The 118878-nt window shown below is 42.7% G+C and overlaps 7 protein-coding genes and 1 non-coding gene across 17 annotated transcripts; 2 read left to right on the forward strand and 6 right to left on the reverse strand.

Annotated features, from left to right (window-relative positions):
- Window positions 1–7048: 7048 nt before the first annotated feature.
- Window positions 7049–35569, reverse strand: fgfr1a (fibroblast growth factor receptor 1a). 8 transcript variants are annotated; one of them, XM_028995139.1, is made up of 19 exons: window positions 35291–35569; window positions 28337–28508; window positions 20729–20904; window positions 19461–19605; window positions 19296–19379; window positions 17729–17901; window positions 15082–15205; window positions 14182–14372; window positions 13430–13580; window positions 11604–11800; window positions 11151–11296; window positions 10914–11035; window positions 10399–10509; window positions 9461–9651; window positions 9003–9125; window positions 8854–8924; window positions 8602–8739; window positions 8387–8492; window positions 7049–8262 (listed from the first exon to the last, which is right to left on the reverse strand). In XM_028995139.1, the coding sequence occupies exons 2-19, from the start codon at window positions 28461–28463 to the stop codon at window positions 8086–8088; spliced, it is 2553 nt and encodes an 850-aa protein (XP_028850972.1). In that variant the 5' UTR covers window positions 28464–28508; window positions 35291–35569; the 3' UTR covers window positions 7049–8085. The 8 variants fall into 8 exon arrangements, with proteins under 8 accessions (XP_028850972.1, XP_028850977.1, XP_028850975.1 ...); XM_028995144.1 differs by lacking the exon at window positions 13430–13580 and adding an exon at window positions 12645–12789 and having other exon boundaries at window positions 8086–8262; window positions 11610–11797; XM_028995142.1 differs by lacking the exon at window positions 13430–13580 and adding an exon at window positions 12645–12789 and having other exon boundaries at window positions 8086–8262; window positions 11604–11797.
- A 3562-nt stretch (window positions 35570–39131) lies between these two features.
- Window positions 39132–39295, forward strand: LOC114800195 (U1 spliceosomal RNA). Its single transcript, XR_003751350.1, has one exon. It is a non-coding gene; the product is annotated as a U1 spliceosomal RNA (small nuclear RNA).
- An 8724-nt stretch (window positions 39296–48019) lies between these two features.
- On the reverse strand, window positions 48020–51680 carry ankrd39 (ankyrin repeat domain 39). Of its 3 annotated transcripts, XM_028996727.1 has the most exons (6): window positions 51626–51656; window positions 51444–51543; window positions 50712–50807; window positions 49701–49804; window positions 49386–49598; window positions 48020–49296 (listed from the first exon to the last, which is right to left on the reverse strand). In XM_028996727.1, exons 3-6 carry the CDS (start codon window positions 50803–50805, stop codon window positions 49147–49149), a joined length of 561 nt encoding a protein of 186 aa, XP_028852560.1. In that variant the 5' UTR covers window positions 50806–50807; window positions 51444–51543; window positions 51626–51656; the 3' UTR covers window positions 48020–49146. The 3 variants fall into 3 exon arrangements, with proteins under 3 accessions (XP_028852560.1, XP_028852561.1, XP_028852559.1); XM_028996728.1 differs by lacking the exon at window positions 51444–51543 and having other exon boundaries at window positions 49395–49598; window positions 51626–51680; XM_028996726.1 differs by lacking the exon at window positions 51444–51543 and having other exon boundaries at window positions 51626–51680.
- Window positions 51681–61590: 9910 nt separating this feature from the next.
- On the reverse strand, window positions 61591–63187 carry msmbl (microseminoprotein, beta-like). Its single transcript, XM_028997001.1, has 4 exons — window positions 62839–63187; window positions 62656–62731; window positions 62247–62367; window positions 61591–61798 (listed from the first exon to the last, which is right to left on the reverse strand). The coding sequence occupies exons 1-4, from the start codon at window positions 62839–62841 to the stop codon at window positions 61636–61638; spliced, it is 363 nt and encodes a 120-aa protein (XP_028852834.1). The 5' UTR covers window positions 62842–63187; the 3' UTR covers window positions 61591–61635.
- A 1573-nt stretch (window positions 63188–64760) lies between these two features.
- Window positions 64761–70897, reverse strand: kctd9a (potassium channel tetramerization domain containing 9a). The gene is made up of 12 exons (XM_028996183.1): window positions 70727–70897; window positions 70325–70446; window positions 70174–70217; window positions 69943–70039; window positions 69550–69608; window positions 69027–69155; window positions 68851–68918; window positions 68683–68778; window positions 66669–66818; window positions 66480–66585; window positions 66256–66389; window positions 64761–65752 (listed from the first exon to the last, which is right to left on the reverse strand). Exons 1-12 carry the CDS (start codon window positions 70772–70774, stop codon window positions 65636–65638), a joined length of 1170 nt encoding a protein of 389 aa, XP_028852016.1. The 5' UTR covers window positions 70775–70897; the 3' UTR covers window positions 64761–65635.
- A 9511-nt stretch (window positions 70898–80408) lies between these two features.
- npy8br (neuropeptide Y receptor Y8b) lies at window positions 80409–84665 on the reverse strand. The gene is made up of 2 exons (XM_028996648.1): window positions 84650–84665; window positions 80409–82481 (listed from the first exon to the last, which is right to left on the reverse strand). The coding sequence occupies exon 2, from the start codon at window positions 82358–82360 to the stop codon at window positions 81263–81265; it is 1098 nt and encodes a 365-aa protein (XP_028852481.1). The 5' UTR covers window positions 82361–82481; window positions 84650–84665; the 3' UTR covers window positions 80409–81262.
- An 18188-nt stretch (window positions 84666–102853) lies between these two features.
- klhl22 (kelch-like family member 22) lies at window positions 102854–110237 on the forward strand. Its single transcript, XM_028995881.1, has 8 exons — window positions 102854–103000; window positions 103938–104238; window positions 104575–104740; window positions 105062–105373; window positions 106527–106936; window positions 107628–107820; window positions 107924–108157; window positions 108444–110237. Exons 2-8 carry the CDS (start codon window positions 104015–104017, stop codon window positions 108786–108788), a joined length of 1884 nt encoding a protein of 627 aa, XP_028851714.1. The 5' UTR covers window positions 102854–103000; window positions 103938–104014; the 3' UTR covers window positions 108789–110237.
- A 4646-nt stretch (window positions 110238–114883) lies between these two features.
- On the reverse strand, window positions 114884–117649 carry tbx16 (T-box transcription factor 16). Its single transcript, XM_028995882.1, has 9 exons — window positions 117634–117649; window positions 117346–117502; window positions 117086–117188; window positions 116511–116675; window positions 116271–116417; window positions 116106–116176; window positions 115936–116018; window positions 115608–115821; window positions 114884–115337 (listed from the first exon to the last, which is right to left on the reverse strand). Exons 1-9 carry the CDS (start codon window positions 117647–117649, stop codon window positions 114884–114886), a joined length of 1410 nt encoding a protein of 469 aa, XP_028851715.1.
- Window positions 117650–118878: the final 1229 nt, after the last annotated feature.

Consider the following 118878-nt stretch of genomic DNA (forward strand, 5'->3'; position numbering starts at 1 on the left):
ATTTTGATCTGTGCATCAACCATCCTATATGTAATCATATTAAATGCAATTTGCTACATTCAAAACATTATTTTACACTCTTGTGTATATGTTAATTATTCTGCTTATGCAAATTTTTTTTTTTTTTTCTCTGGAGGGTCAAAAAAATTAAATAGTATGGCACAGTGTGCAATTTTAAAAACCACCAAGAGAGAGCGCCACAGCCGCAGCAATGAATGAACCCTCTGTGTTAAGAAGGCCGCAGCTGGGGACGGGAATGACACCAGCTGTACCAGGCACCCTGCTGTCACCAGAAGACATTGGCATGCCTCTCACCCAATGACACACTGTCTGTCAACACACATCGCTGCTTTATATCTGCCTGGCTCCACAAGACAGGAGGGTTTTAGTGTCAGCAGCCAATATTTAATGTGAAATGGTTTTAGATTAAAAAAAAAAAAACATTTATTAAAATTAAATATGACTTTTGACATTTGGGGAAGTGGTGGCCTAGGGGGTAAGATTGCTGGTTCGAATCTCTGCTTCATAGGCAGCTTTTATGGCTGCCCACTGCTCACCAATAGTGATGGTTAAAAGCAGAGGACAAATTTTGTTCCACCGTGTGCTGTGCTGCAGTGTTTCACAATGACTATCACTTCAATTGTACTATATAATTAGAAGCTCCACTCTGCTCCCACTGTCCCAGGAATGGCTTCAGATCTGGATTCAGTGATTGTGGGTCATGAGTGAGTAATTAATGTAATTTAATGTGACCTCATTACATTAAAATCAGCAGTGATAAATGCTGGTTTAAAACATGAGAAATAAGAAGTAAGAAATAATTCCTGAGTAAATTGCCCAGCACTGGGTTGCCGTGCTGTGTCTGACACACAGCCTCTAACAGAACACCAACCTCCTGATACTGGGACGTCACCGCCACATCTGCACCGTACCCGATCAACAGGAATGACTGAGATCAGGGTCACTGAGACTGTGTCGATCAACTGTAACTGTGAAGTAATGAAGTTAATTATATTTAATATGATAATATTGAAATGTATGCGTGTGTGTGGAAGGGTTCCTCTCTGTATGCTACAAGTGGTTCACACATGCAACCAGCAAACTGTAGCATATCTGAAACAGACGATTAACTTAAGGGCCAAAAATATTTGGACCCTGCTGTTTTCTAAGCTGTTCAGCACTTGTTCACTAAAAATGAGCAATAAATCCATCGTCCATGTCTGGTACAGGCTTTCTGCCTTAATCCTGGGAGCAGAAGAGGGCCGGACTTTTCCAACAAGCGCTGGCTTTCCTCTCTGCCTATTCAGCACTTCTCCCACAGGCATAGCATAAGCAGCTGTGCTGCTTCATTTCGACATTTCAGCCTGTTCCGCAGAGGACCAACAGGGGAAAACTTTCCATGTTGGGTTGAGAACGGCAACACAAGGCTGGCTCGGCAAAGCTCTAATATACAGGCCGCTCTGTATCCTTGTTTTTCTCCTCCCCATCCCATCCCAGCCCTGAACTCGGCACATGTGTATTCTAAATCAGCGCCATGCACCGTGGCACATGATTCCACTTCCCGCCGCATTCCAGTACCTGTGGGGATTCCAGTACCTTCAGCAGGTCGGACTCTGGCTACTGTGCGTCACTGGGACGTTTTTTTTTCTCTTTCTTTTCATATTTGGTTTTAAAAGCCACATCCTGGCCAGGCGGGTGAAAGAGGCTCTGTGCTCTACCGACTCGCACATCTGTTTGAGTTTTTATGCTGTGTGCTTTCCCGCCAGTGCCTTGGCGCGATGTCGGAGAAACAGGATGTGAGATGTTTCGTTTGCTCCCTTCAGGTGCCATGTTGTCAGGAAAATCCCTGCGGTTGCAGGTGATACGCTATTCAAACTGCCAAGAGGCTTGTGCTTGCGGAAATGAAAATTACAGCCATGTCAAGATCATCAATCATAAAAAGAGCAAACCTTATGGGTTCAAAGAAGGAAACTAAAGGCTTGTGGCATTTTAATAATCCCTGTAATTATGACACAATGTTATTCTCTATATTTTCTATATCCTCTACATAATTGTTTTTTTTTTTTTTTTACCATCCAGACTTATCTGGATGTCTATTGCTGAATATAACCACAGAGTTGAAATGTCCTAGTTCAAAAAAGCCCCATTGAAATATCTATACTACTATAATTCCGAACATTATATGTTATAGTGTTATACAAAATGTTTTATTTCATGAATAATAATTTGTTGGATGTTTGTGTTTTTAAGAATGTTCCCATTACAACATTTATTGAAAAGCAATAAATCATACTGTGTGTGTGTGTGTGTGTGTGTGTGTGTGTGTGTGTATATATATATATACACACACACACACACCTCTTGTTTGTTCTCCTGAGTGTACTTTTCCAGACACTTTAGATGAACGTTTAGATGAAATACATAGTGTCCGGGGTTGAGGACCAGCAGTGGAAGGTATATCAGGCAATCTCATCACAAGAAGCCCAGTTCAATTAGACTGAGTACACAGACATATGGCCCCAGGCGAGTTATGTGATTAGGTGATCTCCACACAATGAGCCTCTTTTTGATTTATACTTTCCTCTCTGTCACTCACTAGGTCATGACGGACGTCACATAGCTGCAGCTTCCCTCTTATATTTGTATGAAGGCCAGTTCAGTGCTTTACCTAGATTTCTTACAATAATCACATGTATTTTGACCACCAGTTAGAAGAGTTTAATTGTGTTGTTTAAGTGTTCCCTTTATTTTTTTGAGCAGCATACTTTTTTTATCAGGAGAAAGTGAAGTTTTCTGTTCTATGAATCAGTTTTTTCAGAGTCACCTCTTTTTTGCACATATCTGACTAGCTTGACGGTGGGGACGGTGTTCCTCCTCTTCCAAACATGGCGAGTTGAGTTGATGCCAAAGAGCTCTGACCACAACACTTTCACCCAGTCCTCATCTGAATCATTTAGATGTTCAGCAGTGAACCTGTACATGTGAGCAGGGGGACCTTGCAGGCGGCAAGACTTCAGTCCTTATCAGCAGTAGTTGGAACACTGCTTTCTTGGTCCCAGCTGCCTTGAGATCATTGACAAGTTCCTTTCAAGTAGTTCACTGGTTCGCTGTTCTCATTATTATTGAAATCCCATGAGGTGAGAGTCTCCACGCGTGGAGCTTCAAAATGAGAATGATTTTATTTTTGAAAATAATTGTGCCAACTGTTGTCAGCTTCTCACCCAGCTGATGGTCTTGTAACTCCAGCCTAGTGTAGGTCAATAATCTTGTCCCTGACATCCTTGGAAATCTCTTTGGTCTTGGCCATGATGCACAGTTTGGAAGGTAACGTCCTTACCTGCATAAACTAAAACTGGGAGTTAGAAATGTTGCTGATTGATAAGGGCTCATATACTTATTTAATTCATGAAAATGCAAATTAATTTATAATTTATTTTTCTCTCACTGTTCAAATGAACCTACCACTGAATATATTCATAGTGGATATGGATTTCAGATATTTGTAGCTGGATGATTCATGTGGTGTAAACTGATGCTATATATAGTACTTTGTACTATACATATTATATAATTTAGTAATATTATCATTCTTATCTTTTTTTCTGTGTACCTCGACCTTATAGCTGTTGCTGTGCATTGAAAGACACTAGCAGGGCCGGATTAGATAACTCAGCCTGAAGGACAGCGTCTCATCTCTGTCTGGACCCACCTGGTGAGGAAAGATGATCCACTGGGTGAGGCGTGAAAGTGCTGCCTCCAGGTGACAGGTGCATTGTGGGGCCACTGTGCAGGTATGTCAAAAGGTGCAGATGTCCCACGCTCACTTTACATTCACAGACTGACTGCCTTCTCTGCCTTCCCCACCCCCTATTGATTGTCCAGTCGCTATTTCCACTGAAATCAATGTACTGGTCTTTTAATTAAGATACAGGTAAAGTCTTTTACACCTTTTTTACTAAATATATATTATATAAGACTGGTACACAGGCTGATAAAAGCTGTCTAGAAAGCTCCATTCAATTCACATCTGACACCTCACAGGTTATTTTGCTCATCAGACTTGCACAAGCATGCTCTCTATCTCACTCTCAAGCTCACACACACACACACACACACACACACACACACACACACACAGAGCTGCAGAGTTATCACTGCAACATAAACTAAGTCAATTATGCATTGACTCACAAATTTAAAAATGTGGTATCTTGTGATGAAAAACAGAAGCAGGATTAAATCAACTTGATCACGATTGGAGTTCAATGCATAATTAATTTTCATTATTTCATGCTAACATAAGCAGTGGACAATTATGTGATAGCAATCCATAAACACTGTGTAAAACCATTAAAACTAAATACTGTACAAGATTATTGGTTGTTGTTTTTAAAGATTTTCCAATAAAAGTCAGAATGATTTTTATCTTGAGATAAAGTGTAATATAAATACACTCAATACGTTCAGTTATGCAGCAGTACATTTTGCAAACATCTCGCAGGGGCAGGATGGGCTGGCTGGCTCATATGTCAGTTTGCAAAAAGGTAGGCTAATAACTTTTTTTTATTACATGATTAAACAAATGGTTTAAAAATATATTCTTTCACATAATCAAAAAAAGGATAGTTGTCCAATTGGTAACTAAAATGGTCAAAGCCTAAGTTTAATCTGGATAGGTTCATGGGAAAAAAAAGCACACCACATATTAGTTCCACAGGGAACAATTTTTGGACCATTCATGAATCCATATTTAACACTTCCCTGGCAATTTCAATTGTTTATCAAGTACTTTTGTCCGTTGAAAAATATCCCCAAAATGATGGCAATGAGCAGAGACCCAAAAAAGATGACCCTCTTTCTGGTTCTTTTTTTTCCATGATAAAGAGAAATACAAAACAAAACGAGGTCAAGGAGTGATTGACAAGCTGTGCCCTTCCCTTGCCCTTCCTGTCTGTTCTGCACCAGTGGGTGCAGTACCCACTGGGAATCTGTCAGCTTCATAGTTCTTGTACAGACAGAGGACGGGCCTCTCCGGCGAGACGGTGACACTCACGAGTCAAAGGGCATAGGTGCAGCCTCACCCACATCCATCAGAGCTAGCACTGATTTCAGACAGTGCACTGCATTTCTTCAAGCCTTCAACATCACCACAGCATTCTGTTAAGTCATTTTGTACTAAGAAAAGCAAAAAACTAGAACGATGAAGTGATTTGTCATTATGATGCACAACACCCACAATGAAATGTATCTGCTTTTAACCCATCACCTTAGTGAGCAGTGTGTGGGGATGGTACCTGGAAGTTCGGGATTTAAACTGGAAAACTTCTGATTACGGGTCAGTTTCCTTACCTGTTATAGGCCACCACTGGTGTCAAGTTAGTATAGATTTTCCTGAGTGGCTGGCAAGTAAATAACTAAGTTTGGAGGGTTTGTCCATCAACTTCCAGGCATTTTTGGCAGACCACAGCAGAAACAGATGGGAGCTGGCCAGGTTGGTATTCATGAAGCCGCTCATTCTTTTCACTCATTCATTGTTCTGCTGCCTTTGTTCAGCCGGACTCCCCATGTGCGCCTGTGGTGCTGCTGCGCTGCTGCTCTCACATTCAGCCAATCCCCCTTTCACTCCCCTTCTTTGCCCAAGTCCCCTTTCTTTCCCATAAATCAGCCATTCAATCACTCAATGAAGTGATAGACAGCAGAGAGCGACAACAGGTTGATGACGTCATTGTCTCCATGCCACAGAGCTTTAATAAGGGTGTCGCCCACGCTTGCAGAATAGATGCGGCTTCACACGCTGACTGCCAATACATTCCCCCGTATGGAGGGGGGAGGACCATCAAGGTGACTGGAAGGTCATCTGTCAGCCCCAACAAACACCCAACTAAATGAGAAAGAATAATGGAGGCTCCATCACTTGATGCGAAGCAACAGGGTCAATGTGAGCTCTGAATAAATCAAACGAATAAATCAACATGGGCAGTCACTAATCATGTGACAGTGGGCAAACACTTTCCAATAATTCATTTATTCCCTATTAAGCAGACACGATTAATCAGAAATACGAGCCTTTTCATACCAGGGTGTGAGTGAGAACTTGATTCTAAGTGGCTGGTCAGGTGTTCATTAAACTAGTGAAATGCACAAGTGGCAAAGTGTAGTGCACATTCACTGACTGAAAGCCCAGTAGGAACATGTTCAGAAATAATCCATTTTATTCTCTCAAATGTAGCATTTTAAAGATGTGGGGCAGAAGGCAATGCGAATGAAAAATTCAGTTCATAAAAAAAAAAAAAAAAGAAGACATATATGACAAGAAACAGGGGTGTTCACTTTTTGTTAGTTCAGGCAATTCATAAATGTATTCCCAAAAATATACACACAGATAAAGAAAAATCTAGTAATTTATGAGACCCAAAATTCAAATATTGAATAGATTTTATGCTACCAAAGACACCACACTTTATTAACCTAAACAATGTTGGGGTGCTTATTAGATACCAAAGTGGGTCAGAAAAACCTCATGCATTACACAACATCAGATCTTTTCACCCATACCTCATCTAGTGTGCTTATGTCAAGCACACGCACTGAGATGCATTTTCATCAATGCCGGTGCGCAGTTCTGCTATTTGCCTCAATTCCTCCCAACAACCTTCATCCCTCTTCCCCAAAGTCGCATAACACGGGCGCAGAGCCGTAAACACCTCCTCTCAGCAGGGGATGTGTCATTTGGCCGGTTTCAGCAGGAGGCGCATCAGTGCGTGGCTGGGAGCCAGTCCCCTGCGCCGGGCTCTTTCCAGATATCTGATGGATGGAGCTGGAGTGTTTGCTAGCAAAGCAATCCACACAGTCATAAATAACACACTTGCAACGGGCATCCTTCGCGTTGTCAGCGAGGCATTATCATATTTAAATCGTCCCCAGTAACCCAGGCTTAATGGCCAGGGTATCGAAATGGCCACCGCTGCACTCTAGTAAACCTGATTTACACAAGGAGCATTAGGAAGGAGGGGGGGGGGGGGGTGGGTTCCATCAAACTTCCAGAAGATTTAATAGTTTGTCTTTTTATTCCAATAGCATTTTATATGGTGACATTATCACTTTGAGGGTCTGAATGGCAGCTTCTGTTCACAAAACAGAAACCATATGCAGTTGTTTTTTTACATGGCAGATTACAGTACAAAAGGTTTTCTGACAGACTTTTTTCAATCACGTATATTAAGACATTTCTGAAACACTTGCTAAAAATAATTACAATCATGGAAGTGCACAGACTTGAGAATGCGACACTGAACATCTTGGACCTTAAAACACACTGAGAAAATGGACAGACGTGAAACTGCTAGCAAAACAGGCAGCATGTAGCATCTGAAGTCTGAGCCAAAAGCAATAGCTAAAATTGCAAAATCTGGCCAGGTCAAAGTTCATTATACAATCAAAAGTTCATGTAAAACATTGGATTCATCGGTCCCCCTCCAGTTCTACACTACTCTTCCAAAGACGACCACCATGAGCTTCTTTGTAACAAAAAAGGCCATACAAATTAGAGTGTATATTTATATATATATATATGTATACATATATTCATATTTATAAATTTCTAACTGTATTTACACAAGAAATGTCAATCTATCCATTCAACAGGAAACCACAGTCGGTCTTCTGGTTAATATTTCTCTTTATATTTGGTGTAAAAAGCAAAATGTTTTTATTTCAGCACAAGGGACAATCCCATCATCAAAATTCTGTACTAGCCTTGGTCCATCTGTGGAATGGTCCTAAAAAATGATAAGAGGGATGAATTAAGACAAGAATGGATGTGGTTTCTTTATCCTCCAGCAATGGCCTTCATAGACCTCAAACCTTGGTCCCATTTCACTACAAGTGCCCCAAATCAGGTTCTTGCGCTTTATTAAAAAAATGAACACTAACCACCCTGGTGTGTCTACACTTATTGGGACTCCTTTGTTTATATTCCTGCCGGGGTGACGTCCTCTGTACTGAGCATTGTCCCCTGAGTTCACGCGGGAGGTCACTTCAGCGTTAGAGGCCTGATCATAAGCAGGGCGTCTACATGGGGAGGCCTCAGCGCTTCTTGAAGATCACTCTGCTGGGATGAGGAGGGAATTTTGGCAAGCAGGGCTCGTCCACCCCAGCGTCATGGGAGAAGACAGAGTCCTCACCAGATGAGCAGGTGGAGCTCCGGGTATCAGGGTAGCTGGGGGAATACTGGTCTAGAGACATGGACAGGTCCAGGTACTCCTGAGAGAGCAGGTAGACCACAGAAGATGAAAGTAGAGAAGGGCACAGAGGATACAGAGAAAGTTCTTGATTACTGAAATATTTTAGAAGCAGCATTAGAATGTAAACCGTTTCAGAAATGTACCTGGTTGGAAGTCATAGACAGGGTGCGGTCCAAATCCTCAACCAGCTGTTTAAATGTAGGTCTCTGAGAGGGAACTGCATGCCAGCAATCCCTCATCATCATATATCTAGAGAAGAAAATAAAATACGAAAATAAACACAGCACAACTGCGGCCTTCAATTTTATGAAATATGATCCAGATGCATCAGCTGGGTATATTCCAGACTAGTCCTTACAGTTCGTGGGTGCAGGTGGAGGGCTTGTCCATGCGGTGACCCTCCTTCAGCAGCTTGAAGAGCTCTTCAACCGGCACGCCAGGGTAAGGAGAGCCACCGAGGGTGAAGATCTCCCAGAGGAGGACACCAAAAGACCACCTGAAGGACGCAGCCAATTCATCTCCATTAGACTGATTCACTTCATGTGAGTCAGTTGTGTACAAATACAAACAACCACTAAAAAATGGATCAAACATGATCTTAGTCACTTACACGTCACTCTGGTGCGTGTATATCCGGTCAAACAGAGCCTCGGGGGCCATCCACTTCACCGGCAACCGTCCCTGCCGAGAGCACTCAGATTAACGCCAGATAACGGAAGCACTAAAGAGAGTGGTGGAAACATCTGGAACCAAACTCACATTGGTGGTCTTCTTGTAATAATCAATGTGGTGGATGTCTCTGGCCAAACCAAAGTCAGCAATCTTCATAACATTGTCCTCTGTTACAAGAACATTGCGTGCAGCCAGATCTCTATGGATACACTGAAGGGAGAAAAAAAAATTATAAAATAAAACACCAAATTAATAACCAAATATTTCGCTCTTGGTTTCTAACAAATGGGTGGTTTTTTTTTCCCGGTATGGCATTAAATGAAACCTGAATTTTGTTTTGGCAATACGTCCGGATATGCATATTTGCAGATTTGTAGTTTTTGATCCAGGAATGTCATTCACAGACTAGCACTGAAATTCTAATGTCAGTCAACAGTGTGCAACGTTCTAATTAATAATAAAATAATAATAAAAAAAAAAAAAAAGGAAACTGACTTCAGGTTTGCCGCAGAAGCACATCAATTATATTAACAAAGAAACTGTACCTTTTTCGACGCCAGGTACTCCAGGCCCCGCGCCACCTGATAAGCACATGAGACCAGGTCTTTGATGGACATGTTCTCTACAGGCACCTGGTCCGGATTGTAGCAGTACTCCATGCCAGGCGGGCGACGGGCCCTCAAGTACTCCCGCAGGTTGCCCTTAGAGGCAAACTCCACGATTACATAGAGTGGACCTGTGAGGCAGATGACAAAAAGTCAAATGATCTGCAATATGAGCAATATTAATGAAGCATAAATGACAATGGGCTTTCATAACTTAAAACAGATTATAGTCATAAAACCCTAAATGCTTCATAAAGAGAAAATTAGAAAAGTAGAAGAGCCTTCAGAAGATCTTCATGTTGAATATTTGTCCTAATCCTCCAGAGACTAAGAAAGTACAACTCCCAACTATATAGGACATTTCCGAAGATATGAGAGAGTGCTGCCAAGGAACTCTGGCATGCCAAGGTTGCGAAACGTATCAGAGGGACCGTATGCTGCATCAGGTCGTGTTTTCTGTGTTGGTGTGGGACAAAATGCATGGATGGGCTCGGATACCACGTCTGGGTAATGGTTTTTCCCTCCGCTGAGCTGCCTGCACTGGTGCCAAGGTCTTTCAGGGTAGATTTGAGTCAGATCTGGCAGAAGGGGCAACATCCAGCAGAGTGCTCAGGAAGTTGGTGTCGGAAGCTCTTACTGCTGCCATTGTACACATTTGGCCGTGGTCATCTGAACCTGCTGAGCTTTCTGTATTTGTCCTCGGCTTTTGGACGACACAAAATCGTCTTCATGAACCCCCGAAGGCTGACTGCTGTCCCAATTTATTCAGTCTTTCTGGTTATACCTTTAGTCTTGTCTGATTCCATCCTTTTTTTTTACATCATCACATTTCTAAACAACATCTTTATATTATCGCTGTTTCACATCAGAAGGCTCACCATCTTGTGTACAGGCCCCCAACAGGTTGATGATATTCTTGTGTTTGCCAATGATCTTCATCATCTCCATCTCTGAAATCAAGTCGGACAGGTCCTTCTCGGTGGCATCAGCTGCGGGAGGAAGTAACAGTAAATAGATTTTACATTACAAGTCTACCTTTCCTTCTAAGACTGCAGTATGTAAATAACAATTATTAGGCAGGAAACTGCGGTGTCCAGTGATGGGTTGTGGAAGTCACGACCCTGAGTAGGACAAAGTGCTTATGGAAAGTGACAACTGTCTGCATAAATTATTACTCCATCCACTCTTTCCACAGCATGGACACGTGCCACTGGAAGACTGTCCAGACTCTCTATGCAATCATAAAAAGCAACATATATAAATATGTATATTAATAGTCTATTTGGATCAAAAAAGGTTAGTGCTAATTTACCAGCTATAAAGAACTACCCGAAACTGAAACTTCATGTCCAGAACCAAGAACCGAGCCCTTAAGTAAAAATATGAGACTTACACTTTAGCATCTTTACAGCCACTTTTGTGACACGATTGGGCTTGTCTTTGTCCAAACCAATGGCCTCTCCCATCACCACCTGACCAAAACAGCCTTCGCCCAATGGCTTCCCAAGAACCAGCCTGTGATGAAGGAGAATGTTTTAAAAGAAAATTGAAGAATACTAAAAAAATCTATTTATGTTTACCAATTATTAGAGGAAAACCCAAGGGCAAACAAAGGGTTAAAAAAATGCACCTTTCTCGAGGAAGCTCCCATCGCGGGTCTTGCGGAAGCTCATACTCAGACACCCCAGAGAGCATGGGCGACCCACTGGAAGACAGACGTGGTGGGCGCACCAGCATCACCCCAGAATGGAGAGAAGAGCTGGAATCCACAGAAACCTGCAGGGAGAGGGCTGTGGGTTACTCTCCACCCCATACAACTGGACATGAGTCTCCAACCCAGTCAACAGACGGTCACAACCAGGCACAACGTTTGTTAAAATTCTGCTAATTATGTTTATGTGTTAAGTGTACTACCATACATTGCAATGTACATTTCACATCAATTTGTCTACTCACAATAAAATCACTGGCCAGTGTGCCTTCAAGAATTTTGCAAGATGTTGGTTGTAATACATGGTTGTAATGCTTTGTCCAAAAAAAATAATAAAAAAAAGTAAGAGATCGCAAACCCCTATCTACTTTCTGTTACCTGTCTGCGCAGGGGAATCCTCTTGGCCAGTTTATGTACGGCCAACTGGCTGTTGAAGTCACTCTTTTTGGACGAGCTGTGCATCTTGGCAATGACTGTGATGACCACCATGACACAGATGAGAAAGAAACCCACGCAGTAGATCAGCACCTCGAGGTAGGTCTGGCTGGGCACTGGAGATGGAGGCACTGCTTCATTTGCAGAGGTGCAAAGATGTTAGTCGGCATTTTGAGGTATTTTTAAACACATTTTTTTAACATTTAACATTTTTAAACACATTTCTGGGTCAAGTCCATCTCTGTTACTCCGATCACTTATGTGAATATAATTTGACTACTTTTGGTCAACATAAAGTATATGTAATAGCTTGTGTGTATAATGTGCTTTTCAGTTGACTACTGAACTATTTTCCTTGCATATACTAATAAGGTGGTGTTGCACAGTTTTTAGTCATTACTTGATGTCTGTAAAGCAAAAAATCTATTTTTTTTTCCATCTTCCAATTGGTTTAACCAGACTATAATAACTATAATCACATATTATAATCAAAATTCTAAATTAAAGCACCAATAAACACACAAATTACATCTGCTGTGTTTGGTTTAAGAAGTAGAAGATTACATTGTGATAATCAGACAATCCAGATTAAACCCAGAAAGAACCATCCTCATAGTAGGTACGATTATCACTGTGTAGCCCAAAGAGTAAACCACTCTCATTTCACAGAGGAAACGGCACAGGCATAAAACTGCACTCTTTGGTAAAATGAATAACCAAACACAGTCAGATGTGGTCACCAACTTGCCAATTGCAAAAATAGAATGGGCGGGGGGAAAAAAAGCATACACACGGGAAGACACAATAATGAAATGTAATGAAAGCAAACCAGCAATGTCTAATTGCTGTCAATGGCTTGGAATTAGAATGGAAGTTGACAAAAAAACATTTGCAATCCTGACCGTTGCAAATCTGTCAGTGGGGAAAAGTATGTAGAGACCAGAGAAGAAAACCAGGGGGGAAAAGAACCTTGGATACCTTTATAGACAGTCAACCATGCAGAATGATGAGAGTGCCCAATAGAATTCCCCGCCAAGCAGGTATACTCCCCAGCATCCTCAAATGTCACATTCTTTATTTGGAGAACCTCCATTTCCTTGTCCGTGGTGTTAAGGCCGGCGCTCTAGAAGAGAACCATAGGAGCAGACCCCGAGAGAAGACCCAAGGAGAGAGAAAGCGTCATGAGTAAAACAAAAAGTACCAGTGAAGAACAGACTCATGTAAAGAGACGAGAGGACAAAGGAATATCTGTGCTTGTTCTTTGTCCAGCAAGAGCATCCTGAAAAAAGTTCAAAGAAGGTTAAGGGCATAATCCCCAAAGGAGGAACCTCTGGCACTTACGCTGCAGAAAACCACACAGTTAAGCGCCCTAGAGTTAGTTTCAAGATGACCAGAGGCCACTGTAGGACCCTGCTATGACCCATCACCACCTGAGGAGAACGTGCTCCCCCATTCAGTCCATCTCTACATGCATGAGATGAGCAACATGGAAGAATAAATCCAGCAGAGTAATATAATGCACCTGCGCGATCAACAAGAACAGAAGAGAATAAAGATGACAGCACAGCATGAATAAAAAATAAAAAAAAATAAGTTACTACTCTGCTGGGATTCTTCCATGGCTTCATGTAGAGTCAAGTACAAGGAGGGAAAGGCAAAGCGATGCTGTTCAGCCCATCGAAACAATATAAATTGGATTTAGGAAGACCTGCCTAATCGGCGCCCTGCCTTGTGTTCCCTCCAGGCCCTGTAGTGTGCTTTACCTTGAGCCATGTGGCTGATGACAGTGAGCCAGGCCGACTGATTGGCCTCCCCTATATAATTGGACACTTTACATATATACTCCCCGCTATCCTCTTCAGTCACATTGTAGAGTGTCAGCACCTGTGTGTCTGAGCTGTTCACTCCAGAGTGCTGCAAACAGGAGAAACACATCAAGGCCCAGGCACACCGCACCACGTAACTGGGATCGGGAACGTTATTCACTTTGAGTTACCACAGCAGCCAAAAGAGACTGAACAATTCAAGCATTTGTTTCTTCAAAACAGTTTGTCAAGTCTTGAGTCATGTGATTTGTTTTATTACAAAGGACAAAATTTCATAGGATAATGAAGTAAAAAAAAAAAAAGACAAAGTAGTTAAATATTTTGGCCTCTATTTTCAAAATGGCACAAAACAAAGAAATATGTGCCAAGCATGGGGCTTGTCTGCTAGTGTAAGGTCAAGGAATACATTCTAAATAAATATTTTCATACAGAATGAGGAAGTGGTGGGGTGTTAGTTGCCTAGTGGGTAACACACTCACCTATGAACCAGAAAACCCAGGCTAAAACCCCACTTACTACCACTGTGTCCCTGAGCAAGATACTTAACCCTGAGTGTCTCCAGAGGGACTGTCCCTGTAACTACTGATTGTAAGTCGCTCTGGATAAGGGCGTCTTATAAAATGCCATAAATGTAAAAGTAGTGTGAATGAAAACGTCAATGAAAAGTGCTTACAGTACACGATTCGTACCTTCAGGACACGGACGTATGGCAGGCCATCGGGACCCTTGCGGGTCCCATTCACTTCTATGTGCTTCAGCCACTGGATGTGAGGCTGTGGGTCACTGAAGACCTTACACTCAAACTCCACATCACTGCCCACCACTGCTGTGCGGTTCGCTGGCAGGCCTGCTTGTAGGATGGGTCTATGTGGGGAACGCTCTGCATTAACAAAGACACAGAGGCACATCACAATGACAATCACTTCTCTTTCACAAACAGACACACACGGGTATATAAAAGACTAATTTGGTTGCGTTCATAGAATCATTTCTTTTAAATGGGGACTAATTGGATCACAGTCCAATTTCACAGTCCAGTTCACAGCCGTTTCCAAACTGCTCTAAATACAGATAGACATAATTGCAGCTATTTTGTTTTAAATGGCAGGGCAGCTGCCCATGTTTTGCCAGAGTGATCAAATGAACAATTCCTTTGGCTGTGTTCAGAAAACACGACGACAGTTTAAATGGTAATGATGATGTGCAATCTAGCACAGCTTCACAGAGCTGTCTGTAAAGATAAGTGTGGTGCCTGGAGAACTAAAGACTAAATCCAATGCCTGAACAGTGTAATTGGTGGTGTCATTCCTTAAAAAAAGGGTAAAAATAAAAAAGGCCTTGTTTGGTTCTGATTGTTCTGCTCTCCAAACCACTGAAATTAACTCCATACCATTGACCTCAAACCATCCCGTGTCAGAAAGCCCTTTGACCACATACTTAAACTGCCCTGATCATTTTAGTATAAATGTGCTTTTAAATTCCTCACTCAATCATAGAAAAGAGTAATCAAGGGACATCTTTCAAACACAGTTCTCTCACTGGTCTATCACTAGAGCACACCAAGCAGAAAAGGTTAAACATGTACTTACCAACCACATCCAGCTGGTAAGTATGGTTAATACTTCCATACTGGTTCTCCACCACGCAGGTGTAGTTCCCCTTGTCTGAGGGTACTACAGAGTCCATGATTATAGTATACATGTATTCACGAACCTACAAAAAACACAATGTATATAGCCTTAAAATTTGAGTGAGCAAGAAAATATTTTAAATTATGTAGCGGTAGTACAGGAAATTGCATTGCACAAAAACCATAAATAATGACAGAACAGAATCTGAACTGCCGTTTCCTGCTATATTTAACATATATGACATATGAAACAACATAAACAGGAAGCGTTCAAAGGGTTTGGAACAGACATCCATATTTAAGAGAATAAATGACACTGGAGTAGAGCTTACCAGCAATACCAGAACAATACTCATTGTACAGTATATGTGACCACATGAAAATTTAACTATTGCTTGCAATTATGGTCAGCAGTAAAGTAATATAATTTCTTTTTTTTTCAGTCCTCTATGATGTAATGTCATCATATGATGTCCTTTGCAAATCACTTGTGAAATTTGTTGGTATTGGAAATTAAAAAAAAAAAAAAAAAAAAAAAGCAGGCCATTTTTACGTCAGTACCACAAAAGTGTTGGTTTGGTTTGGTACCCAGCCCTCAAAAAAAGTCCCAATAGCCACAATCTGTAATTGCTTTCTGGTTTTCATACAATATGCAATGGGCAACAACCAGTAAATTCAAGCAGACTGGAAACCGCAGACATCACTCACGGCCACAATAAATGAGTCTTTGCGGCTGCAAAACGTTTACTCATTACAGTCACCTTATTAAGTAAAAACAAATGGAGTGTGTATGTGAGTGTAGAGCAGGATGCAATGCTCCAGATGTGCTGCACTTTAGTGAATGCATACAGTCTGCCACGCTTCCTTGACAACCCCTCCTCTCTACACACCAGCCCCAGCCTACCGTCGGCATCTGAACAATAGATCTGAGTTAAGAAAAGAAAGTGTGGAGACGCCGGGAGTTTGGGGGGGTGGGGCCCACTAAAGCAGGACCCGTGCCCCTCGACAGCACAAAACCGAGTCCAGATGCTAGAAGGCTGGCGAGGGGAGCTGTGGTCCAGGATAAGGCCGGAGAACACCTTGATGGGAAGTGCAGATGCTGGGAGCGGGGGTGAGGGGATGGGGAGGGCTGGCCGGACCGCTCTAAAACTCGGTTATGAGCGGTGCCTTGAAAGGCTTCCACAGTTCTCTTTTTCAGTCATGTGTACTGCGGGATCCTGGCCTGGGCTTTTAATTGCTAATAGCGGAAACGAGTGCAACCATGCCTACGGTAATCATCTAAAGCTCGGGCGGCTTCTTGCACATATGAGTTTAAAAAAAAAAAAAAAAAAAATACAACTTTCTATAGAATTTTTATAGAAACCTATAGAGAAAAAAAAGACTGGGAGGTTGAAAGCAGTGTTCACGCTTGAGGTCATTCAAGGGAAATAAAACTGCATCCATTACTGGCACTAATTAACCAGTGGAAAATGTGACTGCATGTCTCACTGAGTTTTGTTTAATGACTGCTTCATAATTTTGTGACCGTCTGGTGCTCCTGTAATCTTAATGATCTAAAAATAAACACCCCATTTTTGGCCTCCTTGACCTCCAGCACAATTTGCTTCGGCTGCTTACATTTCTGGCAAAATTTCAGGAAATTACCATAGAATTAAGCATAATGGCTAACCTGTTAAAAAAAAAAAAAAAGGAAAAGAAAATTGTGAAATTGGGAGAAGTGCCAGCTAATTGTGACAAATGTTTAGCTACAATGTGGGAAAACTGGTTTGGGTTAAATAAATAAATAAATGAATGAATAAATAAATAAATAGCTCAGCGTGTTTAACACATTTTAGAGACATCCAGTATTACATAGCTGCAACCGTATAAGAAAACATTGTACGTGTAGCTCTCATTGAGAACTACACTCATGTCACCCTCAGCAACTACATTAATTATCTGTATCTTAAACCCTTTTTGATTGTGTGCTATTATTTTTGTCACCCAGTATATGATGTTTTTTAAAACTACATTTAAAATAGAATGACAACAATGATTGACAGGTTCTCATCCTGGATGATTTAAACCCACCGGCCAATAAGCCATAAGCACAAACATAATAAAAGATTGTGTTTCTCTATGGTATTATCTTTTTATAAATCCTGTTGACATACCAGCAAGCAAGCCCCATGTGTACACCAGTTTAAAAAAAAAAAAAAAAAAAAAAAGTCAGCACAGTTCAACAATGGTCCATTAAAAGTGAACAAAACCATGGTCTTCTCATTGTTTATTTGTATAATTTGGAAAATGTGCTGGAGGACAGAGGATGAAATGCAGAAAGAAAGTCAGCATTTCCATGCTGCTGGACTAACTGCTCCTTCACACGAAACAGACCCTGGATTAAACCAGGCCTTTCTGGACTGGCCAGAGCACGTCCAGCTGTTTTAAATGTGCTGGATCCAGTCTCTGCCGGATGCTAAGAGCCCTGTAGCTGCTCAAACACAGACGGCCTTTTGTCACATGGGACCCTTTACATGCCTTTTAGACAGGTATGAAACTCATAGCCTGTTGCACGCACGCAGCTGATAGAAAACAACATTAAATGTTCCTTAGCTTAGGGAAGTCACCTTGAACCCTCCAATCCGCTGATCCCTCTTGAATTCTTTTCCATTCTTAAACCATTTCAGTGTGGGGGTGGGGTTGCCACTGGCCTGGCAGCGGAACTTCACCGTTTTGCTTGCTGGGACTGCGTGCAGCTTCTTCTCCATCTTATCTGGATGTGCCCACTTAGGGGCCATTGCTGAAGGAGAACAACAAAAAAAGGTTTACCTCATTACAAATGCACCAGTCAAGCAGGAGAAACAGATTCGAAGTGGATTCGAGCATCTCCAAAACACAATATATACCTCAATAACTTCAAATTTCCTCTAAATAATGGAATAAATGCTGAGTTCGGCACTCTATTGAATAAAATGACACCAGTACAATGAATTTAAACAAAGTCACAATCCTGAGGTTTCCAGTTTGGAGTCTCATGTACTCATGTGTGTCTGTGTTCCCTGTTTGTTGTATTAAGACGTCACGCCACGTCTTCCTGACAAAAAGTTGAAAGTTTTTCTTCTGAACCAGGCAATCTGCTTCCATCTCCAATTAAGGTCTCTGAAATCGCGTTGGATTTTACTTATCACCTCGGCTTAGCTTTATTCTGCTGTTATTGCAGTATAAAATGCGCATGCAGCAGGGTGGGGGAGCGGAGTTGTCTGCTCTGACTGCAAAAAGAACTATTTAGAACTGAGTCGGAACACGCATCCTTTGTGCAGGGCCTGTTCAAATGCACACAGGAAGCCAGAAGGTAGACTGCTTTGAACCGTGTTTTCTTTTAGGTTGTATTGTGTGTGCAAGGAAGTTGGAGTGCTAGTGCAAGCAGCGAAGTTTCTGATAGGTCCTGCGTGTTACTTACACTCATACCACATAATGATTTGAGCCACACTATTTAAACTGTGTGGGGAATGGGAGTGGCTATGGGAACAAAAGATGCTGAGTAGATCTCCGAACTCCCCAGATTTCAGTTGGACTGATCAGTAGGGCAGATCTGTATACATGAATGCCTACCTCACATCAGGATTTAAAGGATCGGCTGCTAACCTCTACCAGGCAGATTCTACAGGACGCGTGGAAGTATTTGCACAATAAATTATTTCAATACTTCGAATGATCTGAGCGCAATCAATAAAATAAAAGCAAAAGAAAAAAAGAAAAGGACGTAACAAACTATTCGAATTGGGGCATTAGCACCATATATTCCTCCCTCAGGGCTCAGGGCAGTGAAGTGCCTTCTGGTTTCATAGTACCTTCCAGTCAAACACTAACCAACAATTTTACACAACAGACGCTTGATATCAAGTATTAGTCACAGGGAGAAGACGGTGCTCATTGATCTTTAGTTTATAAAATCTAGCAACCACAACAGGACATTTATTGTTCCTTTTGTGTGTGTGTTTTTTTTTTTTTATTTAACTCCCTCCAAATCCCCCTTAGGACTCAGGCAGTAATTTAATTTCTCTGAAGAGATTTATGTCCAACTGAAACAACAATATTTTGCTTTTACTGACTTGGGGATCCACAAAACTTTCAAAGTGCTTTGAGACTGAAACTGGATGAAAATGACAGATTGGGCTGTGGAGGAGAACTCACGCAGTAGCTTTTGGCTGCTGGACACTTTTGCCTCTTCTGAAGAAGATTCGTCATCTTCGTCATCCTCTGACGATAATGCGCTTTCTGTTGAGTATTAAAATAATTATTCAGACACCTGGGCAGCCATCCCACTGAGAGCCAAGCTAAACCTCACGACTTAAATACCTTTATAAACGGTCAGCCAGGCTGAACTACGCCACGATCCAAAGGCGTTTTCCACGGAGCACATATACTCTCCAGCGTCCTCAAGAGATATATTCCGTACAAAAAAACCCTCTAGGTCTTCAATGGTTGTGTTAGGTCCAGATTTCTGAATAGAAAATGAACGGGAAAAAAAACTGCCATTATGAAGTGTGATCAACATCAACGACATTATAAGATAAAGAGCAAAGGACGGAGCCCCATAGAAGCCCCGTCCTCTGAAAACTGGAAATGAATGAATGACACCTCTCCATTGTGATCTAAAGTTAACACGATTGTGTGTAAATAACATACACAACCACAGTAGTAATGGGGTATGCAAGCTGTTACTCTCTGTAACATGTCAGATGAGGTAATCGGACAGCAACATTAAATACAGTACAAAGTGTACAAAACCATACCGAGCCAGGCTGTGCTGCGGAAACGATTTCGTTTGTGAGAAAAGATAGTCACAGTGCCAACAGTGTGAGGAGAAATGATTTGGACTCAGAAGATGGTTTTGCTCATTTAACAACCTGAACAAGTGGATCCAAACAAAGAAGAAACAGACAGGAGACATGAGAACAAAGAACAAACACCATTCCAGTGGATGGCAGGAGGAAAGGTCCTTATTAGGACGAAACGAAGAGACACAGACATGGAGGAGGGATGGAGGGAATGAGAGGGAGAACGAAGTAGAGACCGTTTCCAACATAAACCAAATGCCCAAACTTTGAACTGCTGGGGTTTGAACTGCAGGGATTTTTCCATGCCGTCATTCGCAGTACACGGCACAAAAAAAAGGGTGACCCAGGAGGAGGAAAGAAGACTGTATAATGCAAAAAAAAACAAAAAACCCAGAAAATTCCCCAATTTCTCCTGGTTCAGCACAACACTGAGCTGTACGCCACAGAGCAACGCACGCAGGAAGCTATCAAGGACGGGTGTATCCGCACCACCATGGCAACTGGTGAACCAGAGCACACCCATAAAACTGGCCCAGGGTGACATTAATGTTATTCCTTTCAGATCTGATTCTTAGAACAGGTTGTTAAAGGGTCATGCTGACCTACGGCTTGATCTGTGAAAAAAACACTTTTCTTCCTTTCAGCGTATCATATCATAGCTCCCAATAATGTAAGAAGGCATTCGTGTTTTTGGTCTTTATTACTAATAAGCAGGTAATTACTGTAAGAATGTTTTACTTTCTTAGGACAAGCAGATTAACTTAGGAAGTCGATAATGTCACATACCTTCAGAATATGGTAATCGGGGCCATCGCGGCTCCCATTGACTTCAGTGCGTTTCAGCCACTGCATGCTGAATGGAGCGCTACAAATGACTTTACAGTCAAACTCCACATCGCTACCCACCACAGCAGAGTGATTAGCTGGACCCGTCTGTATCATGGGACTCCGAGGGGAATGTTCTGCAACACACACACACAAACAAGGAAAACAAGGACACAAATTAGTCTATAGACACATGTTCACTACTCAAAAGGTCATTTTAATTTCATTTGTGTGATTTCTTTATACATATTACAGGGTTCTTGTTCTTGTCCTTCATTAAGAGACCCATTCACTTCTGGACAGATTTGCCAGAGCTATACACAGTGCAGATCTGGGTATGGATTTGGCACATGTCTTTCTAACAGGTTTGTGAAGTTGCCGTAAAGTCCGAAAACAATGAATGCAATGAAAATAGGAAATGTTCAGAATGAACAATTTTCCCAGTTCAGATGAAGGTGAAAGGTTAAGTACCATTCCAACTAACCTCTATCATCAAATTTAGATCATACTATGGTCTTGTTTAGAAGGTCACTCATGTTCTTATACATTTGTACCCCAGTCTTCAGTCTGTTCTGCTCTATTCCTCAAAGATCAAACATTTTCACTCCTTGAAACCAAGAGCTTGAGCCAAATAAAATAGAACAAAACAAAAAAAAATATTTCTGACTCAGAGCAATTACTAAGCCCCTTCCTCACAAAATTGAATCTGTCCCTCAATGAGTCAAGGACCAATCCTGGCAATCTGAGCAACAGGAGAAAAGGGGAAGCAAATCTAATTCCAGAGATGGGCTGAGGGTGAATCAAGGCAGCCACCTGAGACCCCCATTTTCCAAGTGGGGAATGAGAGGGGTGGTAACCCAATTAAACTGACAGCATGTCCATCACCATGTTGTTGTCTGGCTGGAAGAAAAAAAAAAAAAACAGGTGTCTGGGTTTAAGGTAGGTTTCTCATCACTCACATGAACATTTTAATACAAGCATCGTACAATGAACGTCTAGGTGCTTCAAGCCAAAGCCATGGAAAGGAAGTGAAAAGCTACAATTCGAGGCTCCCTTCCATTTCCTTCTTTACATATCAGTGGAGGAGAAAGGGGGCACGCCCACACAACCTGACAAAACCATTGGCCGCTCTGACCCCTCCCCCCGCACGCTGGCCTAGTATAACTAAGTCGACAAAGGCCTGCGAGACAATGAAGCGCAGAAAGAGTGCGGGAGCGGCCGAGGCAGCGGGAGAAGGGGGCCTGCTGTGACCGGTTCCAGGGCCAGTTGCCATGGTGACCTCAGCTGGGCTGAGTAAAGGTATTTCCTGAATCGCGTATGTCTGAAGGGCCCCTAATCCCGGCAGGAAAAGGGGCCAGGGGGTAGGATCAACTTTCTCCTCAAAATACAGACCCAAAAATGGGAAGGGGAGGTAGTGGATCATCATCATCTTTCTCCAGCCCTCCACCGGTTTGGCGATAAGCTTCAGTCAACATTGCTACAATTAAATCGGGGTCACAGGCATGCCATTAACAGATCCCATAAAAGCTGTGAAAAATGTGTCTGCCACTTTGATGTAGCACACAGAAGGGCCCGGGGTTTGAGTCTCTGTCACAAATCTCATTCGCAGACCACAGCCTGATTAAATTAGGTGAGATTAGTTCAAGCCGAAGCCTTAAGGTTTTAGCTGCGCGTTTCTGACATGGCCTCTTCATCAGCAGACAGGCTTGTTCGCCCACCACTGGAGCGATGAATGCAAATTCATTGAAACAATTCTACACCCCCATTTCGCAATTTTGTCCAATTCTCTGGGGAGATTCACAAATCATAGCAGATAGCAGCAGACAGATCAGGCAGGTCCCCTATCATTTAAATTTCAACATTAGCACTTAAGAGTTCCCCCAGCCTGTCTATGGTCCTACAGGGGCTTGAAATGGCAATATGTATAAAGCTAGCTTTGGCCATACTGCTTCGCTGTTCAGACAGTCAGATCAGGATTTGTCCCCTTACGTAGTCATGGGGGGACGACATAATCATGGCTTCAAATGTGAAGCATTGAAGTTGCTCTGTGATTGGATGTAAAAATGAGCACAAATGTTTTTTTTTTTGGTCACAAGAGACACTAAAGAACCAGTGGGTTCATTTTATATTTTCTGGAAAAACGGGGACAAGACTTGCAGTCTGCGCCAAACATTGTCGCTGGTGAATGGTGTTGATGTAATTTCCGTGTAATTTCATTGTGGGACTGGACCAAAAAAACAGATGATTTCAGATACAGTATTAAGGGACACGAAGACCGGTATAAAAGCAAAAACCTGTGAAATAATCTGAGTGAAGTCTGAGCAGAGACAACATTTCAGCCAAAGATGCAATATGAAACAAAACCTTTTTGTTTGTAAAATCACTCTGAAGTTGAAGTCAAACATTAAAGACTCGGATTCCACAAGGAAGCCGGGTTCTCAGATGATCCTTCAGATTCTATGATAGGATTAAGGATGGATTAAGGACCATATTTTCCAAAAGCAAGCCAGCTGGAATAGTTAGGTACTTTAGCCCTCTTCAAGCCATTTGGGGAAGAAAAAAATAAAACTGATTGACATCCTCAAAAATCTAGTTAATTATAGAAATCATGAGGGGGATTTTGCAGAATCTCTTCATGTGAGGAGGCATGTGATGGAATGGATTAAACTGGAGAAAGAGTTCAGGAAGTGCCAGTGAGCAAAGTGCACTGAGCAGGAATAACTTGTTGGCACTAGTCTATAGGAACTGGACCGGGGTCAAGATAGGAAGAAATAAGCGAGAGAATGACTGCAGGGATTTCCTGTCCTAAACTGAGCGAGAGAGCGACAGAGAGAGAGCAACAGAAAGAGGATTCAGTTTAGGGAGATAATGAATGTAATGTATATAATATTATAACACACAAACACACACACACACACACACACATTATATATACAGGGATTGCAGAATTATTAGGCAAGTTGTATTTTTGAGGAATAATTTTATTATTGAACAACAACCATGTTCTCAATGAACCCAAAAAAAACTCATTAATATCAAAGCTGAATGTTTTTGGAAGTAGTTTTTAGTTTGTTTTTATTTTTAGCTATTTTAGGGGGATATCTGTGTGTGCAGGTGACTATTACTGTGCATAATTAGGCAACTTAACAAAAAACAAATATATACCCATTTCAATGATTTATTTTTACCAGTGAAACCAATATAACATCTCCACATTCACAAATATACATTTCTGACATTCAAAAACAAAACAAATCAGCGACCAAAACAGCCACCTTTCTTTGCAAGGACACTCAAAAGCCTGCCATCCATGGATTCTGTCAGTGTTTTGATCTGTTCACCATCAACATTGCGTGCAGCAGCAACCACAGCCTCCCAGACACTGTTCAGAGAGGTGTACTGTTTTCCCTCCTTGTAAATCTCACATTTGATGATGGACCACAGGTTCTCAATGGGGTTCAGATCAGGTGAACAAGGAGGCCATGTCATTAGTTTTTCTTCTTTTATACCCTTTCTTGCCAGCCACGCTGTGGAGTACTTGGACGCGTGTGATGGAGCATTGTCCTGCATGAAAATCATGTTTTTCTTGAAGGATGCAGACTTCTTCCTGTACCACTGCTTGAAGAAGGTGTCTTCCAGAAACTGGCAGTAGGACTGGGAGTTGAGCTTGACTCCATCCTCAACGCGAAAAGGCCCCACAAGCTCATCTTTGATGATACCAGCCCAAACCAGTACTCCACCTCCACCTTGCTGGCGTCTGAGTCGGACTGGAGCTCTCTGCCGTTTACCAATCCAGCCACGGGCCCATCCATCTGGCCCATCAAGACTCACTCTCATTTCATCAGTCCATAAAACCTTAGAAAAATCAGTCTTGAGATATTTCTTGGCCCAGTCTTGACGTTTCAACTTGTGTGTCTTGTTCAGTGGTGGTCGTCTTTCAGCCTTTCTTACCTTGGCCATGTCTCTGAGTATTGCACACCTTGTGCTTTTGGGCACTCCAGTGATGTTGCAGCTCTGAAATATGGCCAAACTGGTGGCAAGTGGCATCTTGGCAGCTGCACGCTTGACTTTTCTCAGTTCATGGGCAGTTATTTTGCGCCTTGGTTTTTCCACACGCTTCTTGCGACCCTGTTGACTATTTTGAATGAAACGCTTGATTGTTCGATGATCACGCTTCAGAAACTTTGCAATTTTAAGAGTGCTGCATCCCTCTGCAAGATCTCTCACTATTTTTGACTTTTCTGAGCCTGTCAAGTCCTTCTTTTGACCCATTTTGCCAAAGGAAAGGAAGTTGCCTAATAGTTATGCACTCCTGATATAGGGTGTTGATGTCATTAGACCACACCCCTTCTCATTACAGAGATGCACATCCCCTAATAAGCTTAATTGGTAGTAGGCTTTCAAGCCTATACAGCTTGGAGTAAGACAACATGCATGAAGAGGATGATGTGGACAAAATACTCATTTGCTTATAATTCTGCACTCCCTGTATACACACACACACACACACACACACACACACACACAAACGTGATATACATACACATATTTTTTAATTGTATGGTATATTTAATATCTCTTGCCATAGTTTACCATCCATAACCACTGAATGCAGATCGGGTTCTGACCTGAGCCCAACCAGGACATGACAGGGCAGGGACATAGTCACCATTCACTCACACCTATGGCCAAATTGGATTCACAAATCCACCCCGCTAGCATACCTTTGGCCCGCGCGAGGAAACTGGAGAACCTGGAGGAATCCAGCTCTTGAAATCCAGGACAATTTACTGATCCGCCAAACTGTTAAGACCACTGTTTAACTAGCAACTGTATAGGCCATTTATGACATTGATGTATGAAGACAAATCAGCAAGTCCCCTCTCTGTAGATGCAGATGCAACCATAAAGCTAAACATGAACCCTAAACTGGCCAACACAAAAGTCCCAAACTCCACTTAGAGTGTCACACATTTCATCTGGACTTCTGTCGTTCTGTTAGTCTGCGGATACTACCCTCCCTTTGTCCATAATATTTTTCTATTCTGCCCAAATATGTAATAAAGAAGACCTGCGTAGGATGGTGCTTCTAAGATGCAGCACATACACAAACGAACAACAACACGCGGCAGACACGTCACGCCCACGTGTTACATGACGGGACGGGAGGGGAGAACGGATGCAGAAAACAGGGAGAATGTTGCAAGAGACCATGTTCAATCTACACAATCTACTGGCCTCTGTGATATTGACGGCTTGTGACCTGACGGCTCTGGTGCAACGCGGGCAAAATTTCCACATATTGCCCATGCACATGTCATCTTCTCTTGACAGGTGTCACCTCAGGCTGTAGACAGGAGGTCAAATTCTGAAAAACAGGGGTCCTGAGGCCGCACTCCTGGACGACGCCCTTCTGCCTGATCCCCAACGGAGACGCTCGGCTCACCAACTCAACAATAGCAAAAACCACAACATGCCCTTACATCCAAAGCTGCATAAACATGAGAAGCGATTTCATTTGATTTATTGGGACCAAAAAAAAAAAAAAAAAAACAGCCCTCAACAAAAACACGTAGCGGACACTGAAACCCTCATGCCACAATCCAATGAAAGTTTAAAAAAAAAAAAAAAAACACACGCCCTCCAACTGGGTTATTTGTTGACAGCTGAGGCGTCTGCATATCGATGGGCGGAGAAGAGAAATCTGGTTTTACACTACCAGCCAAAAGTTTAAACACACCGAACTCTGCGACGGTTATGGAGACGAAGATGGAGCCATTTTGAATGATCCAATGAAAACAACATATTTCATATTTTTGCTTGATGTAGGGGATTGTACAACCTCGATCAATGATTGTGATAAAATCCTGGTCTCTGTGATCGGCTTTGCACATTTTTCTTGATAGTAAATGGAAGAAACTTGCTTTTGTGTGTATTTATATGGAGATTTAAATGGAGAGAGACGGCTGCCAGATGACATCCAGCATCTCCCGCATATTCATAGTGTATGAATAAAGCTAACAGAGTGAAATGGCAGCGATAGTCAAGGTTTTATACATGTTAATAGACTGCTTATTATCTCTGGTGTCTTCGGTTTCAGTCTGGCATAATCAGAAAAAAATTGTGCTGAAAATTGATTGGAAAAGTTTAGTTGTTCGATATGGGAAAGAGTACCATGATCAATATTTTTGCCATATCACTCAGCTCTAGTTTGATGAATCTGTTTTTTCAGAGTCACCTCATTTTACCATCATGGCTGCTTTGTTCACTATTGTTCATCATCAAAATGATTAACTTTCTTATGCAACTTATATATATTCACCTCTCTGTGACTTATTATTTATTGCTGCTGCTTTGTCTTCTATGTATCATGTTCTATGTTCTGTCTACGTGGGAGAGGTTTTCAAGTAAGAATTTCATTGTGCTCTGTACGCTGTACTTTTTACATATGACAATAAACTTCAACCTCAACCTCAAAAGTCGCTTAAGTCATGTTTAACTGCTCATTTACATAAGTGAATGACGTTCAGCATAAACCTTCAGGACTGTTGGAAACAGTCCACATTGTCAAACTTAAGGTGGCGGAGAAGATGCCAAGAGTGTGAAACGCTGACATCACAGCAAAAGAACCCTCGATTTGGAGATCGGTTTTGTTATATAATATTAAAAAAAATGCATGACCCATAAATGAGTAGTTATGTCCAAACATCTGACTCGTGTATATACAATGACAGAAAACCGCATTAGCTGACCAGTCTGTGAACACTTCCTTGACTCCAAACACCTTTTCATTACCGAAGGAGAGCGGGGCAAGGGATCCCTGCGCTGGCCAATGCTGCCAGAACCCACAAGCATTACTAGATCTCTCTTGAAAGAGACCCTCCGCTTAAGGGCAATTATAATTATAATGCCCCACTTCATTATCTTGGGTGGTTCAGTGCTTGCATGTTCAAAAAGTGGAAACACCCAGATCTACAAACATGCACGCCCAGGCAGGGCTGAGATGGCGGCCATTATGCCACTGGCACTTATCCAAGAGATCATTTTCTGTATTTAGTTTCACTGCTGCTTTTTAAGGAAATGCTTTTCATGGGCTCATTGCAGCTGTAATGGTTTCAAAAATGTTTCATTTAGCAATCTCAACAAATGAATGTCTCATGAGTGGGGAAATTGGGGCTGCTCAGTGCTGTTATTAAACATGATGTGCATATTGTAATGTGAACTCTATGTATTATAAATCATATCTTTTTGCTGGAGTTCTGGAGAACAAACACTGTGATCGAGAGTCACAAACATGTGATTTCTCAGTTTTTGTTTTAAGATTGTTTAATTTTTTCATGTTGTCATTATGGGCTGTTGTGTGGAGGAAAAAATGTATCGAGTTTTTCCATCCATTATGAAATAGGGCTGTAACAAATAGGCCGTTGTATTATATAATGGCCACCCTACAAAATAAAGCATTAAACTTGACAGCTAAATAATGCAAAAAAACCCCCCCAAAAAACAGGCTGAGTCAGGAAGGCCGTGAAAAGCCCGTGTTTGAAGGGAGCTATGGAAACCCAGCCTTACCTGCGTCTGTGAGACTTGTCCTGGCCTGAAGCAGGGCGGTCTGGGCGACGAGGGCCCACAGCAGCACTACGCTCCTCAGCACCGACATCCCGCTGCTGCCTCTAGAGCCGACGAGACCACTGTTCATGGAACCTCCATCTGGGCATCAACACTGGACCATTCACTCCGCAGTCTGGGCAGAAAAACAAAAACATTGCAGCGGCGGGGTGAGCCATCGAAAAAAGATCAACGTGTTGAACCACAGAGGTTCGCAGTATATAATCACCATTACATGACATTAAGAAATCCTTCCTTAACTTAATGAAATGAATAAAAAAATACAATCATAACCTGCTCCAGCATGAATATGTGGCAAGACTAAAAGCAGCGCAAACTGTTGCCTTGAGGAGACTATTTGACCTTTCATTGTCGACCTGCTCAGCTGGGGGACTTTTGGGTCATTTTTGACTCAAAACCGGATATCATTTAAAAAAAAAAAAAAAAAAAAAAAAAAAAAAAAAAAAAAAAAAGTGTTTACAAAATATGTGCTGATAAAAAAACGCCTTTGTACTATATCTAAAAGTATTGTTTTCCCACTACAGGAAAAATGCACTGACATCATGAAGACGGGCCACAAATTAAAGGATCCAAACGTGAGTGGGGAGAAGAAATCCTAAGGATGTGAAAAGCGATCCGATGAGGTTAAATTCCTCCCACATTAAAAAAAAATATATATGATTTGTTGCTTCAGTGGATATAATGCCAGTCCCTGGGTTTCCTTGCAATGAAACCCTGCATAATACACACAGGCAGACACACACACACACACACACACACACACACACAGAAAAGGCCTTAATGTGACCCCGATCTGTTGGACATAATATGAATACCGACTAGACAGGGTGACCAGAATAATACAGAGAACCTGTAATTTGTACCCCTGACTAGACACCCACTATCGTTTGGGGCTGGTTCACATGCATAATAAGGTTGATACTGTGGTTTTGTGGGATGTTTTGGCAGGATGAGATGCCAAAAATATGTCTATATTTTTATGCTGTAAGGTATTTTGATGAGTGTGTCTTCTTGTTGTCTACTGAAGAAAAAAAATCAATATATATTAGCAGGTTGTGCAACCAAATCAGATATTTGTTCTGTGGCCATTTTGGTAATGCTGGCATTGGTTGGTATTCATTTCCCCAGTTTCATGTAACTGGTTATCAGAAACAACCGAATTTAGTTTTTTTTTTTGCTAACTGTTGCATAACTAATAAACAATCTGTCAAAATCTTGAGCATTTGGATGTTGTCGTGCACGTCCCTTGAGATGCACATCTGCTGGTCCCATCATCCCATAACACCTGACCAGCAAGATTAACACTATGGGCGGCAAAAAAAAAAAAAAAAAAGACTCAGAGAAGTTCACTGTTACGGGCAGTTACTCGATACCCCTGGAGGGACGTCACAGCCCCGCTGTACTCCATTCACACACATCTCGCTCTCTACATTCATCACCTCACAGTTGCTGAGACCCAAAACCACTGCTTGACCTCTGGCCGAGCTGCTGCAATTTTTCTTGTGTCTGTCAGGACATTTGGTGGTAGGTAGTGAACGGTCTCATTTGGACTGTATAATCGATTATTTACATAATTTACCAGACGCCCTTATCGAGAGCGATTTACAGGGACAGTCCCCCTGGAGACACTCAGGGTTAAGTGCCTTGCTCAGGGACACAATGGTAGCAAGCCTGGTTTGAACCTGTGACTTTGTGGCTGTCTGGCACATAGGTGAGTGTCTAAACCACTAGTCATCTAGAAGCCTTAATAATACCATAAAATATTATTCCATACTGTGTTACAATAAAATACGTAAGTTTACATTACACTTAAACTGATTGCAGGCTAACTCTATAGGCGCTATTTTCTAATGGGTTCAGATCGCAGCACTACACACATAACAAAGTGGGGATTGTCAGCTAATGTATGTTCTGATTAGTCTAAATATACTGTATTTGGTGACAGAACTAATTACACCAACAAAAAGGGAAACATGATCATTTAAAATGTGGTTCTTTCTTGTTACGCTGTAGATGGGGCCACGTTTGCGTTGGTGTGTGGGAATGGCCTAGTTTTGAGTTCATGATTTTGGGTCTGTTAACAGTATTAATCGCGCTGGAATGAGAATTATGAATCAGACTGGTCCACCACAGGTTAATAAGGCTACATCCAAAACCTTTTTAGTGACTTTCTGACAAGGAAGCATGAATTCTACGAAGTGTGGGTCATACCACTGCTAAAAAGAAAGAAACCATGACTCACTGTCCACCATAGCAAAGCACCATCCCATTAAACCATCACTGTTTGTGAGTCAGGGGCTGGCCTGGATATGAATGAGCTTCTCAAGTAAGCACTCGGAGGGGGGGTGGGGGGGGTGGGGGGGGGGGACTCAATTTCACTATCCTTGGACCGAGCCACGCTGCAGCAGCTGAGTCACAAAAACGTTCCTCTGGGGTCCAGCTGACTGTTTCACACACGCAAGTCATGAGTCAGGAACTAGGAAAGCCTGGAGCTGGGTCGTCTGCCAGACAGCTGGACAAATGCAGCCAAAGGGCCTCACTAGTGCACCACGGTGGGGCCAGCAACTCTGCCTTCCGATGGACACGGTAGCCACAGGCCTGAACACACAACCTCTCTTTTGTATCCTTGTCGGGTTATATTTCAGAAAAAAATGAATTCCGAAATTAAAGGCAGATGAGGCAGATACAAATACCAATTATGATAATTATACACAAGGCCTGACTTTTCCTTTGATTCAGGCAGATGTAAATATTTAGATGAGTTGTATATGCTTGTGGATTGCCGTTCAGGCCCCGGGAAGAGGTTCTAATTAACAAAAGATCTGCTCAAGGCCTCAGACCTCTACAAATCAAGTGACAATGAAAGAATAAGGAAAAAAACAGGGAATATTGTAAAAATGAAACAGAACAGAGACCCTGGAAGAACCTTAATGCCACCTCACAGCACAAAGAAACAGCTGAAGTAAAAAAAAAGTACAGCACGTTATAAACGGTATGCGTTATAAACTTGGCCAATGGGAGAGATTTTGATAAAAATCTTTTATTAGCGCAAAATTGCGCAAAACCACGCCTACTAAACCACACGTGAGAGGACTGAGCGCAAGGTTTCCGCCTAAAATACAGCCCCGTATTCAAGTTTCCAAAAAAGGTTTTAAAAATACTGTAGACCAATAAATAAAGTCATCCAGGCTACTCACGGCTCTGTCTGACTGCAGCACGCACACCACGCCCGATCACAGGCAGGCCCGCCCGTCATCAGTGAATTACAGACGTGTGGATACTCTACCCCCCCAAAACGGCTCAGTTATTGTTTTTAAAGTGCTGAATATTTAAAACAGGAAGCGATATGATATGGAGAACGGGTGGCATCCAGAATGGACACCAAGTTTACTGCACGAGAAAAAAAAAAATAAATAAATAAAAAAATATGATTGTGGTTTTTCTTTTAATGCAGCATGATATTTCAAACCAGTCCTAATCAACTCAATCGCTGGCAAAATTCCTTAGTAACTCAAACCGTGCATGAAATTCGCAAACGGCCTTAGGAATACTGGTCAAGAACCTTTCGAGATTTCTCAGCGGACATCAAATCTATTTCACCAGATCCTTGAGGGAATATGAGAATCTCTCATAGAAGTTCAGTCCCACCTGTTTTTACTGGCAAGACATGGCGGTAAAAGGACCAGGAGTGCTGCAGCTTGACCACCCAATCTTTCGTCTCAAAAGGTCTGAATAACCGGACCTTGTAAAGCTGCGCAAGTTCCACAGCAAGTTTCGAAGGGAATTCAAAGCGGAGAAGGTTGAATAAAATGCAGAGGCAACACAGCAACCCACAAAGCGAGCCAAAATTTACCAAAACATTGTTAAACTTAATCTTTGAAAACCCTGAAAAGCTTAACTTAAACGACAGTGTTTCTTCCTCCCTTTCTGGGTTCGGGCGCAGATCCTCAGCTGTAATTTACATGGCTGCGGTGGGGCTGGAGCATGGAGGCAACGTGACGAGGTTCGCTACGTAAAACGAGCAAAGATACTATAGACTTGCACTAGTTTTAAACGTTGTAGAAAAAACATGTGCCCAACTCCAATCAGATTTCAAGGACTATTTAATGACTAATGTTTATTGCATATTCCAAAACTTTTCAAGGCCTGGAAAATTCTCTGGCCGCAGGAACTCATGCTTTTACTCAGTGCTTAAAAAAAGAAAAAGATTCCTTCATAATGGTGACGAGTATCTATTTTTTCCATTCCGGGAAGCCTCTTTGCTGTAATGATTACGGATCCCCCGGCCTTTTGTTCCGAGGAGAAGGCACCAGACTGGTAATTACGGGCCACGTCCATCCATGCATACGGCTCCTGAGCGCTCTGCGCTTGTAACAGAGACGCGGCCATTCCAGCCCTCCTGGGAGCCCGTCAGAGACTCCGGCTCCGCGGGGGTGCAATTAGGAGCAGCGGGACACGGTCTCCCCACACACTTTCACCTGACCGCACGGCCTCACAGTCCGGTCAGCGCATGACCTCCCTGCTCTCGGCATTCAAAAAAAAAAAAGTAAACGCTGAGATCATACGCACATGTTGCTCGACCAATCAAACGAAGGCAAAAAAAAAACAAAAAACATATAGTACATTCAATACACAGGACTGGACATTTACATTTTACAGCATTTACCAGACGCCCTTATCCAGAGCGACTTACAATCAGTAGTTACAGGGACAGTCCCCCCCCTGGAGCAAGTGTCTTGCTCAGGGACACAATGGTAGTAAGTGGGATTCGAACCCGGGTCTTCTGGTTCATAGGCGAGTGTGTTACCCACTAAGCTACTACCACATCTGAGGACACCTCTACTGAGGTACACAGCTATGCCAAGCCGTGCCAAGAGTGGCAGCCGATGAAATTCCACCAGGGAGAAACTCAGTCCTCAGTCCTGGAAAAGCGGCGTCGATCGCTACAGTCCAAGCGCCTCTCAACATCCAGGTCTTAAAAGGAACCGTGGAAGTGGCGCGAGTTCGGTCACACGGTGCACACAGCGCCAAGTACAATAGCAGCGCCGGCGTAGATGGATAGACGGAAAACTTGTTGCCCCCAGGCAGAAAATCGGAAAGCATGCCAAGGCGGAAAGAATGAACGTTAAGGATCTCTCCGTAATTACTTATCCATTAGATAACAATCCAGCGCTCAGGAAAAATGGCCGAGTGTTTGTGGCCGCCTTGGTATGAAACACTCCCCGTCCATTTCCGTAGCCAATAAACAACGCGAAATAACGCCGGGGCTCTGGCTAAAGTTAAAGGAAAAAAGTCGCTCGGAGTGTTCTAACCTCTGACCGATGTTGCCTTGAACCCGAGTCGATTCCAAGCGCCATCAGTCTAATGGATTTCCCCCTTCAATTTCGCTAATTGTTGTAATTGTCGGCATAAACTGCCACGATCTTTTTCCCTCCTCCTCCTCCTCCCTTCCTTTCCTTGTAGGTCGACCCTAATTCAACGTAAAATTTCGTTTTAGGAAACGCACAAGTCAAAAGTTCAAAGGTCTGAGGGAACCAGGGAAAGAGGAAAAAAAGGTCCGATTCGTAGATCCCCCGTCTATTTCCTCACGACGGCGAGAATGTTGGAACGATTGTGCAGTTTTACAGAACTGTGACGTTTTATACTCAACAGAGTTAACGTGGCCGGAGTCACAAATCTGCTTAGGAACAAGAACCCTCGAGAACCATCACAAGTCCGCACAAGAACCTGTGGCACTCTTCAAGATGCAAGATGAGGGATTTCGAGGCGGCGCCAAACGTCTGGGCCGCCGCGCTTGTATGGGTAAAAGCAGCCGATGGTTCCCACGGCGACGTAATGTCATTCGCGGCCTCGGTTCGCCGGCGTGGCACACGTGTAATGGAAGTCGTGTTTGCGTTGCATACAGTAAACTCTGCTGGGGGGGGGGGGGGTTCACGTGCAAACAGGGCCACCGCTCAGAATAAAGGCCGGGGGGGGGGGCCCGTCTCCGACCGGCAACACGGCGTGGGGAAAGAGAGGCTGGAGGTGTGAAACGCGTTGCATAATAAGCAATCGAACCCCCCGTCCCCGTCCCAGTCCCTCTGCACATGCAAATGCGGCGTCAGCTGCGATGAAAAGACGGGACGCGGGGAGAGACTGCAGGGGTGGGTAGGATAAAAAAAAAAAAAAGACAAGACAACGTACCATCAGTACTTACAGGGACGGTCCCCCTGGAGACTTGTACCTGGGTCTTCTGGTTTAGAGGTCCATAGTGTCTCACCCACTAGGCCACTACAGCTCTACCGATCTCATCATAAAACACAGAACCGGCCTTTTCAACATCGATCCCACTCCACCTCGCAGAAATATTTAAAATATTCACAGCAAAAACAAAAGGGATCTTTAAGAAAGCGGTTTCGGGGGAATGCGGAATGCTTCTAGACCGGGGAGTGGTTCTCCAGGGTTCTAATAATTAACTTCACATACCTTCCACCTAACTAGAACCAGAGGAACACTCACGACGTCTCAAGCGGGGCTAAAATCTCGGTGAGGTTTATTTATCGTGCACCTCTAGTCGGACGCGGAGTGAATGGACCAAGTTGGCCCGTTTCTATAAATGTAAAAGTTTACAGGGACGAGGGTTATTATAGGTGGACCCCGATCTGCATCCCTTGAGTCGGGATTTATATACAAATCTGAAGAAGAAGAAGAAGAGGAGGAGGTCGCGGTCGAGAGAACGTCTCGGTTCCGCGGCGTTGCGTGCGGCTCCCGGAATGCGCTGCGGATGGTAAATCTGACCCCGCTCGGGACAAACATCAAACAATCGCGGCACCGCACTCGCCTCATAGAGCGAGCGAGAGAGAAAACGAACCGAACCGAAAGTCAAACACGCGGACGGTACACCGGCGCTCGCCTTACCGAGGTTTCGCCTTTATTGTCCCTCTGCTGTGCGAGTGCCGAGCGTTATAAATCCGGGGGGGAAAGTAGACTCCATGTGATGAGCAGCCCGCGCAACTTTCGCGCCGTCGAGCGAGCTTTCCGTGGCGGGAGACGACAAACGAACTTTTTAACTTCGGTTCGGGAGGAACAACGGGATTCCGGACTCGTGGAAGCCTGCCTGGCGGAGCGCGGCGCGTTTAAAAGCGGACTCACCCCCCTCACGAAGCCGCCCGCCCGCCCGCAACACCTCAGCGCCCCCTTCTCTCTCTCCCTCACTCACTCACTCACTCACTCACTCGCACAGATACACGCGCGCGCCACGAGGCATCATGGGATTGTAGTTTCTTACGAAAACCAAAGGATTCAGAAGGTACAAGAAATGATAGGCCGTCTGGGAAGGATCATTTGAATCTTTTAATCGTTTTACAGATTCACGGATAAAAAAAAAATCAATATTTTATCCCAATATCCAATTAAATATGTGCAATAATATTAATACCCTTTTATTTTATTTTTCTTAATTATTATATAGGCTAGTAAGGTTAGAATTTATAATTTTGTATGGACCTTGAGTAATGTTTGTTTTCGTAAGATTTAATAAATACATTTACAGACACACACACTATCTATTTATCTATCTATATAGATCTAGAATCATGCCCTAGATTAAATTTACCTGACAAAAAATAAAAATAATTTCATTTAATCACAGATCTTGGTTTTACACATTAGAATAAACAAGGTGGCAGCTTCTGGCTGGAGGAATGGGTAAGGTCAACATACACTGACAAGTTAAGATTTCCTGTCCTTATCTGATCCATTGGGCCTTTCATTGGCTGCAGAGTGTAGTGTGTGCACAAAAGGCACAGAGAACACACACCATGCCTAGCACTGTTTTCTTTGCGAAAGGAATGCACGGCTCAGATCCATCTTTATTATTCCCTTTACCAAGACGCGGGCAGATGCTATCGCTGAGTCATTTTCAACCGCTGCTTTGTCCTGTGTTTGTATGGAAGTGTCACCAGCTTTGTCCCATCTGCAGCGGTGTTAACCTTGTTTATCAACCAAAGGTCACTGTTTTGTTACAAGGAAACATCGTCTACTGCCTAATTAACCGAAACAGCAGCACAAATACCCTGAGATGTATTTCTGAGGGGACAGTGTGTTCTGTGTGACATGGTCACTGATTTGCCAAGAGAGGTACACAACGCTTAAGTGAAGCAGTCTACAGTCTACTAACGAATACTATTTAAAACAAAGGAAACTGATGTTTGCAACAAGGCAGCATGATACATTGCCATTTCAGAGCAGTTTAGATGCCCAAAGTGTAGTCAAACGCTGCAAGAAACTGAACTTTGTTTCCTGAGAAAAAACAAATTAGCATAAATCTTGCCAAATGTCTGTTGCCAGAAGTCTTACATTTTCAGGCAGTCCTGAAAGGGTCCTATTGACCTACTAAAGAGGGTTTATCACCAAATACACCAATGAATGGAGGTGGCAATGAGCTGTGAACTGGGCACACAGAGCCTAATGAGGAGAACGGTGGGGGAAGGAGAGGCGGGGGAGAATAAGGAAAGGCAGCAGTGAGAGAGCAAGATAAAGAACGAAGTGGACACACACACACACACACACAGAAAGAAGAGTTGAGGTAATAATGATAATAGCTGTAATTTTGGCAGTGGGGAGAGGCTTTGTAGATCAGCTTCCCTGTGGCTCAATTCACCTATTTTATCCTATCTGCCCATTTTCAAACAGATCATGAGAAATTGCGTAATTCGAAGATGAGACCAGTCGCATTTCTTTGCCCTGCCTCTCCAGACAAAGCATCCATCTGGTTCCCAGCCAATGTGAGCTACAAGCATTCCTTTAAAACCAAAGGGTCTTTCTGGATTCAGGAATCTGAATTGCGCCTTTTGAAGCTAAACTCATCTCAGCTTGTCTTCGACTCTGAACTCGGCAACAGTGCAGTTGGAGGTTTGGTTTTCATTTTAGATATCTGCAGGAGCCATCGCGGATCATCATGCCTGCACAGAGTCACCAACAGGCCGGCTTAGCCTGGGATTTTTTGAAAAGGCACTTTTATGTTTTACATTCAGGTTAACTTCATTTATTTTTTCAATCTCCCCAGTTCGTAGTAAGAGGTGTTGCGAAATGCCAGTTAAAGGCCAGAGATTAGAAGGGATTTGCTATTGGTTCCCTACTACTAAAACGACGACCGAGATGAAGAATCGTGGGCAGTAATTTCCCCCAACTCTGTTACGTGCAGATTAATTACATTTGAGAAACAGAAAAATGCAATTGCCCCCAAAATGAATATTTAACAAAGTCTGACATCATTCCGACAAACAAAGGACCACATGAAATAAAGACAATGAGCTTGACAGTCAACGCTTGCACATTCCCACTGCGCCCAGGCTTGCCAAAGCCAAATATTACTAAAGTGTCTGAAAACGAACGTGCCTTACAACACATTGCTGAGTTGTTCATGTTTAGATGAGTGTTTCATTGCTTTTAAAGGCTTTCTTTGTGACCTCATCCACTTAGTAGGATGAAAATGCACAAAAATAATGTTATTTTTTTGGTTCGGTATAAAGCCAAACCATTTAAAAGGCTTCAATTCGATATTTTCTTATCTGAATCCTATCACAGAAAATGCAGTTGAAATGCGTCTGTCTGTAGAGCCATTTCAGTTCACAAAGCAGCAAAACAGCAAAACCCCGCTGACAAACAAATCAAAAGCCATCATCATTTGTTTTGCATTTATAATCCCATCCTCTCCTCCAGCCGCCACACACAGAAAATGTTGTCATGAGATCAGCATCCATTAGAACAAAATGCATGTGTGGGATGTGAGAGGGCAGTTTGTCAAGATGAAAGACAAGCCTGAATTCGAACCATGTGCACCACGGCAGAAACACTGACAGCTCCAGCATTTCTTCATTACCGGCCTGATCACTCTCCAGCTTCCAGTATACGTCACAGGGCAGGCATATGGTGTACAGTAAAAAGCATAATATCACGATTTGTCATTAGTCTTTTTTGGTAACATTAAGAACAGATTTTCAAAGGAGAGGTTCATTTCATATTGTGAAGAACTCTGTTTTACTTTTTCCACATTTCATATTCAAAATTAATTGAATTCATTTTTGCTTAAAGATTCTACACAAAATTCTACAAAAAAGTTTGCTTAAACTTGTAAAAAAAAAAATTAAAAGTAAGAAAAAATGATGCACATGAGTCCTTTGTGCGGGTTCTACCATTCTTCTTCTGCAGAATCTCTCAAGATCTAACAGGTTGGGTGGAGTGTCTGTGCCCGTTTTCAGATCTGTCCTGAGATGTTCAGCCGGGTTCAAGTACAGAGGCTGCTCCTTTCTTGTCTTGGCTGTATGCTTCGGGATGTTGTCCTTCCAGAAGATGAACCTTTGCCTCAGTCTGAGGTCCACAGTGCACTGGAACAGGTTATCATCAAAGATGTCTGTACATTGCTGGATTCATCTTTCCCATGGTACTGTTATTGGCCAGCAGCTGACCAATGCCTGGTTTCTTCCTGACATGATGCTTGACATTCTTTGTGACCAGAGAACTTGGTTTCTAATGGTCTGAGAGCTTTTGAAGACAATACCTTTGACTTCATGGCATGATCTGTGCTCTGACAAGCACGGTCAACCATGGGACCTTATATAGTGCATGCCTTTCCTAATCGTGTCCAGTCAACTGGTGGATTCCATTCAAGTTGTAGAATCTTCAGAAGATTGTTCAGTCGAAACAGGATGTACCTGAACACATGGCAAATTCAGTGAATACTTGTGTACTTGTGTGAATACTGACCTGGCAGGGGAGATACCATGATCAACAAGGCGGTTCATCCAGGGCGAGGCTCAGCCATTGCACTCAGACTGTGCCGACCCCTGCAAATTTCCCAAATGTGGGAATCATGACTGCATAATTTCTGGTAGTGGGGGACCGTGTTTGCATGGGTCAGTGGTGGCCTAGCGGTTAAAGAAGCGGCCCCGTAATCAGAAGGTTGTGTGTTCGTATCCCGATCCGCCAAGGTGCCACTGAGCAAAGCCCCGTCCCCACACACTGCTCCCCGGGTGCCTGTCATGGCTGCACACTGCTCACCAAGGGTGATGGTTAAATGCAGAGGACACATTGCGTTGTGTCACTGTGTGAAATTTGAATGTTTCAGGCAAGCGTTTTTTACTTTCTGTTCACTATGAAAATGTTCTGTATGCACTGGATGTAGCTCTGGAAAAAAATGCTTCTGGAAAAAAAATCTGTTTGTTTGGGACTCATTCCATTGCATTATTAGTTTAATGTTCAATACCCACACACATTCTTCTACATGAAGAGCTTCTGAATAGATGATCAGATCAGCCAAATCTCACCAAACAAGGAAAGGTTGGTTCACTCTGTTTTGATTGTAATTTTTTGTTAGTTGAATTTGATAACTTTGTTTAGATAGTTGCTTGGAATTATTATAATTTTCTAGACAATAACACAGACAATATCAGCATCAAAAACCAGTCAAAAGTTTTGACACACCTTCACCTACTATATGGAGGCAATAGAGACTGTGGTGGAGTGAAGACTAGTTTAACATTTACATTTCTTAATAAGATTTTAACATGTGCAGTCATATATGAAAACACATATTTAATGAATAAGCAGTTTCTTTATAAGCAGCTTCATGAGATGATCATTCAAATGAGTAAAGGGAAAGGAGACAACAAGGAGAGGAAATTTCCCTCCTTCGAAGAACCTAAAGTTTGAAACGTGTTAATTCGATTAGCTGTATACTAAAGAATATAAAGTGAACAAAACTGCAGCTTCATTTTCCCCTCCAGAGCTGTGTAAGTCTTCTAAATGACATTCAACATAAACAGAGGTCTACGTTGTGCCCTGTTGCTGGTTGTCTAAACGAGTTCTCTGCCGTGCAGGAGACCATCCAAATATAGTCTAGACACTTTTCACAAGGTCTTTGTTGAGGTGTTTTTAAAGCCCTCAGTATAATGTCTTAGCTACTACTCAATAAAAACAGGTTCTCCTGGGTGGCAGAGCAGCAGTATGCTCTACTTGTAAGGTGTTGGACACCATGAGCCATCAAAACAGTTTTCATCTATAGATTTTTTCGATCTGTGACATTTGTGGCTCCAAACAGCAGAAGTTAGTTTCTCCACTAAATGTATTCAGTTGATTTCAGATGATACCCATTCATTTCTGCCTAGAATGCACTGTGCATATTTCAACCTGTCTGTACTTGATGAAAATCACAAGGAAATAAGGAAAAAAAAATGTGCACATCCTGAAGGAAGCTGTTCAGCACAAGGCTCAGTCTCACTGATGGTTTGAGCCACCATTAACTCCAAAAATCGACATGTCCGGCTCACTGGACGCATATGTTTCAGTGTCCTCCCCGGTCACGGTTTCCTCCAGTTTGCCTTGTTTTGTTTGCCAGTAAGCCTGGTACACACGCAAAACAAGACATAGGCTCAGGGAGACTGCATCCCTGCTTTTCAGAGTAAGTAAATTTGCCGGATACCGGACGCTCCAGAACAGGAACAAAGGGGGGAGAGAAACCACACGGTTCCATGGGGGCAAACAGAGCACCATTTAGGGCCTGCTCTGAACAATGTCTATCCCTGATTTGTTTGCAAGACTATTTCCATACCAGCTCGCCCACATCCAGAGCTGTGGACCAACTGCCTTCCCCACCCTGCTGCTGACACACCGGCCTCATGGCCCTCACACAAATCTCCATTCACAAGGAACAACAAAAAGCACCCCCTCTATGTCATCCTGTTGGGGCAACTCCGCATTCGCTCCATCCGTCAGCAAGACCCACATCCCTCACTCAAGTCGGGCTGCCCTTTGACCCCCCCCACCCCCCCCCAAACAATCACATCACGCCACACCTCACGGAGCCCTTTCCGGCCCTTTCAGGAGTCTTTGTGTGGTCCGCTTGAGAGCGTTTTGTTTGTAGGCCCCTCTTACTTGTAAGGCCAGTGGTGAGAGAGCAGCAGGCGGGCAGCATTATGTGTCTGAATGCCTGAGAATTTTTTACTCTCAAAACAGCGAGAGTAGTGTAATCATCTTACTAAAACACTGTTATTTATTGCGGTGTGCAAAAAAAAAATAGTTTAAAAGCGGTTTCTATTTACATGTACAGGGTGCATGCTTGAAAAACACTGAATGAATTTTCCACTGCGTTGTCTTCTTTTACATCATGGTGCCTTTTTATGGAGTTTTCCCATAAATAATTTTTTAAACTCAGGTTGAGGTGGACAATTTAAGTGTCAGTCTGTAGTGCGCTACACATCTTCTACTGGTGGTGCTTAGGTGTCACATGTCTGCCAGACCACTAGATAGTATCTGATGACCGGAGGACAATCAGTTGCTTTTTCAATGTTCTTCAAATTTCTTAAAAACAGTACAATTTGGTTCCTATGTTTACGTAGATTGGGTTTAGACTGGAATTAAAAATTGAACTACATGTGTAACATAAGGCTCGTCAGAATAAACTATTCACGAATGACCCATTGGTAAACTTTTGCGCAGCACTGGCTGGTATCCAGAAGAGGCCTTTTCCAGAGGAACAATGTAATCCCAACTAAAAGGAGAGCAACAAAAAACCTAAACCATGTTGATTTATTATCACCTGCTGAATATAAATTCCTCAGTGGTCTTCCTCCAGGCACCCCTGATGGATATTAGAGGGATCAAGGGTTTCAAAGAAGGAGACAGGATATTGTAGAGCACGGAATTCCCAGTAGGAACATTACATATCTCACCACAGGTTGAGACAAGACCAGTAATGCTACACATTTACATCCAGGGCGTGTTTTTTTTCTCTCTCCCCCTCTGACTTCCAGAATGGCAAATGATAGGGGTGGTCTCTCTATTATATGTTTGGAGAAGGGAGGATGTCCGTATTAAAAAGAAAATCCCTTTTCTATATTTAAGGGTGTGTGCAGTGTTTGGTTAGACTGTAAAAATAAAGATCTGGGGGTTGTGAGTCAGTAATGAAACCCTGAAAAAGAAATCCAGTTAACATAGTTGCAGATTGTATATATATATATATATATATATATATATATATATATATATATGTGCGTGTGTGTGTCTATAAAAACAGTGACCCACCTGTAGTCTTTATTTGCTCGGGTTGGGATATCTACTCTCTTTTGAAGGTTAGAGTTTTACTTTGTACAGTTTGCCATGAATGAGTATAAGACACGTACAGAGAAAGGGTTAGTCCAGGACTTGAAGAGGTTAAACTCTGCAATGTATTTAATGACCCCCCATCCCCCAATTAGGGAGCTAACTAATGTCATTTATACTTGAAACTATTCATTAACCGCCGTCTGAATGGCATGATTGAGATGTGGGCCAGTTTGTCCTGCTGGCACAGAGCTTGTCTGGAGATGCTTTTGTGCAGATTACATTATCATAATCAATATGAACATGTTTATTTTCCACACACACACACACACACACACACACACACATACACACACAAAAGAAGACCACCAGATATTCTTATTGATAGGGTGATGGGGAAGTAACACCCACACAGTGCATGGGTGATTCCAAATGTACATAGGGGTAGGTTACAGGTCAGCATATGGAATTGTCATATTTTTCATAGTTTCCATTCAGATTATACACTGAATCCTTTCAGTTGGAAGCAATTTACACATTAAATAAATATAATGTCTTCATTTTGTCATAGTGACTATAGAGTCTACCACAGCACTACTTTCAGTGTTTTTTATGTTCAACAATTTACTGATCTGGATCAGATTTGCTCTAATCAGTCACAACAATCCTGAGGTACAATGCAAGATGAACCTCTATGCTGAGTGTCAGTCTATCACATACATGCAGCCTGCATGTGGGAGGAAACATGAGTGTCCAAAAATAGACGGCAAACAAAAAAGAGAACTGCCAGGCTGGTAGTCAGACTCAAGCATATCAGGAACCAACTCCATGGTATACAGCTAAGCTGTGTGTCCCACCCATCCAAACCTGACCAGCAGTTATACCACCAGGACATCCTTTAAAACCCATGATGCTTAAGTAGGACATTACTTAGATGGAAGACCTTCTTGGAGAGGCTGGCTACTGCCAATTCCCCATTGTCCTATCTGTGTGGCTTTCAGTGCACCGGCATAGTGTTGGGGAAACTGTGCTGTAGGAAGCTGCTCTTCCAAGGTCCTGTGATCACAGATGCCTGGTGGTCTAGTAATAAATGTATGGGATTCCATTGCGCCTATAGGCACGTCCCAGTATGGCCCTTTCAACTATCAAGGGGGGCTGCGTATCAGCTATTTAGGCCTGCTCTACATCACTGTCAGCATAAAAACATAAAGAGATTTTTTTTAGACGTTTTCTGTGGAACAATACTGTGCAAAAATCCATGACATGAATTATAACTTCAGATGCAGACCTAAAGAGAAGCTGCATAACAGTAACTCTGTAATCTTATGGTAGCACATACCAGACATGTATACTGGCAGAGAGCAAACACTGCCTTAAAACCCTGGATTAGGGCTCTGATTTTACAAGTGAAATGCAGAAAGTAAGACACGGATGCATGTGATGCTGCAATGATTCAATTCAAAACTCCTACTTCTCCTGTTGTTGCATCTTACACTCTAACCAATGATTTAAGTGTCTCTTTTTAATCCAGATACATTCATGCACATGCAACATTTTTGTATTAAAGACTGTCTTTATAATTAACTGTCTCAGCTTGAAATGAGACTTTTGAATCAAGTAATTGATTCATCTGGTCGTCTAGATTGGGCATTTTGCTTTTCATGCCCAGCTGACCAGGCCAGACGCACCGAGTTGAAAGCTCACGCTCACGTCAAGGAACTCTTTGTTTTGAAACCAGAGGTGAGCTGATTCAATAAGAGCTCCTTCCCGACTGCACTGGAGGATCTCTGTGGTTACAGTTCTTGAAATTAGATTTCAGCCCTCCCACCGTAAATGCACAAAAACATGGGCACAAAGCCCATTAGGTAATACAAGGAGGGTGTCCATGGCATAATCTGAGGGTTCAGATCTTTTTGAAGCTGCCAGTTTGTGAGCTATTACCCGATTACCTCCGGATTAGCCATGCACTGCCACGAGCACTGGCATACTGAGGAATCGGTCAATACAGAAACAGAAGCGAGAGCTTCTCCAGTCTTTTCAAGGGTATACACAGATCTAAACTAAAAGCGCACTCACAGAGATCACAACTGAGCAGATAACACTTTGTTCTAAAAAAAAAAAATGAATAGTTGTGAAATGCTTATTTTTTTCGGTTGTGATCCAAACTTACTTTAATGAAATTGCTTTTTAACCCAACCAGTTGAAGTTGAGCTTGATTGTCATTTCAGCTACAGTGAAAGTGAACAGTGAAATAATCAGGTAACCACAAACCAGAGGACCCAGAAATGTTTCCAATTAATGATGTGAAACTAATGCAGTACAAATAGTACTAGTAATAGTACTTATACTGTACAAAAGCCGTAGTACTACATGAAGAATTTTTATAAATCATTCTTATAAATGCACTTACATTCTGAAATTTGAGATTTTAGAATGCTACAGTCATTGTACACGTTGGGTAACAGTAAACTCCAAATCCAAGAGGAGACTGTTTTTACTTGAATAATCCAAACCAGTGTTTGAAAACCATGTTCTATTTCCAAGGAGGAAAAAAAATAGTGTTTGGCTTCACTGAGGCTCATTACAGAGGAAGCGGATTGCAGATCCAAGGGAACTTTCATGACTTTTCCAAATAAATCTGCCTAAATAGAGCAGTGTCCAAATTCCTGGCCTTGTGGTCTCTCTCATTTCACTATTCTTTCCTTCTTTCTTCCTTTCTACATATAAAACATACAGTACAGGACCACAACATTTTGTCTCCAAGATTTGTGATGAAATGCAGGACTGCTGGGCTGTAAAGACAATTTTGTGCAAAAAAAAAAACATTGCCACGGTCCTTTTTGATATTGAAGCTATACCAGATACGCAAGCATAATGGGCCATAACATCTCAGATCTGAAGACTATTTGGGTAGCTTATACTGCATGCTTACCAGGAGGCACCATAAATCACTTTCAGTGAAACTTCCTTTTTACTCCAAACCCGGAGCAAATTAACACTCCAAAATGGATATTAATCCTTAAAACGTCCAAGGCTGCACTCGCCCACATCAAAGCCACATCATTTCTCCAGCTAAAAGGCTTGACATATGACAGCTTATGCAAAAAAAAAAAAGCATGAGAAGGCCCTGTCAGGGTTCCTCTCATTTCCATCCAATACCACATGCTGTTTTCATTAGCTGGCTTTCTGGCAAACGCGGGGCGAGCAGAAATGATTGTTTAAATCTCTCACAGGGTCTCCAGGCCAGGCAGCAAATCAGGTAGGTGGCCATGATGTGTTCTGACGTTCTGGGCACCATCTGAGATGCATCAGCCATACTCCTGTGCTGGATTATGGTCCATTTGCCATGGCGCACATTTAAAATTTAGGAGGGAGGCGCCTGGGCCGAGGGACATTAGAAAGCAACCTGAGATAGCGTTGTGGGCTGGTGGACTGCCTTGATGAAACCCAGCCTCGATGGTGTGTTCAGACCCATCGCATTATTGTTTCTTTAATGCTTTTTTTTTTTTTAATGCTTTTAATCTTTAAGATTTTTGGAGCGAGTTTAAAAACATTTATAGCAGTGCTAAAAACATACAAAACACACCCTGTATACCCGCATCTTTGCACACATGCACAGTACCACCCACATATGCATACACACACACACACACACACACAATATCTTGGAACATGGCGTCAGCTGCAATGAGCTCCAGATGCAGGGCTGGAAGTGGTTTTAGGGCCGGCTCTGAAACCCTGCCTACGAGGCACCTCCAATGAAAGTTCGCCAGACTCAACAGTGCCATTTCTATCAAACGCACACTGTTTAAAATAAAGAAGGGTGAGCATAAAGCTCTAGTAAACAACAAAAAAAAATCGTGTCATTGGTATTAGAAGCTGAACTTAATAAAAAAAACTAAACTCAACATTGAATAATTTATAATATATCGCATGTATTTGAAGAAAAGGCCAGTCGCATGTGGGCAGCCACCCTTTAAACGGCCAGTGCTGTATGAAGAAGGACTGCATTCAACTTCCCACCCTACCACCCCAGCTGTCGCTGCGTCCACTGCGTCAACCCCAGTCCGCCACAGCCTTCCGGCCCCCCCCCCCCACGTAAGCAAATACAACGACCTGGCCTCCCACGTTCCACAGCGCCCGTCACAGCCGCCAGCGGCCCTCAGCTGCCGCCCTGACCCAGGAAAAATGCCCCGTTTGCTCAACCAGAGTATGTGTATGGTGAGGTCAGTCAACATTAGGGAAAGTTTTCACTCCCTATAGCACTGTACATACTTCAACAGCGTGGGTCTACCGCGATTTCTGTTTTTTTTTTTTTAAGCGGTCAGTGTGGAAGGAGCAGTAGTGAGGAGCGTCCCATGGTGCACAGCGTTTACAGGTTGACAAAGCGCAGCGGCATTGCAGCCAGTCGTGTTACGGGAAGGGAGCCCACAGTTACCGGGGCACGTACGTTCACAGCCGCTGATGTCCATACTGACGGGGTGGGTGAAGGAAGGATTCCGAAGAGGGAGTGGCGGGGTGGAGGAAGGGGTCTCATCTTGGCTCAGAACTGACATTAATGGGCTCTTCAGCGAAAGAAATGTGCTCACTCAGACAAGTATGCACAGCACGAGTGTTATAAAGGGAGGAAAATGTGGTGCCGTAGGGCCCTGGAGGTAACATACATCATCTTTAAAAAGTGCTGGGCGATGGTCTGGCGTTCCCCATCCTCTCAAGCCTCCAGTTTTCATATCTGATGTCAAAATGTGAGTATAAAACGACCAGGTTTGGATTTAAGCTGTAATGTATAGCCCTTAAATGCGTATAAGAGCACATGTGGTCTTGCAACACGGAACTGTCGGCCTGTACAGATCTTGATCGATGAATAAGCTTTCAGAGCTCTCGGCATAGACAGATTGCAAGCATTTCAAAAAAAAAAAAAAAAAAGATGCTTTCAGCACGCCCAGACTGCCTGAAAGAATTATGTTTGTCATATGCCTGTGGTTTTCTTTCTCGAGTGAAGTGACCAACTAAAGTCATGAATTTTCCACTTGTAGAAAACGTTAATGCTGTTCTGTTCATCATGACTGAGGACGGGCAAGTTCCTATGACGCTCTTCTTGTTCCATGATCCCAAGTACATCTTTTCAGATACACTGAAATATCCAAATGTATGTAACTGCACTGAGTGCATTGTAACAATCCTTCTGTCACGTCACATGGAGTGCGTCTTCTTGGTTGTTCAGAAATGAATACAAAGATAATAGGCTAGTTGGCACTTTCTAGTTGCATTGAGTAAGTACAGAGTGGGCCATTTATATGGATACACCTTAATAAAATTGGAATGGTTGGTGATATTATATGTGAGGGGGCAAACTTTTCAAGATGGGTGGTGACCATAGTGGCCATTTTGAAGTCGGTCATCTTTTTTCAATGGGAAGAGGGTCATGTGACACATCAAATTTATTGGTAATTTCGCAAGAAAAACAATGATGTGCTTGGTTTTAACGTAACTTTATTCTTTCATCAGTTATTTACAAGTTTCTAACCACTTATAAAATGTGTTCAATGTCTCCAACCATTCCCATTTCATTAAGGTGTATCCATATGAATGGCCCACCCTGTACAAATGAGTCCACATTTAACCCACAAGGGTGACTAATCAAGACACCCTGCTACAACGGGAAAGCCCTGTTTTCACAGTCTTCACGCTGAGGGAACCATCCTGAAGACGGTGACCTGAAGAGCCTGAAAGGAAGCCAGCGACACACAAACCAGCGGAGCAGCTGTGGAGAATTTTTGTCTAATTTGAAAACGACAGCACGGTCGCCATCTCCAAAAGCGCTCTCTCCAGACACAGCTGTGATAGATACAATTACCGCCCTGCTGGAGAGAGTTCCTGGATCCATCTCAAAAATGCAAGTGAATCTAGAATGAACCCGCTCTGGAAGAAGAAAAAAAAAAAAGTTAACTACGCGAGCTAAAGAGCATGCTGGGCTGTGTTCTGTACTGAAGTTCATAGACCGGCAAAAAAAAGGAGGAGGTACACCTGGGATCTGATAGCATATCCTTACAATTATAGGGTAAAATAACCTAGCGATGAAGTCCGGGATAAAATTCCACCAAATCCATTTCTTGGAACTTCAATCTTCTGAGCTTGGCACAAATAAGCGTCCTTACCGAACCAAAAACTGAGTGGATATTTCTCTGTTTAACAGTAATACTGCAAGATCTCTAGTTAACGATCTGAAGCAGGACTCCATACGCAGCCCAGGCCTCTCCAGCAGGGAACACTATTACTGAGTTAATACTGCTCTCTGCTGGACGGCGGGGAAATTACAACATTGCATTACCTGAAAGTTGAGTCATGGCAACCGGACTTCTTTCTTTAAGGTAGATACGTTTCAAACTTTGTCAGTGTCAGATTACTTCAGATGTAATGTAAAGCAGATTGACAGATTCACAATGAAACGTCTCTACCTTAAAGAAAGAAGTCCAGTTGCCATGACTCAACTTTCAGACAATTTCACTTGGATGACTGAGAATCTTCACAGAAACATTGCATTTTATGTACAGTGTGTGTGCGTGTATATATACATAAAATCCGGTGTCCACATTAAATACTGACAGATATCATTTTCAAGTTGTGTTATTGATTGTCCCTGTGAGGCACGTGTGGAGCTGGGAAAAAGAAAGTCAGAGAGAAGGTCCGAGGATCTCCCGCAGAGGGCTGTTCTCAGGTACCAGATGATGGGGGGCACGCAGTCTCCTGTCCTGTGCTGTCTGCAAGGCCGGACAGTGGGTTAGGAGCAGCTTGCAGACTTCCACGTGGCCTCGTTCTGCAGCCTGCACACACACATGGCAACAAAACATCATACACACTGTGGCGTGTGTGAAATAAAAAAGGCATCATGTTATGCAACAATTTGTCTTACTGTCATTACTTTATGTAAGGGGGTGGAGCCATCATCATCACTTTTCTTTGGATCTGCACGAAAGTCCAGCAACAGCTTCACCACATCGAAGTGGCCGCAGTAGGCGGCGCGGTGGAGAGGCGTGGCACCACCTCGGGTCTGTGGACTGGCACAGGCGCCATGATCAAGAAGCAGCTTACAGACAGAATAGTGTCCACTCCTGCTGGCATAGTGCTGAAATAAAAATAATAATAAAACCAGGGGAAATTGCCTGTGACACCAAATCACAGAGTACCATCAACATGCAACATGTAGTGCTTTTTGCTTCTTACCTACCAAAGCGGTGTAGTTTGCATTGTCCCTCACATTGGGGTCAGTTCCCTGGTTCAGCAGTGACTCGACACGTTTTAGGTCACCATTCATAGCAGGGGACCAAATACCTAAAACATTCAGCCACACAGATGTTAATAACAACTAGGGTTGCAGGGATTAACCGGTTTGACAATTAGCCCTGGTGGGAAACATTGTGTGTTTGTCTTGGGTAATGAGCGGCTGGGGGGGGCGGGGTTGGTTGGGATGTCACATTGTGAGGAGCACATTTACAAATAGACACAACACAGAAATAGAAAATTGAAACTACTGATACTTTTTCTGCCATTATCGATCCAATATTGATACCAGCTTGGAAGTGATAGTATCGATATTTAGGATTGATCAGCACATCCCTAGTTACAGATTCTATATGGGCGACAGGGAGGGGGTTGGTGGGTATAGAGCACTTATCACACATATTTATATGCCCTAAAAGGTGGCGTTCAAGCTGCCAGGAAAAAAAAGAAGTGTGATTCATTAAAAACTTGAGAAACTCTAAAATCATTTAGCTGTGTAGTGTTGTATGCTACTTTGAAGTGAAGTGATTGTCACAGGTGATACACAGCAGCACAGCACACGGTGCACACAGTGAAATGTGCCCTCTGCATTTAACCCATCACCCTGAGCGAGCAGCGGGCAGCCATGACAGGCGCCCGGGGAGCAGTGTGTGGGGACGGTGCTTTGCTCAGTGGCACCTCAGTGGCATCTTGGTGGATCGGGATTCGAACCAGAAACCTTCTGATTACAGGGCCGCTTCCTTAACCGCTAGGCCACCACTGCCCCACCACTGCACCACTTGCCTCCTATCTGTCTATAAAAAAGCGAATTCACTGGCAGTCTCATAAAAAGTAATTTCAAACGTAGCCTTCTCAGTCACTCACTATCCTCAACGACTTAGGCCTGTTCCTCATGTTCGCGGCTACCAGGCACTCACACTGACATTATTGTTGACAATGAACAATATGAAGAAATCACCTCTTTCAAAGTCCATCTCGTCTAGTGTCTGGTGTACACTGGCAACTGCATGTTGGTGGGAACAGCATGTGCACTCCTTCACTTGTGCAGCCATTGCTGTGCAGGGAAAACCACACAATCAGCAACATTCAGTGCATCAGTTGTCCAGTCGAAGCACCGATCCTGAATAAAATCTTTTCTTCAATTCAGATGTAATTTAATGTGATCCATCCTGAAGAAATATTTAAAAAAAACGGGGGGAATTATTTGGACTACATGCTGGTGGATCGTAACCTGAATGTAAGAGGTTCAAAATGCCAAAAGAAAAAATTGGAGCAAGAGGCAAAATAATGTCTGTTCATCATCTCTACAAAAGTTACTGACCAGAGCCCTACAGTTTCTGCCTTACAACCTCCAGGATGTATTAAAAATGTATGTCCGAGCTGCGAGATACTTGGCTTGTGTCAATTCTGCCACGTTCAAGGATGGAAACCTTTTTGCTGACAGATAATTAGTTGAAAGTCAGATTTTTGAGCAGATTCAGTCTGTTAAAGGCTGAATTCTTTCTGCTTTTCTCTCTTGCAATCCTCTTTTTGCATTTTGAAATTCTAATTACAACCTGGTTATGACCCACTCGTGTGAAACGCAAATGTGCAACTGTTAAAACATCAATTTACGTATTTGAATTTACAATTTAATAGTTTTTACAAATTAAACGTGTACTTGATTTCACACATTATGTATTACATCTACCTCAGTCAGTATTCATAACGTCGCTGGTTTTCGGTAAATGGACGTTCATTTTACATCGAACACCATCAAAACCAGTAAAAAGAACAACGCAAATAAAAGCCTGGTAAAGGAGAACGCGAGTCATGTACATTTTCTCTGCAAATTTTGCACATTAACACCAACAACAACGAGACAGAACGCACGTTGTAAACACGTCAACCTGCTCCGGCTCCTCTTCTTCTACTGCTCAGTTGTCTGTGTCCGTCACGGTTTTTCCTGTTCTCGCCACCTGGCGGAATGAGCTGTGTACTGCAGCCAACTCTACGCGTTACCCTGACGTTATTGCGTTATTGTAAGTGAAGTGAAGTGAAGTGATTGTCACTTGTGACACACAGCAGCACAGCACACGGTGAAATTTGTCCTCTGCATTTAACCCATCACCCTGAGGGAGCAGTGGGCAGCCATGACAGGCGCCCAAGGAGCAGTGATAGCCTAGCGGGTAACACACTCACCTATGAACCAGAAGACCCAGGTTTAAATCCCACTTAATACCATTGTGAACCTGAGCAAGACATTTTGGGGCAGTGGTGGCCTAGTGGTTAAGGAAGCGGCCCCATAATCAGAAGGTTGCCGGTTCGATTCCCTGAGGTGCCACTGAGCAAAGCACCGTCCCCACACACTGCTCCCTGGACTCCTGTTATGGTGCCCACTGCTCACTCAGGGTGATGGGTTAAATGCAGAGGACAAATTTCACTGTGTGCAATGTGTGCTGTGCTGCTGTGTATAATAAGTGACAATCACTTCACTTTCACTTGAACCCTGAGTGTCTCCAGGGGGGACTGTCCCTGTAACTACTGATTGTAAATTGTACCGGATAAGGGCATCTGGTAAATGCCGTAAATGTAAAAAAGAAATTAAATATAGGATGGCCCTTGTTTGAACTTTCACAAATGTTTTTCAAGGTGATGTCACATGCGCAAGTAATGCTCGATGTAAAGGGCAATTATAACATGAATCCTAAACTGAAATATTGATTTACATTGCAAATATACAACCATTTAGAAACATTTTAGTAGACAAATAAAATGAATTCTAGTTTTAGTTTAAAGAGAAAAAGAGCAGCCAATCAAAGTACGCAGTCATTCACGGAAATGATGCCTCATTTTTACCTCATTTTAATCACCGAGCAACTGCAATGCTTCACACGTTTTCAAGCCATGACGGTCGGTCGAGATAAATTTTTTTTACGGGAGGGGTGAGAAATTCTCTGGGCGGAAACAGCATGAGAAAGGGGAGGTAACCTTTCCTCTTATGACGACATAAAGAGACAAATTCCAGATCCGACCGTCTGAACTGCTGCTCTATGACCAACGAAGCACAATGACCAAAGCTCGCTTTACATCTATCGCCATTTCTAGCCACTGCAGGGACCTCGTATTAATATTAAATAATCTCACAGAGTGAAATTTCCATAATAGGGGACCTTTAAGCAATGTAGATGCTAAATTGTGCTAAATATCACACAATGAAGTGTTCAGGAGTGTTTCTTACCTTCAGGACATGGATGTATGTTAGGCCATCAGGACCATTAAATGTTCCATTCAACTGAGTGTGGGCCTGTGCATTATTGAAAATCTTACACTCAAACTACAGCCCTGCGCTTTGCAGACAGACCTGCCTGGAGGATGGGTCTTCGTAAGAAACCTTTCTCTCTCATACACACAAAAAGAAACAGAAAGGGCTGATAACAGCACAAGTGATGTGACTTGACATTTCAAACCGTTTTAGAATACATCAATAAAAAGTAAAGTATGAGATTTTTAAAGGAAATAACCAATGAACCAATGCCCTTTCTGTAATGTATTCAATTTGCCCAAGACTTTAAGACCACAAATATTTAGGCCCAAAAAAATTAAATGCAGTTGTAATCAGTATAATGGATTGTCGGCATTTAGATTGCATTTTAGTTCACAGACAACATGGAGCCATGGTGAAGAGATACAATACAATATAAATTGTATAGGGTATAAATGAAGGGTAATGTCATGATGTCATGAGAGCAAAGAAATTTCATTATTCAAACGGACTGGAAATGACACAATTCACTGTCTACCAGCCACTGTAGTACCTCTCGTTTAAAGGCATGCTAAAGAGTAGTTAGTTCATGCATACTGCTTGAACTTGTGGGCAGTCTCAAAGTTCAATTAACAATATACTACTCGTCCTTTTCACTCCATTACATAATGTTGTTGATTACGCAAGATTCCTGTTACAAAACTGATCAGAAGATGTTCAAGAAGTGATAACTGTCTGAAATAAAAGTGGTGTGCCAGAAATTTCAAGGTAAATACAAATTGCAACCACAATTTTAAGTGATAGATAGAGCTGAAGTGAAGTGAAAAAAATAAATGGTGTTCAATTACAGCTAAAGGTCTGTTATGGTATGTCTCTAGCAACTGAAATCTTTGAACAGGGCATTTAATGGCTCTTGCACAAGAATGCTGAAGTAAGCATTTTTTATGCCACTAAGCAGCCTAAAAACGTCATCATCGAGGATTGAATGGGTTTTTTACGCTGCATTCTTGGAACAAGATGCAGTTTTTATGCCGTTTCCTTTAAAAATACACTGTGAACCTGCCGATTATTGGTGTCACGCCCAGAGGCACCTGATGAGTGGGTCCTGATGGCTCCCAGCAGACGCCATCATTGATGTGGATGAGTGTTGCCTGAGTGTTCTGTTTTTGTTCTAGCAATCATCACACTCCTTCGGGTTAGTTTTTGTACCCTTTTCTGTACCTTTTGGTCCTTCTGCCATTTTGTAATATAAATAAATAATTTTGGTCATCATGACATCCCTCTTCTGTGCGTCATTCCATCTCATAGGACAGTTACGTATCATTATTATTATTACTACTACTACCTAATAGGCTTTGCTACGAGGGTAAATTCATTTGTTTAAGTTCTTTTCCTATTAACACACATTAATTTCAAAAAAATTAATTCAAATTAGTTTTAAGAAACACTTTTTTTCTTCCTTCATTTGTGGCACTCCCTGGATGGATGGCGCCCTTAGCATTTGCCAACTACAGATAAAATCATTATTTTAAACAGCCTGTTTGATATCCATTTAACCCAAAGGGCACATTCACTATCTTGTACTTGAAGGGTCTTATCTGATTTTGTCCACACCACAGCTCTTCATCCACAGCTACCTTGAGGCTTTTTCTGCGGATTCACTGATATTTCTGGTGGTTTTCATCACCTGCTGAACCTCTAATCCCAAAGATCCTTAGCACTTGGTGCGGGGATTGACCCAGGAAGCCCCTGCAGCCCACCTCAAAAGGCCATTCTCCCTGCCTCACCCAGCTTTGCCTACTTGCACTCGTAGGCCTCGTCCATCCGGTCTTCCCAGGGAACTGTGAGTTCCAGCAGCACTACTTGCTTTGTAGAGTCAGATATTACATCAATGTCTGGCCTGAGTGATGTCTTTGCAATATACTTGGAAACCTCAGCTTCCTCAGTGTACACTTTGCAAGGTACACCACTTGGCCACGGAGCAGCACTGATCCGTGTCGCTCTGATTGTAGCCTTCACCTCTGCTTTGAACTGATAGGAGGGTCCTGGTGGTCTAATCAAAGAGTTAAGAAACCACATAAAACACTGCATAGGAACACCATATAAGAACCACATCACACTGGGTTAAAAGCCAGGCAGTGAAAGTGAGTTTTTAAACGAGATTTAAAGTGATTGAAGGAGCCTGTCTGACACTGATTGATAGTGGCCCCATAGACGTGGGGCCACTGCAAAGGCCCTGTCGCCTCTATGCTTGTAATGTGACCAAGGAACAGACAATAGTCTCTGGTCTGAAGACCTGAGAGAACAGGATGGAGTGTAAGAACGGAGAAGGAATAGTAAGGCATATAAAGGCAGTCCGCTTGCGTGTCAACTCCCTTCCCCTTCTCCTATGCCACTCTGCGCATCGGTGGTAGATGTTCTGGTGCTCAGTCAGGGTGGATTTTTCCTCTTCACTCGCCTTCCTGAACTGCTGTTTTAGGGCCCTCAGTTCTTTCCTGCCTTGGAAGATCTCAGCCTCACAACGGTTATATAAAGCACCAACATCCGGTACGACGAACGTGGACGTGTCTCTGGCAGACGAGCTGAACACATTCTATGCTCGGTTCGAGGCTGCAGCTAAAGACGCTAGCAATGCTACGGCTAGCGGCTTCAATAGCTGCAGAACATCAGGAAAGCAGCAGGACCAGACGGCATCTCTGGGAGAATCCTCAGAGCCTGCGCGGACCAGCTAGCACCTGTGTTTACAGAGATATTCAACCTCTCTCTATCTCAGTCGGTGATCCCCACATGCTTCAAGGAATCCATCATTGTTCTGGTCCCAAAGAAAACCCATCCTGCCTCCCTAAACGACTACCGCCCTGTAGCCCTCACCTCAGCAGTGATGAAGATCTTTGAACGGCTGGTCAGAGACTTCATCATTTCTTCACTACCCGACACACTCGACCTTCTACAATTTGCCTACCGACCCAATCGAAGTACCGACGACGCCATCTCACATCTCCTCCACACAGCACTCACCCACCTGGACACTCGGAAGGGAAATTATGTTAAAATGCTTTTCATTGACTACAGTTCAGCATTTAACACAATAATCCCTTCCACACTCACCACCAAGCTGGAGCACCTGGGACTCAGCTCATCTCTGTGTCAGTGGATCTCCAACTTCCTAACCGGGAGACCACAGGCAGTAAGGATGGGTGGACATGTCTCAGCCCCCATAACTCTCAGCACTGGAGCCCCCCAGGGCTGTGTTTTGAGCCCCCTGCTGTACTCCCTGTACACATACGACTGTACAGCCACTACTAACTCCACCACCATCATCAAGTTTGCTGACGACACTGTCGTGTTGGGCCTGATCTCTGACAACGACGAGACGGCCTACCTGGAGGAGGTTGGAAATCTAGAGAACTGGTGCCAGAGGAACAATCTCCACCTAAACGTCAGCAAGACAAAGTGAACTTCAGTACCAAGCAGGAGAGGACCTACCAGACCCCTGTCATCAACAGGAGCCCAGTGGAGAGAGTGGACAGCTTCCGTTACCTCGGTGTTAACATCATGCAGGACCTGTTATGGTCCTGTCACATCAACACCCAGGTGAAAAAGGCCCGGCAGCGTCTCTACCACATCAGACGCCTGAAAGACTTCAGACTGCCCTCCAAGGTGCTCAGGAACCTCTACTCCTGCACCATGGATAGCATCCTGACGGGAAATATCTCAACCTGGTTCGGAAACAGCACCATGCATGACAGGCGAGCCCTACAGAGGGTGGTTCGATCAGCCGAACGAATCATCCGTACCAAGCTCCCTGACCTTCAATCTATCTACAGCAAACGGTGCTGTACCAGGGCCAGGAAGATAGTGAATGGACTGTTCTCTCTGCTGCGATCAGGGAAGTGCTTCCTCTCCCTGAAGTCCAACACAGAGAGAATGAGGAGGAGCTTCTTCCCGCGGGATATACAAGCTCTCAACAACAACACTACATAGAACTCCAATACACTCCAGCACTTTCACTCTCAACCACTCTGGACTCACTTTGCACAAAATCTCTGCTCTTTTTTTTTTGTTGTTGCTTTTTTTATTTTTATGCATTGACTTTCACTCATTTGTACACCTTCACCCCACATGTTACACATATTTATATGTAAAGGACATAAAAGTGTGATATTTGATTATGTTTGCAATATTTGCATATTGGTTTTCATTGCATACTTGTAACATTTGAAATACTGTGGTCTGTAGCAGTCACTAAAAGCATTTCACTGCATATCATACTGTGTATGACTATGTATGTGACAAATAAAAATGTAAATTTGAATTAGTTTAGGTGCTCTTAGTTGCTTAATGCCAAATCTTTTAGTGCCAATACTGATGATCAACTGATCAATTCTTCCCCACCTCCTCTCCTTATTTGAACTAGGCCATAAGACAATCAATGCCTAATTAAGTAGGTATTAACTAGGTAACATGAGGGACTGTGTTACTATGATGGTAAAAAAATAAATAGTATGAAAAACAGATAATGTTGCTGTACAATGTTGTTCTTTTTTATTTCTAACAAATTAGTAGTAATAGCAGCTTTTGACTGTTGAAAAGATCTTATTGCTCACAGTCCTTGACCTCAGAACTCAGACCTGCATAGACAAAAAAAAAGATTGATGTAAAAACTGGTAACATTCACTGAATATTATTAAATGACTATAAAATTATTCATTTATATGGTCACCAAGGGCATTGTTTCAGCAGCTAAGATGCATTTTTCACCTTGAATTGGGATGTGTACATTTGTAGGATTGTTATTTTTAAACGAGGCTTGGCTTACAACATTTTTGCCTTCTACTGCCACTCTTTTTTTTTTTTTGCATTTTTGCTATCTGCTATGAAATCGGAAAATCAGTTCCAAGAGTAAAATGATCCCTGAGTTGTTGCTGAATGTATCATGCAGGATAAAAAGAGAGAAAACATTAATACCTGTAACAGTCAGCCATCTAGAAAAAAAGTCATGACCTAATGAATCTTCAGCCAGGCAAGCGTACTCTCCAGCATCTGCCACAGACACATCATTTAGGGAAAGGACACCCGACTCCTGGCCTTTAGTATCGATTACCTGGAAGAAAATCAGAAGAAGAAGGTACAAACATAAGTCTTCTGACTCAATCCTTTTATAGTAATAAATAAAACATTTAGAACTTGATGATACCTTGTAGAAATTGGCATTGGTCAGTTGAGTCTGTATCTCCATGTTTTTTAGCCAAGTGACATTGACCTGGGAGTCCGCTTGGACTTTACATACAAGCGTCACACCTTTTCCTGTGTCTGCAGTGATATTACAAGGCAGTCTATTCTGTATCATGGATTTCTGTGGTGTGTGTCCTGCAATTTGCAAATAAAATACAATCATATAACATATACAGTGGGGCAAAAAATGTATCTGGCAGCCACCGATAGTGCAAGTTGTCCCACTTAAAAAGAGAGATCTGTAATTTTCATCAGAGGTACACTTCAACTGTGAGAGGTAGAAAACAGGAAAATTATTTTAAAGAATTTATTTGTGTAATGGTGCAAAAAATAAGTATGTGGTCAATAGCAAAAGTTCACCCCAATACTTTGTAACGTAACCTTGTTTGGCAATGACAGAGGTCAAATGTTTCATGCAGGTCTATAGCTGGTTTGCACTGAAGCTGGTATTTTGGACCATTCTTCCATGCAGATCTTTTTAATTGGGACAACTTGCACAAATGGTGGCTACCAAATACTTTTTGCCCCACTGTGTTTGTGTTGTGTGTGTTTATACACACACACACACACACACACACACAAACGTCTTCTTAATTAATGTAAATACTGATTTAACCTTGCCCAATAAACCCTGTTTGATTTATACAATTCTAGTTACATAAGATTGCAATATAATATAAAACATATTTCTATTCTATTAAATCAGCATAATGCAGAGAGGCTACTCACCAATTACTGCAAAAGGGCATGGTGTGGAAGGCTTGATGCTCTTCACCACTTCAAACGTGCATGTTCTGTTATTATATTCCACATCACAGTCAGCTGGAATCTTCATTGTCACCCCCATCCTGAAATTGAAGAATTGCATGCTGGGGTGGTAATTTTCCTGAATCAGCCTGACTCTCACATCAGACATATGAAATCGGTCTCAGGGTTTGTGTGCTAAACTAGTAACAGGTAACCGTGTGTGGAGATGGACAGCTTACGCGCTGCAACACGAAACCCCATATGGCCGACAGGAACAGTCCATGCATTTGCTGTTTCTCCAGTATGTGTTTAACACATGATAGGTCTTGTCCTCTGAATCCTGACACACTTCCTTTATTTCTATATGTAAAAAAGACATTCTGAATCAGTTTTGTGTTTTAGGGACAGAATGTATATGCACAGTGATCATAAATGCAGTACAGTACCTGGTGCTTTAGGATTGTTGAAGCATGCACCATGAGCCAGTGGAAACAGGGCAAAGAGAAGCAGAACTGCTGTACCTGACATCCCCTTAACATCAACACACAAAGAAACGTCAATCACTGTAGCGCGTGACTGATATGCAGTATATACATATGGAAAACATTTTTTTGGGATAATTACTGGGATTGAAATGGCAGCAATGTCCTGCAATAAACCTGCATACACACTTTCCGCACCATAGCTGTAATACAGTGCAATTAAAATCAAGGTTTATCAGTGACATTATCGCAGGCACACTTACCATTGCTGCAATTTGTGACAATGAAAAATTTTCTGAAGCAGATCTATGTCCTGTTTGACAGAGCTGGCCAGCGATTTGTTGTCTCTTCATGGAAATGCAGAGAAGTACGGGTCAGAAGAATGCTCAGAATCTGGTTAATGAATGTCAGTAGATGTAAATATTATTGCCAGTAGTGCTGTAAAACAAGAGGTAGAAATATCTGCATCTGCAGTATTTGTATTTAAAAAGAAAGGGCTGTAATAAGAAAACGTCTCCAATAGCCATTCAAAAATTCAACACAATGTCAGTCCAAAGTATTTCAAACAATGACGCTTTTCAATTCAACAAATACTTTTGATTAAACCTGTATCTACTGAATGTGCACCAGCTAACAACAGTGACTGCACCAAATGATTCATTGCCTGTCCAAAAAAATGTCCCCACCAACCTGGACTTTACATGTATTGGAAAACACATCCTGTGGTCATGAAGGGCCAAATTACTGGCATGCTTCAATCAAAGAAAACCTGTATGGAGATAGCAGAAACTATTAAAATTGGGTTAAGACCTGTCCAACGCATTACTAAAAACTGGAAGAATAGTGGGAAACCATCATCAAACATCCAAAATTAACCAGTCAATCAATCAATCAAATTTTATTTATACAGCCCTTTTTACAATGTACATTGTCATAAAGTGCCTAGGACTCAAGGACTCATTAGGACTCAAGGCCCCTAGTGAACAAACCAAAGGCAATAGTGGCAAGGTAAAACTGAAATCTTCAGATGAACTCACAGCTATGTTCAACAGTGACAGTATGAGCAATTATACACACACACACACACACACAAAATAAAGATGTGAACATAAAGATTGGATCCCACTTACTACCATTGTGTCCCTGAGCAAGACACTTAACCCTAAGTTGCTCCAGGGAGACTGTCCCTGTAACTACTGATTGTAAGTCACTCTGGATAAGGGCGTCTGATAAATGCTGTAAATGTAAATGTAAATGACTCTGGAACAGTGGAAGAAGGTCATGTTGTCTTATGAGCCCAGATCCTGTTCCGGAGTGATGGGTGCATCAGAGTAGGAAGAGGTGACGCAGCCATCATGCCTATGGGGACAGTGCTATGATCTGGGGTCAGGACAAGGCCCCCAAAGAAAGAGGTCCACTAAATACCTGATGGCAAAGCCAGCATTCATTCATCAGACTCAAAGAGTGACCCCGTAGCTAACTCTGCGCCTGTGACCTGTGCCAAAAAATGTTATGTTCATGCCTTGCATCCTCACAGAATTATTGTCTTGTTTACATTTCTTGATACATGTCAGTGTTTTCTAGCATTCATTCTGTGTTGGACGGACATATATGTGTTTACACATAAATGTGTAAATTGCTGAAGAGATTCCACAGACAACGTGTGCTGTAATCAAGGCAAAAGCCAATATAACTAATTATGGGGTGGGGGGGGGGTTGTATTTGCCAGCTTAGCAACAAATTCTCCCCATTGGACTTTTGGAAAAGAATTCTTCCACTGAAAACAATGTAATTTTTTTTATTACAGTGCACCTGATGTAGTTGGCCTGAGTTGTTGCTTGTGTGGTGCAGGTCAAGGGCAGGTCCATACAAGGGCAAATTTTAAAGGTGCTTCTTAAAGATTGTGAAAATGTCTATGATCTTTGATCCTTTGTTCAGGGTACTTTTTTTAAATGTAGTTTTGTGCTTCATCAGTATTTACATGACAGATGTAGAATTCAGGTGGAAATATCAGATGAATTATTGGGACCTGGGATTTTTCATCCATTTTTTTTTATTTTACAACATAAGGAATATGAACTTTACATTACACACCATACATTTGTATATATTTAGGTATATTTGGCACATCTTTGTTTTTAATTCTAAGCTACATTTTATGGTTGAGCATAAAATCATTGAAAAGTCATATTTTGTATTTCCAGAACATCATCATTTCCCAATGGGAAATGCGGACAGTCTGTGGACCGGTCTGACTTCTTAACCACTTGATATGTACATTTATTGTAGTCATACTCCACCACACAGTCAGAAGGAGCCTTGATCGAGCTTGGCAGTCTAAAAATGAAATGATTTTTAAAAAGGACAAATGAGGATTCAACAATTAAAAAAATGCTGCATCATTACATCATTCTGAATGAAGATGCCGTTGGTCCTTCATACAAAACATAATATTCATGTGGAATACAAGACTGAATTATTTAGGTCTTGGGAATCTTAACTATTCTTTTAAAATGACATCTGTCTATTTAGTGTTCACAAATCTGCATTTAAGGAATCTGTAAAAATACAGCAGAAGAAATTAGCATTTCAATGGAGAACACAGAGGAAACAGCATCAGTGCAGTTGTGACTACAAAAGTTTTCATTTTCAGGGCATCCTTACATCCACTGCACCTTCTAATGCCCTCTTCAAAACCAGTGATGCTAGATTTACACTATGAATATTTTACAGCACCTCAACTGATTCATTAGTACAAGCTGGGATGAAACCAGAAGCATCTTACCCATCACAGCACGATGTACCTTCTAACCCACAGCTACAATGAACGCATTTACTGTTCGTCCAGGAAGAGCCCAGTGGATGCCATGTGTTATCAAGTCCATCCTGGCACATCTTCATTGATCCTATATTGGGAAACTGGCATATTAGATGGAACCCTGTGTGTACTTTTCTTATTTTACTAATCTATAAACCAAAAATGTACACTCTACATGCTTTTTGCAGCAGGCCCCCATAACTCAAATGGCAGCTTCCTCTTTAAAGAATTATTAAATTAACTTGTAAACTTCTTATTGTCGAACTTGTGTACAGAATCTACAACAGAGTGAATAAAAACATTGTATTCATAGTTGAGGGTCCTAATGATGGTAATTGAAAGCTTGTTGTAAGTCGATCTGGATAATATACTGTACCTGGTGGTTTGGGGTCAACATAGCAGGCACTGTGAACCAGTGGAAGTAGAACCAGCAGGACCACAACTGGGGACCTCTTTACATAAAACCAGTAAATTTGGACAAATTTCAGCATTTTCAAAAATCCAATATTCAGATTTTACTACAATGATGAAAATATTTAAAGTTACATAGCACACTTACCATACTTACAAACCAAGGTCTCAATGAGGAAATGACTTGGTTTTTCAGAAGCAGAGTTGGACAATCAGAGGTGACAGTTCAGTCCCTCCCCTGTCTAACTCAGGTCAGAAGGGCAGTCAAATAAATGGAATGTTTGTGTTAGTCAGCTTACGTAATATTCTACTGTTTTTTTTACAAAATCTTCAAAGTGAAATGTATGCGCCTCACTAGCTTTACTACTGTACATGTCTTTAAAAGTACATTTTCATTCTATATTTTCATAGTTTGTGTAGTTAGCCATTTAATTATTTTTCTTCTGTCAATTGAAAAAAAAACAACGAATCATTTACATTCCTGATTAATCTTGATTAATTCTTAAGACCCAAAAATGCTGTGAACTGCACATCACATGGTACCGTGTGCATCAGACCCACAACACAATGTTTAATATTGATCTCAGTGAATAATTGCAGTGACTAAAACATGAATTTTATGAACAGTGAGATCAAGACAATATTGATCTACAAAGAATGAAGAAAATCTCACACACACACACACACATATATATTGTTTCTAACAGTCTTTTTATTCATCTGCTTCCTTGGTTGGAATAAGTGCAATAATCACAAAGGTAGGTGAATTCACGAGGGAAGCTAAACCATTATATGATATGATTAACTCCCTCTACACAATACATAAATATATTCTGCTATATACTAAAATAAATAGCATCTCCCCTTTAGCCAGGGGGTGAAAGTTTGTAGAACTTTGCCCTCTCAGTGCAAAATTCTACTTTGATTGCCTTCATGAGCTGCATAGGCATAGTACCTAAAAACATAAATCATAATAGGAATACAACAACAACAATGATAATGATAACAGCATCACAAATGCTTAAAGCTATAAAACATAAAATACTGACACGGTTAACTGTTCAGCTACACAAAGACAAATGAATGAGCTTATAAATAAAAACAAAAATCCACTGATATTCTTCAATTCCAGCAATTATGATATGATTTATCATTACTTTACAAGCTTTGTTTATATGGTCAAACATACATTCAGATATGGTTATATGATGATATGATTATAAAACAACTGGGCAAAGATTCTAACAGGAATGTTAAGATCTCAAATCTGATATATTCTCATTCAAATTACGCTTTGGAATTAAAGGGCATAAAAAACAAAGAAGAATCATGAGCAAATAAGAACATATGTATGGTTACAGGGTGTTGTACAGCTCAATCAATGGCAGAAAACACACACTTAGGTTGATCTAAAGGATTCTTTTGACTTTAACCTGCCAACTTACATCCGAAGCAGAACATGCTCGACTTGGACCAAAAGAGAGGTAGATCCACAGACAGACATCGCTTCACTTCATTCACAGTCATAAGTGTGGAGACTTGAGCGCAATCACCCTCAGGCTACTAGTGGCAAGGTGTGACAAGGTTCTTGCATATCTACAGTACTGTGCAAACGTTTTATGCAGAAGTGAAACTAGTTAACAGAGATTTTTAACTCTGATATTGTTACACACACACACACAGATTAGTTATTAAAAAGTGAAAATGACAATATTTTCATTTGATTTGAATAATCTCCTAAAAACAAAATCTACAGATGGAGAGCAATATTGTATTGCTGCTTGTAGACACATAATTATGTCATTGTTCTGTTATTGAAAATAAGAAATTCAGAAATAAATGTTCAATATTTGATATAAGCTACTTTTGGTACTTTAATTTTTACTGGTTTGTTTCCTCTGCACAGGAAAAACTGATCAGCGCGAGAGAGAGATGCGAGAGAGAGCGAGAGAGAGCGAGGAAGAGTCGCGGAGAGGCGCTCTGATCGCTCTCTCGGCCGCGTCTCGAGCTATCTCCTAGTCTCTCTCTCTCTCTCTCTCTCTCTCTCTCTCTCTCTCTCTCTCTCTCTCTCTCTCTCTCTCTCTCTATATATATATATATATATATATATATATATATATATATATGGCTTTCTTTTTAATCTGAACAGTTTATTATGATGGAAGCACAGTGTCTGAATGTCGACACCCTGAACTACATCCATATGGTATGGGCTACTCTTCCATTCATACTAGACCCTGAGCTACTATGCAACTATTACTAATACTTTTGTCTCCAAAAGCGATAATGTCTACTATAACACATGTGGTCAAACGGAGTTGACTGTAGTGTTCTACACAGATTTTTGGTAGCATACAAACTAAATATGTTTTGGTGCCATGGATACAAGAATAAATACAGAAATCAATATACAATACACAAAGTCAACAAGAACATTATCCTATTGAGGGACATCTGGGACATAAAGACAGATAACCCTGGTTGTGCACTAGTGCAATAGAATAAAGCTAAGATGAGGGAACTACGGGATCAGACCAGCACCTTCATGTATTGCATATCCTTCCAGGGATTTTAATGGGGCATACGGTGGGATGCTTGGTTTATACCAGTCTCCTCAGGATGTTCGCACAAAGCAGCAACTTGTCAAACCTTTACCTGTGCGTCATATACTTATACAGCCAACTTTTCTAGATAGAAAAATAATACCATTTTTAAAAAATGGACTACCTACTTCAGGTCTCTCTCCTGGCTGAATCACAAACCGAATGGGGTGACAAGCAGCGACGATTTGATATTTTCATTACACTGTGTGGTCTCGAGAACAATGGAGAGTGCAGCATACTTTTTTGTCCAACTTGAGAAGGTGCCTGGTTTGTGGGAACACTGCGTCATTTGCACTACATCGCTGGTCTGACACTCAGCATACGTCCAAGGGGCCGAGAGAGTTATCTGACGCTCTGGGACATGTGCAGTGGAGTCAGCATCTCTTCAAAAATTGCTCCTTTAACATTGGACCCTCTCAGGTTTGCTTCCTGCAAGTCGCAGCCTGACAAGTCGCAATTCTGTTGGCAGAGCAGTAGTATTCAGGGTAAAAAGTGCAACAGGCAAGTGTATGAATAATCACGTAAGCTTGGATATAAGACATAAAGTGGCTCTGCTGTGGGTGCGTTTAGGTTTCAACAGAAATATAATTTTGGATTTTTTAATTAGTCAAAGGTAAATTAATAAGTCATCTACATAACGTTAATGTGTCAAAATGATCTTAAAATAAACAGAAAAAGGCATTTAAATCATTAATAATAATAATTTGCATGCCAGTTAACCATTAGCGAAATCTCATGATCGTGACAGCTAATGACAATAGAAATAACAATAAAATAAAAATAAAAAAAACCTGAGCATTTCATCATGTCAGAAAAGTGAAGCCGCCGGAGGCACCACCGAACAATAGATGCTATATCCATATTTCTTTAACTGTGGGGTGGACCTACCACATGAACCTCAACATTCACCTGATCTGAACTGCTATTTCATTCCATATTTCCAATTAACCTTAAACCCTCACCTCAAGATCCGTTCCAGCCAGGGTGGCACCCCTCAAGTTGCAGTTCTTCAGCTTGGCATTCTTAAGGGTGGCTACACGCAGATTAATGCCAGTCATCTGGCTACCTTCCATATCAACTCCTTTTAGGTTAGCACCTTAATCAGGATGTTGAGAACAATGTAAAAGCATGATTTCATCTGTCCCAATGAAGACAAGCAAAACATTTTCTATAGCTTCTTAACTACCTTCTAAGTTTGCCTTGAGTCCAGAAGGGTCCTCAAAATTGCACCCCCTAAGAGATGCTCCTTCAGCATTTGTGCAAAGCATTTTGACCCCCTGTAAATTGGCAGCCTGTAAAATTTTTTTTTATAAATTATAGTAATCCCAGCTACACAATTTCAGTAATGAATCTCTGTGTGAAACAGGGAACTCACATCCAGGTTTGCGCCTGAGAGGTCTGCCCTCTCCAGGTTCGAGCAGCACAGGTTGGCGTGGGTGAGATTGCAACGACTCAGGTTGGCCATTTTAAAATTAATGTAGCGCAAGTCCAGACGAGAGAGGTCTGCGCCGCTGAAGTTCAGACCCTGCACAGACAAAGATAAGGAGCACAGAATTAAGCAGCCTGTCATTAGCCAATGGAAGCAGCAATTGTTCAGCATGCTAATAAAACATTCTGTCTTGACGGCCCCAGTGGTGACAAAGAAGCACAATTAAAAACAACGAGGACGCTGCTCATTCATATCTCCCAAATGGTTGTATGCTACTTCATCACGGCACCCACAGCCAGGCTCGCCCCGCCTCCATCCAGCCCCCCCAGGACGACGTGCCTCCTGGACAGTGTTGGGAAAATTACTTTAAAAATGTAATTTGTTACAATTGTTACCCTATTTAAAATGTAATTTTATAAAAGTATTATAAAATTATAAAACGAATTTGTTTTGTAAATTATGTATTAATATTCTTAACTTTTATCATTTTGTAACCTGGCAGTGTTCACCTAATATAGAAGTACTTAACATTGACTAGTTCAAAATTCCTTTGAATACATGAATTAACATTATTATAATTGCTCAATTAAATATAATAAAAATATAATAATATAATAAAAGCCACCACAAGGTCAGACTTCAGGCCTCTTTTTACTGTAAGCTAATACAGTTATAAACTACTAATAAATATTAAATAAAAATGTTCATACAATGCACCACATTTTACTCTTAATACTGGCTATCATGTGTTAAATTTAACAGCACTCATGCGGCTTTTAGACCAGTGAAATTATTGTCCATCTTGGTCATTTAGTTGCATATGTTATTGAAGCGTTGCACAGCTTTGACACCCATATTTGGTGCAATAGATTGTCTGAATGCTTATTGAGTTCAGAGAATTTTATTGTGGAAGTTAGTGTTAACAAGTGAGACTAGTTTTCTGTGTCCCGTGCATCAGACGGCAAGTTTTCAAACTGCTTGTGTGGCTTTTGTCATAACATTATATTAAACTAGCCAGTAATAAAGCACGACAAGTACTACATACATGTCACACTTTCACTAGTTATGGGGATAAAGTAAGTTGTGTTTTTAAAATGTCCCTTGCATTACATAGAGAATCGTCCTGTGTATGTGGCGCTCAATATTTAACAAAATTATCAGATTTAAAAGTGATCATAAAAAAGAAAAGAGTGTCTCTGCTACCAGAGGTGCTGAGGGCACATTGGAGCTGACAGCTCTGGAAACTCTCATAATTCGGAACTCTATTGGGGGATGGTATAACACCCGGCCACCTACTGCGTCTAAACATCAGCGCACGCGAGCCTGAGCATCATTTAAGCAATTTTCCTCTGCGCTCTGGGGGTTCGAAAAGGGGGTGAGGAGCCAGCGCTTGAGAGGGTAGCTGCTGTCACCTGCATTTTATTTAAAAATAAATAAATAAATAACATATCTTATATTAATATCATTATCTTACCAAGAAGCCTGCAATCTGCTCCCTACACTGATGTGTTCCAGGATAAACGAGTCATGTGTTGAACCAGGCCATCGTGCATGTTTGTCAGGAACATGTGAGTGTCACATTTATAGAACGCACATGTTTCTACTTACGTAAATAAGTCCATTTACATTTCAACAGCTGTGGTGCATAGAGTGAGAGTGTAGATTTAATTAAGAATAATACACAAGTAATTATTATATATGTAATAGTGCCACTCACATTTTTGCTCGCCCTCTTCACCCGCATTTCCCCCCCAAAATGTTGGCAAGCATTCATTTCACGTTTGAGTAAATATGCGGACATTCTGCAATCGGGTTTATTTCTAAAAATTGAAATGTATGCGCAGGAAGATGCATATCATTTAAGTCCTGTTTAGTGTATACGCAATTGTTATAAATGAGACCCCTGATCATGACATATGACAATAAGCTACCAATGAAGTCTTGCAAAAAATTACTTTACCTGACAGCGAATCTCAGATTTGGTGGGAGTGGCCAGGAGAAATCGCACAAACTCCTTCCGTGAAATTGGAGAGTGGTCCTCAGGAGGCTGGGAATTCTGATGGAAATGTTCATGCCATGTCACTGTATCAGCGTTTAACGGGATTTAAAGCACAAGCTGCAATGGTACCTTAATGGCAATTTCCAGCTGTTCCACCAGCTGCTCAATTCCAAAGAATCTGGCCTCCTCCAAAACCCCTGGTTTTTAAAAAGATGTAACAACTTCAACAAGCTCTCAAACACACAGTACTGAATCGAAAAATCACTAATTCATGGTTTTAAAAATAATAAAACATCAAATGAAACCTATCAGGTTGACTCCTTCGTTGACAATGAGCTGGCCATGCCGCAGGTAGTTCAGGATGGGTTCAAAATACTCCGGGCTGCGGTCAATTAGGTAAGCCCCGCGTGCGTCCTGCTTATTTCCCCATGCATCTAATTAAACATGAAAAGGGGCTTTTAATACTAGTGCAATATTATGCATATAAGCCAAAGAGGCGGCACCTTCCATCAATCTTAGATACATATAAAATGACTATGCTAGGCCTTTTTTACCCTAAGTGTAAGATATTATATCAACTGCTCTGTGGTGAGAATCAGTATAAGCATGTATTTAGTTTACTAATTTTAAGGGAATGGCCAAATTAATTACAGCTAAATTGTATACTGAGCTATTTTCACAAAAAATGTGACAATACAAATGAAATCAGTAACTCTCAGAAGACTATTTGTTCAGATTACTACAAGCCTGTTAACACATTCTTGGAAACTGACTGCTATCACATAATAACAGTTTAAAATGTTAAATGTTAATACTAATAAAAAGTACCTTTCTCCCGGAACATGTGAGCCAGCATGCTGTCTGGCTCCTTACTGACCAGAGTGCTTCTGGTGGAGTTAACCAGTGAAAATAACAAAAACACACACACACACACACACACACACACACACACACACACACAAAAAAAAAAAGGTCAATTACAGCTGAGAGGTGACGAGACGTCTGAAGTGCTGAAATTCTGCAATGGGTGCCTACAGTCTGCCCACCATCTACACATTTCAAACATCCATGGATTCAACCAATTCTATCTTTTATTTCCCAATTAATACAATGTAACAAGTGCAGATTATTTACAGTGGATGTGCACTGGTTATTTTTACAAGGGGCTGAGGGATCTGCACACCGGCTATTCTTGACAAACATCTTTTTAACCATACTTACCGTGTGGTTGTAAACAGACGACCGCCAATATTCAGAGTCAGCCAATCGGTTTGAGATCCAGGGGGTGATTCTGATGCCTTGACTTCACACTGAGGATCTTTAAAAAAGCGAAAGTGAAGTGTGAAGCTTTCTAGACCACCACTGACCCTAATTGGCCACATTGAACCATTTTTGCACAAAATAACTAATATGATGCCAGATTCAACGAACAAGGTGCATAAATTCACTCACCGACAAACTCATCCCCCTCCGAAACATACAGGACATCATCATCTCTGCAGAATAAATGTGACAGCATCTATAAGTCTACTGGTGGCACAAAGCAAGATCAATCCCACGTGCTCCTGTGCAGGGGAGTAGAAGTTCTGAGGAAGGAGCTCGCCTGATAAGCGCAATGTCGTCGATTAGTCCTCCTTTCCCATTGTACAGGCTGCAGGCTCGAATGCCCAATTTATTGCTGGCAACAGATAGCAGATCCGACAGAGTCCCGTATACAGCTACGACCTGACAAAAGGGGACATTGACAGGACAAATTTGTGAATTGACACAAAAACCAGACGTTTTGCTTGGAAGTAAAAAAAAACATTTTAAGAGGGTAACAGCATTTCAACATGGCAGGAAACAAACATGTTATCTGCCTCTGCTTGCTGCGTTGTAAACGGCACAGAATATATTGTCTTTTCCTGCTTTAAGGTGCCAAAGTTGATTGGTTCATTCAGACAGCAGTCTAGGGCTAACGAGGTAGCCAGCTAGCATGTGGAAGCCTGCATCAGCAGCTACGCACCTTTCCATTCTTCGAAGTTCCGTTGACAAACAGAGTTACTCTTCTCATTATTTCACGAAACGATGTCTAATGTGACGATACGAGTCATTTGCTTGTTGGTTAGTCCTAAACTGCAGTAGAACTATTCTTTGGTGGCTAGCTGAAGAAGACTTCCTGCTGCCAGCAGCCTGTCCGGAGTGCAGCGGCTGAGCGGACCAATCAGACGTCCGCTTTTTACTCCAACCTCACACACGAGCCAATAGCAAGCCAAGACTGACGGTCGGGCAAAATGTAGCAGCCAATGGGAGAAGAGGCTGCGGGATTTAATTATACATGACATCGACGGAGTGGAATTCGAACGCAAAGGGAAAGATGACTGGAGATTTAATCATACCCAGATGATTTTTTTCCCCTCTGCCATCATTGATGAGGGCAAGGAGATATAAACGAAATTTAGAAAAAAATGAATTATAAGTAGTAAAAGAGTAATAATAATATTTGATGTGTTGTTCTTATCACTCTTATCATTATTGTTACTATTGCTATTATTTTATATGTTATTAACCATTACCATTACAAAACAACACAATGATCTATTTCGCTTTTTTTAGGTTGAACACACTTACACAAACAAACGCTAGAGGTCATGTTAGGACAACTCAGCCTTCACTGCACATCCCAGCATCAATGTGTTTCAGTGTAAAAACGTTACATAGATCTAACAGGACATTTAATAGGACATCGAGGTCCACCTCACATTGGACAACACACTTACTAATATCTTATGGAAGGGATAAATTACATAAATAAATGTTTGCCCTTTGCCTTTGTTTAAGGTCAGACTGTCAACTTGTGTGAGACAGTACACAGTGTTAATAAAAGTCCTTACTCCACGAGATTCTTTACAGGTGAGTGAGTTTCAAATGGTTGCCGTGATTTTATCACCAATGAAAAGGGTGTTTTTCAAAAATATCAACACGTATTTCTCTACCCATTTGCATGCTGTGCAAACACAGAGGCCAGCTAATCGTGTATCTGGGCAATGCTGTTGACAAAGCGGCAGTGACTTGCACAGAATTTAACACTGTGCATGTGTGCTGTGATCAGGTAGCATGGACAGCATATTATACTCTTTGAAGAACAAATTAGATAAGGCACTACATGGACACCCGCTGGGCACTCCTCATATCTGCATCTCTCCCAGAGGTGAGGCAGACGGATGATTAATTCGTATTCGTGTATCAGTGCATGCTGTACACAGTAATGTACCTGTTTGTTATCACTCGGCCAAGCCTTGTTCATATAATATCGCTCGGAGTGGGCAGGAAATACTCCCGACAAATGTTATCGTCAGCTCAACATAAGTTTGAAACCCAAAAGCAATGTTCTGAAACTTTATTGTTGTTGATCAAGCGTTCTCCTCTTGATTACCTCAATACGGAAACAAAATGGTATTCTTATGATGATTTGATGCTATGGCCTTACAACTGAATAAACCATGGGTGGGTGCCCTTTCTAAGCACCATTACGAAATGCCCAATACAATACCCAAACATAATTTAGGTTGCTCTGCTGTTTATTATTTTAATATGTGATGTGCCATATAAAAAAATCATAAAAAAAAAACACAACAGAATAAATTCTTCCCTCTTATCAACAGTTAACAGTCAAGCCAGCCATTTCTTCTTCAGAAATATCCAGTGGCAAAAATGTTCTTGTTTTTACAAGAAAGTGTGATAAGTTTTACTCAGACCGTTTGCAGTTCTGCCGTAGTTCTGCCTCACAGAGACACAAATCGATTCATAAATCAGGTGGAATTTTCTGCAGTAACACTAGTTTTTTTTTTTTTAAATAAAAGGTTTCAGTGCATCTACACAGAGGGCTTGAAATAGCAACAATGGAACAATGGAGCAACGTGTAACAATTTCCACCAACAGTAGGGAGAGCGGGCCAGCAGTTGCACGTGGATGCAGGCGAAAGCAGCATCTGTTGACTGGAGATTCTGTTCATTTCTCTCAATCAAACATTGATTCTCTAGGCCAACCTTGAGGTGTAAACCGCTTCATATAATGTATTAATACCAGTGATAATAATTTAATTTCAGAAGAATAATCAGTCGCTGGATATGATGTGAAGCAGCTCAACATAATGCCACCTCATGCCCAGGAATCGCTAAAACACATCTACTAACTTTCATGTCTTTGTTGAATTCTTAACATTATCCAGCACAAATATACAGGTTACTTGTGGGTGGTAGTAGCCTAGTGGGTAACACACTCGCCTATGAACCAGAAGACCCGGGTTCGAATCCCCCTTACTAACATTGTGTCCCTGAGCAAGACACTCAGTGGGGACTGTCCCTGTAACTACTGATTGTAAGTCGCTCTGAATAAGGGCGTCTGATAAATGCTGTAAATGTAAATGTAAACTTGTAATTAGTGATGTAATTTCTTACGTATTTCTTAGCCACTATATTTAAATAAACAATATAGACCAATATGGAGAAATTGGGTTGAGAATAACTCACTATTTTTTGTGTCCCTGCCTGTGTTTGTTTACTAGTTTCTTTATCATCAAAAAATAAAAACACTAGGAACAAGGTGCACTAACACATGAATTAAATGTCTGCACTGTCACACATCTGTGAAATAAAATACATTTGAATCCAATATAAGACTTATGGTGAAGGACATGGGGGTTATGTGGGACTTCGTCAGAACAATATAAAACATAAAACAGGAACTTTCTCACTCACTCACTGTGCTCAGACTGGAGGGATGGTGACAGCGGGGCTAAATATAGAATCTAGACTAAACAAAAACACCCACTGAAAAATACAAGAATAAACTGTTCAACAAATCGAACTCGGAAACGATGCAGGACTACAGGTTTGTCTTTAGCCTTTTACTGTACACTCGCACAAAATTATAACAGAGAGACTCATTAGCCAGCATAGCTGTAAGACATTAGCTGACCTGAAAATGACACTGAAGTCTGGCGACTCTCTTGGTACCAATTTTGGAATAAGATTAAGCCGGCTATGGATTATTCCCGAGTCACCAATATTAATAATGCACTGGCAGGGGTCCTGCACAGTGCCACACATATATTAAATGTGCAATTTACTGTACAATGGAAATTTTTTTCCAGGAGATTCCATTATGGCCTGAATGTTTTAATGGAATTGCTAAGAGGGCTATTAAGATTTGCATTGATGTCTCATTTAACATAATTTAATATAATTATGGGTTTCTATCCAATAGCGACCGTGACCAAGGAGCTGTAAGGAGCTGTGACCAAATTCTGTAAATGTAAATGCTGTAAATGTAAATGTAAGGAGCATGGTGCAATGTTATCAGCATCATCAGTCCTTTTTTTTCACCTGTCTTCTTCTTCTTTTTCTACAGAACTAAGATCACTAAGACTAATTTCTGGACTTGCCTTGGAAATCCAACTGTTTGATGATAATTCAGTCGTTTTCTAGCATAATGAACTCAAGAGTGTCTCCAGGCTTTAATGAGTATGTTAATAAGAATGATTTGATCTATGATTTTGGCCACAGAATGGTTCAAATGGTTAAATCCTGAAGTGCAGTCTCACTCTAGCCCTATTCCACTTCTATTTTACTCAGGAGTTCTTGAAAACGTCTGTTTGGATGAAGTCCGCAATGAGAGCAAGATTATGTTAGTAGACAGTGGAGAGTGTTCAGATTGTTGTATCTGTGCGCTGACTAAGTGACTGGTGGAAACTGTTACTAAGCAACTAGAGAGGGATGCAAAGGGGGCAACCACCTCCCAGGCAGCTGTCACCATCCATGAGGGAGGTGACAGTTGGATATAAATGTATAGCAGACATAAGCCATAGCTATAAAGTAGCCAAATATATGCTAATTATGTCAGTTTTTCCTGCATCGTCTATTTGAAGACATTGTAAATTGCATTATGAACAAGACATGCCGATGACAAGATGAGTAGAAATGTTTTTCCTCTGAATGTCAGGCCTTTGAGACAGTTAGAAATATCATGGAAACACCGCAGCACACCATAAATAAAACATAAGAGTGCTGCAGCTCTGATCTTTTTTTTAAAGGAAGTCTTTGAAAAAAACAGGGAATAAATAATGAATGCATTTCCTCAGCATGAGAAATATAAAACAAAACCGAGCAAAGGCATGGGAGAGACGCTTGGGTCAAATAGATAACGATATCTGTCACAATTTGACCCCTGACCATGTTCATCCTGCCTCTGCAAGACTTGACGGTGCATACAGAGCGTCTTTCGTGATATCAAACCTGATTGTAACCATTCTACAATGTCATTCAGACGTATGACAAAAATGCACTGGTCATAGGTTGAATACATTGCATCTTACAAACAGTGCTCTTCCTTTCCGATTGTTTGCACATAGCAACATGTTTGCATGTTCTCCCCACATTGATGTGGGTTTCCTCCAGGTTCTCCGGTTTCCTCCTGCTGACCAGGGACACGGACACTATGTGGACTGGAGTCTCTGAATTGCACCCCCCGTCCTGCGCCCAGTGTCCTGGGATGGGCTGTGACTGCCATGACCCTGAGTAGGACCAAGCAGGGAGTGAGTGAGCATTATGTCTGAGAATTTAGATACCAAAGAAAAACTCTATCAGAATAGATCTTTGCATTGTATAAACCGCTTTGCAGTGTGTCTGCTGCTAGACAAATAAGAAACAATTATAGAGAAGAGTTAGGTCAAAGGCGTCCTTGGGATTTACATATCTAAATAAATAAGAAAGAATGAATCTGTCTCTTGAAGAAGATAAATTACCCTTTTGTTGGTGTATAATTATTTCTGTCAGCCAGAATACGACCTGAAATGAAGTTTTTATGTTAAATTTGGAGGAGCTCTCCTGCGATTATTCAGCGATGATTGAATTGTCCACACCAATCATTTTGAGATGAAACGGCAGTAACTGGATCTAGCACAGAAGTGAAAGGCAAATGGATCGTATCTGTCCTCACTATTGTCAATGGTCACACCAATACGTCACCTGCACAAAGATCATTAAAATGTTTGTTTCTGTTTTTATCCATTTTAAAGCATTTTTTAAAATGACATTAATTTACCAAGCAAAAACTCAATGGTGTATTTTTTTTATCAGATATGCAGTATATTTACTATCAGGGGTTTTAAATGGGCAGAGAGAAGTTCTTCTTTCGTTTGACGCATTCAAAAAGGCCTTTACAGTTTCTCTGTGTTTGTTGATCTCCCCTTTCTTTTTCTATATTAATTTACGCAGAAATGAATACATTTCAGACATACATGCATTCTGTATGATTTCAGCTATTTCCTCCTCTACCTCTGATAAATATTTCATTGTGTGGAAGGCATGGGAATGCAGGTCTGAGCTGAGCTGAGCTGAAAAATTGCCTTTTACTGTTTAGGAATTGGCCACCAGAGGCCCGCCAGCACTTTTGATGAAAAGGTATTTTGATGTAAAATTTAAGTCTCGTCTAGTGTTGTTCTGAGCACTTGATCACAAAAGTGACATCATTGTTTTTAAAACTGAATCGTTATAGGATAATGGATTCAGGGACCAGCAAAAACTTTACATGAACAATTGATCTTCACTACTTATTTTAATTGAGGAAGCCCAGTCCTGGCCACTACAACTGCTTAGGTGTTTGGATAAATATGAGTTTATATGTTAATTTGTTCATTTTCACATAGCAATCAGACAATTTTGTGTAAAACCTGTAGTTTTTCTGGTTATTCCACACAGTCTAGAGAGGACTGTCACATGTAGCACCAGGTTCCGGAGAAACGTTATTTGGTTTCACTATGTACTGTAGCTAAAATGACAATAAAGCTCAGTTGAAATTGAACTTTTGCCCTGAAGCATTTCATTTTTTTCCATTTCACATACAGTAGGCTCACTCACTCTTGCTCACATGCAAAGTCTGAATATCATCCTACACTTCTACAATAACGTATCTAATACTTTATGCATGGGGACTTGCTGACAGACGCAGATATTTCACATTCAGATCCGGCTCATGGACATGGCTCAACACAATGAGTGAATTCCAAGATGTTCATGTCTTCATATTCAGGTCAATTGCAAATTCAAATTATAGCCCACAGAATGTGTTGATTTGAGCTTGTCTTTAAATCCGATTCTTTGATGATACCAACCAGTGATTATCTGATTGTTGAGTAGTATTCTATAATTGACACTTAATTTGCAAGCTCTTGAGGTTAATTCAATAGAAGAATGTTGGTTATTTTGTCTTTATCTCATTGTCTCCATTAGATGTGGGGACTTCTGATAACAGGGATCCAAGTGCTTGGGATGCCAATGGACATTTCAATGACTGCAGACATCCTTCAAGTGATGGGCTAAATTGCATTAATGTGACGCTATAACATGGTGCTGTCCGACCTTGGTAGGATTTCGCAGCTGTCACTTGGAATCTTGTTTACCTTTTGGGATGCATCAAATCATCCTGCAGAGCGCAATAATTTTGCCCGGCCTCCGAGGATCCTGTTGGTGTCGTTGCCGGTGGTCTCACTTTTAACCGACCATTTCAGGGGCAATGCGCATCAAAAGACGCTGCTTCAAGTGCTTTTTGCCCAACTGAGCAAGGCCGAGAGTGATGTGGGTAATTACCCTCAGACACAACACAGGGCTGCCCATCACTGTGATGAAGTCCACTGGTTCTAAGAATAACCGGTATGTGTGGTTCCATTTCTTCAAATCTTTCCACTGCTCTTCCGTTTCTGCTTCACATAGATAACAGTTCATTCCTGAAACTGTAAAGTGAGGAGAAAATTAGTTCATGCTGTAATACGACACTGACTTCTTACCACCAAAATATTTATACGGTTCTGATAAAAGAGTTTATGTGATTTTATTTTTATATTCTGTTTATCTACTCCGACCAAACCTGGTGCTACTTAGTCAGAGAAATCTACAAACAATGAATGACACGGCGGCACTTTAGTAGTAGCAGAAAATTAGTCGGAGCAGGTGTAAGTGCCTGAGAAAACCGAAGCAGCCTGAAATATATCTATATATATTATTATAAAAATCTCATATGTGCAGGCCAAATGTTTGGACACACTTTCTCATTCAATGTGTGTTCTTTATTTTCATGCCCATTTACGTTGGTAGATTCACTGGAGGCGTCAAAACTACGAATGAACACATGTGGAGTTACGTACTTAACAAAAAAAGGTGAAACAACTGAAAACATGTTTTATATTCTAGTTTCTTCAAAATAGCCACCTGTCACGGGTGGGCTGGACATGGCATGAAGGAGGACGCATTTGCACGATTTCATGCGACAGGGGTTTGACCCGACGGCGAACAGACACGAACAGGATAGTTATATACAATTATATAAATATACACCAGGTGAACACGATCAGGGAACATTACACAGGACGAACATGAAACTCCGGTCCAGACTACGGATCCGGAGTAACCCCTGCCGGTCCAGATCATGACATCGCCATTTGCTCTGATTACTGCTTTGCACACTCTTGCCATTCTCTCGATGAGCTTCAAGAGGTCGTCACCTGAAATGGTTTTCCAACAGTCTTGAAGGAGTTCCCAGAGGTGTTTAGCACTTGTTGGTCCCTTTGCCTTCACTCTGCGGGTCAGCTCACCCCAAACCATCTGAATTGGGTTCAGGTCCGGTGACTGTGGAGGTCAGGTCTCCACTTTTTGTTAAGTACATAACTCCACACGTGTTCATTCATAATTTTGATGCCTTCAGAGAGAATCTACCAATGTAAATGGTCATGGAAATAAAGATGACAATGATCATGCACCATATATTTACATTTATATGCATAAATACAACCCAGAACTGACTGAACTACTTTATACTTGCTTTCCTTTCTCCGTAGCTTCCCACTGCTCTGTGAGCTCACGTTACCCCACATCAGAGTGTGTCAGCAGACACTGCAAATCTGATCACTTGCATCCTGGCATCTGATGATCACAGCTCACGCGTATGTTATCAGGATGTTAACTCCAGCATCAGAATGGTCTTCAGGCTATGGAGTCAGAGTGCATAATCCTCCATAGTGGTTTTGCTCGCACTGCTCTACAAGGATGCCTCATGCATCTCGCAGTCACATTAGAGAAGAGAATCTATATAGTAAATCTTATTTAATGTCAGAACCATACAACCAAATGTGCTGCCTAATAGAAAGAGCTAAACAAATGACTTTTGCATTTATCCTCAAGAACTCATCATTCGGATTTGTTTGGAGCAAAGTTTAAAATGTCTATCATTAAAAGAGAACGTTAAGCATTAAAAGGAGCTTTGTCTGGCAGGTGATGTGCTGTGATGTCTAATGGGATGCATGGCCTAAATTTGACACCTTAAGGCATAAATCAGTCTAAGGATGCAAATCTGAAGAGGGCCAGGCACAGCAGGAGATGCGTAAACAAGGATTGCTGTGCAAAAAAAAAAAAATATCCACTTAATGTGCTCCCTAGACCCTTCTTGGGCTTTTCATGTGCAAAAAGATCTTGTTTTGCATGTTATTTTATGTAGAACTTTGGGCAAATAAGGCCAAGAGTGAGTGTGCGATATATCAAAAAAACTCTACGTAAAGAAGCTTCTTCCATGTGTGATGTAGTAAATTATTATATCGTGACTATTGATAATTGTTAAAAAGACAGAATCTACTTCACTTCCAGGTTTGCTTCTCTGCTTCGTTCCAAGAAGACTGCACATCCAGAAAACTCTCCAGATTTATCCACGTTTTGATACGGTTGAATTAAATAACTACAATAAACTTATAATCACTGCTATAATCAAACTCTCATCCATCTTGGTCTGAGAGTCCTCTTCGATGCCTTGTTACAACACGCAGAGGTCAAAGTTCCACAAAGTTCCACTGTGACCGCGGTGTCCGCAGAGGCTCGCGGAGAGTTTTGCTTCGCCATGCCGCTCGCCACAAGAAACAAGTAACCGCCTGTCCTCAGGATTGGCATATATAAAAAGGTACAACAATACCATGCAGAATCCAGAATGAGGAAGTGGCATATTGGAGCAGCCACGGCTCCTCCCATTTTAAAAACAGTTAAAAAAAACACGATTAAAGCTTGAGTTCTGGGTAACAGAAATAACTACCAACCAAATAAATTGGTAGTTCGTTTCACTTCTTCAAGATAATGATAACCACCAAATCGTTCTTTCTTGTTTTATCTAGTTATAAAAATCCTGAAGACACCCTTGACCTTACACTGAGTGCCCTGAACTCAGGGTAAATAGTGTCTTTTGTTTTTAAATGCATTGTCTGTATTACCCATAAAGTATTTGATTAAACAATGTGAACTACATTAAGACGATATATGATATACATTAAAAACAGTAAAGCATGAGAGTAAAAAAAGGGTACGAGGCAGATATGTGTATATCAATATATATGGTATAGGCACCTTATATTGCTTATATTTAATGAACATTGAACCTGGCACATTCATGCAACATTCCAGTAAAATGGACTGTTGGCCTATAGTAATGTCAGAAAACGTTGAAAATTACTCTGATGTCAATAAAATGTTTTACATACACAGGCCCAGGGTATCACTTTTCGCAGGAAAAAACTTTAGCAAGCTAGCAAGACAAAAATTCACTTTTATTTAAAGCATTGCTACATAACCATCACATCTGAAAACATGGTACATTAAAGTGCTTAGAACTTGCCAAGATATCGATATAGTCATTGGGTATGCTTACAATACTTACAAGGACCAGAAACAGATGCTGACAGATGTAAAAGTGTTGTTACCGGTCCGCTTCTTTTTGAGAATGTGAACATACTGTATGCAGTTGATGGAACTGGTAAATACCAAAAGAGACTGAATTGGATACAACTTCTTCTGGAATCATGGAACGGACTTGAGGAACGGAAATTGGAAATCAAACCTGGAGGAGAATAGGTGTTCCTGAACTGGATGTATTTAATGATGTATTTAAGCGACGCTCCCTGTAGAGCATTTCTTGAAGTGACAGTCGGGTCCCTTAATTGTTTTAGCCATGACGCCTTTGTGATGAGTGGTTCTTGAGTGGTTGGTACTGGGTCAGTCGAGATTCCTGGGCAATTCCTCCCCTGATTCCCTGGCACTGGAAAGAATACATGCAGGTTATGTGAATTTTGTTAAGCTAAATTGGCCGTGGAGCATGACTGTCATTGTTCCTGCCCACACACACACACAAAATAACATGGATTGAATAGCAGAGCATTTTACAAGCTGAAAAATGGCAAGAGAAATCCATTTGGAGGGAGATTTTGCACTGGACCACTTTTTAAGAATGCTAAAAAGTTTATTGAATCTGCTAAAGCAGGATCGCCTCTTCATTCTACTGCGCAGAAAGACACTGGATCTGCCTCAGCTCTCCAGTCCATGCTGTCGGTCAACAGAAACACAGTCCTGTACTAACAGAGCGTTTGTAGAACCAAGTCCGCACTTCTAAGGGAGTTCGGGTGAGCGGGAGATACTATGAAGCATATACAGCGTCCCCCGTCTCCGTCCACCGTTGCTCGTAATGTGACGGCGTCTCAGGCATTCACACTGACTGAGCCGTTGCTCAGCATGGAGTTCTTGGTGGTGCCCGTGCTGACGGTGGAAAGCGGGAAGCTCTCATAGTCCTCTGGCATCCTCCAGCAGCGGCAACGGTACAGCATGGCTTTCAGCTCCTTCTGAAAGTTGTTGTTGAGGAAGCCGTAGACGATGGGGTTGATGCACACTGACACCATGGCCATGAGGTGGCAGACAGAAAAGATGGCGTTGTGGTGGCACATCGGTATGGCCTTGTGGTTCCAATCAAACACGGTGTTGAAGATAGTCAGTGGGAGCCAGCAGATGGCGAACAGCGCCACAATCGAGGCCAGCATGATGTTAACCCGCTTGGAGCCCTTGGCCTTCTTCTGCCGTGCATGGCGGGCCCTCTCCACCATGTCTTTTCTTCGGCGCAGACGCAGGAAGATGCGGAGGTAGCAGAGCAAGATGAGCACGAGGGGCACGCAGTACTGGAAGAGCAGCAAGCTGGTGGTGTACGCCAGCCGGTACCCCTCCGACGGCCACTCCTCCAGACAGAGTACGTGGTCGGCATAGGGGGCGAAGGACAAAGTGAAGTTGTAGTCGGGCAGATTGGTGAGGACGGAGAAGGACAGGAACGGCACGGAGATTAAGCAGGCCACTACCCAGATGATGGCCACAGCCAGGTAGGAGTGTCCCACCAACGGCTTCCAGCCCGTGGGGTGGATGATGAGCTGGTGTCGCTCCAGTGCGATGAAAACCATGGACAGGATGGAGACGGTGATGGAAATGCACTGCACGAACGGCGAGATCTTGCACAGGACCTCTCCCAAGATCCAGCTGTCCATTAGAGTATATATGAGTGTCACTGGAAGACAGATGATGCAGACGAGGATGTCAGAGCAGGACAGGTTGGCAATGAAGATGTTGGTGACGTTGCGCAGCTCCTTCTGTTGCGTAATGACCAGGACGAGACAGGTGTTGCCAACGAGGCCGACCGCAACCACTATGCTGTACGCCACAATTAACAAAGTGGTGCCACTGACTGACATCTGACAGTCGTCCACCCACAGCATCTCTGCCAGCCATTCGTGAGTGCTGTTGTTACCGACGGACATGTTTGCGACAACTCGGCTGGTGCGGCGCTATGACGCTGTGCGAGTGCAGGCGCACAAGGTTTCGGTTCCACTTCAGTTCGCCAAAGTTGCCATCGTGTCCTCGTGCAATCCTGTTATTTTCCTGAATGAAACAAAAGCAAGAATAACATGATTCAGTGTCATTTGGACAATTTAGGATAAGATAAAGTTGAAAAGCTAAAAAAAATTGTGATGGATAATGAATCATTTCTGCAAGCGAAAAACAGGAAAATTGCTTCATTGAAATTCACGGGATTCCATGGAGTCATTTATCTACATATCTGCATGCCGAATCTAAGTGGGGACAATGACAATAACTCTGCATCCCAACAAAGTAAGTAAGTGAAGTGATTGTCACATGTGATACACAGCAGCACAGCACACAATGCACACAGTGAAATGTGTCCTCTGCATTTAACCCATCACTCTGAGCGAGCAGTTGGCAGCCATGACAGGCGCCCGGGGAGCAGTGTGTGGGGACGGTGCTTTGCTCAGTGGCACCTTGGCGGATCGGGATTTCAAGCAGCAACCTTCTGATTACAGGGCCGCTTCCTTAACCACTAGGCCACCACTGTCCCCCAAAGGGACGGAAGGCCAGCGATCTCTCTGTCCGGCTCTCTTGGCTAACGCACCACTTTTTCTCCACAACAATTTGCTCCGAACGTCTTTCTTGAAGCGCTGCTGAACAACTCGGCGGGTTTGATTTATAGCAGGTTTATGAAAAAATGACACGGTACAACGAACAAAAAGGGAAAAATATCCATTTGACACCCAGGCGCTTTACCAACTAGTAATTTAAAAGTCAGTAAAAAAAATAAATTATTAAGAAAAAAATTTTATTATCATAAAATATAATTATAATAACGCCAAACTTGCTGATTAACCAAGTTCTGTAAATCAAAGCTGGACGGAGTCATCAATTGTCCACGAGGGTTTAGGTGACTCAGTCACGCCAGCAGAATTTTCATCGAGGTTGCCTGCGAAGAATGTAAACCGGACCTACAACGCACCTCACAAGCTCGTACCGCCACGGTGCCATTACGATACCCGGAGCCCTTTCTCTAGCCGTCCGGCGTATTGTGCGTCAGGCTCTGTTGGCGAGATAATAGGCTTTTTAATTGTGTTCACACTTGTCCAGGTACTTGAACGGGCTTCCACTGTGCGCACCACCCGCCGCGTCTGCGGGCCACGTTTGATTTATTGCATCTTGACAGAAATGTGAACGGCGTAATTCTGACACGTGGAAATGGCTTGTACCGCTGCCATTAGAGTACGATGATAAGAGGCTGTGGTTAATGAGCCGGGCACAACACATTAAACTATTTGTGTGTCTGTGTGTGTGTGTGTGTGTGTGTGCATGCCTCTCTTTATGACCGAATACAAATGTGCGGGTTAGAGGCGGGGAGGAAAACTGGTTCTCTCCAGCAGTGACTGACAGAAAGCACAAGGATTGAGGAGATATCACGTTATTGTGGCACTTACAAAAAAAAAAAAGAATATATCAGGGCTTCGTTCCCTTTTCCACCCTCAGCCAGCGACCCTGACGGACCCTCGTTGACCCCCCTCTGGGACAAAATCTAGATTAATCACGTAGGACCTTTTGAAGCTAAACTGCATTTGATCTGCCACACATAACCCAGAATGTCTCCAGGGCACAAAGAAACATCTTACGGATTTTACTCCGCGAAACTTCCATTCGTTATCATGTAATTACAGACAAACTTTCTCAACACACGACGTGCCATGAGCCCTGGGCGGCTGAAATCGCTCCTTCAAATTAAAGCAGCCTGACGTGGGAGGAAATCATCTCTTTTTTTTTTTTCATTTGTATTCCTCACAGGAGATCTTAAGGTCTCTCTTTAATCACGCTTTGGGCCCCGGAGCTGTCGGGGGGGGGGAAATTGTTCCTCTTTTGCGGGCCTCATCTTCGAAACTTTCCCTTTCATAAGAGGCGGGTTGAGCAGAGGTCTCCTGATTGTTCTGTTTTGCACAGCATCACTTCTGAAGCGAAGTTACCTCTGAAAATAATTAGCCATTTTTCATCCAGAAAGTAAGTGTGGTGCTTTCGTCCTCACCCGCTTTTCATCATCACCCGATGTTCTGAGCACTTACGCCAATTTATACAATACAGCCCTAATTATTAAATGGCACTTTAGAGAGGCTCTTAGCCTGGAACTATAGATCTATAATGACAAACAAATGGGCACAAGCTTTGGGTACGGAGGTTCAAGGCTTCGGTGACGGTCTAATCACCTACTGCTTCAGCTCTACCTGCGGCGTGAGCTCGTCCTGGCCGGAGCGGCCGTAATGAAGTGGTAAACCCCGGCTTTGAGGGCCGATTGTGGAGCAAACCGGATCTCATTCCCTGGGTAAACACAAGGAGGCCGATCGGGCGGATGACTTCCCCTTAGAACCCTTGCAGTCATCATAAAAAGAGAAGGGGGTGAAGGGGCCTGAAGAACGGATGAAGCGAGCATGGATCTCCATTTACAATTTAACTGAAGGCCGAGGGATGCCATTCACACAAAACAACACCGGCTTCTACACTACACCTAAGAATATTTCTGTATAGATTTCACCTCATAAGCTAAAGTGCAAGAGTGTGTTTTCGTAGTGTGCGTTAGGGCAAGCGAACAAGCAGGAGAATTACATTTGATCAATTTTTTGGTGCTTATAGAAACCTTGAAATCATTTTAACTGAGACTAGTCCAGTAATGTGGTCATGATCAGGTGCCGCGAATATGACCAAACGCCCCCTTGTCAACTACAAGCCAGCTTCCAGAATCCCTTCCTGATGTGGGGAATGGTGAGGAAATTCCCACTGTTTCTGACCAGGTCAAAAAGAAGAGTGACGACGGCCGTGCAAATGTCTGCAGCGTTTCCAAACGGCCTTTTATAACTCTTAGAGCCTCCTTCCTGATCAAAGACCATGAGGTAGGATATTAACTGTGATATTACCGCCCAACGCATTGCATGATGCCCACACGGAGAGTTACTCATTCACCTGGAGCCGTGCTCCTCTCACTTCCTGGTACAGAAACAGAAGATGCCCAGATGCACACAACCACCTCCCCGCATTTTCACTGCCGCTTGTAGCCGCCGGCATCCACTGCTTTCAGCCACTTCGCACTTATGCATAAAATGCACGATGGCACACAATCACATTTGGATTTGAATGAGCCTGCCTTGCGAATGCACCGCTAATGCAAATATTTCCAGGAAAACAGCCCTAAACGAGGTTTTAATATGAGTGTGTTTTCAGCGGTCGGTGTTTGCACTATGCATGTGAATTAATCGCCTCTTGCTGCAACGTGTTCATATCTGCACTGGCATTATATGGCACTTTATTGCGACGCACTAAAACCATAAGTCGGGTCATAACACTCCGCATTCCAGCTACAATTTTACAACCTGGACGGGCAGTTGTGCCAACAGCAACGAGGCGGACGCAACTCAGGACAAGGGGACAGTGTTCGGCACCGCATCTTTCAAACGTTGTGGGTCAGCGGTGCGCAGGCGACAGATGAAATCGACTTAACAAGATGTAACAATGACGCTTCACACGTGGAATTCCTGCTGGAATAATGCAAAGGCTCAATTTCCCAGATTTGATCTGGCACGAAACAAAAGATTTTTGTCCTCAGACCCGGTGGCGTTAACCTTTAATGTTTGTTACACCCTTATGTACAATACGCTCTCACTGGGCTCTTTGCTGCTGCTGATGGGGCTTTAATATTTTTAATATTCAGTCTGAGCTGAAAGCAGCGGCCCTTTTTTCTTTCTTTAGTCTGCATGTAAAAGCAAAGCTCTGGAGGTTCATCACTCCACTTCCAGCCAGAAAGCTCACCGAGGAACCTTCCTGATCAGCAATTAGAGGTTTTGCTGGACAGAACTCCTCAGCCCTTTTATTCATGTTTATAACGCGTTCTAAAGCGCCGCGAGGCGACAACGTGATTGCAGTCGTTTTATTGAGTGGAACGATCGACAACTTTTGACAGGCGATCGAAAGGGACCTCGCGTCCTCGGATGAGTTCAGTCAGATGCTGTACCACCACCATCACCATCATCATCATGGTCATCGTCATCCTCAACCGACGATACGAGGGATGGTTTTAATCCCGCCACTCGCGACTAAATATGCGAGACGAACGAGAAGCACCTTCTTACACCCCCCCGGTCCCCCCGGTCCCCCGCTGTCACGAAAGGTGACATCCGTGGCGACAACGCCGCTGATCAGTCACGCCGACAAGTGCGTTTACACAAACAGCGAACAAGCAAAAAAAAAAAAAAAAAAAAACTCTGCGACCATCCCGAGGTCCGAAGGTGAACTCACCGTCCCCGTCCGCGTCCCCGTCCGCGTCCCCGTCCGCGTCCCCGTCCGAGTCCCCCCGGCTGCCACTGCTGGACCTTCTCCGGCGGCGAGCGCCAGACGCGAATAGGAGGCGCCTTATCTCGATCGAGCCGAGTTCGCGTCTTACGGTGACATCTGGGGGGAGGAAAGCGTTCAGCACGTTATTACCCTGCATTAAACAGCCAAAACACGCACTTAAACTCGGGAAAGAAAAGAAAAGATCTGACGAGTCCAGTCCCAAGTGGCCAAGTGCGCTGAATCATAAGTAAATATATTAAGAACGAAGCATTAGAAGACTTGAGCCCAGGAATTGAAAACCAATCCATCAATTAAACAGCACGTTACGTGCACATGGGGGCATTTGCTGATTAACTGGACGAGAGATAAAATAAGTACAAAAAATATACATTTAAATCTATTCCGGAGTGCAATTATGAACATTTATGTGAAGTGCAAAGAAAAATGCATTTTTAAATACGATGTTGTATGAAAGCAGTGCACTGTTTCAATGTCCATACTGTACAATAATAAGGAGGTCAGCGTCAGGGGATGAAAGTGACCCTTGCATGATTGAAAAACCAATACAAGGACTTCAAATTCTATTCTGGAGCTAACAGGCAGATGATGGACGGTCTTCAGAACAGGGGAACGATGGGTTGTCCTCCTGGTCTCACTCGTTTTCAGTGATCAGGGGTCTTCTCGGGTGGAACAGTGAAGTCATCATTCGAGAAAAATGAAGTTCAGAGTGTTGGGAGTCGGGCAGGTTTCATTTACTTGTGGCTGACTGAGAAGACAGATCTCCTGAGAATAGAGGAACCAGCGCTGGGTTCTCATCACTCATCATCGTGAAGGTTCAAGACTGGAGTAGAGGAACTGAGGGGTTGGCTTTGCTGTGGTTGATGTCTGTAAGGTTCTGGAGAGCTGAGCCTGTCTTCCCAATCTTCTTATCCGCCCTCTCTAATTCACTTTTATCAGTGCATGTGAAGTTCCCATGGCTCACGGAAGTCTTCCTCACAGGAGTCTTTACATCTCCATAACATTGGAGTATAATGGTATCATTTGAAAAAATAAAGAGAAGTGATTGTCACATGTGATACACAGCAGCACAGCACACGGTGCACACAGTGAAATTTGTCCTCTCCATTTAACCCATCACCCTGAGTGAGCAGTGGTGGCCTAGCGGTTAAGGAAGCGGCCTGTAATCAGAAGGTTGCCGGTTCGAATCCCAATCCGCCAAGGTGCCACTGAGCAAAGTACCGTCCCCACACACTGCTCCTGCCACTGCTCACTCGGGGTGATAGGTTAAATGCAGAGGACAAATTTCACTGTGTGCACTGTGTGCTGTGTATCACATGTGACAATCACTTCTAACCAGCAACCTTCTGGTTATGGGGAAGCTTCCTTAACCGCTAGGCCACCATTGCCCCTCGCTAGGCCACCACTGCCCCTACTCACGTCTCATAGAAAAACGTGCTGGAGAAAGACTCAAACCGTTTAAATAATACCACATACGATGTATTCACTGCGCTGCAAATTCATAGACACAGAGCTCAACATGCAATAATCAAAATGACAACTGATGACCCACATTTCACGAACTAGACTCACTGTCACAAACACATGCAGCTGAAGAAAATGCAACAGCACAGACGGAAGCCACAATGCAAGTGTTTCCAGAGATCATTATTATTGGACCAGTCACATAAAAGCGCTTTTCATTTGTAACCTAGCCCAATGTTGTGAACTTGTTGATATTTTGCGTTGATATATAAGATGGGACGTTAGGCATTGGATATATCAGTGTCACGACCCAAACTGATCCTGTTGCTCCGTTCCAGGTTTTTGTGCCCATTGTGTGCCCGATTGTTATCAACTGTTGTATTAGTATAAATGTATGCTGAATGTCTCTAGTCTTCGTGCCTGCATTAGTCGTATCACCCGATAAGTGGTCCCCGTTATGAAAGAGAAAGGACTGTCATTGTGATACACAGCACACAGTGACACAACGAAATGTGTCCTCTGCTTTTAACCATCACCCTTGGTGAGCAGTGGGCAGGCGCCCGGGGAGCAGTGTGTGGGGACGGTGCTTTGCTGGCACCTCAGTGGCACCTTGGTGGATCGGGATTCTGATTACGGGGCCACTTCCTTAACCGCTAGGCCACCACTGCTGCAATGTCTCTTTAATTGTGTTTAAATTGCTGTTTTGCTCAGATCGTGCGTTGCGCTACTGTGATAATCAGGAAACTTTTCGAGAGCAAGTAAGGAAGATCTCATGTTGCATTTAAATACGGTTAAGTAGCTCCTGCAGTTAAATACTCCTAAGATAGTTTCAGCAGTTTTTGGAAGATTTGGAGCTGAAACAATGTGGTAGCAAATGCTCGCACTGGCATGTGGTGTATGTTCGGGGCAGAGGTGGCCTAGCGGTTAAGTGGCCCCGTAATCAGAAGGTTGCTGGATCCGATCCGCCAAGGTGTCACTGAGCAAAGCACCATCCCCACACACTGCTCCCCGGGCGCCTGACATGGCTGCCCACTGCTCACCAAGGGTGATGGTTAAAAGCAGAGGACACATTTCACTGTGTGCACCGTGTGCTGTGCTGCTGTGTATGACAATCACTTCACTTTAACTTTATGTACAGGTTCATAAAACAGTTAAAAGGACCATTTACTTCAGACTAAACAAGCTCTCTGCAATACTTAAAGTCTGCAAGTTCTTGTTGAAAATCATTTTGCAGCAGTACCTCACACACCAACACATTCTGCACAGAGCAGCAGAACTCTCTTGAGCAAAGAAGAATGTTGTATAATTCAAGGCAGCGTCGTTTCGAAAGGTCATCCAAAACCCAAATATGGAAATCTGAGAACTGTTAAGTGCCAGACGGAGTGTGCGTTAAATAAAAGGGGGTGTTCCACAGTAACACCCGTCACACCACCGCAGAATTCCAATGCAAGCTGACTGTTGGCGCCCTGCACACAGCACCTGCTTGGAGTCATCACTGCAGAAATATGGAAGCTGTTAAAGGCTCCTTTAGAGCAGGGTCGCTTGTTGCACCCTGTGAAGTGATTCATCTGGTCTCCGCGCTCTCGTCCCCGTGCTCGTCCCAGACGAGTCGTCAATAGAACAGAGCGCTCGTGATGGACCAAGCTCTTCTACCTGAACAGATACAATGGTCCCCACGTCAGTCTTCACAATCGCCAGATAGCTACATTGCTACAAATGGTGGTCTGTAACTTTCTGCAGAAGATGAGAATTTGGTTACGCGTCAGAATAAATATTTGCTAACTGTTTCAGTATGGTTTGTCTCAACTGTATTGTATTGGCAACTAAACACCACTAAACCCCACAGCATGCCAGGATTCAGCACCATAGAGCACCTTATCAAAGAGTAACTACACTTTATCCATATAGTTACCCGAGTGTGTTACCCACAAGGCTACTTTGGCAGTGGTGGCCTAGCGGTTAAGGAAGCGGCCCCGTAATCAGAAGGTTGCCGCTTCGAATCCCGATCTGCCAAGGTGCCACTGAGGTGCCACTGAGCAAAGCACCGTCCCCACACACTGCTCCCCAAGTGCCTGTCATGGTTGCCCACTGTTCACTCAGGGTTAAATGCAGAGGACAAATTTCACTGTGTGCACCATCTGCTGTGTATGTGACAATCACTTCACTTTAAATTTATTTGCTAATCATGATTAATCCTCAAGGTTAAAGCTTGTTATAATGCATGTGTCACTGGCTGAATTCAGGGACGCATTCGCAGGCATGTTTGGAGCGAGGGGACAGGTCGATGTATGGGGAGTAGACATTGGGGAGGAGGACCGGAGGTGTTTGGTTGGGGAGAGGGAGATCGTCTTGGCAAAAGGGGCAGGCAAACTTAATGTCAATGGCAGGCGGAGGTCGTGGTCTCGATGTAGAATCCGTCAGGAGATCGTCGTAACAAAGGGGGCTCGAGGTCGGGGACAGGGAAAGGTCGTGGTCGTGGATTCTAGTCAGCTGGGCGTGGGAAAATAAGGCTAGCGTCTCTGGGAATAAATTCAACTCAAAGAGCTCTCATTTCCGCTTCCGGGTCGGCGTCTCCCTGGCTGGTCTGGTGCTCTCTGGTGGGCTGGAGGTGCATTGGCTGTGACAGCGTGTTTAAAGCTGGAGACATGTGCAGGAAAGGAGCTGCAGCCTCTGACAGGTAATTAAATTAGTTAATTCAACTTGTTATATTTTGGTGTAAAGGCTGATTCAGATGACCATTACAGTGTCTTTATATTAGACATATTACTGTTAACCCATTTAACATAATAGCAAAGAGTCTTCTCAGAGTCATGTGGTCTAAGAATAGAGGTACGAGGGAAGCAGGCACCAGCGGGCACTACAAAAACAAAAATGATGGCTGGGAACAGAATAAAACATGACACATATAAAAAAACAAAATGCAAAATAACAGTGTCAATGCAACGAACAAGAACAGGCATGGACATGAGGAAACAGCTGAAATATAAAAAGGTCCCAGTCCTGGGGTGTCTGGACTGTCAACTGGCATCACCGGTCTGGTCCAGTTGAGCCGAGGAGTCGAGGTCTGGTCTAGTTGAGCCGAGGTGTGACATGTTTAACCCAAGGGTTAATAAACTGACCTCTGAACTAGTTGACATGCATTTACGGCATTTATCAGACGCCCTTATCCAGAGCGACTTACAATCAGTAGTTACAGGGACAGTCCCCCCTGGAGCAACTTATGGTTAAGTGTCTTGCTCAGGGGCACAATGGTAGTAAGTGGGATTTGAACCTGGGTCTTCTGGTACATAGGCGAGTAGCCACTAGGCTACTACCACCCTACATGCGTCACCCATGTGCTCCTTAACAAGACACTAAACCCCTAGCTGTTCCAGGGGGTCTGTCCCTGCAACTTTTAAGGTGCTGAATGTAATATAATGAATTGCTTCATTCTGCATTCAAAATAATTTTATTTCTTTTTTTAGTCGATAGAGAAATGAGAAGCTGCATATGAATAGAGGGCCTGTTGCCAGCAGAAACACATTAACCACTGTAGTAATGATGGAATGATTAGCTGTTAAGTACTCACGTATTTACACTTTGGCAAGGAAGTGCGCAGGCAGAACTTAATGTGTTAAGATTAACGTCACATCAATTTAAAGAAAAGCGTCGAGTACCTTGCTTGAGCACTTTGGCAGCCATGTGAGAAATGTGAAGGTGCAACCCCAAGAGTTGCAACAATGGCTGCAAATAAATGATAACGGTGCGGAGAAGAATTTCGCAGTGAGAGTAATTCTCTCTGGGAGAACATGACACCGGAGTGAAGGCACCATGCATCAAAGTCAGGGTGAAACAGATAAATACTGGCCCAGAAAAAGAAGATAGATGCAATGTAACACAATCTCTATCCTCCTTCACAATTTCACGGCCAAACACATGAAAAGTTTATGAGGCGGGGGGGACGTCTTGACGCGCCAGACGCAAAGTACAACGCTGTCTAAACTCTGAGTGTCTTTCTGTGCATTTTTTAAATCTTTTTTCTTTTCTATAGCTTAACTAGATTCAAATCTTGCTCCAGGAACTGTTTCGGAGGTGATCTCCTGGACAGATCAAGCTTTATCAGACCTGACAACAGTGTGATAGATGTCCCGGAGAATAACTGCATTATCCCTCACGTACAAACGAAAAGGAATTCCAGCTGTCCCCTGAATAATGAGCAGCGATGTGGGTCAAGAGGAAAATGCTGGTGGGCACACACACACACACACACACACGGTGAGAAAATAGCCACACTGTTAGAATGACTGACTGATGGCTTTTCAGGCTTCGTTAGAGAACACTGGAGAGCCAAAGTTACTGAGAGTAATCAGTCATCAGAATTCAGAATCCCCCTCCATCTAACACCTCGCGAGCAGTGCCTGATTTTCCGACATCTGTTTAACTCCTCTGTCGAGACTTCTCCGCTACTCCCTCGTGGACGGGGACGGGGGACGCTGCATTGAGCAGGTGAAGTACTGGCTGACGTGAGCCCTGGGGAAATCACTGGCCAAAGCTGGGGCGCTGTCTTCGGTGAGGACCCGGAGGATGAGCTATTTCGAAGGGCAAATACACGCCCACACATCCACTCAGAAAGTCTTCTGCATTCCTGACCTGCAACAGCAACAGGACAGAAAAACATTTATGGAATGGAAGCAGACTGTGGCTTGTTTTATTGCTTCCGTCCTTCTGCGCGCTTGTCCTTGGACTGATTCGTTTTCGTATAACCAATTGTATATCTGGTCTTTTCAGGGTTCCATGCACAGGTCAGGCTGCTCACTGATGCTGAAGAAGAACTAAACATGAAGGGGCATTGTGAAAAGCGGCGTGAAGAGCTGAGAACTGAGCACCCTTTCCTAGCCATTCAGTCCAAACATCTATTTCTTCAGCTCAGTGGCAACTGCGTTATGGGCAGACACGTCACTCGAGCCTTGCCAGCCCACACATGCCAGAGCCTATTTTTAACAGTGACAAGGTGCTGTGATACCAAATACATCATTTTAAACGTGCGATGAAAGAATAGAAAGCGTTCTTTTTACGTTTCATAATTCCCACCGGGTGTTGTTGGTGCTTCATTCTGGGTAAAGATGCCATTTTCTGCGTGAGCACTGAGCGCTGTTATCCGTGAGTTAAGAGCACCTTAAAAAAACAAATGGTGAAGTTTGTGATACACTTTTAACCATCACCCTTGGTGAGCAGTGGGCAGCCATGAAAGGCGCACGGGGGCCAGTGCGTGGGGACGGTGCTTTGCTCAGTGGCACCTTTGGTCGATCGGGATTCGAACTGGCAACCTTCCGATTACAGGGCCGCTTCCTTAACCGCTAGGCCACCACTGCCCCTTAACTTCATGAGTTCATGAGATGAGACCCACATTATTGTTGGAAAACGTCCCCACTTAAGGTGGTGGAGAGAAGGCACATGTGTGAAATGCTGCCATCACAGCAAAAGCTTCCTGAAGAGACAACATTATATTTCATAGTCCTGAGTCTTCTATCATGTCAAAAAATGCAAGGCCCGTAAAGGAGTAGGTATGTCCAAACTTCTGAAAGGTAGTGTAAGAATGTCTGGCACCAAGAACAGTGTCTTAAATGACATTTTCTGAGTGAAGCAGTTTGTTGGAACAGCTTGAATAGACTGACTGGACTTTCTATTTAAAAAAGAAGAAGCTATCAATTACACTGAACTCCCCAGTTTCATAGCTGAAACCAGATGATGTATTTTATGATATTTTGGATGAGAGGACGCTGTAACTAATTAAATAAACAGACCCACACAGTTGCCTATGAGAAAAAATAGTTTAGCATCATCAGTGCAAATCAATAGTTATCACAACCCTGTAAAGCTGTAAATTTGTTCCTCGCGGTGGGAAGATCATAACTATCAGTGCCTGCAGTGGGATCATGAATCTGGGCACAATGGGACAGAGATGTGTCAGTACATGTCTAGTTTATTTTCTGTACACGGTTTCCCTGTCTCTTCCCTTCGCTACAGCAGAGGCCGCAGTCTACGATGTTAAAGACGGGTGAATCATTGCAAGGAGGATTGCACAGATTAAATGAAGCATAATTCAATTGACAAGAGAATATAAAATATTATAATTAAAGGCATTCCAGCATGCTGTTAATAAATTGTGGTTAATCACTTTTCTGTTAAAAGTGCATTTTCAGTATTTTAGAGCAGGTAAAATTACAGGACTGGTCACAACCACCATCACATTTTTCATATTGCATATTCCATATTGTTAAAAACAAGCATCTGAACTCACTCTTCCATCATGATTTTAACTTTTCATCATTTTGCGAAGGCACGTTTCACCTGTCCACGTATAAGGTGTATGCATGTCTCCTTCACACGCTGTTATTTATCCATCTTCAGATGAACCAGAACAACTCCTTTTACCGATCTGACAGGTCTCAGCTGCCACCATTTCAAACCTAAAGGTGCAATGTGCATGTGAATGATGGTGGTGGGTGAGTGATTTTTTTTTTATTGAACTAAGAAAACAGAAAAAGGGCAAATCCCAAAACAAAGGAGAGGATGTAAAATTGTAGGGCTGTCAAAGGAAGCTCAGGCATGGAGCAGCTCTGCAGCTGTGTTACATGGGACGTTTCCTGAGGGGTATTTTTTATGTGCTGCTGGTGTGAAGGATTAGTCCTGGGAGAGGCTGCTGATGACTAGGTTGGTGACTGTGAGGCTATGTATTTGAAAATGTGGCCAAGATTAAATTTATATCGACAGGAAGCTGTCCACATCTATCATAAGATAATAAGAAATAAAAAAAAAAAAAACAACTTGCTAAGCAATTGCTTGTTAAGCAATCGCAATTGCATTATTTTGTATCTATAAGCAGCAGTTATTAGGTTAAAACTAAAAAGCAATCAAAACAACGACAACAAAAAAACAAGAAAATTATAAGGTGGCTGGTCTCTGAAAAGCATCAGCATTGAGAGTGTCCTGTATAAAAAAGACTCCACAAGAGGGAGTGTAGAGAATGACTCGAAAAAAGAATGGCAGTTACCTCCAAAACAATATTTTCATTCTCAAAAACACAGCATGTAAAGGGCTTTTCAGCCTAGGAACCGCAGCCTAGCCTGTCGGGTTTTATTCCGATCCGGTTGAACAGCAACTTGTTCTGTCCGCGTCCGCAGCAGTAGTCCTGCTCTTTTCTGTGGCCTTCATGCTTTCCCCAGCTCCTCTGAACCGCGTGGCCTTTTCCAGAATGACAGCAGTTTACACCACAGCGGTGAGGGCAACAGAGAGCTGAACCGCGCCGAGAGGGAGGCCACGATACGCGCAGGACAGCTGGAGCTTGTCTTTGTTCCTGGGAACTGTTGGGTTTCATCAGCGTAAATCATGCCTCATTCCTCGTGTGACTAAGGCCCCGTCCACGCGAGAAACGAGAAAACATCACAGGAGCGTTATCTGAAATGTTGTCATCTACACAGAGACACAGAGTCTGCCAGTGTTGTATGTACGAAGCGTTTGAGGTTATAGGTCAAGTTGGTGTTTACGTCAGTGTTTAAAGAAAAAACACTTCACCGTCCAAACGGATATGCAGAAACGAGAAATTCCCTCTAGAACCTGTTTTAGAAAAGAGCTCTTCCGGGTTCCCTAAAATGGCATTTTTCGCGTTTTTCTGGACACAAGGCCAGATTGGATAGAAATTCTCCTGTTTTAAAGAAAAACGTTCTCATGTGGACGGGACCTGAGCTTCAATATCCACATTTGGTTTAGGTTGCAAGCCGCAAACCGAATTAAATCATTAATTGGCAGATGAAAAGAGCCGCAAGGCTGAAAAGTCCTGCTGCTGTTTACAGAGACTCGTCTGCGCTGCAGGAACCGATAAACGTTTCCAGCGCTGAGAGCACTGAGAGTAATGAGCAGAGTTAAAATCAAGACCTTCTCAGTCATGATGAAGACAAGGCCCAGATCCATTCAAGTAATGAGTGCTGATGACAAGACCCTATGAACGTCTGACCCCTAGAGGTCACCAGCACCTTGTCGTCTCGCTAATGATTCACCAGATTGTGTCCAGAGGATTGTTCTCCTGGGCAGCCCTGACTTTTTTCGTCATCTCTTTGCTCGGTTCTACGTCTACTCCCAGCTTGCATGCTCTACAGTTGAAATTGATCGTAGGTGTGGTGGGTGTGGCGTGCTGGCAGTATTCCTTTTTTCGATGCTATGTAGAGTCGAGGGAAAGATATTTCACATCACTATATATTGTTGACAAAAAGACATTTAAAAAGGTGCACCGAGCAAGGCAGCGTCCCCACACACTGCTCCCCGGGCGCCTGTCATGGCTGCACACTGCTCAATCCTGATGGTTAAAAGCAGAGGACACATTTCGTTGTGTCACCGTGTGCTATGCTACACTGTTTCATAATGACAATCGCTTCACTTTCAATTGGACGGGAGTGACTGAGACCAACAATAATTTTTGATGATGACACATAAGAATATGAATTAAACCTTAAAAAAGTATCTATGAGTGAAATGAAAGTTGTTGTGTCATAACAGGATTTAGCTGTGATTCAGGACTGATCTCTGAGCAGCCTCAACAAAATGGCACTTTTCAGGGTCGCATTTCTGTCAAGGGCAAAAAATCCCGTCTGATTTACAGACCAGGGAGGTGACAGACTCCTCCCTGGGCAGACTCTGTTAATTCTCTCCCTATCAAAGATATTCCTTATTTAACCAGTTCAATTAGTTTGAACTTGCCACTCAGTTACCTAATGAGAAGGAGATTGGAAATGCAAATGGGGATGGCTACCGCTCCATGTGCAGCTCGAAAAAAACAAATGACCTTCTTCAACAAATCGAGGAAAGGTTAATGAGTTAGAAATTCAAATAGGGGCACAGATAATCTCCGAAGATGTATCAGTTTTGATGACGCTGAGAAAGATAGCTAAAGCAAATAGCCATGTTTGCACTGGCAGACACTAAGAAGTCTCTCTTGGGTCTTTCAGAAAAAAAGCAGGGAGTGCCATACCACAGGCAGCATAAAACCGGATTAAAAGTCAAATACATGTCTATTTCAAAATATTCTGCGTGACAGAAATAATTACACACAAGAACAAAATGCCAGTTTGCCGGTTTGAAAATAGCTAGATTTATTTGCTATATGCGATACAGAAAAAGATATGCGATGCATATCTTTTTACTCATTTTGTGCTAGGGATGTATTGTGCTGTCCGCAGAATCGCTAAGGTGCAGGTGGGGAACATCTAAAGAACAGCTATAACCTTGTTGTCAATTCCGCACACCAGGCAGGGAAAACAAGTGGCCTGTCACATTATCAGTGTCCCTTCCTGCCGCGTTGGGGGGTCTTGTGAACTTGTGGACTTTTGTGTGCCAGGCAGACTTGTTGGCATGGAAACTGTCCGCCCCCGGATCCCGGCCAGGGTGTAGCCGTGACTGTGATGCCAGCCTATTAAGAGCCTAATCAGTAGCATTGTCCACAGAGTTGCCAATACGTGACACTTTACAGTGGCAAAGAACAGCATGTCTGACAAATTACGGGCCAATCCCCTGCTGGATCAATCAGTTGTTCAATACTCCCTCCGCAGGTAGCTGCTGTTCCATAAAAAAAAAAATATATATATATATATATACACACACACACACACACACACACACACATATATATATATATATATACACAACATCCTCCTTTAATTTTTAAGACATTTGCAAGACACACAATAGTGCTTTTCCAGCATATTCTTGTAATGGCCAAATTACATGTACAAGAGTGATCATGGTGTGCGAGCATCTGTTTTGTCGTGTCCTTATTGCAGGGCTACTGCGGTGCACAGAGAGATGTGTGAGGACATCTGTCCACTGATTTCCACTCTCAATACTCAGCCAGGAACGTACGCCTCATGCAAACATTTATAAAATTCAGTGACAGAACTCACTTTTGTGTTTTTTCATGTGATTTATAGCTACATATATTTGATGAGAGATACAGTTCCAATTTTAGACATTTTTGTGCAAGCAAGAACCTTAGAAATTCACAGTCTGTGTGAGAATGGGATTCTATTTACTTTATTACACAATTTACTAAGGTTTTCTTTCACATAGTATTTGACTTCATATTAATATAATTCTTAACCAGTATGACACTGTCTGAGCATAAATTACAAGTAAAAATGGTGGTGGTGAAATGTCCTTAATTATAAGACATTTCATTATGACATAAGACATATTAATGTCTTACATGTCTTAATGTCTTCATTATATAATAACATTATATAATATAGATCATTGAAAACTGTAGAAATGTTTTAATGTATAGTGTAAGTAAACTTTGGCTAAATAGCGAATGCTGACAGATTCATAGATAATTCATTGATTCATTTCTTTTTTCTTTCCCCAAAGGAGAACATTTACAATGTAGAAGACCAGGATCATCTGGAGTTGGAAACAGTCCTCAGCACCATGGAATACAGTCAGTCAGACACAAATAGAATGTTTTTTCTCCTGGTTTAAAGGCAAATTAAAGTTACATCTATGGACACTTCATCTAAACGTTCATTTTACAAGTGATCATTTGAGAGCCAATTTCCCAGAAAACATGTGGACAAGTTGCGTGGACAAAAAAAACCTCTCGCATCATAATGTGTGACAGCCTTCAACTTATTAGAAGTAATTGGATCACGGTGTGTGTGCTGTTTACCAAAATAAGGTGGTAAAATAGGGTGGTAGTAGCCTAGTGGGTAACACACTCGCCTATGAACCAGCAGACCCAGGTTCAAATCCCACTTTGCTACAATAATGTCCAGGGGGGGACTGTCCCTGTAACTACTGATTGTAAGTCGCTCTGGATCAGGGCGTCTGATAAATGCTGTAAATGTAAATGTAAAAACAACTGGCAAATGTGTCAGTAAAAGGTGACATAAAATGTTAGTCACACCTTACACAGTTGTTAGATCGGTAGACAGAGGGATCTGAATGTGGTCCTGTGACATGCTGCAAGCAGTGCAATCCAAGTTTGGACATGGTGAGAGGAAGGACAATAATATTTTTGTTTGCAACTGATGATCATGAGGACCTGAGGACCAGAGGGTGTGTTCACCCTATAGGGGGGATCACACTCCTCAGCCTCCCTGGAAAGGTCTACTCCAAGGTAGAGGAGGGTCCGGTCGGATTGAGGAGGAGCGACATGTTTTTCATCCTGGCCGTGGAACTGCGGACCAGCTCTTTACCCTTGCTGGGGTGATTGAGGGGGCATGGGAGTTTGCCCAACTAATCCACATGTGTTTGGTGGATTTGGAGAAGGCTTATTACCGTGTCCCCAGGGGCACCCTATGAGGGGCGCTCCAGGAGTATGGGGTGGATGGCCTTTTGTTAAGGGCCATTCCGTCCCTGTACCAGAGGAGCGTGAGCTTGGTCCGCATAGCCGGCAGTTAGAGGGTTGGACTCTGCCAGGGGTGCCCTTTGTCACCGGTTCTGTTCGTAACCTGTATGGACAGAATTTCTAGGCGCAGCCGTGATGTGGAGGGGTGAGAGGTCCTGCCTCAAGTGGAGGAGTTTAAGTATGTCAGGGTTTTGTTCACGAGTGAGGGAAGAATGGAGCAGGAGATCAACAGGCGGCTTGGGGCAGCGTCTGCAGTGCTGCGGACACTGAACCGACCTGTCGTGGTGAAGAGGGAGCTGAGCCAGAAAGCAAGACTCTCGATTTACCGGTCGGTCTACGTCCCAATCCTCACCTATGGTCATGAGCTTTGGGTAATGACCAAAAGAACGAGATCGCAGATACAAGCGGCCGAAATGAGTTTCCTTAGTCGGATGGCCAGGCGCAGCCTTAGAGATAGGATGAGGAGCTCGGACATTCGGGAGGGACTCAGAGTAGAACATCGAGAGGAGCCAGTTGAGGTGGTTCGAGCATCTGGTCCGGATGCCTCCTGGACGCCTCCCTGGGGAAGTGTTTTGGGCAGGAGGCCCCCGGGTCAACCCAGGACACGCTGGAGACCTTGGGATTCCTTACTAGGGATGCTTCCCCCGCGACCTGGATAAGGGGACGGCGACAACAGCAGTGGCAGCGGTGGCGGCGGTAGCTTCTTCCGCTTATTAGTGGTTTAGTGGTGCTAAGACAGGAAGAAATAGCATTTTCAATTTGGGGTGCGTCTGTCAACTCACACTTGAAATGATATAAACCACAGTTGAAGGTGATGACATTTTACATTCCTTCTACAGACCTTTCTTGTTGTTTATCTGCTCATGAGGTGTTTATGAATAATGTTCATATCAATTGTATTAGAAACCTTCATTCTAGAGTGTGTTGCTTTCTTCTATGAACTGGGCTTTAAATAGGACTCGTTTGTAACACCGAGTGAGAGTACGGCTCCTTCAGACCTCAGATAATATTTTTAACAACTTGCTTGGAACATTCCCCCCAATAATGACAACGATGATCAAAAACCCTCCACACAGCCCGGGCGGGAGAGAGCAGTGCTGTTTGGATCCTCCCTGGCTCAGTGCCGCTTTGATTGTAGAACATTGGATGTCAGGTTCCCTATTGTGGCTGCATTACTGGCAGCAGTGGATCTTCCAGGCTTTCTGATTTATCGGCCCTTCTTTGATGTGACTCTGGGATTATGGCTATGTGAAAATAACAAGGACAAGCATGTACAACAGGCCTACTGACGGACTTCGAGATAAATAGCAGTTTCACCAAAGGATTGTTTGGAAAAGAAACTCTGGCAGCAATAAAATCTTAAAACAGAACTCTCGTCCAAGACCTACAGCAGTGGCTCTTTCATAATAAACAGCTTTTCGAAAATAGCAAAGAGACGTCACAATGCCACATTTTAACCATGTGACCATGCTTGAAGGCTTGTAGGATAAAATTTGGTCTGACAGGACATTCGCGTGTCACCTCTGACCTTTTCTTGCTAAGGTAGGCAGTGACGCAACAATGAGTCCCTGGAAGGAATCATGAAGCGACAGGAAACTGAAGAAGGAGAGACAGCCATAATTTCAGCCATAATCGAATTTGATGCAAATAAGCGGAATGGTGTATGGAAGTACAGTAATGCTGTATGGCCCATAACCTTCATAATCTGCCAGAACTTTGCATTTTCATAATGATCTTGAGGTCTGGATTATAAGTATTCAAAAGCTGCGAGCCCATTTCCCTTCACATGTGGCCTATACCAAACAGGATTTGCATTTTCAAATTTAATCTAGGGACATGCTCACAAATGAATAATGATCATCTGAGAGCCATTCAGCATTGGGTGACGTTAGGTATGGCACAGGCGCACTGCAGTGCTGTTGCTGAGGCCGATTTATGTGGCCAGTTTTGCAGCTTGTCGTCAGTCTTTGCAAACCACGCTGCCCGTATCTCAATCTCTCAAACCCAACGAGTCGTTATTAACATTTTCAACGGACGTGCATTCATCTTCTTAAAAGTGAATCAAGAGGTTGCGCCACTGTTTTTGTGCAACAGGTCAACAACATATTCATTGAACCGCACATCCAATAGCAACTGGGCAAGAGAGATAAAGGGGAAATTGCGTGATGTTTGCCCCCCCGCCGCCGGGCTGGAAGTACAGCTGGGAGAATACAGAAGGTCACGTAGGAAAGAAGAGACGCTAAACTTGCACCACGGTTTAGTCACCAATATCAGTAATCTGAAAAAGAGGCATGTGCTCAGAGGACATGGGGATCAGATGAAGACACTCGTGATGAAGATGCATTTGAAGACATCGTTTGAGTGCTCACTTATCAAGACAGTGATGGATGAACTCAAAAACTTTAGAGATTAAAGAGAGAGATTTCAAGGTCAAAATATATTTAAATACCAGACAGCGTTTTTATCCAAGCTTTGAGTTTTATCAGAATGATGGAATCTGATGAGACGGTTTGATTTATGGGCAACTTGGCATTTCAAGCAGGGGTTTGTGGTAAACTCTGTTTACAAGTAAGCAAGAGAAGTGGGATCTGGGGGAGAGAAAGGTAAGGCTGATGGAAAGTCAGCTGATGGTCTTCCGTATCTCTCACTTGCAAACTGCTGTCTTCTTTACATTTACATTTTTACATTTATGGTATTTATCAGACGTCCTTATCCAGAGCGACTTACAACCAGTAGTTACAGGGACAGTCCCCCTGGAGCAACTTAGGGTTAAGTGTCTTGCTCAGGGACACAATGTAGTACGTGGGATTTGAACCTGGGTCTTCTGGTTCATAGGCGAGTGTGTTACCCACTAGGCTACTACCACCCTCTTCTGGTGAAATAGCAAAGACAGGCATGCAAAACATATAATATACACACCCGGTTACTAAGATGTAAACATAACCTCCGATGCATGTGTTTTAATTGTGTTTCGCGTGGATCATGTCGTTTAACAGGAAGGAGGCTGAATATTTTATATTTGATACGTCCGTGACGGTTTAATAATGCTCAAATTATGTAACGTCGCATCGATTAAAAAAAGAAAACCCGGCGACAGAAATCGAATGGATCCGTATCAAAGATTAGCATCTAACGATGTGACTTCGGACAATGCGGCCTCTTCGCTGAGTCTGGGTCGTGGTAGGGAAATGTGACGCGGGTGCACAGACTCGCACAGCACCGGAAATGGAGACTCTGGGGCGGAGCCGGCCAGACTTCGTCAAATTTGTAAACATCTCATCAGGCTGAGCAGGAAACTGGTGTCGTTCGCCAAATGACACTTGACAAATTTAGTCTGTTGCTGCGGCGCAGAATTGAACGCAAAATGTTGTTTTGTTGACGCCCCCTTTTTTTGAAGGTGTGTATCGCTGTTATTGTTGTTTTTTTTAACCCTCCCTCGGTTTTTCTCCTCTGCAATTCTTTTCGGGCTTCAGGTTGAGGCGTTTAAAACAACAGCGCGGCTAACTGGGCAGCTAGCCGTACGGCTAACTTTGTAACTACGTGTATGACTCGACGTGGCTTTTTGTAATGGAGCTGTCATGAAGGGAAACTCGCCTTTTTATCCCGTAAAGCTAAGTTACGACCTAACAGAGGCTTCCCTTCCTTCCCCTGCGGGCCTCCATACTTATGAATATGGTTCTTGCATAGGACTACAAAAGCGATCCACAGTCTTAGATGTTCTAGCGTGGGGATGTTCTAGAAAGTTGTGTAAGTGCAGACTACGGCAGTACTGCAAATCCGTCTCTCTCTTATGTTTTCCTCGGTTGCACCTTACAATAAGTGCAGGCGTTTCGGAGCGAGCATGCGCAGTGCCAGTTGCTGTGAATTGTCGCACGCGTGCGCAGTGCTCTCTGTGGTTAATTGCAGCGCGCATGCGCATTACGTGCTGCTGCTAATTGCCGCTATTCTTATAGTTTAACCTTTCGGCGGCTGTACTGCTGCATTACTGGTACTGTATAGCCATGTATGCAGCTGATATAGTTGATATAGTTGAGTTAAGGGCAGTGGTGGCCTAGCGGTTAAGGAAGCGGCCCTGTAATCAGAAGGTTGCCGGTTCGAATCCCGATCCGCCAAGGTGCCACTGAGGTGACACTGAGCAAAGCACCGTCCCCACACACTGCTCCCCGGGCGCCTGTCATGGCTGCCCACTGCTCACTCAGGGTGATGGGTTAAATGCAGAGGGCAAATTTCACTGTGTGCATCGTGTGCTGTGCTGCTGTGTATCACATGTGACTTCACTTCACTTTAAAAACTTTAAAAGATATATGCTGTGTGTTTTTATCTGGTCTCCACAGCTGTTAAGTCACCTGACTTCCTGAATCACGTAGGTGGGGCGTTTAATAATGTGAGCTGCTGACCAGGGTCACCAGTCATGTCTGTGGATGGCGAATCGAGTCCGATGAGGGATAATTCGGGGGGGTCCACCTGGACAGGTAGCCGGCAGAAGTACCGCAGCTCCGGCCACTCGCAGGGTGTTTTGGAGGGGCTGCTTGCACTGAGGCAGGGTGGGATCCTGTTCGATGTGGCACTCCTGGTGGAGGGCAGGTCCATTCAAGCCCACCGCATACTCCTGGCAGCATCCTGTGATTACTTCAGGTGAGTAGGGTTTTGACCTCATGTGACCTTTTTCCTCTCGCATTTTATTGCAATACTGCAGGAAAGTTGTACATTTACATTTACGCCCCTTATCCAGAGCGACTTACAATCAGTAGTTACAGGGACATCCCCCCCTGGAGCAATTTTAGGGTTAAGTGTCTTGCTCAGGTACGCAATGGTAGTAAGTGGGATTTGAACCTGGGTCTTCTGGTTTGTAGGCGAGTGTGTTACCCACTAGGCTACTACCACCACCCACTGTACAAATTGTATTTCGCTCAAAGGTCTTCCTGGCTAGAAAAAGAAACAACTGAAGCTGGAGCTGTTGTGTTTCCTCAGAGGAATGTTCGCCGGGGGCCTGAGAGAAATGCAGCAGGCCGAGATTCCAGTGCACGGAATCACTTATGTTGCCATGAGCAAACTACTGGACTTCATCTACACTTCAGAGTTGGAGTTGGACCTTGATACTGTGCAGGAAGTACTGTGTGCTGCTACACTCCTACAGGTCATTATTCCTACGTGAGAATATGGACCCACTCATTTACTGAATGAGACAGTTGAAGGTTACATTACAATGTATGGAGTATGCAGAACAAATAGCAGATTTGAATTATATATATACACACACACACACACACACACACAGAAAAACACAGACATATCTTTGGGACTTTCCAGTTATGCTACATTTTTACTTTTGATTTGGCACTGAATGTTTATAATAGAATTGTATTTCTAAAAAACATTGTGCTATTGGATGTCTTATGGTATTTTTAATTTTCAGTGTGTGGGCGTTATATTTGACTTTGTATTTGTTATGAATTAGGTCCAGGACGTGATTGGTTTTTGCTGTGATTTCCTCTTCTCCTGGTTGGACGATGACAACATCCTAGAGGTGGAGAAGCTCGCTGACATCTATGGGCTGGAGCAGCTGGGAGCAAAGGTCCACTCCTACCTGCTGAAGAACATCGAGAACTTTTCCCGCACGGCTGTATACAGGCAGCTGCCTCCTGACAAAGTGTTCAGCATACTGAGCAGTGACGAGCTTGAGGTGACCTCGGAAAATGAGGTTTATGAGGCCGCTCTGCATTACCACTACAGTCCAGAGGAGGTGGAGAAGGACCAAGTATGTCTCCAGGTGTGTCTTTTTGGATTTGTGTCAACACTGCATTTTACATTTTTATGGCAACAGACACCCTTATCGAGAGCAACTTATAATCAGTCCCCCTGGAGACTCTCAGGGACACAATTGGTAGTAAGTGGGGTTTGTGGATCATAGGTGAGCGTCTTACTCACTGGGCTACTACCATCTGGGCACTATTTTCAAGCTCAGTACAAAAGCGTGGAGCTTCTTTGCTAGTGTAAGTTCAATGGTGTCCTCAGGATAATTTTTAAATTGATGAACTGTCATAATAAAAATGTATTTATAATATATACATATAAAAATATGAATTAATTGTTATAGAAACAAACTGCAATAATAAATGCATTAGCTGCTGTTTGGATAATAATTATGTAAAGATTATCTGTCAAGTGAAAGAAACAAATGCGTGTTTTAGAAACCAATCTAACAAACTACTTAACCAATGTAGCTAACTATTGTTGGTATTTCTGCCACCCAGAACACTATATTTATTGATAAAAATGTGATTGAGTGCTCTCGTCCACACTACTTTTTCACTCTGCTCCCATCAATATGTGCAAACGTCATTAAATATTGTGTTTCTTTTTTGTTTTACTTATTTATTTATGTTTTAATTGTACTGGTGTCTTGAACATGGGCCTAAAGTTACTAGTATTTGGAACTGTTTTAGTTTAAGGGTTTTCGCACTTATGAAAGTAGCTTTTTGTAGGTATGTTCCTCAAAGAATTTTTATTGAATTAGAACCACAGAAAGCACAATACACGCAAAAATATTATACAGCAAGTAATACCATAGTGATCACTTAGAATAACCTAATAGCTAGATAAACTAACAGTTAAATATGACTGAATACATTGTCTTACTCAATACCCCACCCCACGTCATAACCCCATAGTCAAGCCAAGAAAAGAAATAAAGAAAAGTTTCTTTTGTTTATTATTTCTAATGAATTGTAATGAATTCTAATACATTTTTTCCAATTGAATTGTATGGATTATAGGTCACATTAAAGGAGGGGAAATATTTTTATTTATTTCTTTTTATATAATACATTTTTTATAAAGGAAGTTGTTGTTTTTTTACATCGCAAACAGGGGGATGTGCAATTTTCATATCCATTGTATGTCTTTGTGTCCCTGTCCTGTAGGCGCCCCTGAGGATGCTGGAGGCGGTGCGTTTCTGCCTGATGGAGCGTGGAATCCTGCAGCGGTTGAAGGGCCGTCTGAAGCCCTGTCCGCTGCAGGATATGGTGTCAGCCGCCTTGCTCTACCACTCTCGGGAGCTGTGGCAGCCTGTCATGCAGAACCCTCTCACCCAGCCCCGCAACAGCTTCCACTGCATTCTGGGATTCGGGGGCATGTTCTCATCCGGAGCACTGGCCGATAATGAGGAGCGCTTCCAGGTCTTCCACCCCAGCTGGTCAGAGTGGCGGAGTCTGAGTGCAGAGCGGGCACCGCGCATGTCCAACATGGGCATTGCTGTGCTCAACAACTTTGTCTACCTGATCGGAGGAGACAGGAACACCAGTGGCTTCCGTGCAGAAACACGTAGTTGGAGGTGAGTTTTCTTCATCCTCCTGCTAGAACAGGTACACTACACTAATACATGGCTTACTGTTACTGAATCACTGAATAGGGACGACATTTATATTTTTATTTATTTCGAAATGCACCTGAAAACGTGGTGCACTCAAAAGTAGTAAATGGCAATAAATAAATATTTTACATGTAGTAGAAAAAAATATTTAGTTCATAGCCCCGTAATACGGAGCCTCTAAAGACCATGAAGAAGAAAAATATATATTTTTATATAGACAGAAAAGTAGTGGAAATTTATTTTATATACAGTAGAAAAAAATCTATTATATGACCCTTAGGGGGCTCCATACGTCGTCTTCTTGTGCTTTTGTTCTGTTAGCATTTTTTTTAAAGCATGGTCCAAACATCACCAAATTTCACAATGCGTATCATGGCCTCGGTCCATTAGCATATTTGATGCAAATTTTTTAACGTGATCTAAACGTCACCAAATTTCACATCACTCATCATGGCCATGCCCCGTTAGCATGCTAGCATAAGAATTTTTTAACATGGTCCAAATTTCACAAAATTTCACACATCAATTCTTTGGAACTGCTTTCCAAGCCTAAAACAAAGTTTGTTCACCCACTTCCATTTTTTAGTTTATTATTATTATTATTATTATTATTATTATTATTATTGTAATATGCCCTCATGCCCTGTACCAGGTATGACCCTCGTCACAACAACTGGTGCACCATTGAGCCTCTGCAGCAGCAACACGCTGACCACTGTGTATGTGTTTTGGATGGTTACATCTACGCCATTGGTGGGCGGGACTACAGCAATGAGCTGGACTGCGTGGAGCGCTATGACCCTAATAAAAACATCTGGGAGTATGTGGCTCCTCTGAGACGCGAGGTATGGTGATGTTGTAGTTCACCGATGACATGACAGTCGTGTGTGCAGGTATGTGAAACATCTGTGGACATATGCGGTGTGACATGTGGCAGCTTTTGTGTAGGTCTATGCCCACGCCAGTGCCGTTGCAGATGGGAAGATGTACATCACCTGTGGACGCAGGGGCATGGCTTACCTGAAAGAGACATATTGCTATGATCCCCTTGCCAATCATTGGGTGGCATGCGCAGAGGGCCCAGTGGAGCGGGCATGGCATGGGATGGCAGCACTTAGCGGTCGGGTGTATGTCGTTGGAGGCAGCAATGATGGGTGTGGCTATAGGCGTGATGTCTTGAAGGTTTGTTCTACACTTTATACAGGTCCGTGTCTGGAAAAAAGAACATGTTAACATGTTCTTTCTATTTTTCTACAAACTACTGATCACATTTGCACATAAAATTCCAGTTGTCATAAAAATGACGTGAAGTTTATAGCAGCTATAAAAGAATAAGGAAATAAAACTTCCTTGTTGAGTGAGATTTGGTTGATCATGTTTACTGCTGAAATAATAATTAAATAATGAACAATAATGAACATGAAATAACATGATTCAGATGCCTTTTGTTAACTTTTTCCCCCCACAGGTGGCATGCTATGACCCAAGAGGGGACACGTGGACCTTGGTGAGCCCGCTGCCAGGAGGGCATGGCGAGCCAGGCTTGGCTGTGTTGGATGGGCATATTTATGTACTGGGCGGTCGCTCTCACGACAAGGGCAGCCGCATGAAATACGTGCACGTGTACAACGCGGATGAGGACGTCTGGGAGAGTGGCACGGCCCTGGACGACCGCGTGTCTGGACTGTCCGCCTGCGTCCTTCTGTTGCCACATTCAACCATGCTTCAGGCCCGCAGCTGGGAGCAGCGCGAGAAGGGATCCTGGGAAGAGGTCGACTGGGATGACTCTGAGAATTCCAGCGAGGAATTATGAAGTGACTGGGCACTAGAAATACTTTCACAGTTGTTGTGCATGTGTCAGCATTTTTTTTACACTTTTTCTGTGTACAGTACTTATTGATGTTTACCACCTAATTATAATGTTTCATGCTTAAATGGTATGTTAATTTATGTAAACGTATTTTTCCAAGCATGCACCTTTTATTTGTTTCATGAAAGCTATCTTACCAAATATCATTTTTATCAAATTATGTGCAGTTTCATCCATTTTTGGCAAACTTGCGATCTAACCCCCTGGAACCCCTGTAAATATTTATTTAGAAATACCAAGGAAGGCACTTTGTTGAACTCAGCTTTGTCCAAAGAACTAGCGCTTTGTTGTTAAACCCTTGCAGACGCGATTCTTGTTTTAAATGTCAGAAAAATGAAATAGTCCCTAGATAGTTTATTGCTTCACTTGTTCTTCTGGACCTCTTGTGGCAGAACATCACAACTGACGTGTCGCCTTAACTCGGTGGCAGGGATGCAGTCACACATTCACCAGACGGTGGCGAAAATGAGCGCTGGACTGAGGGCTACATTCATTCACTGTCAATATTGCAATATTGCCTGCTTGTTATTTTGAGCGTGTAATCATAAAACTGAGTTAAGCAGTTGAACTAGTAAAAGTTCATACTGAGGACGTTTTTGAACGCATAGTAATGCCAGTACAGTGTAGTCAATGGTCAGTATCAAGGCGAACATTTTGACACAAGCACTTTGAAACAGTTTGATTCTTTGTCTTATATCCACAGTGCCTTACTGAACTGCCTCGTTTCTCATCATACACTCTGCATATAACATCTCTTAAGATTTTCTTTCACAGACTCAAAGTGCAATTATTCTTCTGCTCCAGATTAAAAGGGGCACTAGGTATAGCATGGATATTAACATAAGGCCTGTGTCCATGTTGTCATTTTAATGTCAATTGTGGTGCATTTTTATAACATGTCAAGATCAACATTGGCACTATGGTGGAAAACAGCAGCTGTACCTGTGAGTGTCCTCAGTGTCCTTTTGCATGTGTTTCTGAACATGTAAGTACATTTTAGTTAATTTACATTAACATTTACATTTAAGGCATTTGGCAGACACCCTTATCCAGAGCGACTTACAACGTAATATGTCATACATTTATAGTACACTTGCCAATTTATTTTGTTGTTGTGTTAGACATCATTTTCTTACCAATGTTATTGGTAAATTAAGAAATGGTACTAAGATTAATTGTAATTGCATATATTTAATATATAATATTGTTATTTTAATATATTGGTACAAAAAGTACTATAATATGAGTGTAAAACGGGTTCCTTTTCCATTTTGTAATTTTCTTTCTTTTTTTTTTTCTGTTTTCATATTAATACCACAGAATTGCACATGACAACGTGCATATATGTGTTGTTTTATACTGCCCCTTGTCTTGATGTTCTGTGATTCTAATTGGCCTTAGGAATAGTATTTTCTTGTCAAATAAATACATATCCTTGTCCTTAAAAAAAGTCCTTGCTATTTGTTTGTACGCTTCATATCCTTCCATGCTTCCTATTCCGCATTTAAATATAATAATACGTTCTACTGTCTCCCCTGGTCTGTGCATCTTTTCCCCCTGACTATCACATAGCACAGCATTTACCTCCACAAACCTAGACACTGGTCCCCCACCTAGGTCACCTGAGCTTGATCTTCCATGTTCATATCCGCTATAAGGGTGGTTACATTCTTCACAGTGGTTATACTTCTCTTTACAACAACAACATTTATTTCTTATATAGCCCATAATCACATACAGTATGTCTCAATGGGCTTTGACAAGCCCTACAGTTGGCACCCCCCACACTTGACCCTTTTGCACAAAAGGAAAAACTCCACACAAAAAAAAAACTCTTAAGAGAGAGAAAAAAAGAAAGGAAGAAACGTTGGGAAGGAGCGATACAGAGAGGGACCCCCTTCCAGGGTAGAGTGAGCCTGCAAATGGTGTCAGTGCAGGGTTGGTGATGATTTGAACAATAAGAAAACAGTTGCGTTGCTTCTGCTACTGTTGAGTTGATGGTCATTATTTGACATGAGTAGCCATTCAGGCCAAACGTTATTCAGAGATCATCACAATCACATGACTGACGTCTGATGAGGAGAGTTCAGCAGAGGAAGTCATCATGCTGCAGTCATCATGTGGACATATGTGTACAAACTAAATAAAACTTCATATTCAACCAAAGAATCATTATGGATGGTTTGGAGGGTGTATTTGGACTTCAATTCAATGAACAAGACCACTTTTTACAGCCACCATAGACCTTGCACCATAAAGAAATGCGAGCAGATTTAAAAAAAAATCCTGAATATCCAGAATCTTTCAGGGACCAGAACAGTTACTTATTCAGTTTACTGCCACAGATTTACCGGTCACACCGTCCTTTACATTTACTCTCTCTCACTCTCTCACCTATTCCGTCTCAAGTAGTTCCTCTCCATTTGGCCCAGTGGCCCACTGACTTTATGAAGGGGGACAGTTGTTCTCTTTTTCATCTGCGCATCTTCCACCCCCTGATCTCTGCCAAAGGCCGTCCCCCAGCCTGTAAACCTCTCAGAGCTGCTGAGCACACCCTTATCTTTCATCAGAAGGACCTCCAGTCATGAGCAAGCGTTCGCCAACACCTCATCCTATTCGTCTTGACACCAGCTGTGACACGCAATGGATCTCCCACGAAAGTCACGTCGCTCTAAACCTTTCAGCTTCCATTAGAGGAGCGGTTTCCATTTCCACTGGGGCTTTTAAAGGCTGTTAGGACCATTAGATCTAAGTTGCCTAGGGAGTTGGTAAAAGTGTAAAGTGTTGTAGCTGCCATCCTGTTCAGTCCAATAAAGAGACTCTTGTGTACATTAAATAATCGTTGTAATCCATGTAATGAATGGTGCAATGTGTCTGGACGCACCTCCGCCACGAGCTGCATCTCGCTGTCTGCTCATTACAGACCTGCATATTGGGCCTGAGCCGCGGTGTCATTAGAGCAGAGGTGAGAAGGGAGATGTTGAGAGAAGCCTGCAGAGTCAGCTCCGCACTTGAAAAGCATCCTGCTGACCACATGACATATGTCATCTGTCCTAAAGACTGAGGGCCTGTTGGGTCTTCTGGTGGTCGCTTAACTCAACATATAAAATCTAATCCCGATGAACAATTCAGCGTACAATACCGAGTATCATGAAGCAATTGCATTTCTGTGTAAAACAATTCATTTAAAATCCATGATCTATTAATGAATGTTTGAAGAGTTTAGTTAAAATGTAAATATAAAATGTAATTATTTATGTCCAAAAATTATTATGGTCAATGAGAAAAAAAATAAATACATTAAAGTAAATACATTCTTTTGTGTTTACAGAAATTTGGGAAGTCATTTGGGAAGTCATACATTCATTAACTTATTTTACAGTCATATGCAAAATGGCTCCCATTTACCGATTGCAGGTTAACACAGGGATAAATAGGTGGGTCTAAAACCATAACCTAAGGGTCTGAACAACTGGGAAGAGCATGTTGAACACCAGGCTTCTCACATTATTATTATTTTTTTTATTTTAAAATGATCATATCATCTTTTCTTATTGGTTCCAGGAATTGCCTGGAATATGTTCTTTTCGGGATGGAGTGTCAGACTGGCTGGTTGGATGGATGGGAGTCGCACAAAATCTCTAAAGTGACCTCTTTGTGGCCACTGTTGCTCAATAAATACAGACTGAGAGACTTCTCTAACCCCAATCTGGGAAGTTAAAAATAAAAAAATGCTCATCATCCCTGTTTTGTTCCTCACAGATTTCATTCTTCAGCCAAGACAGTTACTTCATTGATGAAATCTTGCTGAAGGCTTAGTGGAAAAACTTAATTCCAGACCCCAGGGCAGACGAGTTCATCCTGTTAGGTTATCAGGGTCAACTTTCACGCTGCTTACCTCTGATTAGATAAGAACGGACGATTCCACTTTTGCTTATCAACTCATTAAGCATAAAAAAGCTCCTATAAAAAAGCTCCTCACAGAGGCATTTTTTGCTCAGGAAGGCCAAAAAAAAAAATAGAGTACAGTACTGTACTCAGTCATGGCCCAATGCCCCTCAAAAACAGATACACACCACTTAGCAACCAAAGAAGACCTTCAGCCACAGAACATGTCTGAGAACTATATTGGTTGTAAACACTCAGCTTATCGTCTCATCTCGGCTTTTATTGTCATTTATAGTAAATGTGTAAATGAAATTGGTGGCTGCACAATTCTTAGCATAGAATGTATAAAATAATAAAGTGAAGTGATTGTGATACACAGCAGCACAGCACACGGTGCACACAGTGAAATGTGTCCTCTGCTTTTAACCATCACCCTTAGTGAGCAGTGAGCAGCCATGACAGGCGCCCAGGGAGCAGTGTGTGGGGACGATGATTTGCTCAGTGGCACCTCAGTGGCACCTTGGCAGCTTGGGATTTGGAACCACAACTTTCTGATTCTTGATTATTTTTAACATTTAAATTATGATTGCAGTAAAATGTTGATTTCAAGTTCAAACATACGATAACTTTTCTGACCATAGTTCAACTTCAAGAACATGGCTTATATGGCCTGCACATAACTAACTTTACACTAAACTAAAATGTACATTGCTACAAATGTTTCCTTTGGTTTTCTTTGTCCTTGTTAATACCGAAAGGGGCTTCAAATGAATTGGGGACCCTCCCCCATCAGTTTATGGCCCATCATTAGCAACTCAGACTGGCAACAAGGGAGCAATTTGAGCAGCACTTTGCATTTGGGGTTGAGAAAGGCTGCAGGCTGCAGCCCATTTTCACGCTACTTAAGAGTCTTTCACATGAGGGAACACGGCCATGATATGCTTTGTTATGTGAGCAGGCCATCAGGGGCCAGGGGCTACGGACCCCACATTGAAACAGATTGGGGAGAATGGTTGGGTGTGGTCCTCATTACTAAACAACAGAGAATAAAACAAACTCAGAATGGTTCAGCCACTTGAAATACACAGACATGTCCAGACTCGTAAATTGTGCATTCATTTATTTATATGAGAAACTGACTACTGACAACTACACACCAATTCACACCAATTATTTTCTGTCTCGTGCATATGCGATACAGGGCATGTCCTAAACAAAAAATATTTAAAAAGCCAACTGCAAAATTTAAACTTCATCCACGGATATTTCTGCTTTTACATTTTGACTGTCACAGGAATGGCATGAATCATGAGACATTGATTCCTCTGCCATACTCTGCTGACAAAATAACAAAAACTGATAAATTTCAAGGGGGATCATTTTTACCCGGAGTAAGTGTTATTAACACAAATGAAGGGGATCGGTGTTGCCAGCGTTTTTTCAGGCAAAAATGCTTTGCAAAAATTTTATCAAAATATGTAATGTGAGATTGACAAAGTTCTGTGGATGCAGAGTGAAACGTTTCTACCGTAAAGAAAGCAGTCCAGTTGCCAGGACTCAACTTTCAGACATATGTAATGTGAGGGGTGTCACTCATCAATTTTGCTTAATAGGTAAACTGCGGTCTAAAAAAAATATACCCATTAATTCCAAGTAACCCATACCCAGAAAAAGAAATCAAGCTTTTTGTAAGTTAATTATACGACTTTTATTATTTTGCGGTTCATATTCCAACATCAATACAATTTACACCACACCTATATTACAAAAATAACATTAAGCAGCAAGTGACCATTAAAGCTAAATGCAAAATAAATAGCAGACATCTAATCAGAAACACAGTTCATGTCATATAGAGTTTGACATTGTATATTTTTGGGTTATATGGGTTTGTGGAGTTTTTTGAAGAAGCACTTTTGTCTCCATGATGAGTGTCTTTGCCTGCAGAAGCCTCTGCAGTAAGGTGCTGTTGGTTTTTCTGGAGGGTGGAGATGCCTCTCCCTGCCGCTCTTCTGTGGCCCCACTGTTGCGGTGTAGCATGCACGAGCAGGGCTCCGGTTCGCTGCCGAGAGGCGGGCCGTGCTGCGCGGCAGCGGCCGCTGTCTCTTCCCGTCTCCGGTGAAGTGTGTGACCACAGCTTCTGTGCGATTTCACCAGCACGAGTAGGAGAAGAGAGGGTACTGACTCCAGTCGGCCATATTTCCGTGGTGGTAGCTGTGGTGCACCGCCTGCGCGCCGTACTCAGCAGGGAGATGGTGAGGGCCGGGGTACTGAGCAGCGGCTGGACCGCCCCACTGCCCCAGAGCTTGTTCCGTGCTGTATGGGGCATACAGAGGGTGGTGTCCCAGCACCCCCGACTTGCCGGCTTGCGCCATGGCCATGTTGAACACACCGCTGTAGTCTTGGGGTCCGACTGGGGGTTGAGGGGCACAGGATGGTGGCACCATGTCGTGGGCAGCAGGTTTGCTGGAGGCGTGGGGCTCAGGAACTGTGGCTATATCTGGGACCCGGGACTCAAAGCTAGGCCGACCAGAAGCTCCACTGCTGCCACCACTGCTCACGCTGGAGGATGAGGGAGATGGAGATTTTCCATATTCTCGGAACCTGATAAAGGCAAGAAACCAAAAGGTGTTCACCATCATCCATGACCAACAAGCAGGAGGCTAACAATATTCTATTGATAGAATATGAATATTTGAGAAATGTACGTATCTCAGTGTCTATCATACTGTTGCTATTTCATCCAATAACTTTCCACACTCCACAAATCCCAAAATATTGAAAGACCTTTTAAACTTATACTGAATATTACACCAGTATATAGCCCAACCCAATATCAGTAATACTGTGGCGGTTGTTCAGGTGAATCTATACCTGTAGGGCTGGTAGGACGCCTGTCCTGGGACCAGCTGCTCCGAGTTGTACATGTCCCTGGTGTCTGGGCCCAATGGGGACTCTGTGTGCAGGTTGTGGTTGTGCTCCCTCTCCGAGGCTGCCCAGGGGGAGTAACGTTCCTCCTTTACCACCTCCTCGTCCTTCCTCTTAGGCTGCTCAGCATCGTATATTTCGCACGGAGATCGGCGGAAGTCTGGAGAAAATATGTGTGGTGAAAAAGCACTTAATGGGAGCTATTTCATTAATGCTTAATATGGCAAATAAATGCAATATGAAGAGCAAGAACAGTTGTGCAGGAGATCTCTACCTGGAGGACTTTCAGAGTCGGCTTTCATGGAGTTCATTTTCTTTGCTGCCCTCTCTGGATCAGCCAGACTTCTGCTGGCACGCCTGGAGAAAACAGAAACACGTTCGGTCACACAAGTCACCCTACAATTAAAACGATGAACACGGGTCATTCTTGCACCATGAACTCACCGTTTCGTATTGGTGCCTTCATCTCTGAACCCTTTGGCAAATGGGTTGTGGTCGATTTTCAGCTTGGTTATCTGCCATGTAAACAAGGTTGCCATGGTTTTATAAAATCTCAGCTACAACCGCTCGTCATTTGTGAATATTGTGACACAGGAGCGGAGACCTCACCTTAGTGTTTTGATAGGCTGTGACCGCCGTGAAGGAGGTCTCTGGAAAGGTGAATGTCTGAAAGACACTCCAGCGGACGCTGTACAGGTCATCAGCTTGGACAATGTGGAAACGCGGGTGATAGCGGTGCATGGAGTGCAGAATGATCTGTGGGACACAAGTATAGAAGATTACATTGCAAGATTTGGCCAGGGTTGATTCAGCAAATTCAAGTCTAGAGCAGAACGATAGGGGACTTACGTGGCCATGCTGGTCCAGGGTGTTGTTGGTGAGTTTGAGCTTGAGGAAGGAGACTGATTGCTTCATCCAGTGACTTCCTGGGGCTGGAGAGTCTGGGTGCACATAGGTCCTACAGGGGGGCTGGGGTTCTGCCTTACCAGCAACCTCCCATTTGTCCTTATTCCACTGGAACCAGAATCAAATTCAACATTTAACAAAATGTATCGCACCAGATGGAACTACCATAGTATAAAATTCAGCAAAGAATTTGTTTGCACTGAGTGTGAACAGTGGTTTTGTCTGCAGGACACAAGAAGGGTGTCTGTCTGTGTGTGTGTGTCTGTGTTGAGGGGGGTTCCTGGGACCCCCAGCGGGAGCTAGAAAAACAGGAAGAGATAACAGCCTTTGATGTCCCATGTAAGTGGCAGAGTGTGATCACTGTAGTGTGAGGTGTGAAGAGTCTGGAGACTGAATACTAAGAGGGGTCTAACTCCCCAGGACACTGAAGGTTACCAGAGTTCCATACACACGTCCTTACGCCCTGATTTTAATTGATCATGAACATAAGAATCCCTTCTGGGTCATGGCATTCTTACCTTATATCTAAAACCGTCCTCAGGCACCATGTCAACCAGCAAGATGTATTTTGCATACGGGACGAGTCCAGAAAGGTTGATTTTGCAGTGTGGGAACATCCTCCTGCGAGAGAGAAAAGTCGTGGTTCTAAAGGGCAGACCTTGGAAAACATCTACAATCTCTAGATGGTCTGTAAATGTGTTCTATACATCTTATATATTACGAAAAGCCAAGCAGTGAAGAACATTCACTGAGGTTGAGGTTCTCCTCAAATACATACCTGCCAGGTTTGGTGATGATCATCTCTGTGCCAATTTCATGGAAAGACTTCCAGAGCTCAGGATCCTCTAAAGTCATTAGCATGCTGCCCTGGTGATAAGAGTCGGGACCCCCAGCCATGGTGGATGATGGTGTGATGCTGAAGTTGGATTTTAGGTCTGTATGAGGAGGAGAGACCCACGTGAGGGATGTGATCTTATGTTCCCCTTGTATGTCAATGATTAGGGTGAAATAAATGTTCAGATGAGAATGAAACCAAGAAAAGATCCAAGACCTCAGAATGTCTTACCTCTGATGGACTGCATTCTTCACAGTTAAAGGTGGTTGAAACAGAAGAGCATGTAGCTGTAGACCAGGATAAGCTCTGATTCACGGTAATCAGTTCAAATCACCCTGATTAGTGCATCTCTTCAGAAAAGGCAGTAGCATCCACAGGTAGAGAAGATCACCTCAGTGGTATGTAAGTCCAGTAAGCGAGTATGTAGCTCTCAGAAAGAGAAACCTGGAGAGACGGGTTTACTTAGAGGACCAGAGGGGGTGTCCCTGACTTTTAAGGGGAGCCTTGGTGTGGGCGGGGCTTCAGGACCCATTCCCAGGCTTTGAAGTGGCTCAATGAGAAGATAATGTCATGTTCTGATTGGAGGACGGGTGAAATCAAAGAGACTTAGCAGCATCTTGATAGCATCCCCACAGGAAGGGGGACTGGAGGAGACATGTTTATTAACTGCTAAAAGACTTTTAAGCAAATATGCACCGACTTGGACCAGCACTGTGCTGCCCATGGTGGCACCCAGAAAATCCTCCTAATATACCAGAGATGAGCCCAAAGCAAATATGCACCAATTCACACAAACATGCATGTTAACAAGCAATACAGTAAGAGATGTGTGATTATACTACGAGAACAGATGACTGTGTTCAAGCAATGTAAATATCAAAAATTCTAAATGGATTAAGTAATTTTTTATACAGATAGAGCACATTCTTTTGATATACTATACAAAGAAATGATACCATAAAGTGTAACTATGTGTTAGATCCGACATTGTTGAAATTCTCTTCTTTTTAACAATAAAGTCGGCAACCTGAATAACGGCATTTACACCAAAGGTACAAGACAGAATGGTGTTGCTGTGACAGATTTGGTTCATAGTTTTTCTTTTTTAACAAAACCCTTAGGCAACGTTGTCCCCCATTAGTGAAAGTGAAAAAGATTTTGCGGCACATAAAGCTATAATGGTACGATTACACAGTCATGCCTGAGGCTCCTTTCTCTTTCCAGGTGAACTTCACCTGAGGGGCGGGAACCTGCAGGTCGTTGTGTATTGGGGCGTCTAGACATGACAAAGGCAGAGACTCTAATCTCATTAGAGTCAGTTTCCCCTTAAGAGTCCACAGAGAAGGACCGCAGTGCATTCAATGGGTCGGCACTTAACAGCAAGTTGGCACCACAGACCAAGGTTATAGAACCAGAGGCTGAATACGGTTATTGTTTGTCCTGGTGAATACTCTGAAGCCTTTAACAGAGGTCAGA

Source organism: Denticeps clupeoides, chromosome 11 (assembly GCF_900700375.1).
Source record: "Denticeps clupeoides chromosome 11, fDenClu1.1, whole genome shotgun sequence".
NCBI lineage: Eukaryota > Metazoa > Chordata > Actinopteri > Clupeiformes > Denticipitidae > Denticeps > Denticeps clupeoides.

What these genes read in the sequence shown, in the direction of transcription:
- fgfr1a (XM_028995139.1), bottom strand. Translation starts at nt 28,463, where the DNA reads ATGAACAGTGGTCTCGTCGGCTCTAGAGGCAGCAGCGGGATGTCGGTG. An exon ending in CCCTGCGCAGACAGGTAACA is followed by an intron (nt 11,297 to 11,603) that starts GAAAGTAGATAG and finishes CTCTCCCTGCAG; the next exon opens with GTTTCTGTGGATTCCAGCTC. An exon ending in TGTCTATGACTTCCAACCAG is followed by an intron (nt 8,263 to 8,386) that starts GTACATTTCTGA and finishes CTGCTCTCTCAG; the next exon opens with GAGTACCTGGACCTGTCCAT.
- ankrd39 (XM_028996726.1), bottom strand. Translation starts at nt 50,805, where the DNA reads ATGGCTGCACAAGTGAAGGAGTGCACATGCTGTTCCCACCAACATGCA. An exon ending in CGAGATGGACTTTGAAAGAG is followed by an intron (nt 49,805 to 50,711) that starts GTGATTTCTTCA and finishes TGAATGTTTTAG; the next exon opens with GTATTTGGTCCCCTGCTATG. An exon ending in ATGCAAACTACACCGCTTTG is followed by an intron (nt 49,599 to 49,700) that starts GTAGGTAAGAAG and finishes TTTTTATTTCAG; the next exon opens with CACTATGCCAGCAGGAGTGG.
- msmbl (XM_028997001.1), bottom strand. An exon ending in TGTTGACCCCAAACCACCAG is followed by an intron (nt 62,368 to 62,655) that starts GTACAGTATATT and finishes TTCCCAATATAG; the next exon opens with GATCAATGAAGATGTGCCAG. An exon ending in GGTACATCGTGCTGTGATGG is followed by an intron (nt 61,799 to 62,246) that starts GTAAGATGCTTC and finishes TTTCATTTTTAG; the next exon opens with ACTGCCAAGCTCGATCAAGG.
- kctd9a (XM_028996183.1), bottom strand. Translation starts at nt 70,774, where the DNA reads ATGAGAAGAGTAACTCTGTTTGTCAACGGAACTTCGAAGAATGGAAAG. An exon ending in GAACTTCGAAGAATGGAAAG is followed by an intron (nt 70,447 to 70,726) that starts GTGCGTAGCTGC and finishes CCCTTTTGTCAG; the next exon opens with GTCGTAGCTGTATACGGGAC. An exon ending in CGAAGGAGTCAACCTGATAG is followed by an intron (nt 68,919 to 69,026) that starts GTTTCATTTGAT and finishes TTTAAAAACCAG; the next exon opens with GGGTTTTGGAGGAGGCCAGA.
- npy8br (XM_028996648.1), bottom strand. Translation starts at nt 82,360, where the DNA reads ATGTCCGTCGGTAACAACAGCACTCACGAATGGCTGGCAGAGATGCTG.
- klhl22 (XM_028995881.1), top strand. Translation starts at nt 104,015, where the DNA reads ATGTCTGTGGATGGCGAATCGAGTCCGATGAGGGATAATTCGGGGGGG. An exon ending in GTGCTGCTACACTCCTACAG is followed by an intron (nt 104,741 to 105,061) that starts GTCATTATTCCT and finishes GTTATGAATTAG; the next exon opens with GTCCAGGACGTGATTGGTTT. An exon ending in GCAGAAACACGTAGTTGGAG is followed by an intron (nt 106,937 to 107,627) that starts GTGAGTTTTCTT and finishes GCCCTGTACCAG; the next exon opens with GTATGACCCTCGTCACAACA.
- tbx16 (XM_028995882.1), bottom strand. An exon ending in ATCATCACCAAACCTGGCAG is followed by an intron (nt 117,189 to 117,345) that starts GTATGTATTTGA and finishes TCTCTCTCGCAG; the next exon opens with GAGGATGTTCCCACACTGCA. An exon ending in GCGTCCTACCAGCCCTACAG is followed by an intron (nt 115,338 to 115,607) that starts GTATAGATTCAC and finishes TGCCTTTATCAG; the next exon opens with GTTCCGAGAATATGGAAAAT.